Source organism: Stylophora pistillata, chromosome 10 (genome assembly GCF_964205215.1).
Source record: "Stylophora pistillata chromosome 10, jaStyPist1.2, whole genome shotgun sequence".
NCBI classification, from domain to species: domain Eukaryota; kingdom Metazoa; phylum Cnidaria; class Anthozoa; order Scleractinia; family Pocilloporidae; genus Stylophora; species Stylophora pistillata.
In genome coordinates, this window is record NC_142528.1 from 31,141,250 (window position 1) to 31,283,930 (window position 142,681).

The 142,681-nt window shown below is 41.9% G+C and overlaps 8 protein-coding genes, 2 long non-coding RNA genes and 3 pseudogenes across 19 annotated transcripts; 5 read left to right on the forward strand and 8 right to left on the reverse strand.

Annotated features, from left to right (window-relative positions):
- Positions 1–3,576: 3,576 nt before the first annotated feature.
- LOC148722695 (uncharacterized) lies at positions 3,577–6,574 on the reverse strand. The gene is made up of 4 exons (XM_088737113.1): positions 6,247–6,574; positions 5,703–5,979; positions 5,345–5,473; positions 3,577–4,352 (listed from the first exon to the last, which is right to left on the reverse strand). The coding sequence occupies exons 1-4, from the start codon at positions 6,409–6,411 to the stop codon at positions 4,063–4,065; spliced, it is 861 nt and encodes a 286-aa protein (XP_088593239.1). The 5' UTR covers positions 6,412–6,574; the 3' UTR covers positions 3,577–4,062.
- A 7,028-nt stretch (positions 6,575–13,602) lies between these two features.
- Positions 13,603–24,852, reverse strand: LOC148722696 (uncharacterized). The gene is made up of 9 exons (XR_015992832.1): positions 24,673–24,852; positions 23,990–24,125; positions 23,478–23,629; positions 23,088–23,189; positions 19,750–19,825; positions 16,597–16,689; positions 14,956–15,028; positions 14,737–14,850; positions 13,603–14,623 (listed from the first exon to the last, which is right to left on the reverse strand). It is a non-coding gene; the product is annotated as an uncharacterized LOC148722696 (long non-coding RNA).
- A 12,177-nt stretch (positions 24,853–37,029) lies between these two features.
- On the forward strand, positions 37,030–42,645 carry LOC148722697 (uncharacterized; annotated as a pseudogene). Its single transcript, XR_015992334.1, has 4 exons — positions 37,030–37,285; positions 40,091–40,137; positions 41,684–41,841; positions 42,450–42,645. The product of XR_015992334.1 is annotated as an uncharacterized LOC148722697 (transcript).
- LOC148722698 (uncharacterized) lies at positions 41,838–45,860 on the reverse strand. The gene is made up of 4 exons (XM_088735517.1): positions 45,700–45,860; positions 44,303–44,476; positions 44,129–44,199; positions 41,838–43,833 (listed from the first exon to the last, which is right to left on the reverse strand). Exons 1-4 carry the CDS (start codon positions 45,731–45,733, stop codon positions 43,609–43,611), a joined length of 504 nt encoding a protein of 167 aa, XP_088591643.1. The 5' UTR covers positions 45,734–45,860; the 3' UTR covers positions 41,838–43,608.
- A 32-nt stretch (positions 45,861–45,892) lies between these two features.
- LOC148722699 (uncharacterized) lies at positions 45,893–50,724 on the reverse strand. Its single transcript, XM_088735518.1, has 7 exons — positions 50,408–50,724; positions 50,143–50,223; positions 48,965–49,076; positions 48,436–48,669; positions 46,998–47,176; positions 46,551–46,650; positions 45,893–46,046 (listed from the first exon to the last, which is right to left on the reverse strand). Exons 4-7 carry the CDS (start codon positions 48,499–48,501, stop codon positions 45,924–45,926), a joined length of 468 nt encoding a protein of 155 aa, XP_088591644.1. The 5' UTR covers positions 48,502–48,669; positions 48,965–49,076; positions 50,143–50,223; positions 50,408–50,724; the 3' UTR covers positions 45,893–45,923.
- An 11-nt stretch (positions 50,725–50,735) lies between these two features.
- Positions 50,736–53,478, forward strand: LOC148722700 (anaphase-promoting complex subunit 10 pseudogene; annotated as a pseudogene). Its single transcript, XR_015992333.1, has 2 exons — positions 50,736–51,586; positions 53,327–53,478. The product of XR_015992333.1 is annotated as an anaphase-promoting complex subunit 10 pseudogene (transcript).
- Positions 52,675–55,040, reverse strand: LOC148722701 (endonuclease V-like). Its single transcript, XM_088735519.1, has 4 exons — positions 54,987–55,040; positions 54,598–54,668; positions 53,703–53,831; positions 52,675–53,230 (listed from the first exon to the last, which is right to left on the reverse strand). Exons 2-4 carry the CDS (start codon positions 54,598–54,600, stop codon positions 53,051–53,053), a joined length of 312 nt encoding a protein of 103 aa, XP_088591645.1. The 5' UTR covers positions 54,601–54,668; positions 54,987–55,040; the 3' UTR covers positions 52,675–53,050.
- Positions 55,041–58,443: 3,403 nt separating this feature from the next.
- LOC148722702 (dynein axonemal light chain 4-like) lies at positions 58,444–60,814 on the forward strand. The gene is made up of 3 exons (XM_088735520.1): positions 58,444–59,147; positions 59,269–59,352; positions 60,676–60,814. The coding sequence occupies exons 1-3, from the start codon at positions 59,064–59,066 to the stop codon at positions 60,727–60,729; spliced, it is 222 nt and encodes a 73-aa protein (XP_088591646.1). The 5' UTR covers positions 58,444–59,063; the 3' UTR covers positions 60,730–60,814.
- Positions 60,757–86,215, forward strand: LOC111322422 (uncharacterized). 8 transcript variants are annotated; one of them, XM_088735513.1, is made up of 11 exons: positions 64,978–68,903; positions 69,286–69,636; positions 73,282–73,434; positions 73,833–74,031; positions 74,393–75,060; positions 75,339–75,437; positions 76,488–76,634; positions 77,034–77,232; positions 77,594–77,946; positions 79,637–79,819; positions 80,219–80,383. In XM_088735513.1, the coding sequence occupies exons 4-7, from the start codon at positions 74,001–74,003 to the stop codon at positions 76,569–76,571; spliced, it is 882 nt and encodes a 293-aa protein (XP_088591639.1). In that variant the 5' UTR covers positions 64,978–68,903; positions 69,286–69,636; positions 73,282–73,434; positions 73,833–74,000; the 3' UTR covers positions 76,572–76,634; positions 77,034–77,232; positions 77,594–77,946; positions 79,637–79,819; positions 80,219–80,383. The 8 variants fall into 8 exon arrangements, with proteins under 8 accessions (XP_088591640.1, XP_088591639.1, XP_088591638.1 ...); XM_088735514.1 differs by lacking the exons at positions 64,978–68,903; positions 69,286–69,636 and adding an exon at positions 60,757–60,888; XM_088735512.1 differs by having other exon boundaries at positions 64,978–69,636.
- On the reverse strand, positions 71,181–72,896 carry LOC148722703 (uncharacterized). The gene is made up of 2 exons (XM_088737068.1): positions 72,873–72,896; positions 71,181–72,758 (listed from the first exon to the last, which is right to left on the reverse strand). Exons 1-2 carry the CDS (start codon positions 72,894–72,896, stop codon positions 71,181–71,183), a joined length of 1,602 nt encoding a protein of 533 aa, XP_088593194.1.
- Positions 86,216–91,041: 4,826 nt separating the features above from the next.
- LOC148722704 (protein brambleberry-like) lies at positions 91,042–95,555 on the reverse strand (annotated as a pseudogene).
- Positions 95,556–114,592: 19,037 nt separating this feature from the next.
- LOC148722705 (uncharacterized) lies at positions 114,593–115,891 on the forward strand (the record flags this gene model as incomplete). Its single annotated transcript, XM_088737069.1, has 3 exons — positions 114,593–115,037; positions 115,438–115,770; positions 115,878–115,891. Coding segments are annotated over 3 exons (792 nt in total), but the record flags the coding sequence as incomplete, so codon positions are not given.
- Positions 115,892–116,179: 288 nt separating this feature from the next.
- Positions 116,180–116,866, reverse strand: LOC148722706 (uncharacterized). The gene is made up of 2 exons (XR_015992681.1): positions 116,750–116,866; positions 116,180–116,657 (listed from the first exon to the last, which is right to left on the reverse strand). It is a non-coding gene; the product is annotated as an uncharacterized LOC148722706 (long non-coding RNA).
- Between the last annotated feature and the right edge of the window lie 25,815 nt (positions 116,867–142,681).

Consider the following 142,681-nt stretch of genomic DNA (forward strand, 5'->3'; position numbering starts at 1 on the left):
GGCCAATCACAGCTCGGTTTCCATTTTCAGGAATCTTTTCGCGCCAGACTCACATTTTGAGACTCGTCCAATCAGATATCGTTTTCTATCACGATCCTCATGTGGAAAACACAAGAGAAATGGCGGTGCTTGAAGGAGCTTTTTGCAAAGCGTCGTCAAAGTTCAAAATTTTCGAGCTTAATGCTCACCAGAAGCTTGCAATTAGAAAAGTTTTAGTCGAAAAAGAAGGTGTTTTTGTTAAGCTGCCTACAGGATCCGGGAAATAGTTAATATATCAAGCACTCAACAACAAACATATGAAACATATGTATGAACTGCGGTTATGAAACGTATATGTGCACGATCCTTCGCAGTAAAGCACTATTTGAGCAATAGTGAAAATCAGACCTGAAAAAAATTTCAGGCCTGTACGGGACTCGAACCACTGACCTCTGCGATACTAGTGCAGCGCTCTACCAATTGAGCTAACAAGCCAACTGGGAGCAGGCCATCAAATTAATTCGACATGAACCCGTAGATGATAAATCAAACAACAACAAACATATGAAACATATGTATGAACTGCGGTTATGAAACGTATATGTGCACGATCCTTCGCAGTAAAGCACTATTTGAGCAATAGTGAAAATCAGACCTGAAAAAAATTTCAGGCCTGTACGGGACTCGAACCACTGACCTCTGCGATACTAGTGCAGCGCTCTACCAATTGAGCTAACAAGCCAACTGGGAGCAGGCCATCAAATTAATTCGACATGAACCCGTAGATGATAAATCAAACAACAAGCACTGCTCATGTTTCACCATGTTACCGATGAAAGTGGTCATATTGTTGTTGTTGCGTTGTACCAACGTGCGGAAACCTGTACCGGTGATAAGAAGCTACAAACATAACTAATCGGGTTCACTCCAACTAGCAGCAGACTGGCAAATGAAGAAGTACAAGTAGGGTAGGAGACGTTGGCCGACCTAAATTGCAGTGTTCTCGAAGCCTTTGCCCGGTTTGTTGACGGCAAGCACGCGCTTTTTTCCTCCTGATCTCCATCTGTAGGTCGAAGCAAGTGTTTAGCCCTTGGCCTCGATTGAAAGGCGTCTTGTATTTCGTTTTGATTATTGATGTAATTTACTGTTTCTTATATATTGTGACTTTTATAATCTGTAGTAACCTCTTGAAGTAGTGCGAATAAAGAGTCTCAGTCCAGTTGTAATTTACTGTTTCTTATATATTCTGACTTTTATAGTCTGTAGTAACCTCTTGAAGTAGTGCGAATAAAGAGTCTCAGTCCAGTTTTTAGCCTCTTCTACTTTCTCAGTTGCTCGCTGAAACTTTAACAACCGCTCAAACAATCTATCTTTACCAGGGCACAACGATGAACATGTGAAACATTTGAGCTCTCATTGACAAATTTCTTCAGTGTTTCTCCCGACATGATAGCTAGATCATCTGCCACATCCGCATTTTCGCGTGAACCCTTACGTCATTCAGATTTTCTGGTATGTGATTGGTCTGTTCAATAGACCACGAACAAAACGTAAGGACAATTAGAAAGGAATGTAGTTTGGTTGTCAGCAGCCATTCTTTTGGGAGAGCATTGTGTGACATCCAAAAAACGGCTGCGAGGGAAACTAGCTTTATTCGGGCGCGTACTCTCTTTTTTGGCCTAGCGCGCACTGCCTGACGGATTTGTACAGTGAACGAGACATGATCTTGCGAATAACCGTTTTATCTTGTTTTGCATTTTTGCTTGGAATAACTGTACCAGGGTCTATCAGGAATGGAAATGATCGAAATAAACACAGTCCAGTTATGTTCTTAACACTTTATTAAAAAAAATTCTACAATCACCTTCTTCACTTTCAATTGTATTAGAAATGGACGTCCCCCGCCCCCAAGTTAAAACTACAGCATTTTTTTAACGACAACGGTATGACACTTCCTATCTCCTGAACTTTTGTATTCAGTTGTGTAAACATCTCCAAAGGAACCTTTTCCTACTCTCTGATTTACCGGCAATTCACTACATTTGAAGCGTAGAATCTCTTCTGCAATTTCGCTGCCAGGTGACCCTCTTCGTATTAGCTGAGGAAGCTTAAACTTTCGAAAAACCGACATAGTTGAATTTTTTATCGCTCCATCTGAACATGTCGCTTAAGTTTCGCGCAAAAATGTTTCCCTCGGCCGCTCGTGTGATAGTCGGCCTTTGACCTCAATTGTTCAAAGGAAGCTATTGTTTTGTCACACCACCACCAAGATCGTATTCTCTCACAGTACACGTCCGTCACGCAATGTGCGTTAGGCCGAAAAAGAGCGTGCGCGCCCGAATAAAGCCTGCTTAATCTTGTTGAGGCCCTTAAATATTCCGATTGCTCCTTTAACAGGGATGTCTGTTCCAAACTTGGACGCAATGCATAGAGAAACAAATCCAAGAGCCGAAAGCAGTGGTGGCTGAAGAAAGACCAAGAAAAAGCACGCGCAACCTGCCTTAACATATCACTGCAAAGTTTTATGAGGAGCTGCACTGTGAAGTGCATATGAAGCTGGATATTGCTCCTGGTGTTTTGTTTAAATCAATTACCAACAAGACTACAACAGCCTTTTGCGTGATGTCACAAAAAAGGTTATGGCAGTTTGTGCACAAACTTGATTTAAGATGCCAAGAACTCATCCAGTTGGTGTGTTGTCAGTATATCACAGTATATTCTGTTGAAATGTAACTGTAGCTTGCTCTATCATTCTTTCAAATAAGCAAAGACCGCCCAAAAGTATAGCCTGATCTACTAGCCTATAAGTCTATTTGAAGCCCAAGTAAAAAATTCCTTGCAGTTTTCATATTTTCACTTGGTTCTGTTGATCAGTCAACCTCTTAAGTTATTTTGGAAAAGAGAAGTCATGACTTGATTACTGTAGAAAAATAAGGTATTTGGCATCAGTATAAATAAATCAAGGTTTAATGTAACTTCGAACCAATAATTTGTAATTGTCTATAATTTTTTGAAGCCCCATAATTTTTGGTCGACCTTTCCTTTATTTCAATGAAATTGTTGTTTAGAGCTTTTGAGTGATAGTTTTGTTATTTCAGTAGCATTATAATTGTAGAGAGATATGCAAGAATTTTAAGTTAAATTGCAAATAAACAATTGTCAATCTACTTTGTGTTGAATTTCTTTTTGACTACATGTATCTGTCCATACAATGTATTTAATTTGGACTAACTGGCATTTCGTGTGAATGTATCTCGAAGTTTTCAGGGTTTAAGCTGAAAATTTAACCATTAGTATCAATCTAATTAAAATATGTTAGGTTTTCAAGACAGGGTAAAGCTGTGTAAAGTAGACCTTTACGGCAGCCTTACACTAACCTTAAGCGAACTAAAGGCAGCGTAAATCTCTATTTTACACCAACTTTACGCTGTGCGTAAAGGTCTCTTAAATTAGTCTCATTACTCAAACTTTACGTCACTGCGTAATGGCCGCGTAAAGAGTGCCTTTACGAAGTGTAAATGTGGCGTAAAGCTGTGTAAAGTAGACCTTTACGGTAGCTTTGGGATAATATTACGCCAACTTAAGTGTTTTTTTCATGCTGTGCTATTCTCAAGTGAAAAACTGTCACTTTATTTCTGCGCTAACTTGCAATTGACTTAATAGTTATAGTTATATTTGACAGCTCGCGGACGCAATCGTCTGGGAATTATGGTTCTTGTGGAGTCTTGCTCTGTTTTTGCTTCACGACATCCCAAAGGTATCCAAAGATTAAATATAAAGTGAGCTACACCAAAACCTCTTTGTGGCAGAAAAAACGTCTGATTTCAAACTGGAGAATTTTATTGAGTGCTGATGAAAGGTCAAATTAAGGACATCGAGGGCCATTCGGCTGTCTTTCTATACTACTGCGCTTACAAGAAATAGTGCCGTTACAAGCGAGACTCGCTGCCTCGATCACATAACTCGGACATAACGCAAAAGCTCTAGCTATACATAATACATGGCATCTACTCATAGATATAGATAAATACAAAAAATAGCTCTGTCCTGCCATTTTTAAGGCATTTCTCTGCAATATTTATATTAATGCTTAAATTTAGCTCCGTTACGCGTCTGTTCCTTAACACTCATCCGGGATATAACTGGAATACATCGTAAATGCGCAGTACATTTAAAGCTTCCATCACAGAGCACTCTCTTACAGACTAAGCCTGTTTTTGTTCGAGCACCACAGCGCCTGCGTGTAGTGGTTATCTTACTACTCGGGGTCGAGGCTGCATCTGGGAATGCAAGGTTTAACTGACGTCTGGTATTTCCCACATGTCCCTTGGGTTTCAAAGTTACAGCTGAGTCATCCAGGCTCTCGATACTATCTGAAATAGGGAAAAGGGAAAGGTTTATTAACTATGGAAGTTATCAACAGAAAGGGCCTTGAAGCGTTTTTCGATCAAACTCGAAGGTGCGCTATAAAAGGAGAGGTCCCTTAGGTGCCTGGTAGACAAACAAATGGAGCTAACGAGATGTTTACTTCCACCAGCATGGTGGCAATGATGTAAAATGCGAGCCACCTTCTTCCATTTCAAATTTACTGCCACGAATAAAGACAGTTTCCATTGGAGAAAAGAAATACAAATCTCAAAAATTCTTGTATTGTGATGAGAACATGAAACAATTTTGAGGAATGCGCCCGCTCTTCACTGCTTTGGATCAGCTATAGCTCAAGCTGACTTGACTATTGAAGTTCTACATCACACGACGGTTGTTTGACAAATGGTCCAGAGGTACCCAAGGCACCTCTCCTTTTATAGCCCGCCATCGTGTTCAAGTGCCGTAAGCCAAAGCCAAAGTTATCACATCAACCAATCAGAAGAAAGAAAAATACCCTTAGAGCCAATGAGAACTGAAAATAACGTGCAGGAAACGCAGGCGACCAAGTCGTGATTGGTTCTAGTTTTGCATCTGATTGGTTGAGAGAAAGTAGCAAGTTTTTTGGACCAATGACAGAGCGAAGTGGACCAAACCAATGCAATCCAGGATTACCTTCGACAGGATTGACCTACTTGGTCGACTCACCTGCGTTGCCTCGCCATGTTCTGGGACGTTAGGATGAAGCGCTTTTCTGTTGAATTCTATTCTTCCTTGCGTAAAGCGTTGAATTCAGAATGAAGAAGGCAACTCCATTAGAGATTGGGGGTGTTCGAAAACCTTTCACAGTGATACGAGTTTTAGCCTCGAAGTATGAGAACAATTTAAAATGTTTAAGGAAAAAAATTGAAGCCTAATTTCGGAACGAAAACATGCATATATTTATGTAGATACGTATGTAGATACATAATTCCAAAAAAAAAAACAAACAAACACCTACCTATTGTATCCAGCATGTTCTCTGTATCATTTGGAGTTTCTTGTCGACAAGGAGAGCTCGCCCAATTTAAGTAATTTTCAGCGTTCGATGAGAAAAATTTCTTTTTCAGGTAAATGTATAACCATTTCCCTATAGGATCATAGGAACTATTATAAGCCATTGATAAGTGTGCAAAATACCACGTCAGTGAACTGGTCGCGTTTCATCGTAAATGGAGACAATTTGAAGGAAAACATACGAATTTCACATTTGCGAGTTATCTTGAGGATTTTGATCAAAGCAAGGCTTGCTTTGTTTTGTTTTGTTGTGGCAGTGATACGATTGGCACGTAAATGAAAATGTAAATACCATTACATACCTAGCAGAGCTTCAGCGATGATACAAGAAAGTGTACCGCACGTAAAACTGGAGTCAAAACTGATCTCCATCCATGCAATGATCGGTACAAAAACCAGGAGAAAAAGCCAAGTAAACAGAGGGGTATTCAGGAAGAAGATACACAGAGTTGCTAGGAGGAAATACCCAGCATGCATCAAGCAGGTGGTGACTAACGCTGGTTTGTCTCCTGTCCCTCCCAGATGTCGCGTCAACCAACCGAGTCTGTTGTCGACCTTATCTTGCATGTGATCGGTTACCTGTTAAAATAAATTACACGATAATAGTTGCTTCAGAAGCTTTTCAAGAAGCAATCATTTCACGCAAATCGTTGAGGTTCTATTCAAAAAATTAATTTGGAAATATAAAAGTAACATCCTAAATTTAATATTAAAAGCCGATCTTTTAACAATATAGTTTATATGCGAGGGGTTCTAAGCACAAAAGACTCAATTAAAAGACAAGTGATCACGCGCAGTTCTAATTTACTCACACACTTGCAATAAGTCAAACCAGATTTTTCTTACCTCTATTAAGTATCCAATCGTATCGGTGATAGTCTTCAGATTTTCCATGGTCTCATTGTAATGTTGAGTGGTCTCACTGTGGTACGATTTCATTTGAAGTGTGCTGTGGTCTACAACCGAATTCAAACAAACTTTCTCAGAAGGTAAAACAATAACGATTGGCATCTGATTTGATTCAAAATGTCGTGAACCAGCGGAGGTAGAAGGACCAGTGCTCAGTGATTGGCGCAGAAGGTTCGTGCCACCTCCTCAGCCAATCAGATGCAAAACTAAGAACAATCCAGAAAGCTCTGTCGCGCTTTCCCACGCTTTAGCACCCGATAGTTTCCTTTATAACGATTAGCCGTTGTGATGACTATCCCCTAGGTTATACTACATTACAATCGGTGGAATACAGCTCTGTTCAGCTGCACCAATCAAATTTTATTCGGTGGTTGTCAGTTGAGCTCATAATCAAAAATTAACCCCTTAACTCCTTGAGTGACCGGCATCTAATTTCTCCGAATTACACATTAAGGTCACAAGAATAAAGGAAACAATCGCCACCTCAAGAAACTCCTGATTGTCAAACAAATTCTCCTTGCCAGCACTACAAGAAACGTATAGAACAGTATGGAGAGTATGAATACCAATGTAGAAGTGTAAAGGGTTAATCATTCACAAGACAATATAAACTGTTAGTATTCTCTTTCGAGATACCTTATTCATGTGGTCATTAATTTTCTCCATGTAGTCAGAGTCTTAGTTACCTATCTTATTCCACACTTCTTCTGCCTTACTGCGAATCTTGTTCAAGTCCTCTACAATTCTGCGGTGTCTCTTTTCATGGTCCAAATCATGCTTCTGAATTTCTATTGTAGCATTCTCTGTTGATTAAGAACGGAAGATACTAACTTTTATGTTATTGTGCAATGAAAAGCATCTCTAACTCTTTATACTCTAATTTAAATTTCACCTCAATATTTTATTTGCATCTAATTTCCCAGCTGAGAACAAAACTGCCCGAGACACTAATAAATGTGTATGCATTTTTATCTATTTCAATGACGATTTGATTTGGATCGATCGACCACACTAGAAGAAAACATTGCTACGTGAGAATACGTTACCAGGACAAGGTAGAAAATCGCAACGTTTCGTGGAAGGAATATCCTTGTTGCATGTAATTCACAAGAATTTTTAATTTCAAATGACAATCAAAGTGGTTGTCAAAATAAATCATAAATTTATAACTTCCAGAAGAATAAGCATGGAATGTAAACTGCTACCATTTGTAATTTTTTACTTACAATCATGTGATTATTATACGAAAAATTACTGAACCAGAGTAAAGAATCTCAAACTAAATATAAACCACTAGTTGACAGAATTATAGTCATACACCAGCTAGGTTATTCATCCTTGTAAAGGGATTGTTGTTGTCACTGTCAACTTATTATTGTTTTAATCTTCAATATGATTCAAAAGAAAAGTTGCTCTATCAATTTCTTGAAGAACATGTCCTAGGTGTATAGCCTCTATGACGAACATTTAGGTACAGGGAAATCTGTAACAAGATTTTTGACAAAGAGATAGAGTAATCTTCAGTATGATTCAAAGGAAAGGCTACTATACCTATTCCGTGGTGAATTTGTGTTTGTCATGAAGCTGCCATATAATGTTTATTTTGGTATTGGTAAACCTGCATGAAGATTTTTATTGCATAGTTAAAATTTCAGCATATTAAGTTAACATGTAGCTGTGCCATTTCTTGAAGAATTGATGTTAGGTATGAAGTCATGTCACTTTGCTGTACATTTGATCTACATCAAATGAAGTGAGGTGTAACCTAAGTCTTAACATGTTTCTGTGCAGGTATTTTAAGTTCAAAATAATGTAAAACATTTTAAAAGAAAGCGCAATTTAGGTTTATCATGCCAGATTAAAAGTTGTTGTTGAGTTTGTAGTATGGCCTGGCTAACCTGTGTTACATGCAAAAAATATTACTAGAAAGAACCACTTCCTGAAGTTAGGATCCTTGTCTCAAGGACATGGGGATGCTGTATTATTTAACAATCTCTGGGGAGTAAGTGCTCTCTTTTGAGATCTTTAATTAATCATTTTGAAAAAAATAGGTCTTACTATGAGAAACTTCAGTCACCTTAAAGTTAGGACTCTGCTATCAGTTTTAGGCAGTATTTGTCACTCACTGTCAGTGCACATTCCTTGTTTTGAGAACTGATAATTACACTCATTTTGAGTGATATCAATCGCCATCTTTAGAACTTCCTGTTCCTCACTCCAAGACGCATTTTAAGAAAAAAATCCTTAAGGGGTGTTACGAAAACGAAGACCATCGAAAACGAAGAACTAAAACCTAAGACCCGAAAAACGAAGTAGTACGAAAACGAAGACCCTGTAAACAGAAAACCTTAGAAATTACAAGTTAACCGCACATTAAACAGTAACAACGCTTAGTAATATAATACATTACACTTCACGCGTTTCTTCCCATTATTATACTGCCCGTATTATTATACGGCCCATCTTCGCTGTTCTGCTTCGCTATGCGAGCCAATTTGGTTCTTGATATTCTCGAGGGTTTCCCCGGGTAAACTTACCACACATATTATTATTCTGGAACAGCAGGCAGAATTCCGTCGCCAGCCGCCTTAGATTTATAGTTATCATTGCGTGACAGAATAACAGAGAAAGCGTTCTGTACAGGAAAAAATGACTCGGGTTCTGACAATAAATAATCGATTTCCACTGTATTTCGTTGCTAAAATAGATTCTGACGGTCGTTAAGCTTTCTCTGCTGGAAAATTGTAGTTAAAAAATAAGCAATTCTTTTGGCTAATGCAGGGTCATTTGTTTTCGTAGTGCGAAAACGAAGACCCTTTATTAAAATAATTTGGATATATCAACAAGGTTGAAATCGTAAATTGGCCACCGTAACGATTACAAAAGTTGACGTTTCGAGCGTTAGCCCTTCGTCGGAGCGAATAGAGGAATTGTGGGTTGTGTGTGCTTTTAAAGGCAGAAAATGGAGCTACGTTATTGGTGGGAACATGGCAACGAGAAAAACGCGAATAAATTAGTGGAATGAAAAGCGTTCGTTGATCCCTGTGGAATTTAGACTGCCTGTTTGAAAGATGAGCTTTTGTTCAAGAGTTCTACGGCTTTCCGTGCTACCTAAGTGTAAGGAAAGACCGCAGATTGCCATATGTTGCTTAAAATGATTAGGTAAATTAAAATGAACTCTACGGTCGCTACATCGACGACTACATCGGCGCTACCTCCTCTACCAGAGAGGAGCTCACTCAATTCTTAAGAGCAGTCAATTCTTTTCACCCGGCCTTGAAATATATCTGGGAAATTTCTGATAATTCTTTATCCTTTTTAGACATCAAAGTTTCAATTGAAGGCAACGGTTTATGCACTAGTGTGTATTACAAACCTACAGACTCGCATAATTACTTGTTATATTCGTCTTCGCATCCATCTCACGTTAAGAATTCCATTCCTTTCTGTCAGTTTCTAAGACCTCGTCGTTTATGTAGCGATGACTCTGATTTCCACCACAAATCAGAGTCAATGTGCCAGTTTTTCGATAAACGTGGTTACCCTTTTTCTGTCGTTCAAGCGGATTACCACCGCGCCCAACTTATTGATCGACATTCAGCACTACAAACGTCGTATAAGGAAGATTCCGACCGCATTCCATTCACTCTCACGTTTCACCATCACAACCACTCAGTTAAATCCATCATTCTTAAAAACTCCGCTCGTTACATTCAAACGCGACAAAAACATAGGCAATTTTTTGGTCAGAAGTTCTTTTCAGACTAATGACCAACCAGGCACTTTTTAAATGCGCTCGTGCTCGATGCAAAACGTGTCCTTTCATTCACAACACTGATAAAATATCGGGACCTAAACGATCCATTAAGATCACCGTCACTTCACGTGCACCTCCGCCAATGTAATCTATTGCATAACATGCACTTATCGCAAAAAGATATACACTCGGCGAAACAGGCAGAAGACTAGGTGACCGATTCCGAGAACACCTTCAAGACGTGGAAAAGAATGACAAGGAATCATCGTAACCAGTCGCTAGACATTTTAATTTACCTAATCATTGTAATCGTTACGGTGGTCAATTTACCATTTCAACTTGGTTGATATATCCAAATTATTTCGTTACTCCCACCGACGCAGCCCCAAACAGTTTCTTTCGAAACTATCAGCCTTTATTCCTTTATTGAAAGCAGACAATCCTTTGAAAGTACGATTGTAGAAGTACCCCGAGCACTAGTAATTGTTATTTCAGCTTTTGATATGTTAAGACAGGTCGCGCGTGGTTTTTCTTGGTCTTTTTTCAACCACCACTACTTTCGGCTCTTGGATTCGTTTTTCTATGCATTGAGTCCAAGTTTGGAACAGACATCCCTGTCGAAGGAGCTATCGGAATATTTTAGGGCCTCAATAAGGTTAAGCAGGCTTTATTCGGGCGCGTACTCTTTTTTGGCCTAGCGCGCACTGCCTGACGGACTTGTACAGTGAACGAGACACGATCTTGCGAATAACTGTTTTATCTTGTTTTGCATTTTTGATTGGAATACCTGTACCAGGGTCTATCAAGAATGGAAATGATCGAAATCAACACAGTCCAGTTGTGTTATTAACACTTTATTATTAGAAAATTCTACAATCACCTTCCTCACTTTCAAATGTATAAGAAATGGCCGTCTACCGCCCCCAAGTTAAAACTACAGCATTTTTTTTAACGACAACGGTATAACACTTCCTATCTCCTGAACTTTGGTATTCGGTTGTGTAAACATCTCCAAAGGAACCTTTTCCTATTCTCTGTTTTACCGGCAATTCACTACATTTGAAGCGTAGAATCTCTTCTGCAATTTCGCTGCCAGGTGACCCTCTTCGTAATAGCTGAGGAAGCTTAAACTTTCGAAAAACCGACATAGTTGAGTTTTTTACCGCTCCATCTCAACATGTGGCTTAAGTCTCGCGCAAAAATGTTTCCCTCGGCCGCTCGTGCGATAGTCGGCCTTCGACCTCAATTGTTCAAAGGAAGCTATTGTTTTGTCACACCACCAACAAGATCGTGTTCTCTCATTGTACACGTCCCTCACGCAATGTGCGCTAGGCCGAAAAAGAGAGTACACGCCCGAATAAAGCCTGCTTAACCTTATTGAGGCCTTAAAATATACCGATCGCTCCTTCAACAGGGATGTCTGTTCCAAACTTGGACTCAATGCATAGAGAAACAAATCCAAGAGCCGAAAGCAGTGGTGGCTGAAGAAAGACCAAGAAAAACCACGCGCGACCTGTCTTAACATATCAAAAGCTGAAATAACAATTACTTGTCCTAAACAGAAACATCAAGTGTACTTGTCCTAAACAGAAACATCAAGCATATTTGAGGCAACTGTATACTGACGACATAGAACAGTAATGTACATATGTGTTGAACACCAACGACCTTACTTGTAGTTAATTATACTTATTTTATTAGTTCAATGTTATTTCTTGCTCAAACTAAAGTCTTGTTGAATAACCCTCAGACAATTTTCATACACTGAGGCCAAAAAAAGGAGGCTGAAAGCAAACACACATAATTGATGTCAATTATGGGAAATTAGAACTCACATGACCAAGTTGTGATTGGTTTAGGTTTTGCATCTGATTGGTTGAATAGGTGGTGTGAGTTTATTAAACCAATCACAAGAGTGTACGTAGTGGAGCAAAATCAAAGCAATTCCAGATTTACTTTCGATACTCAATTGTAAGCTGCTTTAAAATAGTTTGTACTTATCACTGCAAAGTTTTATGAGGAGCTGCACTGTGAAGTGCATATGAAGCTAGATATTGCTCCTGGTGGTTTGTTTAAATTAATTACAAACAAGACTACAACAGCCTTTTGCGTGATGTCACAAAAAAGGTTATGGCAGTTTGTGCACAAACTTGATTTAAGATGCTAAGAACTCATCCAGTTGGTGTATTGTCAGTATATCACAGTATATTCTGTTGAAATTTAACTGCGGAGTTTACTCTATCATTCTTTCAAATAAGCAAAGACCACCCAAAAGTATAGCATGATCTACTAGCCTATAAGTCTATTTGAAACCCAAGTAAGACATTCCTTGCAGTTTTCATATTTTCGCTTGGTTCTGTTGATCAGTCAACTTCTTAAGTTATTTTCAAAAAGAGAGTCATGACTTGATTACTGTAGAAAAAGAAGGTATTTGGCATCAGTGTAAATAAATCAAGGTTTAATGTAACTTTGAACCAATAATTTGTAAATGTCTATAATTTTTTGAAGCCCCATAATTTTTGGTCGACTTTTCCTTTTGATCAGCAGGGATTTGCTAAAGCAAAGGCATAGAAAAAACCAGGAAAGATTTATTACTCGACGTTTCGGGGTCATCGTGACTCCATTATCAAGAGACTAGTTTAAAAACATGCAAATAAGGAAAGGTACAAGAATAGCATAAATTAGACTGAACGGCTTAAACAAACACCTTGGCGCGGATGGAATCCGTTTGCACGTTCAGTGTTGGCTTACGCATGCGAATATACAACATTTCATTAATGAAATTTGATTGCCTTGTTAATGAAATGTTGTATATTCGCATGCGTAAGCCAACACTGAACGTGCAAACGGATTCCATCCGCGCCAAGGTGTTTGTTTAAGCCGTTCAGTCTAATTTATGCTATTCTTGTACCTTTCCTTATTTGCATGTTTTTAAACTAGTCTCTTGATAATGGAGTCACGATGACCCCGAAACGTCGAGTAATAAATCTTTCCTGGTTTTTTCTATGACTTTTCCTTTATTTCATTTAAATTGTTGTTTAGAGCACTTTTAATGAGAGTTTTAGAGCTATTGAGTGATAGTTTTGTTATTTAAATAGCATTATAATTGTAGAAAGATAGGCAAGAATTTGAAGTTTAATTGCAAATAAAACAATTGTCAATCTACTTTCATGTGTTGAATTTTTTTTAACTACATGTATCTGTGCATACAATTTATTTAATTTGGACTAACTGGCATTTCGTGTGAATGTATCTCGAAGTTTTAAGGGTATAAGCTGAAAATTTAATCATTAGTATCAATCTAATTAAAATATGTTAGGTTTTCAAGACAAGGTCACAAAAATATAGTTTGGGGAGGGCAGAATTTTGTGAAAGCAAGTGTACCACAAAATTTGAAATGCGCGTATGCCCCAGGTAATTAAAATAATTAAAGATGACATTTGCTCCAATTTCAGATGTTAATGTTAAATGCAGTTGTAGAACAATGTTTTCAATTACTATTTTTCTTTTTACACCATTATAAGTGATTTCAGAGCAAGGTTTTTAATATTCAATACGCCCAATTTTCAATCCGTTGTGTTTACAAAGTTGTCATACTACAGATAAAATAGAAACAGTGTTTTCAAATTTCTAACTTCCTTTTCATTTATTGTACAATTTTGTCACGTTTTTGCAGCCATTTTAAAAAAAAAATTCATAATATATTAAATTAATAATATATTAAACAGCAGATTGATTGATTCATTGACTGTCTCGATTCCGTACACATAACTTTCAACTTTGATAGTGGAAAACCGATTGATCAGCTTTGCTCTTATGTTTCCCTTAAATATAAAACAAAGCTGATATCCCCAATCTGAGCAGTCGATACAGTTGATTCATACAAAAAAATTGAAGCTAACTTTACGTCAGGCGTAAATTTACCTTAAAGCCGCCTACACTCTATATTTACGCGTGTACGTAAAGCCGGCGTAAATCTCTACACTACTCCATCTTTAGGCTGTACGTAAAGGTCTCTTAAAGAAGTCTCACTACTCTAGCTTTACGTCAGTGCGTAAAGGCCGCGTTTTTACATTTCGTAAAGCACGCCTTTACGAAATGAAAATATGGCGTAAAGCTGTGTAAAGTAGAACTTTACGGCAGCTTTACACTAACCTTACGCCAACTAAAGGCAGCGTAGATCTTTATTTTACACCAACTTTATGCTGTTAATCACCAAAGCCACCGCCATCTCATGTAGTGTACATATGAATTTTTCTTCACGAAAAAAGAATGTAAAATATAGCTGAATATACTTTTCTCTATATATATATATATATTTATATATAACTCATATAAAAACAATATATACTCATATAAAAACAATCTTTTGGTATAGCTTATACTGAAACGCAGTTATATCTTTTAAAACACTCTTGTGGAATTCATAAAATTAATTCATAAACTATACTGTTTTGGAATAGTATATTTTATGACTCCAGGCGCTGTTTTTTGAAAGGACGGATAACACTATTCTACTCTTGTGGAGTCTTCCTCTGTTTTTGCTTCACGACATCCCTAAAGGTATCAAAAGATTAAATATAAAGTGAGCTACACCTTAAACTCTTTGTGACAGAAAAAAACGTGTGATTTCAAACTGGATGGATTGTGCCTCACGGGGATCATTGTACCTGTTTTGCCGGAGACAAATATGCTGGCACCGCACGTTTCTTAAACAGCTTTTTTTCTCTTTTCCGCGGAGGATTGAGTTACCGTTGGCGATGTGCCCTTTTCATTGTCCTCACCTGAGAAAGAGATATACACTTCAAAGCTCGATAAGAGTCACGCCTGTACGAATTAGGAAATGTCTATGGCTCGAGATTGCATCACAACTTCACAAAACTTTATACCTGCAACGTTATCTTGCAAGTCTTGGAGAAGTTTTCTCTTTTTTGATTCTACTTTGAGTGACTCTGTCTCGACCTGCGAAGAGATTTCAATTCAGCATTTAATGGGCACTCGAACAAAGCAACTTAGCCTGCATAGCGGCCCTAGAGGGAGGGGGAAAGGGATGGGGAGCCGGGCGGAGAGAGGCTTGGGGAAAGGGAAGAAAGAGCCTGCCAGCGACCCCGTGGTTTCTTCCAAACTCCCACCGATTAATTATGCATATCGTGTTCCGAATGTCAATTAACAACTGTCAAAACTATTCAATCACGAAGCGCCATTTTAAGACGTACGCCAGTGAAGCATGGAAAATACTAAAAATAACAGAGCGCTGACCCATGCAAACTGTCAAAACACTGCCGCACGTGAATGAAAATGTCGGACGACAAGGAAAATTTGAAAGAAAAACCTCACAGGGGTAGAAAGCCTAAAATAAATATTCCGTCAATTTGCCGCTTTTTTAGAGATAAGTTAAGAATCAACTTAGGAACTGGGTTCAAAAGCTTTATTAGTATCTTTAAAGCAAGTCAGAGAGAAGAATTCCAATATGTTATCGCGGACCGCCTTCGAGATCTTGGATTTTACTTCGCAAAACAGCCAAATCTCTCCCAAATTGTTTGCCTTACCTGTGCCCGAAAAGTGAACACTTCTTGCAAGTTTTATGAACTCTTGGAAAAAGCTTCATGTCCATCTTCGGTTGAGAACTCGAGCTATAATTCAATATGTTGGTCGTAAGTGTTATTTAGTACACAGAACACAAAGTTACTTCGCGAGCGGCTCGGAATTCCTCTCGTGTTGATCGTATCATGCACATCAAAGTATTCGAATTTTAGTTTTTCTTACCTCAAGCCAGTCCAAGTTTGAATCGTGTGTGATTCATCAACTATCAGAGCAACTGATCTGGACACAAATCCCTTATCTTTATCTTTAAGGAAGTTTGTGAAACGTTCATCGATTGCACTCTCGGCCGAAGCGTATACCAGATCAACTTGTCATAATGAATCCAAATTACCGAGAACTTCGGTTAGATTACAACCAGTTAAACCAACAGATTCAAGTTGGAATATTTGATCCTGTATGATGCTTGTAAGTGGAGTTATAACCAACACTACGGGCCGTTTATCATCGTTGGCCTCGAAGCGTGTAAGCAACACTAGAGCTTGGAAAATTAAACTTTTTCCAAACCCAGTTAGCAAAATAGCTACAAGATCCTTCTTTTTGACGTAGAGCTGTTCCAAAGCTTGGCGCTGATCGTTTATCAGATCGATTCCGCGTTGTTCTAGGATGCCCGTTTCTTATCACTTTAACGGCTGAGTGACAGTTATTTGATCTCGACCAATGAGAATTCTTCGTCCATGAGAGATCGGATATTTCGAAGAATCCACGTGGTCGCTTGCAGGCGCTTCCTATCCTCTCCCCAAGCCTCGCTCCGCTCGCCCTCCTATCCCTTCCCCAAGCCTCTCTCCGCTCGGCTCCCAACCCCCTCTCTCTAGGGCCACTACGCAGGCTAAAGCAACTCAGAATTCACAACTCCAATATCCATTGACTACTTCTTCATTGAACAAACTGACGCGTGTTAATCAGGTAATAGAATCAGATAACCTTACCGCTGACGACTGTTTTGCGGGTAAAATCGTCCACTTTCTTGCGGATGTCGTCCGTTTGTTTTTGCCGATTATCTTGTGCTCGGGCGACTTCGCCTACGAAAAAATAAGAGAATTGCCCAACTAACGAATGAGCCTTTAAAAAGCTGTAGGGAAGAGTTGTCAAGTTGATTCCTCAGAAAGAAGTTATCGAATAAGTTTTTTAAATTTTCTTTAAATGTTTCCTATCAATGTCTGTTTCGAAGAATTCATTCGAGAAGATAGGTCTCCATGCTTGTTTAGGAGAGATTCTGGGCCAAACTTACTCCATTTATGCCTGTGCTGGCACTTTTCACACGCGTTACTCAATTAGTCTGTGTACAGCCGCCCCCCTACCATTCAAAAGAAGGGGGCCCTTCCCGATTCTCTTTTGTAGGGTAGGGGGGCGGGTGTACACAGACTGCATGTCATTGGTTCACGGTATATTTTGAGGTAGCAGGAAGCAAGGGTTTTTGAGGAAACACTTGAAAAAACTTTTGAAAAAAAACCGGAAAGGTAGAAAGTCTCGAGTGTATGGAACAATTTGATTTATAATTTGTGAAAAATCAAGAAATTTTAAACGACACTGATCTAAAACGTTGCTCGAGTCGTTGCTTTCGAGGTAATCATTTGCTTCTTCGAGTAACGCGCTTTACGCACGCTTTTAGATACCTAAAAGCCCGCGGATAAGCTGCATCCCGAATTTAGCAGCTCAAATTTTTGGAAAGTTTTTAGACAGAAATCAAAAGAAATCCAAAGTTGAGTCTTAAGAGGTCTTCTTCATCCACTGTTCATCGAACATAAACTCGTTATTGACTATGCAACGGAATATACTTCAAAGTGTTACCCACAATGTTAGCACTTTAATGTAATGAACACTGTTTCTACCTACTTTGACATATGATTGGTCTTTTTCTGGTCTTTATTGACAGGAATTTCTTCATTCAACGCACTGTTTCCATAGATTTTTACATTAAAACAAGAACGTGGGCAAAACATTCCAAGCTTAGTAACCAGGCATTAGATTGGACTTGAAAGTGGACATTCGCGACACCTTTCTCAAATGTTCCCGTAGATAAGCCGCAACCCAAATTTCTAGCGACGATTTTAAGAAAAAAGAGTGAGATTTATCCTCGGGCTCTTACGGTATATCCTTTTTTTCCTTCGATTAATTTTTTTGAAGTTCTCCAATTTAAAGGGGATAATTTGTGCACCAAAACTACGCAATGATAAAAAAAAGGTCACCGTGCTCGTTCAAGAGCTTAAGGCTATCCAACCTCTTTCCCCGGTCTATTAAATGAAAAAGAATACCATGTTCTTAGAATATGCGAGAGCTGATTCGCCTGAGTACGTGATTTTTATGCGCAGTACAGGTTGCGCAGTGCAATACTGAGGAATACCTCAGGCAGCATGAATTGGCTTAACCACAAGACATTACGCGGTTAGTCCGCTATTTTTGCCGGCGGACCCTAGCGAGGCAGCAGCCTATTCTTTACAATAACGAGAAAAAGCCAAAATTTGTGGGATTTAGGATCGGAGACATATATCCGGGTGTTTGTGACGACATCACGTAAAATGGACATGGAAATATCGATCGATTTCAAACAATAGCTGTGTACAACCGTCCCGCTCTGCTTGAAATCAAGGACACGGTAAACGAGGGGAGTTTTTAAAATAGATGTCTTAACTCAATAGCTTGTAGAAGTATTCATTAAGATCATGAACGGTTTGGTGATGACTCTCGAGGAAGACAAGAGATTTTCATGTGTTTGGCTGCTCTATTATGTGAGCAGATTTTGCCGAATATTTGCGAATGGAGTTACTTTATGGAGCTCAGGCAAAAATGCTTCCAATCGCAGTAATCGTTCTTTTCTTGACTCAAGAAAAAAGTTTGGGGCTCTGTTGCTGTTTCAAAAAGCCCTTTAAAACAAAACTAGTTGGAAAAATCGTAATTCTCTTTTAAAAAGCCACATCAACCCCTACTATACCGTTTCAGTTTCAAATCGTATTATCAGTATTTCCTTCAAGCTCTGACGCCAGCATCCACTTTAACGTTGAAACTACTAGTCTATGTCATCTAAATTAGTGAAATTTTCATTGTGGTCTCTCATCCGAGTGCATCTGAGCGTTTTAAATATATTGAGGACTTAAATTGTCATGGCAGTGCTCTGGATACCTGTGGTTTATTCCGAATGGTTAATTTAGTGGTTTCTAGCAATTTTCTCGAGAGAGTTCTGTTTATAACAGGGACCGTCGATGGTATCTGGCGTTCCTTCACATGAAGACCTAAATCCACGGAGCAGACGAGAAACTTCAACCAGCCGAATGACAAAAAGGATAGTCCAAGCATTAAGAGTCAACCAATTTAGGGATATTTTGCTTCATTAAAGCGTTGACAAGCTTCGCACGAAGTGCCGAGGTCACAGGAAGCAAATGACCAGTTAGAACTTGAACTATTGATGAGCCTGCTTGACTTCGCCTTTCGCTAGCGATTTTAACCTTCTACTTTCATAGATTAGTTCTGACCAGGAGACATTTTGATGACTTTCCTTTGCGATGTGATTAATTTCGTTGGTTTTGAAAGAGGTGCCATTTCCCTATCAGGAGGTTCTTGAGGCTAGATACAGCCGGGTGACAGTACGTTACAAAAGACTGTTTTACTCTGTGTGCTACTCTCTTTGTTTTTGAATGACCCTTCTCTACCGGAGCAGATAACCTAATCATATATTCCTCCGGAACTTCGACGGGTATCCTCTATTCCTTTGTTTAAGCGTATTTTAAAACTGTACGTGTTTAGTAATCGTGGAGCGCGTGGGATTTTTTATTAGGATGCAGCACGCTACTCTTCTTGCAGCTCCTTTCTTTACGCTTGGTAAAAAAGGGTTGACGGACCAGCACGACTCTTGTCAGGCTACCAGTGTAATATGAACGACTTTCTCCGCACTTGCCCGTATGTAAACAAAAACAAAGGCGTGGTTGACTGAGATCCTTTGAGATGGTGGCTAATAACAAATCAAACGAGGTGACTACTTTGGGATTTTTCAAGTTCGTACGGTAGCGACTGAACTATTTCATTCCTAAGGAGACTTTTTATCCCAAGCTATGAAAGCTAGTCAGTGAGTATAAGTGTGCACTTACATTTCCTCGAAGAGCCCGGAGTAAAGACCTCGTCACTGTCCTCCATTTCTCGTTCTTTCATCCATTCGATTTTGAGCTGAAACAGAGCAAGGAACGCAAGGGGTTACATAATAGACTTTATTACATCGCACGCAGCGCCCATGGGAAAGAATCCTGTGATCTGATTGGCTAACCGAGCGGATAAGATGGGCCGGGATTGCCCGCATTGATCCCACGTATGAAAAATAATAATAATAATAATCATTTGAGAAATACTCTATAGCTAAGCAATATCTTTAATGAGAAAAAACCTTTATTGAATCTAACATGAAAGTGTATAAAAAATAAAAGTCTTGCAAGTTACAATTCTCATTTTAGAGAAAAATACCACTAACCTAAACTCCATAATTATATGGCTATGAATAATAAAATTATGTGCTGTTTATGTAGTCTATATCTTACTTTAAGTCTCTTGACAAAGGAAATGCAAAGTCTTCAAAAGTTCAACGCAAAAAAATTATAAAAAAATTTACTAAAAAGTTTTACTATAATTTACTATAATAATAATAATAAAAATAATAATAATAATTTGAACATATCAACAGAGTTGAAATGGTAAATTGGCCAACGTCACGGTTATAAAAGCTGACATTTCGAGTGTTAGCCCTTCATCGGAGCGAATAGAGGAATTGTGGATTGTGTGTGCTTTCAAAGCACACACCGCCTCCAGGTTAGCTCAATTGGTAGAGCGCCGGAATGTTGTGCGGGAGGTCGTGAGTTCAAACCCGGCCGGACCAACACTCAGGGTCTTTAATTAACTGACAAGAAAGTGCTGGCTTTGTAATAATATCTGCAAATGGTTAGACTTTCTAGTCTTCTCGGATAAGGACGATAAATGGAGGTCCCGTCTCCTGCAGGGTTGGGGTAGGAGAGGTTAATTTCCCACACACAAGATTACTGTGTGATGGATGTCCTCCCCGGGGTGGGATGGGTGGGTAATAAAGGGGTTCGGTGTCAGTTGGAGCGAAAGTTCTGTTCCTTTCTCCTGCCATTCCTGTGGCGAATGAATTAAACTTCAACTAAACTTAAACAAAGGCAGAAAGTGGAGCTACGTGAATGGTGGGAACATGGCAACGAGAAAAACACGAATAAATTAATGGAAAGAGAAGCATTCGTTGATACCTGTGGGATTTAGACTGCCGGTTTGAAAGATGAGCTTTTGTTCAAGAGTTTTGCGGCTTTCCGTGCTACCCAAGTGTAAGGAAAGACCGCAGGTTGCCATATGTTGCTTACAATGACCAACCACGCACTTTTAAATGCGCTCTTGCACGATGCAAAAGGTGCCCTTTCATTCACAACACCGAGAAAATATCGGGACCCAAACGATCCATTAACATTACCAATCACTTCACGTGCACCTCCGCCAATGTAATCTATTGCATAACTCACACTTATTACAAAAAGATTTTCATCGGCGAAACAGGTAGAAGACTAGGTGACCAGTTCCAAGAAAACCTTCATGACGTGGAGAGGAATGACAAGGACACATCGAAAGCAGTCGCTAGACATTTTAATTTACCTAATCATTCTAAGCAACATATTGCAATCTGGGGTCTTTCCTTACACTTAGGTAGCACGGAAAGCTGCAAAACTCTTGAACAAAAGCTTATCTTTCAAACCGGCAGACTAAATAAATGAAAGTCTCTGTTTTCCATAGTTCGTCTTTACACGAGGGAGGCGGAAATCGTTCTTTCTTCTTGTATTATATCTATGGATTTCAGAATTTTTAAAAATATTAAAACTATAATCCACAAGGCCGTGAATGTACTTAAAGGTGGCAATGTATCTGTGGACAAGACGCCGTTGGAGCAGTGTTGGCCAGGTTAGATAGTTTAGAGCGTGGGGGGATGAGGCGCGATTCGGCAAATCAAGGATAACTTTTGCAGCTTTATTTTGTAGTATTTGCAAGTCTTCCATGATAGTGGCATGATTCTTGTCTCCCCAAGTGATGTCGGCATAGTCAAAAAGTAGACTTATTAAGGAATTGTACAATGTAATTCGCATTTCTAATGGTAACAGACGATTGACTCGTTTTAGTAAAACGATTTTTTGCTTTATTTTGGTGATTAATGATTCGATGTGCTCGTACCATATCATGTTCTTGTGGATGACTACACCGAGAAATTTGATTGAATTCGTATTTTCACGTTCTTTGTTATCTATTTCAAGCTTGATACCTTGCCAGGTTTGCAATCTGCGATGGCTACCAAACAATAAAAATTTCGATTTTTTAGTGTTCAGTGCCAGATAAATACTTTCAAACCATTGAGCTAAATTAGCAAGGTCGGCATTTAGATGGTATTGAATACGTTTGTAACTCTTACACAATTTCGGGGACAGAAACGCAAAAAGTGGCAAAAGATAGTCAAAACAAACACAGTTGGCTTTCTTTCCGGGCTCTAGATCTTGAAAAAACAAGTCATTCTTAATTCTTAATGAAGCAAAATCTTTTTTGCAATATAATAAATCCTTTATTAACCAAGCTTGTTCGGTCAAGATGGCTGGATATTAGCCTCAGTCTTTTCTTTCCATTTTTATGTACCTCGACTTCGTCTCGGTCCATAAAAATGCAAAAAAAGAACTCGGCCAATATCCAGCCATCTTGACCTCACGCTTGGTTAATAACGCACATGTATTAGACAACTGGATAAATGACATATACCGTCACCCCGTTGTCTCAGGACAGAGGATACCAAACATGAAAAAGCTGTCCGTTAACTTTTTGTCCTATTCCACATATTTTTCTTTCGACGAAATCAATTTTCACGTCTAAGTAACCAAAAAACGAATTAGACACGCAATGAATGGATTGCTCTTTATCGGAGTCTTGTGTTCGCGCAAAGATTCCTGGGAATCTCCATGCAGTCGAAGAAGACACTTGTCAATGCTTTTGTATCTTTCACTCTGATTACTGCAACTCGCTTCTATTTAATCAACCTAAATATCAACTTGATCGTTTGCAGAAAGTTCAAAACACCTCTCACCACATATTTCCTTTAATACCCTACAATGATTGATTGCCCTGAGGCGATCCCAGCAAACGCAAGGATCCCAAGATTGGCAACGTATTCAGTCAAGTCATCAAGGACTTGATTAGTTGCATAGATTCCAGGTAAAATCCACACCTGTTCCTGCCATTAGAGGCGATGCGTTGAATAAAAAAATCATTTGATTTTATTCCTCGACCTTCCATGAAAGTTTTGGTTGGTATTATTGTTAAATGTCAGAATCAGGGAGGTTCTTATGATTAACTTTTCGTCAACATTAAACCAGGAATGAACTCGCTCGTCAAGATTTACCTGAGCCAATGGGATGTCACTGCTGTTCCTGTTCTTGAAGGATTTCTCCGCTGATCTTGAGGAAGCCGTGGTCGGATTCACCTTGTCTGCTACATCAGGGTTCTAAAGAAACAAAGAAACAAATAAACAAAGAGTTTTAAGGTCTTGCTACCAGCTCCTCAGGTCGAAAATTGTGAAACAGCTTTCGCAATAATAACTGCAAAATGATATCGAACTGATATAATGTCCCTTTTCGTCATACAAGTTAAAAGCAGGAAAAGTAACAAATGAGCGTTAGAATAAAAAAAGAAGACTTAATTTAATTTCCAACACCCACAGCACTACTAGCACTGACGAGTGTGAACAGAGTCAACAGGGATACAAAATGAAACCCATAAAATCTATTCTCACCGAAGAAGAGGGATCTGTTTTTGAAGAGTCGCCTCTTTCAGCAGCGAGTTCTCTTTCCACGTCAAATGCCTGTCCTTCTTCAGCTAAGAGTATATCTTGCTCTTCTCAAACATTTTTGAGGTTAGCAATCAGATCTTTGTCCTTTCTTACATCTGCGGAAAACAAGAACATGATTCCGAAGCACATTTGAGAAGTGCATTACGTTCAACACATGATGTCGCTCTTTTTTCCTCGTGTATAAAAAACCTTTACAGTCCAACTGCACTATAAAAATCATGCAAGTGTACATAGAAGTCTTAATTTGACCTCCCATACTCTTACTCTTTTGAAACAAACAGACTTTACACCCTCTGTGATCGCTTAAGGGAGTTTTTACTGTATGCAGACAGTACAACTCGACATAACTTTTGCGTCAGGCATACCCTAGCCGTCACAAACCTTGCTCAGCAATCACTCAACATCCTCCATATAAAGTAATATTATTGAGAAAATGAAACTGTTTCAGCAGCTACCTGATGAGACTAGACGCAGGATGGAACTCTATTCGTCGTTCAGTGTCTTCACTTTGTCCGCGAATAGCCTGATCTGCTCTCGGAGTTTTCCATTTTTAATTGATGCTTTCCTCATGTTTTTTTCCAGTTTTGCCGACTAAGTCAACAACAAGTTAATGAAAAAAACACTACATTAATTAAGTCTCTCTAAGGCAAAGGGAAAAACTGAGCAGTATCTTTGCCACGTTCACGGAGTAGTTAAGCTGAAAGTAAGCCAACTCCTCAGCAGTAATTCAAAATGTGCTTGGACTTAGCCAAGTTGGCAAGTGAGCAAAAACAATCGATCTTCGGTAAGGGAACCTACAGTGAACCAAACTAGAGGATTTTTTAACAGTGTACCCATTTCTTTCTCAGCCTCTCCAAGCAAAGCCTGTCAGTGACAGGTTGATTAATGTTTTTATTTATTGATAAAAATATTAATGAAGTATTCAAATGACTTAGAACAGCTGCTGAGAAACATTTCTTATCACAACCTTGATATAGTACAAAATCTCTTTAGTTATTTTCTCCCCACTTAGAGGTGTTTTAAATGAGATGCTTCCACCTTTTACGCAGATCTATCGTCATGTTGGGATGTCTTGAAGTTCCCACACAAATTGACGCATATCTTATTTGAGGAGAGAATAAGGGTGATTGAAACTTACTTGTAAACCGTTCATAAGCTCCATTTGATTTTCTGCTTGACTGGCCAGCTGATTGACAGTAAGTTCGTCTGCAATCTGAACTGCTGCTGCCGGGTGGCATAGCGGATCGACCACACCCTGTTGCTTATGATGCGATGACTGTCCCAAGTATTGGCATCCATATCAGCTGTGGAATCACGCAATTCCTAAACCGAAATTGCAAAAAAAAAAGTTGTGACCCTCACTTTAGTTTGCACATCTTTTTGGACGTAACGATCGTGCAAACTAACCTTGCTACTCAGAAGCGATCGATGGATAAACGAAACTAAACATTTACCATGTCGTCTGTGCATTCGTACGTTTTCATTCCTTCGCATTTCGATTGACAGTTTAAGAGAGCCACGCCCAGCTTTGCCAGTTCAACTTCGTTGGTATCGCTACAGGATTGCTTGATATGGTCAATGACCTAGGGATCAAAAATGGTCGCAAGGATTTTTGACATGACTAAATTGTATGACAGTTTTATTATTTTTGGCTCAATTTGGAGCTTAATTAACACTGGCGGAAAATATCTAAACGATTACCGAGTCCTGTTGCCCTCTCACCCTCTTTCACTCCCAGATCTCAATAGTAATTCTCCTAACTGCGCGCCATAGAATTCTTAGAATTTAACTCTGAAGCATTTGGTATTGGATTATCTAATGATCCCCCAAGTTACACTTTATTCTCATTACTAGCTTGTCTGCCCGGTAACGGCTTCCTGGTCTGCTTGATATAGGATTGATACTGACAGAACAATTTTTGTCTTGGTCCTCGGAGTTTAAGGGTTACTTGGCTCAAGGTTCAGGGTTGCGTTTAAAATCATTCTAACAGTATGCTGTCCTTGGAGCAATGAACCTCCTTGCACTCATTTGTAACTTTAAGAACAAGGTGCAAGTGATCCAAATCGAATGTCACGAACATGTAGTCGTGCGTTGAAAACCCCACGTGTATATATATTCGCGTGCTAAGCATGCCCCGTAATACAAAAACATCTCTAGAGCGGAAACGTTCCGATCTGTCAAGCTCTGATCCATTACCCGAAAAATAGACGAGATCAGAACTCTTCTTCGGCAGTGTAACCGGGTTTATTGAAAACAGACGTTAAAGGTGAAACGAGAAAGCGTCTTCACAGAAGCACCTACAAATTACAGTTTTCTATTTGGACAGCATGCCTCCTGCTATCCCACAATTCTTAACAAAACAATACGTGAAAACGTGTAACGCAACAAGTTACGCGTCACAGAACAGGAAATAATTTGCATTTACCAGTGTAACTGCATTTAATTGGAAAATATAACAGTTACTGCTATTACCAAAACAAGATTTGTGAAATTAAAAACTGTTTGTATACTTTGATGATTTCATACTTACAATCTGATGACAGGTGTCCAATGGTGCAAGATTTTCCATATACCTCTTGTCCTTGGCCAAAATTTTTTCTTCGACTGTCGTCATTTCAAAAGGAACTGGACTGTTCTTCAAATAACGCCCTTGCTCTGCTTCGGTCTCTTCAGTAGACGAGCTAGAAAACGGCCACCAAGCATTGGTGGATACCAGCAACATGCACAAGAACTTGCCAAAGAACAAACAACGCTTTAAATTCATTCTGTATCTACTAAAAAAAATAAGATGGGGATTGGTGATTTAGAATAGAAATGCAATGGCAAAACAATTGTGACTCCCAAGATTATTTTTGAAAGCATATTACAGCCTCAATTTCTAGTGGCGCGATACTTATGCTCAATAACTATTGTAATTTACTTTTCCAAGTGGGTTGAGTAAATTGCCACAGACCGAGATCCTAACGAGCGGACGGTTCGAGCATTAATCCTTTGTCAGAGCCTTTCGTCGTCAACCCCTCGTTTTGGTCTGAAAAAGGTCTACTTGGGAAGTTCTTTGAAAAAAATACAGCTGGATTTCAAACCGTAGGCAACAATGGTCGCTTTAGAAATAACGAGCCACAACATTGGACGAACGTACGCGTGCATTCTCGCCAAGGTGACGGTGCTATTAAATTCCTCGCTCGGGAGCTTTCAAAGAATTTACTGCCTAAACGCATATGAGCTTCTAGCTGTCACTCGACTTTGCCAAACAGAGCGCACATTTTCCAGGAGCCTTCAAAACTTACCTGACAAACTTTCACACAAACTTCTTGCAGTTCAACGGAGTGAAATATTTGATTACACCCTCGTAGTTGACTTTTAAATGTACTGTGCGCAGTTGCACGTGAAATTTTAACCACACGAACTAATTCTCAAAGGACCTCTTTGACGTTTTATTATTCGCGCATTACCTTTGAAGGAAAGAGCAGGTGTCAAATGTCGTCTTTTTTTGTCCAAATGAAAACTTGAAAGGCTGCGATCATTGTTTAGTTATTTGCAACGAACGTGAAACAAAGAAAATTGAGTTTCTCATGCGGATTCCACACTACTCAATCCTTACACAGCCGCCTCTAGAAGTACGCGAGCAACAGAGAACTTGCTGGCAGCCGTATGAATATACAATAGACTGTTCTAACGGTATAAATATACCGTAACTGTTCTACGCGTTCTCTTCTCCAAGGGGTGCCGAAATAATAGCGGCAAAGCAGATATAAACAAAAGCATGACTCTGGGATAGAAGCTAGCCTAGTAAGAGGAGGCCGAAGAAAATACGCCTAACCCAGCATGGCAGATAGGAATGGAATGGGCCAGGAGCCCATCTTCTGAGTGAGCTAACGAGTGTAATTGAAGTCCATACCTCACCATCATAACATGACTACGTCAGACGTTGAAGTAAAGAGGTCGAGGTCGGAAAAATGTCACGAAGGATTCTGTATCTCGATGAGACCAGCAATTTCTAGTCACTTCACTGGTGCAGATAATTTCGTACCTGTTGTAAAATGTTGTCGGTCCTCTTTGGCGGCTCTTAAGCCAAGGGCTGAGACAATTTCGTTGCTGAGACCGAGGCATGGGTAGTAGGGGCGGGAGGGTGGAGCTCGTGGCCGCGAAACCCCTCTTGTTTCTAAGACATAATGCCCAACTTCCTTCAAACAGACTAATAGTCGCACACAATTCATCTGAAAGGTTTTTAAGCTTTATTCAAACAGACCCACAGTTGAAATGCTTCCGAATATCATAATTTTGAGATAAAAAAGTTTTAGTACAAATATATCATAAATTCCTACTCAATATAGCAATAACCTCAAACTTTTAAAGAGACCGAAGTCCATAAAAATTTCAAATGCGTGCGTTTTAAACGCAAATTTCAGACCAAAATTATACTTTTGGGTTCCGCTAATACCATGTACTTATTGACGGAGTTTGGTGGAGCCGAACAAGATCTCACGGTTCACAGTGTTGTCCATGGAAGCCGGAAAATTGGTGCGATTCAATGTCTACTCTTACAAACGTGTCATTTATTCCGAATGTGTGTAGCCCAATTTGCAACTTAGGGGCATGTCATCGATGACCCCATGTGCCGCCTATTTTATATCCCAGTCCGGTTGATCAAAATTTTTTTGACAAAACTAGGTCTGTGAGCCGCGAATGAGAGCCAAACAAATCAGTCAATCGACTCAGTCAGACCCAACTCAGTCAATTGAAGCATTTAAATCTAAAGATTTAAAACCCGTTCGCAGTTTTTTCCCCTCGCCATCACATCCAGGATCAAGGCTACCAATACGCTACGGCTACCCATACGCTACCCTACTCATACGCTACCCTACTCATACGCTACGCAACCCAAGAAAGAGATCTAGAGTAATCACTTATTTATGCCTTTACACTGATGCATGTCATGCCATCGAAAAAAGAAGGGAAAAATTTTTGTTACAATGAGGAAAACAAATATAAATGTCACGTTTTAGCGAAAGGCAAACGGCAAAATCAAACTTTTGCGGAGTGCCTTTAAACAGTTTAAAGTAAATTGTAAATATTTACTTTTGTTGTGACAGAATCATAAAACCTGCTGGCTGTGAATGAGGTAAGTTATTAATCTTTCTGTTTGAAAAACTTAGGGGTTAGAGAGCGAAGTCAGTGGTAATTATAGCAAGCTCAGTTGAAAGTTTGCCTTCGCTGCAACCATTGATCGTTTATACCGTCTGCTTTCAGCAGTAGGTAATTTGTACACTTGAGTGAAACTTCTTGCATCTGTTACAATGTTTCTATTTTGTTTTTACAAGTCCGATAAAAAAAGCTTTAAACTAAAGGAAGGAGGAGGAAAGTGAAGATTTTGCCGTTTGCCGTTGCCATTATCAAAAACATGCGTGTTAATCACCAAAGCCACCGCCATCTCATGTAGTGTACATATGAATTTTTCTTCACGAAAAAAGAATGTAAAATATAGCTGAATATACTTTTCTCTATGTATATATATATATTTATATATATATATACTCATACAAAACCAATCTTTTGGTATAGCTTATACTGAAGCGCAGTTATATCTTTTAAAACACTCATGTGGAATTCATAAAATTAATTCATAAACTATACTGTTTTGGAATAGTATATTTTATGACTCCAGGCGCTGTTTTTTGAAAGGACGGATAACACTATTCTACAGATAAATCGCTATCCAGCGGAAAGGGTTAATATAACATAAAACATAAAGCGCTATTCAAAGGATAGCAACTCATCCGGTGAATAACGCTACCCACTTAAACTTCGAACAACTAGGGACAGATCTCTTACTGCTGGAGCATAATTATAACCCAGTCTCAAGGACTTAGAGCGACAACGAATATTACTACTTCTTTTAGTCGGATACAACTCCTTGTATATTCCCGTGATTAAGGTGCGAACCTTAATGTCATCGCGTCTCCCACCAGCATTTTTATGTACAGAGAGTATATTGGTGCAGTGTAGATACAAAGATGTCTACTTTTGTGAAGGGGGTTTGTATTGCGTTTGCATAACAAAAGAAAAAAACAGTTTGCTAGAAATTTAGAGAATAACACTCTTACATGTAGTCACTCTTGAAAATGCTCAGTGCACCACTTCGCTGATGTACATATCTTGCCTTAACAAGCAGGTGGAGAACCAAGACAAGCAGTCTTTTAGATCATCGAGGCCCGCTTCAATTGACAAACCTTGCAAAATGTGGAATAACAGCGAAAAGATAAATGTGAGACTTGAGGATCTTAAGGAAGGCTGGGAATTAGACAACGAGGCAGATGGCCACCAGGTGAGCAAATCATTAAGTCAATATCAGTTAAAAATTATGACCCTATGACAACCTGATGTATGGTTCTCTTTACATTATTTTTAAAAAATGCATGTTTAGCCTCTGATAGAAAATTTCAATAATAAATTAATCAAATCTATTGAACGTTAGGCATTATCCCCTTAAATGAGAGAAGCAGTACAGTGTTGGACTGGTAATCTGGTGGCTCTATGTTCAAACCTCCAGCTGCTTCTCATTGGTTTAACTCCTTGGCTGTGCTTTGTGTATAGTCGACTGGTCTGCCTCCTGCCAGTTGGAATTTTTTAACATTAAGTTATTTACAATGTTTGTTTGCAATTTGGTTTTATCAACCCTGTCAAGCACTATTGGGGAAGCAGTCAATTTATGCTGTTATCGTTAATGTTGCTCTAGCTATTATTATTGTTAATATCAAATTGTAATTGAATATGATAGATATGCAACAAAGTGACGTCTAATTAACAATTATTCCACGAGCGGGCGTTGGATATGAGATGATAGATAGCCAAAGAGACGCGTAGCGCTGAGTTGGCTATAATCATCTCATATCCAACAAGCGCGAGTGGAATAATTGTTTTATTAAAAACGCCACCAAGATATTTGACAAATCTTACCAAATCTTAAATTTTTTAGCTCTCTTTTAATTTTTAGCTGACGCGTACGCCTAACATATTTGTAGATTATGGTATATTGCCTCATATACCATAACGGCTAAGCCAATAAAAAATCTTGAATTGCATTATCCAATGATCCAGTTTTTAATAAAAACAATTATGTGACAGTATATAGCCCACCAATGTAACAAAGTGGTCTAACCGAGTGTTCATGTCACTAACTGAATACATATATATATATAACCGTTAAACTTGATATCCGTGAAACATTGGTTGATACAAATTGTATATATATATATATATATATATATATATATGTATATATCGCAAGTCATTAGTGGAACTCTTAGGCCAACAAAGGTGCACCACGCCGGGAGGATCAATAAAGATTCGGAGTCCAAGCCTCACAGCAAACACAAACGTAGAAAGTTTAAAAATTGCGAGGATGGACAACTTCTGACGTAAAAGATATAAAAAAATATATAAAAAATTTTAATAAAAATCGTTTCGGTCAGAGACCTTCTTCAATTAGTTAGCCAGTTATTTAAATAACTGAAGAGGGTCTGACCGAAACGTTTTTTATTAAAATTCTTTATATTTTTTATGTCAGAGGTTGCCCATCCTCGCAATTTTTAAACTTTCTTCGTTCATGTTTGCTATGAGGTTTGGACTGCGAGTCGTTATATATATATAACCAAAATAGCGGAATGAGATCATCATCTACTAAAAAGTGCTCAGTAGCAGGGCTAGAGCTATGGATAATTATACCTCAAGATTTAGGTTACTTGAACTTTTATTGCAACTCTCTCATGAGTTGCAGTGAAAGTTCAAGTAACCTAAATCTTAAGGTATAATCATATATATATATATATATATATATATATATATATAAGTAGAAGCTGGTAAGGGGTCCCACAAACAATGCTGATCAGTCTCAAAGGCGCTGCCTGGAGGATCACTGAAGCGATCGTGGGCTCTTGAAATAACGTAAATAAGAGCAGAAATGTAATGGTCAAGAGGCCAACTCCAATGTAGCTTTGTTGGTTTAATAGCTCGACGTTTCGACCGTCTCGGTCTTCTTCAGGAGCATACTCAGTATGCTCCTGAAGAAGACCGAGACGGTCGAAACGTCGAGCTATTAAACCAACAAAGCTACATTGGAGTTGGCCTCTTAACCATTACATTTCTGCTCTTATATACATATATATATATATAAGAGCAGAAATGTAATGTATCAATATAGATAAATATGTAATGTATCAATATATATTTTTAGATATATATATATATATACAGTTAGATAGCTCTCGCTTGGCTTTGCCTTTTGGCTACCTTGCGATTGAGCACTCTACACTGGGGTTGCCATGCACTTAGCCTTCGGGCGAAGCTCATCACCTTAGTTGTGATTTGAGCACTCTCGCATGGCAACGAGTCTGCACTTGGTCCCACAAGTGTAGCGCCCAGGCAATGGTTTATTCCAGAGCTTGGCCCAGTGTCTGCACTGCACTGATGAGACCCACATAGGTCGAAACAGTGTGCACTGTCTGCAGTTATATATATATATATATATATATGTATATTCATATGTCGTTAGTGGAACTCTCGATCAGGCCAACAAAGGTGCACTGCGCCAGGAGGATCAATGAAGATTCGCAGTCCAAAGCTCACAGGAAACACGAACGTAGAAAGTTTAAAAACTGCGAGGGTGGACAACTTCTGACGTCAAAAATATAAAAAAAGTTTAACAGAAAACGTTGCGGTCAGAAACCCTCTTCAGTTATTTACAACTTTTGAAATAAAAAAAGGGCATTAAATAAGATCGAAGCGCTACTGAGTACGTAATTACAGATAATGACTAATGAACAGGAGCTAAAAGTACAACACTCACCCCTTGTTTCGTACATATGCCTCATAGGTCACAGCCTATGGCAGAGGTGCAAAGCAAAGGTTTAGGCTTGTACTCATGGATGCCACTTCTACGAAACGCATGACAACGCGGCCAAAATGAAATCCCAGGTTCACTACACACACACAGAAGGACAGGAATAGACGTGCAACTCCAGAAAATCAGGGGCGCTGGAGTGGCATCCGTGAGAGTGAGAGGCTGTGCCACATGAGGCAAATGTGGGAAACAAGGGGTGAGCGTTGCACTCATGCATGCCACTTCCACGAAACGCATGACAACGCGGCTAAAATGAAATCCCAGGTTCACTAGACCCAAGGGACCTCGGGAATAGAGTTGCAACTCCGGGAAATCAGGGACGCCGAAGTGGCATGCGTAAGAACTAGAGGCTGTGCCCTAGTTCTTATGCATCTAGTTCTGTGCCCAACCACAAAGGGTTGAGGCTTCTACTCATGCATGCCACTTCTACGAAACGCATGACAACGCGCCCGAAATAGAATCCCAGGTTCACTAAACCCAAGGGACGTCGCGAATAGACGTGCACCTCCGGGTAATCAGAAGCGCGGAAGTGGCATGCGTGAGAGTGAGTCCCACCGCACTCTTAGGAGCAAGTGCACACCAAGGGGTGAGGCTTGTACTCACGCATGCTACTTCTACGAAACGTAGGAGAGCACGGCCAAAATAAAATCCTAGGTTTACTAAACGCAGTGGACCTCGGGAATAGACGCACAACTCCAGGAAATTATGGGCACGGAAGTGGCATGCATGAGAGTGAGTCCCACAGCACTCTTAGGAGCAAGTGCACACCAAGGGGTGAGGCTTGTACTCATGCATGCTACTTCTATGAAACGTAAGAGAGCGCGGCCAAAATAAAATCCTAGGTTTACTAAACGCAGTGGACCTCGGGAATAGACGCGCAACTCCAGGAAATTATGGGCGCAGGAGTGGGATGCGTAAGAGTGAGTCCCACCACACTCTTAGAATTAAGTGCACACCAAGGGAAGAGGCTTGTACTCAACCATGCCACCTCAACGAAACGCATGACAACGGGGCCAAAATGGAGTCCTAGGTTCACTAGACCCAAGGGACCTCGGGAGTAGGCACGCAACTCCGGGAAATAAGGGGCGCTGGAGTGGCATGCGTGAGAGTGAGTCCCACTGCAATCTGAGGAACAATTGCACACCATGGGGTGAGGCTTGTACTCACGCATGCCACTTCTACAAAACGCATGACAACGTGGATAAAATGAAATCCCAGGTTCACGAGACCCATGGGACCTCAGGAGTAGACACGCAATACCGGGAAATAAGAAGTGTCGGAGTGGCATGCGTAAGAGTGAGTCTCCCCGCACCCTGAGGCACAAGTGCAAAGCAAAGGTTGAGGATTGTACGCACGGATGCCACTTCTACGAAACGCATGACAACACGGCAAAAATAGAACCCCAGGTTAACTAGGCTTAAGGGACGTCGGGAATAGACGCGCAAATGCGGGAAATCAGGGGTGCCGGAGTGGCATGCATGAGAGTGAGTTCCACCGCACCCTGAGGAACAAGTGCACACCAGTGGCTGACGCTTGCACTCACGTATGCCACTTCTACAAAACGCATGCCAATGCACCCAAAATGAAGTCCCAGCTTCACTAGACTCAAGGGACGTTGGGAATAGACGAGCAAGTCCGGGAAATCACGGGGGTCGGAGTGGCATGCGTGAGAGTTAGTCCCACCGCATTCTGAGCTGTCTGTTCAAACCAGTGGTGGAGGCTTGCACTCACGCATGCCACTTCTACGAAACGCATGCCAACGCGCCCAAAATGGAGTTCCAGCCTCACTAGACCCAAGGGAGTCGGGAATAGGCGTGGAAATCTGGGAAATCACGGGCATCTGAGTGGAATGCGGGAGAGTTAGTCCCACCGCACTCTAAGCCGCAAAGTAGTGGCAGAGGCTTGCACTCCCACATGCCACTTCTACGAAACGCATGCCAACGCGCCTAAAATGGAGTCCCAGCTTCACTAGACAGAATGGACGTCGGGAATAGACGTGCAACTCCGGGAAATCACGGGCGTCGGAGTGGCATGCGTGAGGGTGAGTCCCTCCGCACTCAGAAATGCCTGTGCAAACCAGTGGTGGAGGCTTGCACTCACGCATGCCATTTCTACGAGACGTATGCCAAGGCACCCAAAATGGAGTAACACCAGAAAATCACGTGGATCGGAGTGGCATGCGTGAGAGTTAGTCCCACCGCACTCTGAGCCGCCTGTGCAAACCAGTGGTGGAGGCTTGCACTAACGCATGCCACTTCTATGAAACGGATGCCAACTGCCCAAAATTGAGTCCCAGCTTCATTAGACCCAAGGAACCTCGGGAATAGACGCACAACTCTGGGAAATTACGGGCGTCGGAGTGGGATACATGAGAGTGATTGATATCTCGCTTTCTTTCTTCCCTTTATGTCCAAAATTTCGAAAAGGCCTACAGGAGTTAATAAAGGCTGATAGTTTCGAAAGAAACTGTTTGGGGCGGCGTTGGTGGGGGTAACGAAATAATTTGGATCTATCAACAAAGTTGAAATGGTAAACTGGCCACCGTAACGATTACAAAAGCTGATGTTTCGAGCGTTAGCCCTTTGTCGGAGTGAAGCTTTTGTAATCGTTACGGTAGCCAGTTTACCATTTCAACTTTGTTGATATATCCAATCTATTACAGGAATTAAAGTGCATATGACAAGTTTTTTTTTTCGATGAATTTTCTTAGTTTATAGTCTTTGGTTCACGCCTGAAATATTTAGATTTGTTCTGTAAAGAAATTTAATATACTTTTTTCCCTTCAAAACTGCGCTAGTTTCGGCCATTATCTTACCGGAGCCTGGTAATGAATATTTGTAAGTTAATTTATGCGTGATGTCATATGGTGTACCTATCCTAAGAATACTAAAACGAATCGAACATGTCCAGAGAAAACCTCCAGAGTTTTAGTGATTCAGACGAATCCTGTAATGAATCCAACCACTCAGAATCTTCAAACTCATCATCTCGTGCAGAATTAGGCAATTCCGAAGAAGAAAATATGGTAGAGGAGCCATATCAAGACGAACCGCTAGCCAGCGATAGCGATCAAGATCTAGAAGACAGAGACGAAGAAACAGACGTCGATGGCCTTCGACCATCTACTTTAGAGGCTCAATTTGAAGGCCAGATTAACGTTAACGAATGGTAAGAACCTTATGTCATAGTTGTTATGGAGTATATTACAATGATCTCTAAGCGATTCTCGATGTTTATAGGTGCAAATGTCAACGCTGTCATGGCGAACCTTTGGAGGACGCAATGGAGTTTCGTTGCTGTCATGAGGTAATAAATGCCATCGGTAAATTAGTGTTTGATGGTTCTATAGAGAATATAAAGTGTATAACACAACACGAAGATTTCTCAGCCTTGATCAACCCGACAGTACTGATGCAAGTGGGGCCATTATTACGCTATCGCCGACAAACCGGTTCTACGCAAAACGAGTGAGTACAGTAAATTACGTATGCTCCAAATCTATCGCATATATCACAGGATAATAATCTTAAAACGTGTTATTAAAACAAAAGTTGCTTTCTTAATCAGTTCAGCAGAAAATATAGTTGAATGATAATAGCCCTTGACAGTTTAAGAACCCATCTTGACGGGTAGGCAAAGCGGTCAGAAATTACAGGTTTTGTATGGGAATCCCATGGCAAATAACTTTTCCCAGAATCAAATTTTACGCAATTCATGAATCGCAACGTTAAAACACCGAGTAGAAGATTTTATTCACCAAGTTTGAAGATTGTAGGTTTGATACAAGACACTCAGTTAGTTTTTCTAATTTCCACACATTTGTCTGTAAATCTTTTGCGCGCCGCCCCTTCTACCCTGCGAAAAGTTACAGACAAATGTATGGAAAATTAACTGAGAATCTTGTATCCAACCTGCATTCTTCAAACTAGGTGAATACAATCTTCTACTCAGTACTTTAACGTTGCGATTCATAAATTGCGTAAAATTTGATTTTGTAAAAAGTTTTTTGCCATGGGATTCCCATACAAACACTGTAATTTCTGACCGCTTTGCCTACCCGTCAAGATGGCTTCCAAAACCGTCTCAAGGTCTATTTCAATTTGTTGTGACTCTTTTGTTTCTCAGAAAATTAATAGTTTCATTTTCTTCTCTCTGTGTCGATTTCTTAGATCAGTTGCGTATCGATGGTTGATTAGATGGCTTTGTGGCTTCATGGGTTGGGATAACGGAAGACCATTATGTGCCTGCGTATATAGTGCTGTTAGGAACAAGTATCCTTCAAGCCACAAAAGAGGTTACAAGCCTGTTGAAGATGAACAACCAGTTCGCAACCGTCTTGGAGCTTTGCACAAAAGACCATTTTTCGGCACGAGAACAATTTTTTTACAATTTGTTCACCCCCTCAATTTTTTTAAACTATTTTTTTCAAAAATGAGAATGAAAACCTTATCTTTTTAACGGCTTCCTTGTTTTTTAAACTTTTGTAATGGCTGTTCATTTCCCGCAAAATTTATTGAGATTAAATAAGTGCGCGTCTGAGCCCGCGTTTCATACCGCGGGTCTCTGGCGCACGCGCAGATGTTTTTCATCCCTGTCTCATCAACACGATCTCCTTCCCGAATGAAGGATTATCATAACTTCTCAAATGTGACAAAATGAAGTATAATCATTCAACATCGAGATGACCGTGAGGCTGGTGAACCCTGGGTACCAGATCTATTGAGAGATGATTTTCCCGGGTGATTTCGATTTCTTCGGTGCTGTCGTAGGTGCCTTATTCGGTCACTTGTGTTCGCTTTCCTCGCTTTTTTCGGGCTATTATTTTGATTCATGGCATCCGCTGTCGTGGAAGGTAAGTAAACATTGTTTTAGTATATTAAGTTATGAATTATTCAGACATTAGATGCTGGTGAATATTCATGAGTACGTGATTGCGAATGATACATATATTTTTCAAGCATTCCAATTTTCCAATTAACATTCAGCTTTAAGGTTCTCAACAAAATGTAAGTTTAGAGTGCCCTGGTAAATGCTAGAGAAATACATAAAATTCTCAAGTGCTCAAATTGCAGTCGACGGTTTTATCTGCGGGTTTCTTCTCGACTGGGGTCGCCAAAATAGCCGCCGCAAAAATTACACTGAGGTTGTCAACGTTATGGCTTTTGTATTCTTTGAACATATTTTCGAATTTTTGTTTGATCAGTAGTCCATATGTTTTCTATAAATATATAGAATCCCATCTCCTCTTAAGCGCGGCCGATACTTCGGCATCATTCGTACGCTAATAGTTGCACACGTGGGAAAGCTGTCAATTTGAGTTTGCACTGTCTCACTTACAACTGATAGCAAGGGCTTCAAAGTTAATTAAATAAAAGGCCATGAGCTAATATATTGTTTTCATCAATGCAATTTCCATCTCTCTCTACCCTGATGTATGAGTGGTAGGGCTATGTTTGCCAACATTTTCAATAAAGGCTGAAAGTTTCAAAAGAAACTGTGTTGCTGCGTTGGTGGGGGTAACAAGGTAATTTGGTTATATCAACAAAGTTGAAATTGTAAATTGGCCACTGTAACGAGTAAAAAAGCTGACGTTTCTAGCGTTGGCCCTTTGTCAGAGCGAATGACAAAGAGCCGATGCTCGAAACGTCAACTTTTTTAGTCATTACAGTGGCCAATTTACAATTTAACAACATAGTTGATATAACCAAATATTTTCAATACTCTGGACATCATTTTTAACTTGGAAAATGGCAAAGCCATTAAATTTTGTACTTACGTGTAAAAGGAGCTACGTGATTGGTGGGAACATGGCAACGAGAAAAACACAAATAAATTTTTCTCGTTGCCATGTTCCCACCAATCATGTAGGTCCTTTTTCTGCCTTTAAAAGCACACACAACCCACAATTCCTCTATTTGCCCCGATGAAGGGCTAACGCTCGAAACGTCACCTTTTATAATTGTATGGTGGCCAATTTACCATTTCAACTTTGTTGATATATTCAAATTACTAAAGAATGGACAGTTGGTCGCGAAGATGTTTCTTTTTCACACTGTTTAAAAAGATACACAGATTTTATTAAAAAGTTGGACCTGAAAATTTGACTTTGTTCATTTCTTTTGGCTTGTCTATAAAATTGGGCAATAGATATAGAATCGAATGGGGTATATTTAGTAAATAAACCCCTTCGGGTTGCTGGTATGTCAGCTGATAATGTCCGCAGCTGAGAGATTGTCCAAAAAATGAATATTTGGCCGCGAAGCAAAGCTTCGAGGGCAAATATGAAATTCTGAGGGCAATCCTCCAGCTGAGAACATTATCAGCCGACATGCCAGCAAGCCAGAGTGGGGTTATTTATTTTATAACTCTCCCATTAATTTTCACATCGCAATTAAACTGCACGTGAACACAGTGAAAAAGCCAGTGGTGATCTGATGGTGAATGCACGTGATTGATGCAAGCAAAAAAAAACGAGTTTGGTTTCCTTCCATGTAAATAGGAGAACGGAAAAGTTGAAACTCTTGTGTTGACTATGTTTCTTTTTACGGAAAAAATCGGAGGGCAAATATCAACACAGACAGGAGTTATTGCATGATAACTGTCCTGTGATTTTGCACCACGTGACGTAAAGTAACCAATAATGTAACCAAAACGTAAAGTAACCAATATGCCTAATCTAATTTTAACCTACAAAAAAGTATCACTACTAGTGTGGACAATGTCAGACAGAAATGCGTCAATAAAAACTCAATTAGTGTAGACAAGGCCAAATTAAATCCGTGCAATGACATGGTAATTTTTTTTGTGTTATTTCTATTCTATTTACTAGCTGGTGAATGGTTACAACAAATTTGCTAGGGTTCATATTACATTATTTTTATTGTCTGAAATGTGGTCAGAAACTTTAGTAATCTTTGTTATAATGGGTTGGTAAAGAGCTCTATAGTCAGGCCAAATTTCATGAGCTATTAAATGAGCTATTAATCTCAGTTTTGGTAGCTTGAAGTGGCTTAGTTATACTTCTCACAGCTCCCTATCTCCTAGATATAATGCTAATGATTTGCAGGTTACCTCCATCTGACATGTTATGTTGTGCCAGGAAATATTCCTTCAATGCCTCCTTCATGGAAGTTGTTTTGGTTTGCAGTCTGCCTGGCCATCTGGAATATACACAATTAGAGGAGCTCTTTAAATTATACAGGGGTTCTGTGCTACACTTTATTTTGCAGTTTTCAGTAACATATTTTGCATACTCTGAAATTCAGACCTAAAACAATGGTTACATTTTTCACTGCTGACAATCATCTTAGCTAGCAGACCTCTCTGGAAACAAAGCTTCACTTCAACCAGGTCAAAAGGTCACATCTGTCAGTTGTGACTGGTAGTTTTCGAGCTATTTTGCTTCTTTCTGTTTTTCAAGGTTTGTTAGCTGTTGCCATAATTATTATTGACAGCAACAGGAAATTGCAATCATTAGTTGGGTTTTTAACTTCAGATTTTTGCATTTAGGCCCAATCTGGTCTAAGCTCCCTGTACTGTACAGAGTGCTTTTACAGGCACCATTTAAAGTAATTAATATACCAATATGAAGATGCCTAGGAACTTTTTTTGAAAATGATTAGGAACATCACATGTACATAATTTTCTTTAATTTCAGATTTAAATTCTAAAGAGGTTTTCAGGCCAACTAAAAGACCATTCAAGGTATGAATATCTAGTAGCTTACATTTAAAGGTTATTTAGGTTATTCAGATTAAATGCTTAAATGGTTATTTAGATTAAATGCTTTCATTTCTGTTTGTTTCATAGATTGTTAAAAAATAATTTACATTTCAATGAAGTATGTTGTTTTTGAGTGAGAACTGTTTAACTCCCCCTCCCCTCCCCCACTTCATAATGTAATTAAGGGGTCTTTATGGATTTTGAATACTGTGGAAATGTAAATGATAGTAATATTAAATTTGGATATTTTAAGATAATCATATCAAATCACCTTTTCAGCAGAACCCCGCCCTTGATACAAGACAGTTTTAATACATGTTCAACTATTTTGTTTTTCTAGGCGAAAACTACAACATTTATGTACATTTGCCTGCCTAATACAGACACCTGTTAAATGAACAACAGACACCTTTCCTTGACCCCTGTAACATTTTCTCAGACAAAGTTACCCTCACCTAATTACCAAACCTTCTGTAGTAGGTTAATTTTTCTTTCTTAATAAGAGGCCATAATTGTCAACTATAATTTAAAAAAATGTAGTTAAAGTTGCCGGAGTGAAAATTTGTATTTGCTGAATGTAACTATTTATTAATCACCTGTGATCACAATCACTCACACACTCACACTCTTTGTTCCTATGGGTGGAGTATTTAAAGGCTACACCTGTGATCACGAATAAATACTAAATTTATCATAAATTATCTATAGTTTATTTGCTATAACTGCAAAATTATAGCCTTCCTGTAGGGTGACTAAAATGGTCACAACTAGGATAAGGGCAATTGTGCAGCTGTTTTTTTACCATGCAATTTTGTGTTGTATGTATTTTGTATGTATTTTGTGTTAGCAGTAATTAAATTTAAATAAAAATAACAAAAAATAAAAATTATTTTTTCATTCAGTTAAAACTCACCTAGTAACATAATAATAATAGTAATCAAGGCTGTGCTCTAAGGAAAATTGAATGGAACCCAGTGTTCTGAAACTGTGTAATCCAGGGTGCCCAGCATATGCTTTGTATGAAAAAACTAAAATTTCCGAGTCGCCCAAGAGCAAAAGTAAGGCGCCAGGGGCCACCGGGCACTGCAAGAGCACAGCCTTGGTAATACTGAGTAATTCGTTCAAAGTTTTTTTAAAAAAACTTTTTTTAATGTTTTCTGAGAAACCATTTTTTCTAGAACTTTCACAAGCCTTCATTATTGAATATGGCTACAGTGTCTGTTATTAGGCCAAAAATATTGCAGTTGAATCCCTCAAATGTAATTTTCTCTGCCAAATATTATTAAAGCAGATCAATTATTAATTGATCTATTTTAAACTTACCTTTAACTATACCTTTAACTGTACTTAATTATAACGTTCTATCAACATTTACTGATCACATTTGCACTCTGGCCTAAGAGCGGCAAGATAGCAGGATTCAATGCCACACGAACAGAAAATTAGTTTTATAGTACACCTGTACTTAATTTAAAGCAGCAATGTGAAAATTAATAGAAATTTTTGTCATTTTATTATTCTATTACAGAAATGTAGCATGTGTGGTGGCATGAATTACAATGCATCCAAAAGTTGCAAGATTGAAGGATGAGGAGCAGCATTCCAAATCAAACGATCTGACTGGGAAAAACTGGCACAAAAAATAAAACACATGTCACCCAACAAAGGAAGCTGTTGGAGTATCGGGTAATAAATAAATACTGTATTTAATAAATGATAACAATCATTATGATAACAGTCAGACTTCAAATAAATCCACTAGCAGATAGTTGATATATTATAATTTTTCCACACACAAACAAGCAACAGTTACGTGTATTTTCATTTTGGCTTCTGCTCAAAGCTACCATTGGCCCATTTTTTGTCCTCATTAAATGAATTTCAGAATTAATGAAAGGTTTTATATTTAAATCCCTATATACATATTTACTTGACAAATGTTGCTGCACTGAGTACTTGTTTGTTGATGCTTTTAGATTTGGCTTACTAGCATTCATATATTTTGAGTCCAGATATTAGCAATGATGACAACAATGATGAACATTTAATAATAATAATAATTATGATAATAATAATAATAATAATAACAACACTAACAACAACAACAGAAATATTAAAAAATGCCATAATGGTGATGATGAAAATGAAAATGATAGAGCATTAAAAAGCACCTCAACTGTAAATTTCTGGCTTGTAACTCTCTATTCTACTTCCTATGACCTTATTTTATTTGCTGCAATGTGATATATATTCAGAAATGCTAATGAGAATATTTCATGTTGTTTGTTTTTCAGGCAAATGTTTTTATATCAACATCATGGTTGGGATGTTGTTGTTTTGTACTTCAATAAACATGGTACTGGTACATCTGTACATACTTATGGCACACCTGGTGCTGGGCTAAAATTTGTGTGGTCGGATAAAAGCAATGCATGAAAATATGGTCGAGTAACCACAAAGCTCTTCAAACAATTTGCCAAAGGTAAGTAAAAATAGCAATAATGATAAAAATAACGATATTGATAATAATGATAGATCCCAGTAATAAGAAAAGTCCTTGAGATCTGGGGTTGCAAGTCTTACATGTCATGTCCTATTCAACTGATTTTCTGAAGGAGGTATAGGAGTGTCTTGCAATTCTTTTATAGTATTGTCCCTTACAATGCTGACCAACACAGAAAAGGTAGCAAATTATCACGTTAAGATGGACAAAATGCACTAATTGAATATAGTTTAGATTCTTTTGGAAAATTACTTATACTTAAATGTTATTTTTCTGTGTAGACGTTCATGGCAGGGATAATGCCATGGATGATGACCCTGACGATCCATCAGTTACTGTCAGTTTTGGAAATGATACAATGTCCGTAATTTGTACTGGTATCGCACCAGAAGGTGGGAATGGTACCACAGAGAATCCAGCAGATCAGACTGGGGGACTAAATGGGTGTCAGGCAGGTGGTGTGGGGCATGGGCAGTTGGCCAGTGTGGGTGTTGGTGCTGGGTATGGACAAATGGCTGGTGTGGGAGGTACAGCAATTGGCAATGGGAGTCAGGCAGGTAGTGCGTGTCGTGGTGAGGTGGCTGGTGTGGGTGGTGCCTTAGGTGGCAATGCATGTCAGCCAAGTGGAGCTGGGTGTACCTATGTGACTGATGTGAACACAGCGACAAATAGCAGTGGGAGTCTGGTAGGTGACGCTGGGGATGGGCAAGTAGCAGCAAAGGAGGGTAATGGAGTGGTTTATGTTGTTGATGATGAGACTCTCTCTGTTGGTATTGTAGACGAAAATTGTGTGACGCTTCATGGCCATAAAATTGAAAGAGGGTTTGCTTGTATTTTAATTACTTACATAAAAATGCCAACTGTGCCAGCACCAGTAATTTTGGGCGATCCTGAAGAGAACAGTCATCTACAGAAAGGGATCTTGTTTGTCTTACCTATTTCCAACTTGTTTAGGTGCGAAAAGTATATCGCGGGAGACAAAGTATGTCATCATCATTTTCTGCACCCTCTTCCAAAGGCAGACATTCCTCGTAGTCATTACCACTTAATGCAGCTTTGAACTTGGTAGCTGCAGAACAAATCTGACTCTTGCAAAAGGCAATTCCCTTTTTGGTACAACTCAACTTTCCTTGAAGAACCACAGCACTCATTGAACAACTTCTGTACTTCATCTCCTAGACACATGAAAAGAAAGAGGGTGTCGCAGAGAGAAATATTGATGCTACGTTACTTTTACATAGTGTGTCTGAATGTTTGCATGGTATGCCATGGACACAGAGTAGTGTAAAGCAAAGTGTAAGCACATTATTGTAAAAGAGTGCACAATGTAATGCAAAAGAGTAAGAAATGTACTGCAGTTGTGAAGCAAAGGATAGTTTGAAAACTAAAGAAATAAAGAAATAAATAAGTACGTACGTAGATAAATACATAAATAAGTAAATAAGTAAACACAAAGATAAAGGTAATTACATTTTCTTCCATCTCGGGTTGCAAAGATGCTTCGTTGTTGTCGCGTGGTACGTCTGAACTGCTTTCAGGATCTTGACAGGGAAAAAGAACAAGAACGCTTTATCAAGATTATTTTCTATTAAGCAAACTGTTAATGTTAAGAACAGGAAAGACTAATGGTTATGACATGCTCACGCGCTAACTTATCCTGTAACTCCACAACAATCCTTTCAAGCCGAGGAGTAGTAACATTCATGTAGAACGCTACAAAGTTTGCCATCTCTTTTTTTACAAGAGAAATTTCTTCATCCCATCTCGTGATCATTTCATGTTTTTCAACGATGAATTTCTTGATTCTCATTGGTGTACCTATATGGATGAATGAAAACTGACTTGAATTACAAAAACAATGCATTCTCAATAATTGGTGCCAGTTTTTGGAATGAGATACCACGAAAAAAGAGAGCTACCCAAAAAGTCTTTTAAGGCTAGAATTAAAAATGAATAACCAAGAATGCTGGACGAAGAAAATTCCTTTCTTATTAAACACGAGATTATTCAAGAACAGGAAACTTTATGTAATTAAAATCAGTGTCTTCTCTCATTATTCTCCCCTCATTTTGTTTTAGCAATCTTAATATGCAGAAACTATTATAATAATATTACATGTAACTAAATCTTAATTGTTATTAATGTTATTTAATTGATCTAGTTTTATGCATAAGCAATCAATGGCCCGCCTAGATTAGCATTTACTATTTGCAAAATAACATTTTAAAAGGAAAGAAAATAAGCGGCTTGTTGTTGTTGCTGTTGTTGTTGCTGTTGTTGTTGTTGTTGTTGTTGTTCTTGATTTTAATGTCCTGCGTGCTCAGGTTAGACAGAGGTAGGAAAAAACGCAACACCTCGGAAGAGGCCTGATCTATTAGAAGTTGTGAACAGTTTGCTGGTACAATTTGCTTGAGAGGGGCAGTGCTGGAGCATAGTGTCTTTGTAAAGACACCAACACAATGACCATAGCTACTAAGCTACCCCCTATCACAAGTGTGTCTTATCTTATTTAACAAATGGTAAACACCACAGCGTACACTATTGAGTTATGGATGCATGCGGGAGGTTGCTAAGCATGAAAGAAGCATAAGAGTCGCTCGAGGCAATAGCCGAGAGTGACTCTAGCTTCTTGAGTGCTTAGCAAACCTCCCAAGTGCGTCCATAACTCAGTAGTGTACGCTGTGGTGTTTACCATTTGTTTTATGACATAACATTGATACATTGTAGCTAAAGAGTTCCCTTTTATTTAACAAATCTTACGTGACCACAAAAAACAATCGCGCGCGGAAAAATAGTCTTTGCATTTGCTCATGTCAGCAGCGTACACCCATGGGCAAATGGCGGACGCTAAATTGATCAATCAGAGCGCGCGCTTTGCTTTGGTTATGTTATAAATAAAATTAGTAAGTTGTACAATGTACAAGAAAATACTTTATCAATGATAGAATGAAAATATACTTAGAACAAAAATGACAGCTACAAGCTGAAATACTCAACAAAAGAGACAAGTTGAATTGAGTACTAAAATTCACAAAGTTTACCTGTTGTGTTTCCCAAGGGGAAATTCCCCTTCATAACTTCAGAGACAGTAGCTTGCAAAGCTTCATTGCCTTCTTTCTTTTGATTGTACTTATCTATTAGGGAAGAGAGCTTATTCTTGTTTGAAGAAATCTTTTTGCGGAGGTGTGCACGCTGTTTGGACAAATCTAAATAAGATAAAGCGTGCGTACAAATGGTAACATAATTTTGTCTGTTTAATAGCTATTTAGCAATAGTAATATTGCATAAATACTGACCCGAGTGTACCGTCTTGACAGACTCTGTGCCATGCCATTGATCTTTCTTTGATTCCAAGCAATAGCATGCTCAGTAATGAGCTCCTCACGATCTAAAAGATATGAATAACCTACCTTTCAGTTGAATGTATATAACTTCAATTAACTAAAATGAAGTAACTGACTAATTAAGGTCTAGTTACAACTCTGCGAATTTGTTTGATTCTAATTTGTCAGTCCTTACTGTTTTCTAATTGCCTTAAGTTGAATGCCGATGGACCTCCATTGTTCATACTGTATCCCTGGATATGAAAAAATCTATAAAATGTTTTACACCATGTTCACTGCCCACTGTGCCAAACCATGCCAGCAGCCTGCGGTCTCAAGTCCTGTCTCATCTAGTTTAGCTGTCTTTCTACCCTTATTAGAAGCAGCCCGCCAATGTGATTCCCCACACATATTGTCTTGTTCCTTGTTGCAGCATTTAATAACTATTAATACTGTGACAGAAAGTCAAAATTTCATGCAATCCTACCAATATAGAAACTTGTCACAGCTTGCTAAGAGGCTATAAACTTAGTACTAAATGATTGGAGTAAAACTGCATATATACACACCTTAGATTTGGACTGCTTTGCATACACTTTGTTCATGTGACTATCAACATCCCCCTTGTTGGCAATAAAAAGATCTTCATAATGTGATTGCCTCCTTTGTCTGTAGAAGAAAACAATTATAACTGGCTAAAATGTATAATTTTTTCATGATATAACTGCATAATTATTATTAAAGACAATGGATGATAACAGTTACTATTGTGCCTAACCTAATGATTAAACCTCAACTTTATATATCTTTAGTATAAATAAACTCAACAAAACACACCAAATTAAAATATAAGTAATGCAATAACCAACAGCCACTTGTATTCAGGCCACTAATAAAAGTAAAATTTACAAAATTTGCACCCTTCATTCGATTGTACAAGTTTTATGAGCATTGATAAAATGTTGGGTGTTTTTGACATTGTTCTGTGTAGACCTTTCCTCTAGAATAAAACCTACCCTCCAGATGAACTGTAATGATACAGTTTCATATTTCCATCAACATGGCAGGAGTGCTGAAAGATGGAACATGTAGGGCAAATAATCCCATTGTGACCTTGCAGATGACCCAATTCAAACTGGCAGAATTTCCACTCTTTAAAAGATTTACTAAATGTGCTGTGATTGATGGTTGGTGCCTGAAAAAATAAAATAGAAATATCAATTTAGGTAGGTCAGTGTTAAGGACATTAGCCAGAAGGCTAATTTTTTTGATTGATTATTGATTAGTTCACTAATTTCAGAATGATCTTAGATAGCCACATAGTTACAATGCTTATCTATTTTTCTGTATTTCCATTGGTTTTGTAATCGGACCTTTCAGCGTCACCATGCGCATATAAAAGGCAATTTTAGCGTCCCTTTAATCAGTTCTTTGTAAGTTTTGAATAGCCTTGGTAAACTTTCGCCCTTTCGTTTTTCTCAACCTCTGGCACAAGCGGGACCGATATGTGAGTACCTTTGTAACTTTGTCTTTCCCTCTCCAGTCTTTTCAGTGTTGGGCGACAATGTACAAACAAATATTCAATGATCTGTATAGATTTAAGATTCAAAGGCCAAATTCGCGCCAATTTGCGAGTCAGTGAACGCCCATCATTTAGATAGAACAATGGGCTGTTTATCAGTCATCAAACTCTTTTAATTTGTTTCCAAACTTTTGTTCTGTTTCACTTGTATTGTTAATCTCGTTATAGACTTTAGAGCCCAGTATTTAACATGCAATTCTTTGATCACATATTCCCCGGCTTTTCGTTAGATTGATAGAACTTCGTTGTATTGTTGTTTCAGTTTACGATCGATCGTTTGATAGATTGATTGACTGTCAGAATAATCATTATTTTCGTCATTGATTGTGGTTCGTGGTCGATTGCTTTTCAAGAATAAAGATTCGTGCAAACAGTCAACTTTGGGTTGTCATTTTCATCAGTAAAATAGTCCCAAACACCTCGTTAACCGCGTTTTGGAGCGACACGCCCTTGAACTTTAGAATTTAGATTTTGGTCGCTGTAAACGCTACAGTCAGTGATAGTAACTACTAGATAAAGTACAGCAGACAGCACAAAAGTAAGATTTCCACTACATTATGTACACGAAAATCTCAAAAAAAAAACAAACAAGGTTTAAAACCTGAAAATTACATTGAAATGTTCTAGCACCAAACTTAAAAGTATGTGAAAAATCTATAGACAATCATATTATTACGTCAGAGCCAAGAGCAAGTCATGTAACCCCATACATTTGCTACATTGTCTCTAAAATATTACAATTCAAAGATATGTGTTAAGCAAGAATGTGTCAGAATACAATTTTGACCATTCAATAAACCACTGTACAAAAAATTATGCAGAAACATAAGTGGAAAATTAAATAAAATTAATTCAACTAAAGAAAAGCATACCCTTCCTTTCATAACTGATACATCCTCAAGTGCATGAATAAAGGAGCTTTCTGATGTCCCAGACATTCTTTTCTGGATTGAATCCCATAACCTGAATGATTGTTGGTCAAACACATAACTGGTGTCAGTGGGACTCCCACACCAAAACCCTGCTTGTACAACATCAATCAGAGACCAGGATAGAATGATACTGTTGCAATTGGAACACTGGATTATGACTTTGTTCAAATCGTCCTGAAAAAAAAATTATTCACTTCATGAATAATGATAACATTAAAGTAGAGTAAAATGGCTTCAACTAGGAATTCCCATAACTATAGGTAATAAATTAAGGTGAAACTAATTAAAATTTTAATAAAATGAATCTCTCCTTATGATGCATTACAATCTAATTGATTACCATAAAAGGACATACCAAAACGTAATTTGAGATAAAGAGCAAGCCATATTACTTTTATTAATTCACTTAATAATTAGATACAGGAAATTAGAAAAATCCAGGACAGTTTAAGCAAACAGACATTATTACCTTTTTTCATTAACTATTATTAAGAAACCAGAAGATGGAACTTGTTGTATGACTCCATCCTCTTTACAACTTGAACATTGATCTGGTATATTAGGGACTGGAAAAGACTTATCTAAGGAAAAGAGATAAGCAAAGCTACATTAAAAATGTTGTTTTGCATTGTGATATAACATAATCATCATCATCATAAATTTCTCTTTGAAACCACTTCTGACTTTAAAGCTAATTAATACATGTTGGATGAGTCTCCATCCACCTTTACTTGCTTATGCTAAGTTCAATTTGAATATGGTGGTTTAAAAAAAATGTATAATTAAGCATATGAAGTGAAAATAATAATTAAAAAAAATGGCAAATCAAATGTACAACCCTATAAAAAATAAACTCTCTTTCTTTACACTCCCCACTTACTTCATTAAATCAAGTTGTCCCAAGAATGCCTTATTAAATAAGCTTAAGGTGATTCCTCACATTTTGTGTACCCTTACTGCGTATAGTTGATAGCATCATTCGTGCATGCTCATGCATGTACACATTGAAAATATAGTAGATTTGCCTTGATATCGAGATCTATAGGTGGATAAAAGGCTACAGCTTACTAATGAGCACAGGGGCCCAATTTTTTCCAGTCATTATTGGCAATTTATCATTACCTTTGCATGAGAAACGATTGATCTCATTAATAATAATAATAATAATAATAATAATAATAAACAATCTTTAAGGAGGAAGCGCCTGTCACGTAAATACGCGGTTTTCAGGGAGGTCCTCCGTAAAAATAAAAAGTATTAAAAGATAAAACAAGAAATAAAATCGTCACAGATCTAAAACGGCGTATATCTAAAGTTTTATCCATCATTTAAAGTGTTTATGCATTAAGAATCTTGTAAGGTTTTCCTTAAAAATTTTGCATGGCATTGGCCTTCTTAAAAATACTGGGAGGGACATCCAGTCATTTATAAAACGGAAGTAGGACACCCTCTTTCCGCATTCCGTTTTAGGTTTAGGCAGTCTAGGTAAGTAGGGAGTCTAGGTAAGTAGCCATTTCTAGTGCTGTAGCCATGCGAACTTCTCAATGTCATTAAAGTGATTGATCTACATTTAAGTGGGATGTTGTGAAAAACAGTTGTATTGCAGGTGTTTGGATAAAAGAACATTCTGTCCCAAACAAAACTTACGCTTGACAATTGATGGTGGTGACATCTCACGACATGTAGGTTGTACATCATCATCTCCCAAATCTAAACTCGGATCGCAACCTATAAGGTTTGAGTCTTGTCAAAATAAAACTTGCATGAGCTTTGTTGAGGCAACATGGCCAGCAGCTTGATTGGAACGTTGGATTAATCATTCTAGTAAATTTAAGGCGTTTTGACAATTAACTGTATTCGTTAATTTTAGGGGGACATCGTGTTGCAAAAGATAAAAATATTGTAAATTCACCTTCTGCAGACCGACGTATTCGTCGCCTTTTTTCGCGAGGCCGACACTTGTGCTTGTATTTCTTCAAACCAGTGGTGGAGTCCCTATAAATTTCCAAATCACTCCGGCCTTTTTTCCTCTTCCGTGATATTTTTTTTTCTCCAAGCAAACTTGTTGCTTCTTGTAGCAGAGCATCGAGATCATGTTTGTTCTTGGTGCCTTCTTCGCCGCCATTTTTTACTTAGTGACTTGCGCTACCTGAGTATCTCCAGTCTACCGTTGGACTCACGGTCATCTCGATGTTGAATGATTATACTTCATTTTGTCACATTTGAGAAGTTATGATAATCCCTCATTCGGGGACGAGACAACATATGTGTTATCATCTCAGCGGTTATCTTAGCCAACGCATGCTTATTGCGCGCTAAATTCGAAAATGGCGGTTCGGGTGGAGGAGCTATCAAACACCGAGACGCAAATTGACGGCATTAACAGCGAGAAATACCGAGAGATAGGAGATCAAGCTGTTTGGTCGTTATCGTCATGCAAATCTGGCTTTGGAGTGGAGCAGCTTCGTGATGGAAACCTAGAAACGTGTTGGCAATCTGATGGACCACAACCGCATTTGGTGAGCATTCAGTTCCGGCGGAAAACAGCGATTCAAAACATTTGCTTGTACGCCGATTACAAGGCCGATGAGAGCTACACACCGAGTAAAATATCCATTCGTGCTGGGAATCACTTTCATGACCTGCACCAGATAGAATTTATAGAGCTTGAGGAACCGAGTGGATGGCTGACAGTGTCTTTGTCGGATGGGGACAAGCCTTTGAAAACTTACATGTTGCAAATAGCTGTTTTGTCCAATCATCAAAATGGAAGGGACACCCACATGAGACAGATAAAGATTCATGCGCCTTTAACAGATACTGGGGCGTACAAAATGCCCACTTTTACATCTGTAGAGTGTGCTATGTACACCACAATCAAGTGAAACAGCTGTTAAATAGTTTTTAACCTTTGACTGCAATTAGAATTTGGCTTTGGTTAACGCGCGTTACACTGTTTGTCAGCAGATGGTGGGAGATAGGGTTAGCCAAGGGTACATGTAGATTATTGGTGTACTGTATCAATTGAAGTAGTTCAATTTGGCATGATAAGAAGGGCTGCCAAGTTTATCTGGAGATACACCATTTGATGGTAGGTTTTAAGTTATTTTGAAATAGACTTACAATTGGTTAAGAACATACAATCAATATCCAATAGCATGTGAAGTTGACATGGGTTATCATACATGTCGAGTTCAAAGTCTGCCTAGTTTGTGTAGTGTTCTCAAACTTTTCCAAACTCAGAGAGGTGTTTTCTTTTGCAGATTGATTAAAAAATATGAAACAAGTATTGAATTTAGTTTTTGCATGACATTGTGAACTATCAAACTTCATGTCTGTGTTATCTGCCTCAGCCTTTGGTCTCAGCTAATTACTTGGACCTTGGCATTGACAATTCAGATCATGCTCAACCTCATCCAGTAATTGCTTAATATTTACATGGAGAATGGGGATGAAATGCTCAACATCTTAAACACAAAGGTACACTATATAAGAAAGTCTTCCCTGGGAAGACCTAGGCTCATTTGTCACTCACCGTTGACGTGTACAGGTCAAATTCAAATGCTGGTAGATGAACAAAAGGAACTAATGAGATATCTATTGTTTACTTCCACCAGCATGGTGGCATGAGGTAACGTGCGAACCACCTACTTTGATCTCATATTTACTGCCACAAATAAAGACAGTTTATATTGGAGAAAGGAAATACAAATCTCAAAAATTCTTGTATTGTGATGAAGACATAAAGCAATTTTGAGGAATGCGCCCGCTGTTCACTGCTTTGGAGTAGCTGTAGCTCAAGCTGACTTGACACTAAGAGTTCTACATCACACGACGGTTGATTGACAAATGGTCCAGTGGGACATAAGGCTCCTATAATAGCGCGCCTTTGTGTTTAAGCTAAAGTATAGGGCACCCATATGGCAAGTAGTTACGTGCTGGGTGAAGGCTGGTTATCTCCTCATCGTGTAATCGGTTGGGTAATGTAAATGTGGGTGAGTTATCCAAGATTATGCAATTATAGTGCATCAAAAGAACTAACAAATCCCTCTCTAGAGGGGATTTGTTAGTTCCTGTGATACACCTGGATTGAACAGATCTTTGAACAATGATGCTGATCCAGACTCTCCCAGGCAAGGCGCATCCTCTGTGTGCTTTGTAAACATTTATGGTTGGAAATACTTTGCCAGTAAAAAGTGTATTTTTGTAGTTTATAAAACTATTTACAAGATGTTCAAATACCCTTTGTCATCTCTTGATTAAAGTAGGCAGTGTATTAAAGAGGTATGTTTAAAATGCTTAAAGATTGATAAAATACCATTACTACAATGTGCTCATAAAAGTTATTACAGCTCAGATTCAGTTTCACAAAAACATTCTGAATATTCCAACCTTGATACAGTTAAAAAAGAGGAACCTTGTATGATGAATTAACTTCTTTTGGCCATCTCTCCTAGGTTGCTTATTCTTTGCAACATGTTTGTTCTTACCATTTAAACATCATCCGTGCTCTATCACTAAACAAACATATGACAACATGGAATCTATTTGTCAATTAACTAATGTTAAGTTGATCAAAATTCTGGCAGGTCCCATGTACTAGATCTTGCCCTTCCTTTTTTGTATCATCTTCCTCTTTCAGGAGATTACTTTCATCATTTTGTAGCCTGCAGGAACATATTTCCAATTCTTTAGGGATATGCTCTTTGATGTATGCTCTAGATCTGATATCTGCCTGGAAATATGAATAAAATAAGACCTACCTTTTTTTTAAGACTATTTAAAGCAACTAAAAAAGCATTTATATCTGTTTTTGTTCCTTTCATGCTAGGTTTTTGGTGAAATATTGGTCTTGACTGGGAAGGCAACAAAGTTGATTGGATCAAGGGTACATTTGACAGGAAGGATATTTTTATGGTTCATGGAGCAAAATAGGACATTTACCTAGTACACAAATACAGTTAATGAGTTGGTTCTTTTTCAGTGATTGGTATGTGTTGATCTCAAAATATTCTTAAAAATTATTATCATGTACTCTTTGACTGAGTTAGTCAGGCAGGATGGGAAAATATTTGGTTCTCTGTTGTGATGCACAGACCTCACCATATGTCATGACCAAGAGCCAACTATTTTCCCAAGCAGCCCGACAAAACTCAGGTAATATGTACATAGTTATAATTTTTGGTAGTCTCTGTCTTGATCATTACTTGTCTGATAGGTTCAGGTATTCTGTACTGACAGCAGGCGTGTGCAAGTCTCACTGCTGTCTCCAGTCTTGTCTTGTGGCCTACTGATATGTAGATAGGGTTAGGAGATTGTTGGGTACTTCTCAATGCCTGAGTAAATAAAATACAATTAATTGTGATGTTCTTTAACTTTATTTAAAGAGGGAGGTGCGATAACCTGTTACACTTTTCTAACCTGAGGCCCTCATCAAATATTCCCAACCCATCCCACCCCAGGGGAGGACATCCACCACACAGTAATCTCGTGCATGGGAAGTTAACGTCTCCTAACCCTAACCCTGCAGGAGACGGGACCTCCATTTATTCGTCCCTATCCGAGAAGACTAGAATATCTAACCATTTCTTGATGTTATAGAAAGGCAGCATATTCTTCACAATTACTTTAAGACCTTGAGTGTTGGTCCAGCCAGGGTTCGAACCCTCGACCTCCCGCACAACAGTCCAGCGCTCTATCCATTGAGCTAATTGGGAGGCAGTCAAACTTCTCACAGTAGAAACAGTAAAGAGATTTTGCATCATGCTTGAAGAAGTAACTAATGTTACTTTTTTTCAAAAATCTGTCACCAAATCAGTTGAGGAGATTGATAGGATTCTAGTTCACCTGCCAAGCTTTAACATATTGTTGGTTTACTTCAGATGCTCCCCTGCCATTTTTAATCTGCTTGAAAAATCAATTTTTTTTATAGCATACAAGAGTCTGATCATAGCTTATTAAGCTGGGACAAAACACTGAAAGAAAAGGTAAGAGTCTCATTTCTGGGGAGAAGCAGCAGGAGTTGCAATTAAAATATTTGCACAATTTTTTCATTCTTTTTGTTATCCTTTAGTTACAGTTTGGAAATTTGACTTATCTTACCATTCCCCAAATTGTGCCAGAGTCGCCTTCCAATGGAAAACTGTCTCCGCTAGATTTTAAACAGTTTTGATCTGTCAAGAAAGGATTTGTTATTGGTAATACTACAGAAGAGAGTCAGCCAATCACTCAAATTACAACCCCCCCCTCCCCCCACCCACCAGAAAGGGTTATTGGTCTGCATGAACCTTCCCACTCCTCTAGAGTTTCAGTTTCATCTTGCCTTGATTTCTTTAAAAGTGATGGCTCCTGGCTGAACACAATTTACCTTTACAGTTTCCAAGAGCATCTCTTAGGCCAGGGTTGGTATGGACATTTTCTGGTACTATCCATCTCTCTCAAATTTTTTAACACCATTAAATCGAGGAGAAATTTTGTTATTATTAAGAGACCTCATCTGCATGTTTCTCAATCCCATCCACATGGAAGAGAGTCTTGGCCACTCCGAGGTGACAAGCAATCCCAAAACCTGCATATAACAAGATCTAGTAAGTTAACCCTATAATTCCCAAGATCTGATAATAAATTCTCCCCTCTAGCTGCTACACATTTCCGTGTAAATTGGTTGTGAGAATTTGGTGTTCAATCAAGGTTACAACTTCTGCCTGATAAGTTTGATTATTCTCCATACCTGTTGTTGGTCATGTATGGATATTAAAGAGAGAAGTTGCATGTTAATCATTTCTGTGAGTTAAAGGTTTAAAATGATATACTTTGTCTTTTAAGGAAAAAAATTAAGGCTCTTCCCCAGTGACTGGTCTTTTAGGTAGTGAAAAGTGAAATGATTTTATCATCCTGATCAATTGACTTTGTTCAGCCCAAGAAACAAAACATATAATTAAATTTGGTGAGCTATCCTGATTATAATATACTTTATCAAAATGATAAACTGAGAAACATATCTCTAGGGTGCAACATTCCATTCCCATCAACTAAAATAATCTAAAACAATGACAACAATAAAAACACTAAGGCAATCACATGACCTCATCTGATCTAGATTTATCTTCTTTCTTATTAAATAAGTTTTATATTAATACCAAATAACAATTAATTTTTATTTTATTTTGACTAATGAAAACATGGTCAGTCTAGCTTTAAATTGATATAAAAAACCATCTTAAAGATATTTTCACCTGTGGAAGTAGATGTGGTTTAGCTCTCCTTAGCTTGGAAACTGCTTCAACTAGGAACCCAACTTCTCTGAAAGCCAGGTATTCTGGTATGTAAGGTAATTCCAGATGTACAAGGGTAAGATCCTTACACACAACCTGCATTAAAATAAATATTCATAAGATATAATACACCATAAAATGAATCCCAACAGCACTCAGAATGAGATACAATGAAATATATGAACTTCATATATTTTGTACTGCGGTATTAGATACATATGACACACGATCCTCGCAGTAGATAGCGCTATTTAAGCATAGCGAAAATCAGACCTGAAAAAAATCAGGCCTGTACGGGACTCGAACCACTGACCTCTGCGATACTAGTGCAGCGCTCTACCAATTGAGCTAACAAGCCAACTGGGAGCAGGCCGTTAAGTTGATTCGCAATAAACCCGTGAAAGTGATAAATCAGATACAATGAAATATATGAAGATACAATGAAATATATGAGATACAATGAAATATATGATACAATGAAATATATACTTCATATATTTCATTGTATCTCATTTATCACTTTCACAGGTTTATTACGAATCAACTTAACGGCCTGCTCCCAGTTGGCTTGTTAGCTCAATTGGTAGAGCGCTGCACTAGTATCGCAGAGGTCAGTGGTTCGAGTCCCGTACAGGCCTGATTTTTTTCAGGTCTGATTTTCGCTATTGCTTAAATAGCGCTATCTACTGCGAGGATCGTGTGTCATATGTATCTAATACCGCAGTACAAAATATATGAACTTCATATATTTCATTGTATCTCATTTATCACTTTCACGGGTTTATTACGAATCAACTCAACGGCCTGCTCCCAGTTGGCTTGTTAGCTCAATTGGTAGAGCGCTGCACTAGTATCGCAGAGGTCAGTGGTTCGAGTCACGTACAGGCCTGATTTTTTTCAGGTCTGATTTTCGCTATTGCTTAAATAGCACTATCTACTACGAGGATCGTGCATCATATGTATCTAATACCGCAGTACAAAATATATGAACTTCATATATTTCATTGTATCTCATTTATCACTTCCACGGGTTTATTACGAATCAACTTAACAGCCTGCTCCCAGTTGGCTTGTTAGCTCAATTGGGAGAGCACTGCACTAGTATCGCAGAGGTCAGTGGTTCGAGTCCCATACAGGCCTGATTTTTTGCAGGTCTGATTTTCGCTATTGCTTAAATAGCGCTATCTACTGCGAGGATCGTGTATCATATGTAGCACTCAGAATGTTCACAGTTTTGATGAACCTTGTACACTATCCAAAAGTAGTAATGTTCACTACAAGTTACTTCAGGATACTGAGGCAGACTTAAATAAATTTCTTTATTACACAACTCGGGCAGTCAGAGGGCCTATAACTAAAATCAACCAATCAAAATGCTCTATTGCCGGTCAATATTCTCTCAGTATTGGACCGGGCACTGTCCCGAATGGTCCTGAATGATACCACACTTGCGTCCCTTTGAACTTCTGTCGTATAATAAATCTCTTATTAACCAAGATTGCTCGGGACCGTACTGAAAGAATATTGGCCCTCAGTCTTTTTTGTACGGACCGAGCTGCGCTCGGTCCGTACTGTCAAGACCTTGGGCCAATATTCTCCCAGTACAGCCCTTGCACTTGGTTAATAAGATATATATATTCGCAATATTTTAGCTTACAAATAAGAATAAAAAGAAAAATTTATTAGAGAAGCATAATTTTGCAGTAGGAATGTGTGGAAGTTATAGTTCACTTATTACGAATGCTCCATACCAGTGATTCAAAAGCTGTAAGAGATTATTTTTGAAATCTATTCTTTTAGCTTTTGGAAGCCAGTGTGAGCAGTCAGGGTATTTATATGTTTTCAGGTTCCAGTTTTCAGGCCAAACAAATATAAATTACCATTTCTTTTTAACATGAAACTTCTCCCTGCGATATCAAATACATTTATTACTGCCACGGGCGACTAATTCTAATAAGCACGATTTTAACACGGCAAAACGACACGACACGAAACAACACGGTTAAAACTGCAAATAAAACAGCAAACGAAAACCCATTATAATATAAACTACACTAAATATCATGGAAAGCTGCAAAGAAAACGACGATGAAAACTACATAATACAAACTTACATTTGTTGGGATGTTGTGAATCCTGTCTAGTGGCGAACAAGCTACATGAAGCGAAAAGAACGAAGATACAAACTACACTTGACAAAACTGCACTGGAAAAAACTGCACAAACTACGATGAACAATATGGTTTAAATACATGCTACGCTATGTAATGAAACAAAGAAAGCGCACGCAAAACTTTACCATAATTAGCGCTACTGCACTAGAAAAAATAGACAAAAAATAATGCGTTGCGATCTACGACATTATCCAACTAAAAGGTAATGAGAATAACTTATCAGGTGGTTGTTATCTTGATCCAACACCAATTTCTCATAACTAATTGACAAAGAATTTGTAGCAGCTGGAAGGAAGAATTAATGATCAGATCTCAAGTTCAGACCTCAAGTTTTAGGGAAGGAAAGTACCACCAAGCAAGCACAAGCGTGTGTAAGATCATCTTTGACAAATGATATGTCAACTCCTGCGATCAGACGCAAGTTACTAAATGGTTTATCAGTGGATTCACCCCAACTGATGCAGTCCTCGCAAACAAGCTTCTTTTTTAACTCAAGTTGTTCCCTACAATGCAAAATAGCGTTTCTGATTCGGTTATGAATATAAAAAAAAAAGTAGCTAAACATTTGTGAAACAAAATCAATTATAATTTCTCAATTAAATCAAAATTTACTTCATCAGTTCTTTGAGCAACTTTTAAGTCAAAATTAGGAATAAATAACTTAAGCTTTCATAATGCCGGTTTATCTTAGGTAGTCACCATATACCCAACCTTTTCCAACATTCGAGGATTGAATCTTCAACCGGTGATCCTCGATCGTGTCCTTCAGCCATTTCTCGAAAAGGACTTGCTAACGATTTATATCTATTGCGTAAAAGTAACCGTTTCTTTGTTTTATTAAAGTAAACTAATCCACACTGCCAATAAAACGGCAGAGAAAAGCCGAACGATTACAAGATTTGAGCAATTCAAATCTTTCACCAGAATGTAAGATTTACCATTTTGTAAATTTCGCGGGACATCACAGCGGATTTAAAATGAAAGAAGCACTCCTAAAAGTGAGGCTCATCAGTGTGTCCATGGAAACAAAGGGAGAGGGTAAATTGGCGCCATCTTTGTTTAGGTTGATAAAAATTGGATACTTCTTAGCGTTTTTGTAGAGTATTTAATAGCTTATACCATGGCAGAAAATGAAGAAGGTGGTGCAGCACAAGAAAGTGGGGGATATGATTATAAATGGCTGCACAGTTACCCTTTGATTCGGGTGAGTTGATAGGAATTGAATCGCCAGCCACTAGTAGTTATATTTGTGCATGTTTTTTGTTTTAATCACTCGGTTACATGAGGCTTTAAATTAATATATCCTCGTGATAAATTTTTTGTAGTATTCAGATATGAATGATGAAATGCGAACTGAGGCGATGGAGCTCTGTGCAACAGCTTGTGAAAAGTTTTCATCAAATAACGAGGTACATAAATTTTGTTTACTATAAAATTAATGTTTACAAATTTGATCAGGATCCCAGCAGTTTGGATACTTTATAGGTTCAGGTGGGAGTATTCAACTTGCTTTCTGGTATCCTTGACCTATTTCAAATGAACTACATGGCCGGGATTCTTTACATTCCCTTTTTAGTTTTGATCCAAAGACTGATTACTACTTTAGACCTCATCGTCCTCCAAAGAGGCTAAGGTGAACTTCTGATTGGGCTGAATAAACACCTCTGTCCTTCAACAATTGGAACCAAATATTTGAAATGAAATGACTAATGTAAAGTTGGTCACTATCCTCATGACAAGACTTACCCTGCAGGCAGAGCCTTTTCTTCTTTTCTTCTTCTTTTCTTCTTATTAACCCTCCAAGGGAAAAGGCTCTGCCGACATCCTGTTGTTGCTTTGAAATGCCGAAAGCCTAAAACTCCAGGCTAGTCAAGCCGGTTTTGCCTCTAGTCAAACTAGATTTGGTGCACACGTCTTTGCTTTTCATGTACACAGATGACCAAATCTGCGCCCACAATAGTTCAAGGGGGCCTGGAAAAGAATCAGTTTCTAGGCAACTGCTGCACATGTTAAAACGAGCAACAACAGGATGTCGGCAGAGCCTTTTTCCCTTTTTGATTCGAGGACGGGTTAAAAAGGCTCTGCTCTCAGGGTAGACAAGACTCTATTATGGTTGAGAGAAATTTCACATTCTCTCAGTCCTCTCTTCATGTAGACAGCATCCAGAGCTTCAGCAGCTGGTGTAGTTTGAGAATCTTGATCATCAATGTAAAGTTTGTTTTTATTAAATTCAGAAACTTTATGACACAACCTTGCTTTGTGCTCTCCCAACTAGGATCTTACAACAGCACTTCCTGTATATACACTGAATGAAAATATGGCATCTAATTTGAATTGCCATTGTTCCGGACAAACTTGCCTTGTCTTCACAGGGAAACACAAAAGGATTATCACATGTGTGAGAGGCTAGTGAGTCCAGAACAATGCCAGATGCCATATTTTGATTCTGCAGATGGTAACAACGTTACAGAGGTTCAGGTTTGTAACTGGGCCATGTCAATGTGTTGTGTTCCTGGGCAGAACACTTTACTCTCAGTGTCTCTCTCTTCCCAAGAGTATAAACAGGTGCCAATGTAATGAAATGCTGAAGGTAAGGGGGAGTAGCAATGCTTCTAGTTGCTTCATGCTAAGTGACCTAAGGTGAGCTTGGCTGGATGAGCCACTGGACTCAAAGTGCAGACACAGTAGCTAATTGCAAAAGTAATACTGTGTTCAAACCTATTTTATTTCAGGCTGCGGCAAAAATGATTAAAGAAAATTTAGACAAAAAGTTTGGCTCTTCCTAGCATGCAGTAGTGGGCGAGGGTTATGGTTTTGAGCTCACACATGAAGTCAAAAACCTTCTCTACATGTATTTTTGAGGAACTGTGGCAGTTTGTGTTTGGAAATGCTCCTGAAGAGACAGCAAGAACAATATTGCATCAACTGTAAACAGACTGAATTTGGTGGGTGCAGAAAGTTTTAGTAGTATCTCACATTACGTATATGTGCACGATCCTTCGCAGTAAAGCACTATTTGAGCAATAGTGAAAATAAGACCTGAAAAAAATTTCAGGCCTGTACGGGATTCGAACCACTGACCTCTGCGATACTACTGCAGTGCTCTACCAATTGAGCTAACACGCCAACTGGGAGCAGGCCATCAAATTAATTCGACATACACCCGTAGATGATAAATCAAACAACAACAAACATATGAAACATATGTATGAACTGCGGTTATGAAACGTATATGTGCACGATCCTTCGCAGTAAAGCACTATTTTAGCAATAGTGAAAATCAGACCTGAAAAAAATTTCAGGCCTGTACGGGATTCGAGCCACTGACCTCTGCAATACTAGTGCAGCGCTCTACCAATTGAGCTAACAAACCAACTGGGAGCAGGCCATCCAATTAATTCGACATAAACCCGTTGATGATAAATCAAACAACAACAAACATATGAAACATATGTATGAACTGCGGTTATGAAACGTATTTGTGCACGATCCTTCGCAGTAAAGCACTATTTGAGCAATAGTGAAAATCAGACCTGAAAAAAATTTCAGGCCTGTACGGCATTCGAACCACTGACCTCTGCAATACTACTGCAGTGCGCTACCAATTGAGCTAACACGCCAACTGGGAGCAGGCCATCAAATTAATTCGACATAAACCCGTAGATGATAAATCAAACAACAACAAACATATGAAACATATGTATGAACTGCGGTTATGAAACGTATATGTGCACGATCCTTTGCAGTAAAGCACTATTTGAGCAATAGTGAAAATCAGACCTGAAAAAAATTTCAGGCCTGTACGGGATTCGAACCACTGACCTCTGCGATACTAGTGCAGCGCTCTACCAATTGAGCTAACAAGCCAACTGGGAGCAGGCCATCAAATTAATTCGACATAAACCCGTTGATGATAAATCAAACAACAACAAACATATGAAACATATGTATGAACTGCGGTTATGAAACGTATATGTGCACGATCCTTCGCAGTAAAGCACTATTTGAGCAATAGTGAAAATCAGACCTGAAAAAAAAAAAGAAAAATTTCACGCCTGTACGGGATTCGAACCACTGACCTGTGCGATACTAGTGCAGCGCTCTACCAATAGAGCTAACAAGCCAACTGGGAGCAGGCCATCAAATTAATTCGACATAAACCCGTAGATGATAAATCAAACAACAACAAACATATGAAACATATGTATGAACTGCGGTTATGAAACGTATATGTGCACGATCCTTCGCAGTAAAGCACTATTTTAGCAATAGTGAAAATCAGACCTGAAAAAAATTTCAGGCCTGTACGGGATTCGAGCCACTGACCTCTGCGATACTAGTGCAGCGCTATACCAATTGAGCTAACAAACCAACTGGGAGCAGGCCATCAAATTAATTCGACATAAACCCGTTGATGATAAATCAAACAACAACAAACATATGAAACATATGTATGAACTGCGGTTATGAAACGTATTTGTGCACGATCCTTCGCAGTAAAGCACTATTTGAGCAATAGTGAAAATCAGACCTGAAAAAAATTTCAGGCCTGTACGGCATTCGAACCACTGACCTCTGCAATACTACTGCAGTGCGCTACCAATTGAGCTAACACGCCAACTGGGAGCAGGCCATCAAATTAATTCGACTTAAACCCGTAGATGATAAATCAAACAACAACAAACATATGAAACATATGTATGAACTGCGGTTATGAAACGTATATGTGCACGATCCTTTGCAGTAAAGCACTATTTGAGCAATAGTGAAAATCAGACCTGAAAAAAATTTCAGGCCTGTACGGGATTCGAACCACTGACCTCTGCGATACTAGTGCAGCGCTCTACCAATTGAGCTAACAAGCCAACTGGGAGCAGGCCATCAAATTAATTCGACATAAACCCGTTGATGATAAATCAAACAACAACAAACATATGAAACATATGTATGAACTGCGGTTATGAAACGTATATGTGCACGATCCTTCGCAGTAAAGCACTATTTGAGCAATAGTGAAAATCAGACCTGAAAAAAAAAAGAAAAATTTCACGCCTGTACGGGATTCGAACCACTGACCTGTGCGATACTAGTGCAGCGCTCTACCAATAGAGCTAACAAGCCAACTGGGAGCAGGCCATCAAATTAATTCGACATAAACCCGTAGATGATAAATCAAACAACAACAAACATATGAAACATATGTATGAACTGCGGTTATGAAACGTATATGTGCACGATCCTTCGCAGTAAAGCACTATTTGAGCAATAGTGAAAATCAGACCTGAAAAAAAAAATTCAGGTCTGATTTTCACTATTGCTCAAATAGTGCTTTACTGCGAAGGATCGTGCACATATACGTTTCATAACCGCAGTTCATACATATGTTTCATATGTTTGTTGTTGTTTGATTTATCATCTACAGGTTTATGTCGAATTAATTTGATGGCCTGCTCCCAGTTGGCTTGTTAGCTCAATTGGTAGAGCGCTGCACTAGTATCGCAGAGGTCAGTGGTTCGAATCCCGTACAGGCCTGAAATTTTTTTCAGGTCTGATTTTCACTATTGCTCAAATAGTGCTTTACTGCGAAGGGTCGTGCACATATACGTTTCATAACCGCAGTTCATACATATGTTTCATATGTTTGTTGTTGTTTGATTTATCATCTACGGGTTTATGTCGAATTAATTTGATGGCCTGCTCCCAGTTGGCTTGTTAGCTCAATTGGTAGAGCGCTGCACTAGTATCGCAGAGGTCAGTGGTTCGAATCCCGTACAGGCCTGAAATCTTTTTCAGGTCTGATTTTCACTATTGCTCAAATAGTGCTTTACTGGGAAGGATCGTGCACATATACGTTTCATAACCGCAGTTAATACATATGTTTCATATGTTTGTTGTTGTTTGATTTATCATCTACTGGTTTATGTCGAATTAATTTGATGGCCTGCTCCCAGTTGGCTTGTTAGCTCAATTGGTAGAGCGCTGCACTAGTATCGCAGAGGTCAGTGGTTCGAATCCCGTACAGGCCTGAAATTTTTTTCAGGTCTGATTTTCACTATTGCTCAAATAGTGCTTTACTGCGAAGGATCGTGCACATATACGTTTCATAACTGCAGTTCATACATATGTTTCATATGTTTGTTGTTGTTTGATTTATCATCTACGGGTTTATGTCGAATTAATTTGAGGGCCTGCTCCCAGTTAGCTTGTTAGCTTAATTGGTAGAGCGCTGCACTAGTATCGCAGAGGTCAGTGGTTCGAATCCCGTACAGGCCTGAAATTTTTTTCAGGTCTGATTTTCACTATTGCTCAAATAGTGCTTTACTGCGAAGGATCGTGCACATATACGTTTCATAACCGCAGTTCATACATATGTTTCATATGTTTGTTGTTGTTTGATTTATCATCTACGGGTTTATGTCGAATTAATTTGAGGGCCTGCTCCCAGTTGGCTTGTTAGCTCAATTGGTAGAGCACTGCACTAGTATCGCAGAGGTCAGTGGTTCGAATCCCGTACAGGCCTGAAATTTTTTTCAGGTCTGATTTTCACTATTGCTCAAATAGTGCTTTACTGGGAAGGATCATGCACATACACGTTTCATAACCGCAGTTCATACATATGTTTCATATGTTTGTTGTTGTTTGATTTATCATCTACTGGTTTATGTCGAATTAATTTGATGGCCTGCTCCCAGTTGGCTTGTTAGCTCAATTGGTAGAGCGCTGCACTAGTATCGCAGAGGTCAGTGGTTCGAATCCCGTACAGGCCTGAAATTTTTTTCAGGTCTGATTTTCACTATTGCTCAAATAGTGCTTTACTGCGAAGGATCGTGCACATATACGTTTCATAACCGCAGTTGATACATATGTTTCATATGTTTGTTGTTGTTTGATTTATCATCTAGGGGTTTATGTCGAATTAATTTGAGGGCCTGCTCCCAGTTAGCTTGTTAGCTCAATTGGTAGAGCGCTGCACTAGTATCGCAGAGGTCAGTGGTTCAAATGCCTTACAGGCCTGAAATTTTTTTCAGGTCTGATTTTCACTATTGCTCAAATAGTGCTTTACTGCGAAGGATCGTGCACATATACGTTTCATAACCGCAGTTCATACATATGTTTCATATGTTTGTTGTTGTTTGAAGTATCTCACATTGTTAAACAAAAGTTGCATTGCCTTAGAGGAGACTGTGGTCATATTATATTCCATTGGTGATATTTTTGTTCAATTGTACATATGCACTAAATTATTAATTATTCTGAGGCCAACAGTCCTTAGTATAACTGACTTCCGAAATAATGCATGATTTGCCACTATGTTAATTTTCTTGTATGATAGAGTGCATTTCAATACAAACTGAATTCAAATTAAAACTGGCAGACATCATAATATTTCTCTTTGCTCTTTTTGGCAGTTAAGAATACATCTGTTTTAGTTTCACAACACTCAATTGAAAAAAATCCTCATCCTCTCCACTTACGATCTCCCATTTAAGATTTACTGGAAGAAGATGTGAAAAGTGTGATTAAACAGAATAATGACATTAAAGTGACTGTAAAGGGGAAGGAGGGGTGTTCAGGTATGGTGTTGCATACATATTTGTTCCATTTGGGCTTAAACTGGCTGTGACTTAAAAGTAAACTTCACCCTTGGATAAATGATGTCCAAAAGTAAATGCCACATTGGAAAACCGAAACATTTCCCATTAAGAAATGCCGTGTCCTTAATCAAGTATAATGAAAAAATGGAAATTGATGACCAGAACTCAGAATTGGACACCTGATTACCTCATTAATGATCAGGGCAGCAGCACATATAAAGTCACCTTGCATCATACAAAAACTAACAAAAGAACCAACAAACAAACAAAAGAACCACTTTATTTGTTCTTTTTTTTTTAACTACAAAATGGGACTGCATTCGGTGTCCCAGAGTCAGTGGAATCTACCCCAGGGGCCTTACGGGCAGGTGGTTTCGTGGTGGAAGCTGGAACTTTGTGAGGCGATGCACTAGCTGGACGAGTGGTACCAGTAACACTGGACTTTGTCGGAGGACCAGCTGTCGCTGCACTTTTCGGTCTCTCTGGTTTCTTTATTTCATCTGTCTTAGTTGCTGCCGCTTTACCAATGGGTTTCTTTGTGCTTGGGGTGGTGGTTGTCAATTTCGTCGCCGGCGCCTTAGTGACAACGGAAGGCTTGGATACTGGTGCTTTAGTAACTGGAGCTTTGACATCTTTTCTAGATGTTCCACTTGAAGGCTTTGTGGCTCCGGGTTGTTTTTTCGCTGCAGCTAACCCTGTTGATGGGGCTGCTTTAGAAGGAGACTTGCCCGATTTTGCGCCAACTGATTGGGGCTTAGTTTTTGTAATCTTGTCCGTCTTCTTGTCTGTTGGAAAAGCATGGGTCTCATCAGGCTTGGCTGTTTTCTCAACAGGTTTAACCTCCTTCTCTGAGGGTTTTGTTTCTTCCAGTGGAGTTTGGGTTAGCTCTGTTTCGGGGAGTTACAGTCACAGCATGTTCTTCATGCGCCAAACGACAACCGTTGTTGCAGACGGCGAAGTACAAACGGTAACTACAACAAATGAGGAATTTACCTTTGAACAGTTTGAAGGAGAAAGTTAAGGCTGTTTAGTACTTAGAACTGTAGAGTCAAGGAAATTCTAATTTTGCGAGCCCTTCGTAGTTCAAGTCATGACAGGAAAGGTCGAACCAGTCAGATCAAAAAAGGAACCAAGACCATCTAAATAAAGACCCCGGAAAGAACTAACTGATCTTAAATTATATTTTTCCTGTTAAAACCACAAGAAGAGGCATACGAAAAGCAATAGTTTCTCCTATTAGTAAGTTAATTGCGAATGTACAATTCACAAAAGTAGCTTAAATTTTTCTGAAGAATCACTTATTTCTTTTGTAAATTGAAAATTTCATAGCCTCGTTATTCATATCTTCGGAATCAGAGGATTTTTCTTATGTTCGAAACTCTTCTCTAATGGTCGTCCCGTGGTCACGGAATTTATTAAGACACGTGCTTTGATAATAAAGGGGTCTAATTGTTCACAAAGGTAAAACCAACTAGTCTTGAGTGAGAGTAAGTGTTAAAAAGTTTCTGTATTTATACCAAGATTTGCATAGCCTTAACAAACGTGCAGTCTTGGGTGAACTTCGAACAATTTCACCGAGAGAACATCTGGTTTAGTTGCCCTTTTTTCGCGGCCTACAGCGCCGATACAATGTAAGTTCCTAGTTATTATGTTCATCGCGTTCGCTTTAGCCGCCTTTCAGTTTTATATTTCTGCATTTTGTAAACTTGTATTTTTGTTGGTTCTTTATCAGCTCAAACCTCTTCCTCTATCGAGCGTTTGAAATCATTACTGTAAGCGGCCACGAAAGGACACGCTGACACACTTCCCCAGAACACTTTTCACGGCTGAATTTCCTTGGGTTATCCAGAATTTCTGCCTAATGGAAGCTAGAACGTGCTCTCTACCAGAATGGCCACATGCCCTGTGGTAATCATCGATGATCACTGTGGCAACATGATCTTCTTTCGGAAGAATAATCTGGTGCTTTGATTCTGAGGGTAATGATGCTTTACGCAGCTGGCCACCAACGCGCAAAAGCCCATCCATAACGATTGAGTCAAGCTTGTAGAGGCGACTACTCTTCTTAACTGGTTTTTCGGGATGGTTGAACTCCTTGGGGAAGGCTCTTCTCTTTACATGCCTCAGAATCTCTTTCTCTGTTCTCTCGATCTCTTCAAGGGTGATGTAATTCGGAATGTCGCAGTTTAAACCTTTGTTTTTACTCGCATTCAGAAGTCTTTCCCGATAGCACAGGAGCCAGGCAACAATTTTCTTTAGGCGGAACCCTGGAAGAACATTTCTGGAAATAACACAACAGTGGACAGCTTTCCTTAACTAGTGAGGACATGCACACCTTAACATGCGTCGTTACTTCAGGATCTCCATCGAGTACGTTGTTAAATGCTTCGGTCTGCATTGGCCACATGTGTTCGGGCTTCCAAAGGTATTCCGGCCCCATTAACCAACGCCGCTGACTAAGGAAGACGGCGGCTGTCAATCCTCGAGAGACGTCGTCGGCAGGATTCATGTCGCCACTCACATGCTTCCACTGATGGGGGTTCAGAGCCATCACGAATAAGTGCGACACGATTGGCTACCAAAGTGTGGAATCGCCTTGTTTCGTTCTTCGTGTAACGTAATACTGCAGTGCTGTCTGTCCAGAAGACGTACTGGGAACTAATCGGTATCTCTAATTCTCTCTTCAAGACCTTGTCCTGCTGCGGCAGACAACTCAAGGCGCGGGATCGTAATCATCTTTAGGGGCGCCACACGTGACTTGGCACACATAAAAGAACAGTGGACAGCACCCTCGCCATTAACTAGACGCAGGTAGGAAACCGATCTGAAACCGCTCTCTGAGGCATCAGAGAAATGGTGCAGCTGGCTTGAAGAGATGTAGTCGAAACCAGCTGGTTTAACACAGCGATCGACGGAAAACTGCGATAATCTAGGAAGATCGGCCATCCATCACTCCCAGTGTGCCCTGTGCTCTTGAGGAATAGGATCATCCCAATTCAGCTTGACTCGACATAGCTCCTGAAGCAACCGTTTGGCCGGTAACACGAAGGGTGCGGCGAGGCCGAGGGGGTCATAAACAGAACTGACAATCGAAAGAATTCCTCGCCGTGTGGGCGGTTTGAGCTTAATATCCACTTTGAATCTAAAGGAGTCTGTCTCCACGCTCCATTTAACACCAAGAGCTCTCTCGACTGGGAGGTCATCCTTAGTAAGGTCAAGACTTTTCACTTCTTTGGCGCGCTCGGCTTCGGGGATTGTTTCGAGAACCCTGCGACTATTGCTGATCCACTTTGTCAGCCTAAACCCGCCTTTTGAGAGTAGTAACCGTAGGTCTCTCGCATGCTGTGAAGCCTCTTCAACTGAAGGTAGGGCCTTGAGACAATCATCTACGTAAAAGTTGTTTTTGACCGTGCTCAGAACTGCCTCTGGGAAATATTGGCTGTTGTCTTCAGCTGTCCTTCAGTACTCTCCTTGGTACTGAGTCAAAGTCCATGACTTTCTATCTTCGTTTAATAATTTTTTTGTACGTATATTTTGGTACTAGTTTTCTCAAAAGTCGACCGTGCGTTGGTATTCAAAATGGCTGATAACTCGTAAAGTTCATTATAATTGACGCTGAACTTTATAAAGTCTATCGAAGCTCAAATATCCTACACTTTCCGTTTTCTCAGGCACGCTGTGTATATGACTTGAATGGCTCGAGATGGCCAGACTAACTCCCCTGTGTTTTGCTCTCACCACATACAGGACGCAACCCTGCAACATCTCACGAATGAGTTTGAGAAAGGGAAGGCAGCGCCTATGAAGATGGATAATTTCGCTAACCTTTTGTGGACGCAAGGTGCCCTGAACGCTGCCTTGGCCAAACTTACCGATACAGAGCATCAGTTAGAGACAAAGAACACAGTGCTGAAAGAATTGGTTAGGACATTGGAGCAGACAAAAGAAGAATTAAAAGATGAACTTTCTGCTTCACAGGAGAAGACTTTACGATTGCAAATTGAAATTCAAAGATATGAAAGTCAAGTTGTACCAGCTCTTGAAAATAAAGTGAGATCGCTAGAAGAAGGAATGACACGTAGTGATGAGCGGATAAAGGTACGAGTAGTGCTTAGTTTTTTTTTTCTTTTTCTTTTTTGACTATTAAGGTGACTCACGCACTTTGAGCTCTGACGATTAATCATGGAACAAGCTATATTAGATCACAGCGGCATAAAACTGTTTTCACAGCCTAAATAATTTTCAATTGCGATCTAAAATTTATTTTACATCTGGTTACATATCAATTATTTTTACTTTACCGAATTACTAGCTTGCAATCAGGCGCTCATTATTAGTGCCTCAAAATGCGTGTTTTTCTACCAGCAGGAAGATTTTAGGTCAATCAATACTTTATTTACCCACGTAGAGTCAAGGAGCTCGTAGAGCTCATTCAAAATACGTACGTGCCTCTAAGATTAAGAATCTAAAAAACCTAATACATACTGACAAGACCTAATTGATTAGAAATTGAAATAACTAACAATTAACATTAAATTTAAGTTTGTACAGTAAAATACAAAGTCACTTAAATACAGGTATAAAATGGTGAGGCAGTAGCTTAAATAATTTAAAATTAAGATTAAAAACTAAGTTTGTACAATGAAATTGAGAGTCACTTAAATACAAGTATAAAATGGAGAAGCAGCTAAAGTATCAATGTTCTCAATAGCTTCTTAAAAAGGTTGATATTATTTGCCAGTTTTACACTTGTAGGTAATCCAATCCACAGCTGTGCACACATATAAGTGAGAGATTTTTTCATAAAATTTAAATTAAATTTAGGTGCGTAGAAATTAATGCCGGTTCCTCTCAGATTGTACATAGTTTCCCTAAAATTAAAAAAATCTCTGATAATTTATATTTGAGACTGTCGTTATGCAAACATATCTATAACAGAATAAGGGATTGTTGTTTCCTTGTGTGGTCTAACGTTCCATATTCAAGATTCGCAGCAATTCATCATAAAGGGTAAACTTGCGATAACCTATCAGTGATCTAAGAATATAATAGTTAGCAACTTCTAGCCGATTCGCTTGTACTTTCCCCAATCCAAGAAAGAGGGGGCAACAGTATTCAAAATGAGGGAGAATGAAAGTTTTATAGAGCCTTATCATAACATTGCCAGGGACAAAACGCCTGAATATCCTAAGTGCGCCACTTTTAGCGTATAACTTTTGAGGCTGTTTAGTAATATTATCCTTGAAATATAGCATGCTATCAAGCTCAACGCCAAGTATTTCGATAGATGGCAGTGTCTCAATGACAGAGCTGTGTATTGCCAGGTCATAACTGTACTTACAGGGACCAATTGGTACTGCTTGTGTCTTTGCGTTGTTCATCACCAGATGATTCTCTCCAAAGCACGATGATAACCACTCAAGACCATTATTCACTACAAATTCGAGAACCATGGGCGAGACGTCTGAGGCATACATAGTTATGTCGTCGGCGTATAACCTCAGAGATACATCCGGTATGGCGTAGTTCAAGTCATTTATATAAATGTTAAACAGCAGTGGTCCAAGGAGGGACCCTTAAGGGACACCCACCATTACTTCTGAGTAGCTGGAGCAAACACCGGACAACTTAACTCGCTGTCTTCACCCCAACAAATAGGAAGAAATCAAGTTTAATGCAGACAGAGAGGAGCCATACGCTTTTGATTTAGCCAACAGGAGGTTATGGTTAATAGAATCAAATGCTTTGGACAGGTCCACTGCCATGGCTATAACTGCCTCCCTTTTGGCAAGACTTCGCCTCCAGTCCTCAGTCATCTTCAAGAGTGCGGTGCAACAAGAGTGTTTCTTCAAGAGCCCAGATAGATTCGGAGAAAGATGTTCATGGAAAGTGCTGTACAGCTGGTCAAACATAACCTTCTCGTACACTTTAGAAATGGCGGTAAGGATGGAAACCGGACGATAATTTTCTTTGCGTGTATCCTTATCTTTTTTAAATACCGGTGTCAAGTTCCCACTCTTCCATTCAGTTGGCCATGGTTGGTTCATAATCAGATGGTTGATCAGCTGTGTTATCTCCTCCGTTAGGATGGGAGCAGCGATTTGTGTCAGCAGATTTACAATTGGATGATCGTTGAAGTCATTTTCACAGTGATTTGTTGAAACTATATTGGCGAAATAGCTATTAAATATTTCCACCACCTGCCTGGGTTCCGTCATGACCACACCGTTCTCAACAAGAGTTATGTTACTTAGTTTATTTATACCAGAATAAGGAAGAAGAGGCTTCATTTTCTTCCAAAATTCACCAAGATGTTTCGCTCCTGATGCCGTGTTGTAACAAAATTTACTTATTCCTTTACGCTTAAGTGAAGTTACTTTATTACGCTTTTGCTTATAAGCATTCCATGTATTGTCCTTTGGGTTTTTTCTGTACCTTTTGAAAAGGCTGTTTCGCAGAGCAATTTCATGTTGGATTTGAGGTGTTATCCAAGGAAGCTGATTGCCGCGCACCCATGTTTTCTTAATAGGTGCGTGCCTATCAAGAACGTCTTTAAACGGTTTGCTCAAATGACTCCATACATCATTCACATCCAAGAAACAATAAGCCGTCCCCCAAGGGATTTCACCTAGGTCCGCCAAGAACGTCTCGTGATCAAAATGCTTCATGCTGCGGTATTCAAGAAAGCATGGTTTTGGACTTGGAACTTTGTTTTTGCGTACAACAAACACCAAGTCGTGGTCGCTCAAACCAAGGTGCAAATTTCCTGAAGCTACAAAGCGCTCATTGTTACTTGTAAGAATAACATCGAGAAGGCTCTTTGTTTTGTCAGTAACGCGTGTCAGTTTCGTAATTTTATTAGCAAGGCAAAATCCATCACAAAAGTCGACCAGGTTTCTGTTTGCAGTCCGACCTTCAGCAATACTGACATACATATCTTGATTAAAATCACCGACTAATAACAGCTCTTTGCTGGTGTTATACATTGTTTCTGCAGCGGAGGATAGTGAGGTCATAAATACCAGCTCATTGCATTTGCCTGGTGATCTATAGCAGGCACAAACAAGGAAACGACTGTTGTTATTGTCCTTGACATCCAAGCAGATTGATTCCACTCCTTCAGGCTCTAGCTTCGCTCTCCTGTACACTGACAAATCAGCTCTTATGTAGGCAATAAGACCACCTCCACCTTTTTTGCGATCTCTGTGAACAATCCGAAACTTTACACAAAAGAACAGCGAAAACCGCGAAAGAAATGAATAATTTGAGCTCCAAAAACAAAAACATACTCAAGTTTTGTGCACGATGCGAAATTAAAAAAATGGCACACTCACCACATGTGTAACGCCGTGTCCCATTCACACACAGACATGCGCAGTGTCATTTTTAGGTGAAAACAAACTTCCGGTTGCCTCCAAGACAGGCAACGTCCTCAAATCTCAAGGTCTCTAACGTCAATGCTACAACCCTTGCCGACTCCTCCCCGACTCGCGTTGCTCAGGCCTCATTCTTTCCCACGGAAAAAATAGGTTCGCGCCTAGGCACCAGTGATGTAGGGCCTGTTTTCGGGATATCAAATGAAGACAGCACTTTGAATCTCATGGTTATTTTTTTTTTATAGAGACAATTTAAAGATACGTGATTTGGTTTCATTAGACTTTCATTGACAATGTCTCTGATCGTCAGACTTGTTTCATCAGTATTTAAGGTAAATGTTGCTGTAATATTTTTTTTTCTTTTTAGGAGCCGAATCAAAGTTGGAAAAGGAAACGAATGAGGCAAACACAAGACTGAAAAAAAAGAAACAAGGAAATTGAAGAGAGGGTGAAAAAAATCAACGAGCTGAGGAGGAATATAAAGACTCTAGATCAACAAAAGTTCCAAGAATTGGACAAGGTACGGCTTTTTTCTGATCGATTGGTCTTCTTCAGATCCTTTCGAATATTTTGATGTACACAGATTCTGGCTGTTAAAAATCCTCTAGTTTGGTTCACTGTAGGTTCCCTTACCGAAGATCGATTGTTTTTGATCACTTGGCAATTTGGCTAAGTCCAAGCACATTTTGAATTACTGCTGAAGAATTGGCTTACTTTCAGCTTAACTACTCCGTGAACGCGGCAAAGATACTACTCAGTTTTTCCCTTTGCCTTAGAGAGACTTAATTAATGTAGTGTTGTTTTCATTAACTTGTTGTTGACTTAGTCGGCTTCTTGATAGCAGATATACGCCGCACGTAATTCTATTTAATTTGTTTTTTTGTTTGCTTTTCCATGCTTTTATTTTTTGATCGATAGGTGTGGAAGGAAATGATGTCCATGCAAAAAAACATCGAAGACAGGAACAAAACAATCGACGAACTGGAAAAAAACATTAGGAAAGCATCAGTTAAAAATGAAAAATCCTGAGAACAGATCAGGATACTTGCGGACAAAGTGAAAACACTCAATGACGAAAAGAGTTCCATGGAAGGAAACCTGCGTCTAGTCTCATCAGGTAGCTGTTGAAACAGTTTCATTTTCTCAATAATATTACTTTATATGGAGGATGTTGAGTGATTGCTGAGCAAGGTTTTGTGACGGCTAGGGTATGCCTGACGCAAAAGTTATGTCGAGTTGTACTGTCTGCATACAGTAAAAACTACCTTAAGCGATCACAGAAGGTGTAAAGTCTGTTTGTATCGAAAGAGTAAGAGTATGGGAGGTCAAATTAAGACTTCTATGTACACTTGCATGATTTTTATAATGCAGTTGGACTGTAAAGGTTTTTCATACACGAGAAAAAAAGAGTGACATCATGTGTTGAACGTAATGCACTTCTCAAATGTGCTTTGGAATCATGTTCTTGTTTTCCGCAGATGCAAGAAAGGACAAAGATGTGATTGCCAACCTGAAAAAAGTTTTAGAAGAGCAAGATATAATATTTGCTGAACAAGGACAGGCATTTGACGAACGTCAAGGTGAATTGGAAACTCTTTCCACAGAACTGCAAACTTGGCTAGAAAAGTGCGCCTTAGCAACCAAGGCGCTGGACACAAAGAAAAAGGAAATTACCAGCTTGAAGAACCAAGCGATGGCTGCTAGTGATGGCATAAAAAATATGTCCAACAAGAACGAAGTCAATGAGCGAAGCGCCCTCGAGCAGATGCAGAACAAGGAGAAGGAAATAGCCATATTGCAGAAAGAGCATTGTACTCTGGAGGAAAAGCTGGTAAAGAAGGATGAAGAAATCAGCAAAATTAACGATTCAAGAGAAAACATCATGAAAACCATGCGTCAAACATTAGAGGTGGCTAACGCCAAAAGGGCAGAGTATGAGATCAAACTGTCCACCATCCGCGAGCAGTGTAAGGAGAATTTGAGAAGAGAGATGGAAGAGGAACTGTGGAAAATGAAACGGGATTACCAGAGACAACTTGACGACAAGGATAGGAGTATAGAGGAGATTACGCAGGAGAAAGAAAACGTGGAAAGAGAACTCGCTGCTGAAAGAAGCAACTCTTCAAAAGCAGATCCCTCTTCTTCGGTGAGAATAAAGTTTATTGGTTTCATTTTGTATCCCTGTTGACTCTGTTCACACTCGTCAGTGCTAGTAGTGCTGTGGGTGTTGGAAATAAATTAAGTCTTCTTTTTTTATTCTAACGCTCATTTGTTACTTTTCCTTCTTTTAACTTGTATGAAGAAAAGGGACATTATATCAGCTCGATATCATTTTGCAGTTTTTATTGCGAAAACTGTTTCACAATTTCGGCCTGAGGAGCTGGTAGCAAGACCTTAAAACTGTTTATTTGTTTGTTTCTTTAGGACCCTGATGTAGCAGACAAGGCGAATCCGACAACGGCTTCTTCAAGATCAGCAAAGAAATCCTTCAAGGGGAACAGCAGTGACATACCATTGGCTCAGGTAGATCTTGACGAGCCAGTTCATTCCTGGTTTAATGTTGACGAAATGTTAATCATAACAACTCCCTGATTCCGATATTTGACAAAAATACCAACCAAAAATTTCATGGAAGGTCGAGCAATGATTGGGTAAATTAAAATGTCAAGCGACTGGTTTCGATGTGTCCTTGTCGTTCCTCTCCACGTCGCGAAGGTTTTCTCGGAATCGGTCACCTAGTTCTCTGCCTGCTTCGCCGATGTAAATCTTTTTGCAATAAGAGTGAGTTATGTAATAGATTACATTGGCGGAGGTGCACGTGAACAAGCAACCAAGGGCAATCCGCGGTCTCTCCTTACACTTAGGTTGCACGGAAAGCCGCAAAACCCTTGAACAAAAGCTCATTTTTTAAACCGGCAGTCTAAATCCCACAGGTATCAACGAACGCTTTTCATTCAACTAATTTATTCATGTTTTTCTCCTTGCCATGTTCGCACCAATCACGTAGCTCCACTTTCTGCCTTTGAAAGCACACACAACCCACAATTCCTCTATTCGCTCCGATGAAGGGCTAACACCGTAACGGTGGTCAATATAGCATGTCAACTTTGTTGATATATTCAAATGATTATTGTTATATTATTATTATTATTATTATTATTATTATTATTATAGTAAATTATAGTAAATTTTATAGTAAATTTTTTTACAATTCTTTTGCGTTGAACTTTTGAAGACTCTGCATTTCCTTTGTCAAGAGACAAAATAAGAAATAGACTTCCCAAACAGCACATTATAATTTTATTACTCATAGCCATATAATTATGTAGTTTAGGTTAGTGATATTTTTCCTTAAGAGGAGAATTGTAACTAGCAAGATTTTTTTGATTTTTTTATAGACATGCTAGATTCAATAAAGGTCTTTTCTCATTAAAGATATTATTTTTTTTATAGTGACAATTTAAAGATACGATTTGGTTTCATTAGACTTTCATTGACAATGTCTCTGATCGTCAGACTTGTTTGATCAGTGTTTAAGGTACATGTTGCTGTAATATTTTCTTTTCTTTTTAGGAAGCCGAATCAAAGTTGGAACAGGAAACGAATGAGGCAAACACAAGACTGAAAAAAGAAACGAGGAAATTGAAGAGAGGGTGAAAGAAATCGCTGAGGAGAAATACAAAGACTCTAGATCAACAAAAGTTTTAAGAATTGGAAAAGGTACGGCTTTTTTCTGATCGATCGGTCTTCTTCAGATCCTTTTGAATTTTTTGATGTACACAGATTCTGGCTGTTAAAAAATCCTCTAGTTTGGTTCATTTTAGGTTCCCTTACCGAAGATCGATTGTTTTTGCTCACTTGGCAACATGGCTCAGTCCAAGCACATTTTGAATTACTGCTGAAGAATTGGCCTACTTTAAGCTTAACTACTCCGTGAACGTGGCAAAGATACTGCTCAGTTTTTCCCTTTGCCTTAGAGAGACTTAATTAATGTAGTGTTGTTTTCATTAACTTGTTGTTGACTTAGTCGGCTTCTTGATAGCAGATATACGCCGCACGTAATTCTATTTAATTTGTTTTTTTGTTTGCTTTTCCATGCTTTTATTTTTTGATCGATAGGTGTGGAAGGAAATGATGTCCATGCAAAAAAACATCGAAGACAGGAACAAAACAATCGACGAACTGGAAAAAAACATTAGGAAAGCATCAGTTAAAAATGAAAAATCCTGAGAACAGATCAGGATACTTGCGGACAAAGTGAAAACACTCAATGATGAAAAGAGTTCCATGGAAGGAAACCTGCATCTAGTCTCATCAGGTAGCTGCTGAAACAGTTTCATTTTCTCAATAATATTACTTTATATGGAGGATGTTGAGTGATTGCTGAGCAAGGTTTTGTGACGGCTAGGGTATGCCTGACGCAAAAGTTATGTCGAGTTGTACTGTCTGCATACAGTAAAAACTACCTTAAGCGATCACAGAAGGTGTAAAGTCTGTTTGTATCAAAAGAGTAAGAGTATGGGAGGTCAAATTAAGACTTCTATGTACACTTGCATGATTTTTATAGTGCAGTTGGACTGTAAAGGTTTTTCATACACGAGAAAAAAAGAGTGACATCATGTGTTGAACGTAATGCACTTCTCGAATGTGCTTCGGAATCATGTTCTTGTTTTCCGCAGATGCAAGAAAGGACAAAGATGTGATTGCCAACCTGAAAAAAGTTTTAGAAGAGCAAGATATAATATTTGCTGAACAAGGACAGGCATTTGACGAACGTCAAGGTGAATTGGAAACTCTTTCCACAGAACTGCAAACTTGGCTAGAAAAGTGCGCCTTAGCAACCAAGGTGCTGGACACAAAGAAAAAGGAAATTACCAGCTTGAAGAACCATGCGATGGCTGCTAGTGATGCCATAAAAAATATGTCCAACAAGAACGAAGTCAATGAGCGAAGCGCTCTCGAGCGGATGGAGAACAAGGAGAAGGAAATAGCCATATTGCAGAAAGAGCATTGAACTCTGGAGGAAAAGCTGGTAAAGAAGGATGAAGGCATTATGTCCACTTACTTGATTAATGTTTTTAGCTATATTTTGAAGGTAAGATGTCGCTCGATCGCGGAGAAAATTCAAAAACTTAAACGCTACGTGACTGTCGGAACAAGCCTACGGCGCCATTTTGGATTTATGTGTGCAGGGTCATTGTCGCGTGACCTCGATAAAATCGAACAGTAACCTATCCGACTGAAGTTTGCCGCATTTCCTGACCAGTCCCCTCTACTAACTATGATCAAAGCGAGGCTTGCTTTGTTTCGTTTTGTTGTGGCAGTGATACGATTAGCACGTAAATGAAAATGTAAGTACCATTACATACCTAGCAGAGCCTCAGGGATGATAAAAGAAAGTGTACCGTACATAAAACTGGAATCAAAATTGATCTCCATCCATGCATTGATCGGTACAAAACCAGGACAAGAAGCCAAGTGAACAGAGGGGCATTCAGGAAGAAGATACACAGAGTTGCTAGGAGGAAATACCCAGCATGCATGAAGCAGGAGGTGACTAACGCTAGTTTGTCTCCTGTCCCTCCCAGATGTCGCGTCAGCCAACCGAGTCTGTTGTCGATCTTATCTTCCATCTGATTGTTACCAGTTAAAATAAATTACACGATAATAGTAGCTTCAGAAACTTTTCAAGAAGCAATCATTTCACGCAAATCGTTGAAGTTCTATTCAAAAAACTAATTTGGAAATATAAAAGTAACATCCTAAATTTGATATTAAAAGCCGATCTTTTAACAATATAGCTTTATATGTAGGGGGTTATAAGCACAAAAGACTCAATTAAAAGACAAGCGATCACGCGCAGTTCTAATTTATCCACACACTTGCAAAAAGTCAAACCAGGTTTTTCTTACCTCTATCAAGTATCCAATCGTATCGCTGATAGTTTTCAGATTTTCCATGGTCTCATTGTAGTCTACAACCGAATTCAAACAAACTTTCTCAGAAGGTAAAACAATAACGATTGGCATCTTATTTGATTCAAAATGTCGTGAACCAGCGGAGGAAGAAGGACCAGTGCTCAGTGATTGGCGCAGAAAGTTCGTGCCACCTCTTTAGCCAATCAGATGCAAAACTAACAACAATCCAGAAAGCTCTGTCACGCTTTCACGCGCTTTAGCACCCTCTACTAACTATGATCAAAGCGAGGCTTGCTTTGTTTCGTTTTGTTGTGGCAGTGATACGATTAGCACGTAAATGAAAATGTAAATACCATTACATACCTAGCAGAGCCTCAGCGATGATACAAGAAAGTGTACCGTACGTAAAACTGGAGTCAAAATTGATCTCCATCCATGCATTGATCGGTACAAAACCAGGACAAGAAGCCAAGTGAACAGAGGGGCATTCAGGAAGAAGATACACAGAGTTGCTAGGAGGAAATACCCAGCATGCATGAAGCAGGAGGTGACTAACGCTAGTTTGTCTCCTGTCCCTCCCAGATGTCGCGTCAGCCAACCGAGTCTGTTGTCGATCTTATTTGTACACATGCTAGATTCAATAAAAGTCTTTTCTCATTAAAGATATTATTTTTTTTATGGTGACAATTTAAAGATACATGATTTGGTTTCATTAGACTTTCATTGACAATGTCTCTGATCGTCAGACTTGTTTGATCAGTGTTTAAGGTAAATGTTGCTGTAATAATTTTTTTTTCTTTTTAGGAAGCTGAATCAAAGTTGGAACAGGAAACGAATGAGGCAAACACAAGACTGAAAAAAAGAAACGAGGAAATTGAAGAGAGGGTGAAAAAAATCAACGAGCTGAGGAGAAATGAGCTGAGGAGAAATGAGCTGAGGAGAAATATAAAGACTCTAGATCAACAAAAGTTTTAAGAATTGGAAGAGGTACGGCTTTTTTCTGATCGATCGGTCTTCTTCAGATCCTTTCGAATCTTTTGATGTACACAGATTCTGGCTGTTAAAAAATCCTCTAGTTTGGTTCACTGTAGGTTCCCTTACCGAAGATCGATTGTTTTTGCTCACTTGGCAACTTGGCTCAGTCCAAGCACATTTTGAATTACTGCTGAAGAATTGGTTTACTTTCAGCTTAACTACTCCGTGAACGTGGCAAAGATACTGCTCAGTTTTTCCCTTTACTTTAGAGAGACTTAATTAATGTAGTGTTGTTTTCATTAACTTGTTGTTGACTTAGTCGGCTTCTTGATAGCAGATATACGCCGCACGTAATTCTATTTAATTTGTTTTTTTGTTTGCTTTTCCATGCTTTTATTTTTTGATCGATAGGTGTGGAAGGAAATGATGTCCATGCAAAAAAACATCGAAGACAGGAACAAAACAATCGACGAACTGGAAAAAAACATTAGGAAAGCATCAGTTAAAAATGAAAAATCCTGAGAACAGATCAGGATACTTGCGGACAAAGTGAAAACACTCAATGACGAAAAGAGTTCCATGGAAGGAAACCTGCGTCTAGTCTCATCAGGTAGCTGTTGAAACAGTTTCATTTTCTCAATAATATTACTTTATATGGAGGATGTTGAGTGATTGCTGAGCAAGGTTTTGTGACGGCTAGGGTATGCCTGACGCAAAAGTTGTGTCGAGTTGTACTGTCTGCATACAGTAAAAACTACCTTAAGCGATCACAGAAGGTGTAAAGTCTGTTTGTATCGAAAGAGTAAGAGTATGGGAGGTCAAATTAAGACTTCTATGTACACTTGCATGATTTTTATAGTGCAGTTGGACTGTAAAGGTTTTTCATACACGAGAAAAAAAGAGTGACATCATGTGTTGAACGTAATGCACTTCTCAAATGTGCTTTGGAATCATGTTCTTGTTTTCCGCAGATGCAAGAAAGGACAAAGATGTGATTGCCAACCTGAAAAAAGTTTTAGAAGAGCAAGATATAATATTAGCTGAACAAGGACAGGCATTTGACGAACGTCAAGGTGAATTGGAAACTCTTTCCACAGAACTGCAAACTTGGCTAGAAAAGTGCGCCTTGGCAACCAAGGCGCTGGACACAAAGAAAAAGGAAATTACCAGCTTGAAGAACCAAGCGATGGCTGCTAGTGATGGCATGAAAAATATGTCCAACAAGAACGAAGTCAATGAGCGAAGCGCCCTCGAGCAGATGCAGAACAAGGAGAAGGAAATAGCCATATTGCAGAAAGAGCATTGTACTCTGGAGGAAAAGCTGGTAAAGAAGGATGAGGAAATCAGCAAAATTAACGATTCAAGAGAAAACATCATGAAAACCATGCGTCAAACATTAGAGGTGGCTAACGCCAAAAGGGCAGAGTATGAGATCAAACTGTCCACCATCCGCGAGCAGTGTAAGGAGAATTTGAGAAGAGAGATGGAAGAGGAACTGTGGAAAATGAAACGGGATTACCAGAGACAACTTGACGACAAGGATAGGAGTATAGAGGAGATTACGCAGGAGAAAGAAAACGTGGAAAGAGAACTCGCTGCTGAAAGAAGCAACTCTTCAAAAGCAGATCCCTCTTCTTCGGTGAGAATAAAGTTTATTGGTTTCATTTTGTATCCCTGTTGACTCTGTTCACACTCGTCAGTGCTAGTAGTGCTGTGGGTGTTGGAAATTAAATTAAGTCTTCTTTTTTATTCTAACACTCATTTGTTACTTTTCCTTCTTTTAACTTGTATGAAGAAAAGGGACATTATATCAGCTCGATATCATTTTGCAGTTTTTATTGCGAAAGCTGTTTCACAATTTCGACCTGAGGAGCTGGTAGCAAGACCTTAAAACTGTTTATTTGTTTGTTTCTTTAGGACCCTGATGTAGCAGACAAGGCGAATCCGACAACGGCTTCTTCAAGATCAGCAAAGAAATCCTTCAAGGGGAACAGCAGTGACATACGATTGGCTCAGGTAGATCTTGACGAGCCAGTTCATTCCTGGTTTAATGTTGACGAAATGTTAATCATAACAACTCCCTGATTCCGACATTTGACAAAAATACCAACCAAAAATTTCATGGAAGGTCGAGGAATGATTGGGTAAATTAAAATGTCAAGCGACTGGTTTCGATGTGTCCTTGTGGTTCCTCTCCACGTCGCGAAGGTTTTCTCGGAATCGGTCACCTAGTCCTCTGCCTGTTTCGCCGATGTAAATCTTTTTGCAATAAGAGTGAGTTATGCAATAGATTACATTGGCGGAGGTGCACGTGAACAAGCAACCTAGGGCAATCTGCGGTCTCTCGTTACACTTAGGTTGCACGGAAAGCCGCAAAACCCTTGAACAAAAGCTCATATTTCAAACCGGCAGTCTAAATCCCACAGGTATCAACGAATGCTTTTCATTCCACTAATTTATTCATGTTTTTTTCCTTCCCACCAATCACGTAGCTCCACTTTCTGCCTTGGAAAGCACACACAACCCAAAATTCATCTATTCGCTCCGACGAAGGGCTAATGCTCGAAACGCCAACGTTTTTAACCGTAACGGTGGCCAATTTACCATGTCAACTTTGTCGATATATTCAAATGATTATTATTATTATATTATTATTATTGTAATAGTAAATTATAGTAAGTCTTATAGTAAGTTTTTTTACTATTCTTTTTCGCTGAACTTTTGAAGACTTTGCTTTTACTTTGTCAAGAGACAAAGATATGGACTTCCCAAACAGCACATTATAATTTTATTATTCATAGCCATATAACTATGTAGTTTAGGTTAGTGATATTTTTCCTTAAAAGGAGAATTGTAACTAGCAAGATTTTTTTTATTTTTTTATACACATGTTAGATTCAATAAAGGTCTTTTCTCATTAAAGATAAAGCTTAGCTATAGAGTAATTCTCAAATGATTATTATTATTATTAATTTTTTTTTCATACGCGGGATCAATGCTGGCAATCCCGGCCCATCTTACCCGCTCGACTAGCCAATCACAACACAGGATTCGCTCCTTCTTGCCCACGGTCGCTGCGTCCGATGTAATAAACTCCACTATGTAACCCCGTACGTTCCTTGCTCTGTTTCAGCTCAAAATCGAATGGACGAAAGTACAAAAAACTGAGGACAGTGACGAGGTCTTTACTCCGGGCTCTTCAAGGAGAACGTAAGAGCACACTCCTACTCACTGACCAGCTTTCGCAGCTTGGGATAAAAAGTCTCCTTAGGAATGAAACAGTTCAGTCGTTACCGTACGAACTTGGAAAATCCCAAAGTAGTCACTTCGTTTGATTTGTTGTTAGCCACCGTCTCAAAGGATCTTAGTCAACCACGCCTTTGTTTTTGTTTACACATACGGGCAAGTGCGGAGAAAGTCGTTCATATTACACTCGTAGCCTGGCAAGAGTCGTGCTGGTCCGTCAACCCTTTTTACCAAGCGTAAAGAAAGGAGTTGCAAAAAGAGTAGCGTGCTGCATCCTAAGAAAACATCCCATGTGCTCCACTATTACTAAACATGTACAGTTTTAAAATACGCTTAAACAAATGTTAAATATCTTCAAGGAATTTTTAAAACGTTTATCGATTGCACTCTCGGCCGAAGCGTATACCAGATCAACTTGTGATAATGAATCGCAATTATCGAGAACTTCGGTTAGATTACAACCAGTTAAACCAAGAGATTCAAGTTGGAATATTTGATCCTGTATGATGCTTGTAAGTGGAGTTATAACCAACACAACAGGCTGTTCATCCTCGTTGGCATCGAAGCGTGTAAGCAACAGTAGAGCTTGGAAAGTTAAACTTTTTCCAAACCCAGGCGGAAAAATAGCTACAAGATCCTTCTTTTTGGGGTAGAGCTGTTCCAAGCTTGGCGCTGATCGTTTATCAGATCGATTCCGCGTTGTTCTAGGATGCCTGTTTTTTATTACTTTAACGGCTGAGTGACAGTTATTTGATCTCGACCAATGAGAATTCTTCATTCTTTGTTTTGCATCGTGCATGAGCGCATTTAGAAATGCATGGTTGGTCATTCTAAGTAACCTAGGGTAACCTGCGGTCTTTCCTTACACTTAGGCTGCACTGAAAGCCGCAAAACCCTTGAACAAAAGCTCATCTTTCGAACCGGCAGTCTAAATCCCACAGGCATCAAAGAACACCTTTCATTCCACTAATTTATTCATATTTTTCTCCTTGCCATGTTCTCACCAATCGCGTAGCTCAACTTTCTGCCTTTGAAAGCACACACAACCCACAATTCCTCTATTCGCTCCGACAAAGGGCTAACGCTCGAAACGCCAGCTTTTATAATCGTAACGGTGGCCAATTTACTATTTCAGCTTTGTTGATATATTCAAATGAATATTATTATATTATTATTATTATTATTATTATAGTAAATTATAGTAGATTTTATAGTAAATTCTTTTACTATTCTTTTGCGTTGAACTTTTGAAGACTTTGCATTTCCTTTGTCAAGAGACTTAAAGATATAGACTTCCTAAACAGCACATTATAATTTTATTATTCATAGCCACATAGAACTCTAACACGATGTGCACAACTAGTATGTGACTCGACAGACAGCTTATCCGATGAGAACAAATACCTTCACCGTGTTTTTACGAAGAACAACTACAACAACGACTTCATCCAATGAAACACTCACCGACCCACTACTACCACCGAAACAAACAACACCGCAACCCCTACGACGACAGCAACCCTACCGTACATAAAAGGCATGTCTGAAAACATCTCACGCATCTTACTACCCTTCAATATCCGCGTCGCCCACAAACCCATCAACACACTACGTCGGTTACTAACCAAAGTTAAAGACAAAGACGAACCAAGGAACAGACAGGGAACGATTTATAAGATCAATTGTTCCGACTGCCAAGCCTCCTACATCGGTGAGACTGGCAGAAACCTCACAACAAGACTGACTGAACACAGACGGGCGACGAGGAAAGGTGATGTCAGCAATCACATTGCTGAACACCATCGACTTACCAACCACAACATTGACTGGGAATCTTTGCAATGCCTAACCTACAGCACTGACTATTTTCAACGACTGACTCTGGAAAGCTGGTTTACTAACTTAGAACAGACTCCCCTAAACAGATGTCAACAACTACCCGCACCATACAAACGACTCATTCACGACATAAACATCACAAACGACCGAAAAAGAACAACCTAACTTTACCGACAGATCGAAACAGACCAATCACGACCGACTTACGTCACTTGAGTCTTACAGCCAATAACATCACGGCAAAACCAACCGATTATTTCACACGAACTGGAATAAGAACATTCTACTGACAACAATCATTCACTTGACTCTGATGATGACTTCCGCACAGGTTGTCGAAACATCAGTCACTGCCACCGACAACAGTCCTTCTCAGGACTACACTCACCTGGACGATCAGACTACACCTTCACATGTTACCCCGGGTTCAAACCATTTACTGCATATGTAGTTTAGGTTAGTGATATTTTTCCTCAAAAGGAGAATTGTAACTAACAAGATTTTTTATTTTTTTATACACATTCATGTTAGACTCAATAAAGGTTATTTCTCATTAAAGATATTGCTTAGCTATAGAGTATTTCTCAAATTATTATTAATTTTTTTTTTTCATACGCGGGATCAATGCTGGCAATCCCGGCCCATCTTACCCGCTCGGCTAGCCAATCACAACACAGGATTCGCTCCTTCTTGCTCACGGTCACTGCGTGCGATGTAGTAAACTCTATTATGTAACCCCGTACGTTCCTGGCTCTGTTTCAGCTCAAAATGGAATGGACGAAAGTACAAAAAGCCGAGTACAGTGACGAGGTCTTTACTCCGGGCTCTTCAAGGAAAACGTAAGAGCACACTCCTACTCACTGACTAGCTTTCACAGCTTGGGATAAAAAGTCTCCTTAGGAATGAAACAGTTCAGTCGCTACCGTACGAACTTGGAAAATCCCAAAGTAGTCACTTCGTTTGATTTGTTGTTAGCCACCGTCTCAAAGGATCTTAGTCAACCACGCCTTTGTTTTTGTTTACACATATGGGCAAGTGCGAAGAAAGTCGTTCATATTACACTCGTAGCCTGGCAAGAGTCGTGCTGGTCCGTCAACCCTTTTTTACCAAGCGTAAAGAAAGGAGTTGCAAAAAGAGTAGCGTGCTGCATCCTAAGAAAAAATCCCACGCGCTCCACGATTACTAAACACATACAGTTTTAAAATACGCTTAAACAAAGGAATAGAGGATACCCGTCGAAGCTCCGGAGGAATATATAACTAGGCTATCTTCTCCAGTAGAGAAGGGTCACTTAAAAACAAAGAAAGTAGCACACAGAATAAAACAGAGTCTTTTGTAACGTATTGTCACCTGGCTTTATCTAGCCTCAAGAACTTCCTGACAGGGAAATTGCACCTCTTTCAAAAGCAACGAAATTAATCACATCGCAAAGGAAAGTCATCAAAATGTGTTCTGGTCAGAACTAATGTATGAGAGTAGAAGGTTAAAATCGCTTGCAAATGGCGAAGTCAAGCAGGCTCGTCAATAGTTCAAGTTCTAACTGGTCGTTTGCTTCCTGTGACCTCGGCATTTCGTGCGAAGCTTGTCAACGCTTTAATGAAGCAAAACATCCCTAAATTGGCTATTATAGTTTGACTCTTAATGCTGGGACTATCCTATTTGTCATTCGGCTGGTTAAAGTTTCTCGTCTGCTCCGTGGATTTAGGTCTTCATGTGAAGGAACGCGAGATACCATCGAAGGTTCCTGTTACAAAAAGAACTCTCGAGAAAATTGCGAGAAGCCACTAAAATAACCATCCGGAATAAACCACAGGTATCCAGAGGACTGCCATGACAATTTAAGTCTTCAATATATTTAAAACGCTCAGATGCACTCGGATGAGAGACCACTATGAAAATTTCACTAATTTAGATGACATAGACTAGTAGTTTCAAGGTGAAAGTGGGTGCTGGCGTCAGAGCTTGAAGGAAATACTGATAATACGATTTCAAACTGAAACGGTATAGTAAGGGTTGATGTGGCTTTTTAAAAGAGAATTACGATTTTTCCAACTAGTTTTGTTTTAAAGGGCTTTTTGAAACAACAACAGAGCCCCAAATTTTTTTCTTGAGTCAAGAAAAGAATGATTACTGCGATTGGAAGCATTTTTGCTTGATCTCCATGAAGTAACTCCATCCGCGAATATTCAGAAAAATTTGCTCGCACAATAGGGCAGCCAAACACATGAAATCTCTTGTCTTCCTCGAGAGTCATCAGCAAACTGTTCATGATCTTAATGAATACTTCCAGAAGCTATTAAGCTAAGACCTAAGATCCTAAATCCGACAAATTTTGGCTTTTTCTCGTTATTGTAAAGAATAGGCTGCTGCCTCGCAAGGGTCCGCCGGAAAAAATGGTGGACTAACCGAGTAATGTCTTGTGGTTAAGCCAATTCATGCTGCCTGAGGTATTCCTCAGTATTGCACTGCGAAACCTGTACTGCGCATAAAAATCACGTAGTCAGGCGAATGAGCTCTCGCGCGTTCTAAGAACATGGTATTGTTTTTCATTTAATAGACCGGGTAAAGAGGTTGAATAGCCTTAAGCTCTTGAACGAGCACGGTGACCTTTTTTTATCATTGCGTAATTTTGGTGCACAAATTATCCCTGTAAATTGGAGAACTTCAAAAAAATTAATTGAAGGGAAAAAAGGATTTATCGTAAAAGCCCGAGGATAAACCGCACTTTTTTTTCCCAAAATCGTCGCTAGAAATTGGGGTTGCGGCTTATCGATTCCGCGTTGTTGTAGGATGCCTGTTTCTTATCACTTTAACGGCTGAGTGACAGTTATTTGATCTCGACCAATGAGAATTCTTTATCTATGAGAGATCGGATATTTCGAAGAATCCACGTGGTTGCTTGAAGGCCCCTTTTATCCTCTTCCCAAGCCTCGCTCCACTCGCCCTCCTACCCCTTCCCCAAGCCGCTATCCGCTCGGCTCCCCACCCCCTTCCCCCCTCCCTCAAGGGCCACTACGCAGGCTAAAGCAACTCAGAACTCACAACTCCAATATCCATTGACTATTTCTTCATAGATCAAACTGACGCGTGTTAATCAGGTAATAGAATCAGATAACCTTACCGCTGACGACTTTTTTGCGGGTAAAGTCGTCGAATTTGTCGCGGATGTCGTCCGCTTGTTTCTCGCCGATTGTCTTGTGTTCGGGCGACTTCGCCTACGAAAAAATAAGAGAATTGCCCAACTAACAAACGAGCCTTAAAAAAGCTGTAGGGAAGAATTGTCAAGTTGATTCCTCAGAAAGAAGTTATGGAATAAGTTTTTTAAATTTTCTTTAAATGTTTCCTATCAATATCTGTTTCGAAAAATTCAATCGAAAAGATAGGTCTCCGTGCTTGTTTAGGAGAGATTCTGGGCCAAACTTACTCCATTTATGCCTGTGCTGGCACTTTTGACACGCGTTACTTAATTAGTCTGTGCAAAGCTGCCTCCCCCCTACTGTTCAAAAGAAGGGGGCTCTACCCGATTCTCTTTTGGAAGGTAGGGGAGCGGCTGTACACAGACTGCATGTCATCGGTTCACAGTATATTTTGAGGTAACTTGAAGCAAGGGTTTTTGAAGAAACACTTGAAAAAACTTTTGAAAAAAAACCTGAAAGGTAGAAAGTCTCGAGCGTATGGAACAATTTGATCTATAATATGTGAAAAATCAAGAAATTTTAAACGACACTGACTTAAAACGCTTCTCGAGTCGTTGCTTTCGAGGTAATAATTTGCTTCCTCGAGTAACGCACTTTACGCACGCTTTTAGATACCTTAAAAGCTGGCGGATAAGCTGCATACCGAATTTAGCAGCTCGAATTTTGGGAAAGTTTTTAGATAGAAATCAAAAGAAATCCAAAGTCGAGTCTTAAGAAGTCTCCTTCATCCACTGTTCATCGAACATAAACTCGTTATTCACCATGCAACGGAAAATAATACAAAGTGTTACCCACAACGTTAGCACTTTAACGTAATGAACATCGTTTCTACCTACTTTGACATATGATTGGTCTTTTCTGGTCTTTGTTGACAGGAATTTCTTCATTCAACGCAGTTTTTCCATAGATTTCTCCATTAATACAAAAACGTGGGCAAAACATTCCAAGCTCAGTAACCAGGCATTAGATTGGACTCGAAAGTGGACATTCACGACACCTTTCTCAAATGTTGCCGTAGATAACCCGCAACCCCAATTTCTAGCGATGATTTTGGGAAAAAAAAGTGCGTTTTATCCTCTGGCTTTTACGGTAAATCCTTTCTTCTTGTATTATATCTAGGGAGGTCAGAATTTCTTAAAATATTAAAACTCTAATCAATAAGACCGTGAATGTACTTAAAGGTGGCAATGTATCTGTGGACAAGACGCCATTGGAGCAGTGTTCACCAGTTTAGAGAATTTAGAGCGTCGGGGGATGAGGCGCGATAGGGCAAACAAAGGATAACTTTTGCAGCTTTAGTTTGTAGTATTTGCAAGTCTTCCATGTTATTCTTGTCTCCACAAGTGATGTCTGCATAGTCAAAAAGTAGACTTATTAAGGAATTGTACAATGTAATTCGCATTCCTAATGGTAACTGACGCTTGACTCGCTGTAGTAAACCGATTTTTTGTTTTATTTTGGTGATTAATGATTCGATGTGCTCGTGCCATGTCATGTTCTTGTGGATGACTAAACCGAGAAATTTGATTGAATTCGTATTTTCAAGTTCTTTGTTATCTATTTCAAGCTTGATACCTTGGCAGGTTTCCAATCTGCCATGGCTACCAAAGAATAAAAATTTCGATTTTTTAGTGTTCAGTGTCTATTGTTAACAGTGCTTGTTATTTCATAGATAAACGATGGATTCCAGTTCCCAGTAAGTAGACTCCACATTTTTCCCTTATTAACATAATGGAAAAATTTATCATGTTGAGCATCAATTTATCATGTCGTGTGAGAGGTCGGCTGATGTAAGTAGAGCGTATTTGTAATAAGTCTAACTCGTAGTTTATACAGCGAGCCTAATCAAAAGTTTTCGGGCCTAGCTGGTTTGGAGCGTGGTGTAGCTGCCAAGGCACCGGCCCTCTTTGCTGGGGGAGGTTAATCCACCGGTTTGGACACTCTGGTGGTCACCTGACAATAAACAAGGAGAGAATTAGACATCAATAACTGTCTACTGAAAGATTTGGCTTTTAATTATTAACTTTCTGCACTAAATTTGCCAATGAATGATATATGTCTACTAACTATGGTAACATCCAGCACATAAAGACGAGAAATATCTACATATTTTCTCACCTTTTTGGCGATAGCCGAAAACCTCATGGCATGGATTCTCCTTTTTTAGCTCGCCATCGTGTTTAAGTGCCGTAAACCAAAGCCAAAGTTATCACATCGACCAATCAGAAGAAAGAAAATACCCTTAGAGCCAATGAGAACCGAAAATAACGCGCAGGAAACGCGGGCGACCAAGTCGTGATCGGTTCTAGTTTTGCATCTGATTGGTTGAGAGAAAGTAGCAAGTTTTTTGGACCAGTGACAAAGCGAAGTGGACCAAACCAATGAAGTCCAGGATTACCTTCGACAGGATTGACCTACTTGGTCGACTCACCTGCGTTGCCTCGCAGTGTTCGAGAACGTTAGGATCAAGCGCTTTTCTGTTCAATTCTATTCTTCCTTGTGTAAAGCGTTTAATTCAGAATGAAGAAGGCAACTCCATCAGAGATTGGGGGCGTTCGAAAACCTTTCACAGTGATACGAGCTTTAGCCTCGAAGTATGAGAACAATTTAAGATGTTTAAGAAAAAAATTGAAGCCTAAAAACCGGAACGAAAGCATGCGTATATTTATGTAGATACGTATGTAGATACATATAATTCCGAAAAAAAAAACAAAACCTACCTACTGTATCCAGCATGTTCTCTGTATCATTTGGAGTTTCTTGTCGACAAAGAGAGCTCGCCCAATTTAGGATCATGGGAACTATTATAAGCCTTTGACAAGTGTGCAAAATACCACATCAGTCAACTAATCGCGTTTCATCTTAAATGGAGACAATTTGAAGGAAACATACGCATTTCACATTTGCGAGTTATCTTGAGGATTTTGATCAAAGCATAGTTAGTAGAGGGGATCAGTCCCCTCTACTAACTATGATCAAAGCGAGGCTTGCTTTGTTTCCTTTTGTTGTGGCAGTGATACGATTAGCACGTAAATGAAAATGTAAATACCATTACATACCTAGCAGAGCCTCAGCGATGATACAAGAAAGTGTACTGTACGTAAAACTGGAGTCAAAATTGATCTCCATCCATGCATTGATCGGTACAAAACCAGGACAAAAAGCCAAGTGAACAGAGGGGCATTCAGGAAGAAGATACACAGAGTTGCTAGGAGGAAATACCCAGCATGCATGAAGCAGGTGGTGACTAACGCTAGTTTATCTCCTGTCCCTCCCAGATGTCACGTCAGCCAACCGAGTCTGTTGTCGATCTTATCTTCCATCTGATTGGTTACCAATTAAAATAAATTACACGATAATAGTTGCTTCAGAAACTTTTCAAGAAGCAATCATTTCACGCAAATCGTTGAAGTTCTATTCAAAAAACTAATTTGGAAATATAAAAGTAACATCCTAAATTTGATATTAAAAGCCGATCTTTTAACAATATAGCTTTATATGTAGGGGGTTATAAGCACAAAAGACTCAATTAAAAGACAAGCGATCACGCGCAGTTCTAATTTACCCACACACTTGCAAAAAGTCAAACCAGGTTTTTCTTACCTCTATCAAGTATCCAATCGTATCGCTGATAGTTTTCAGATTTTCCATGATCTCATTGTAATGTTGAGTGGTCTCACTGTGGTACGATTTCATTCGAAGTGTGCTGTGGTCTACAACCGAATTCAAAGAAACTTTCTCAAAAGGTAAAACAATAACGATTGGCATCTGATTTGATTCAAAATGTCGTGAACCAGCGGAGGAAGAAGGACCAGTGCTCAGTGATTGGCGCAGAAAGTTCGTGCCACCTCTTTAGCCAATCAGATGTAAAACTAACAACAATCCAGAGAGCTCTGTCACGCTTTCACGCGCTTTAGCACCCGATAGTTTCCTTTATTACGATTAGCCGTTGTGATGACTATCCCCTAGGTTATATTACATTACAATCGGTGGAATACAGCTCTGTTCAGCTGCGCCAATCAAATTTTATTCGGTGCTTGTCGGCTGAGCTCATAATCAAAAATTAACCCCTTAACTCCTTAGGGTGACCGGCATCTAATTTCTCCGAGTTACACTTTAAGGTGACAAGAATAAAGGAAACAATCACCACCTCAAGAAACTCCTGATTGTCAAATAAATTCTCCTTGCCAGCACTACAAGAAACGTATAGAACAGTATGGAGAGTATGAATACCAATGTAGAAGTGTAAAGGGTTGATCATTCACAAGACAATATAAACTGTTAGTATTCTCTTTCGAGATACCTAATTCATGTGGTCATTAATTTTCTCCATATAGTCAGAGTCTTAGTTACCTATCTTAACCACACTTTTTCTGCCTTACTGCGAATCTTGTTTAAGTCCTTTAAAATTTTGCGGTGGCTCTTTTCATGGTCCAAATCTTGCTTCTGAATTTCTATTGTAGCATTCTCTGTTGATTAAGAACGGAAGATACTTTTATGTTATTGTGCAATCAAAAGCATCTCTAACTCTTTATACTCTAATTTAAACTTAACCTCAATATTTTATTTGCATCCAATTTCCCACCTGAGAAAAAAGCTGCCCGAGACACTAATAAATGTGTATGCATTTTTATCTATTTCAACGACGACTTGATTTGGATCGATCGACCCCACTAGAAAAAACATTGCTACGTGAGAATACGTTACCAGGACAAGGTAGAAAATTGATCCTCAGTGTGATTTGAAGATTGTAGCTCAAAGGTGATTAATCTCGGGTGGTAAAAAGAGGGAGACGATAATCAAGTAGGGTTGAAGGAAGATCTTTTTCATTGATAAAAAACTCTAAACTGACCAAACTTTTCTTTGAGCGCCTTTGCCATATCTGAGCTGTTTCCAACCACTGTCTATCAGCGCCCTGACATTTCCTCTTAATGAGAACGCGATCGACCGCTGTACATCGTCATAGTTGGAATGCAGTTGCTCTTGCTGTTTCACAAGACGTTCCTGACAGTGGTCACTCTAATCACTGTATCATCTGCTACTTCTGTCAGAGTCCTTTGACCTTCCTTTTCAATTGAACAAAAATGGAGGTTGCGCGTATCAACGGGCGTTCTGGTCGGGAGTTGGGCGAGGAGGAAAGCAGGAGGAAAAGAGATAAGAGACAGAGGGGGGCTAAAAAGAAAGCCCCGTCGCTCCTCCCGTCCCCCTTGCGCCGTCCACCTCACTCGAACCCATTTCTTTCTCAGCCCCTCCAAGCAAAGCCTGTCAGTGACAGGTTATATAATGTTTTTATTTATTGATAAAAATATTAATGAAATATTCAAATGACTGTTAGAACATCTGCTGAGAAACATTTCTTATCACAACCTTGATATAGTACAAAATCTCTTAAGTTACTTTCTCCCAATTTAAACGTGTTTTGAATGAGATGCTTCCACCTTTTACAGAGATCTATCGTCATTTTGGGATGTCTTGAAGTTCCTACACAAATTGACGCATATCTTGTCTGAGGAGAGAATAACGGTGATTGAAACTTACTTGTAAACCGTTCATAAGCTCCATTTGATTTTCTGCTGGACTGGCCAGCTGATTGACAATAAATTCTGTCTTCAATCTGAACTGCTGCTGCCGGTTGGCATAGCAGATCGACCGCGCCCTGTTGCTTATGATGCGATAACTGTGCCAAGTATTGGCATCCATATCAGCTGTGCAATCACGCAATTCCTAACCCGAAATTGCAAAAGAAAAGATTTGTGACCCTCACTTTTGTTTGCTCATCTTTTTGGACGTAACGATTGTGCAAACTGACGTTGCTACTCAGAAGCGATCGATGGATAAACGAAACTAAACATTTACCATGTCGTCTGTGCATTCGTACGTTTTCCTTCCTTCGCATTTTGATTGACAGTTTAAGAGAGCCACGCCCAGCTTTGCCAGTCTAACTTCGTTGGTATCGCTACAGGATTGCTTGATTTGGTCAATGACCTAGGATCAAAAATGATCGCAAGGATATTTGACATGACTAAAGTGTATGACAGTTTGATTATTTAGGCTCAATTTGGAGCTTAATTAACACTGAAATAAACAATTTTTAAAAATCGAGTTTCCAGATGGGATTTGAACCCACGACCCTCTGTGATCTAGTCGGATGCTCTAACCACTGAGCTACAGGAGACTCTATGGTGAGCAAGGGTCAATTAGTGGGTATTGACTGAAACCGCATCACGCGGCTACACAGCCAAACATGTTTGGCTGTGTAGCCGCGTGATGCGGTTTCAGTCAATACCCACTAATTGACCCTTGCTCACCATAGAGTCTCCTGTAGCTCAGTGGTTAGAGCATCCGACTAGATCACAGAGGGTCGTGGGTTCAAATCCCATCTGGAAACTCGATTAATTAACACTGGCGGAAAATATCGAAACGATTACCGAGTCCTGTTGCCCTCTCACCCCCTTTCACTCCCAGATCTCAATAGTAGTTCTCTTAACTGCGTGCCATAGAATTCTTAGAATTTAAGTCTGAAATATTTGGTATTGGATTATCTAATGATCCCCTAAGATACACTTTATTCCCATCACTAGCTTGTCTGCCCGGTAACGGCTTCCTGGTCTGCTTGATATAGGATTGATACTGACAGAACAATTTTTGTCCTGGTCCTCGGAGTTTAAGGGTTAGTTAGCTCAAGGTTCAGGGTTGCGTTTAAAATCATTCTCATAGTATGCTGTCCTTGGAGCAATGAACCTCGTTGCACTCATTTGTAACTTTAAGAACAAGTTGCAAGGGATCCAAATCGAATGTCACGAGCATGTAGTCGTGCGTTGAAAACCCCACGTGTATTTATATTCGCGTGCTAAGCATGCCCCGTAATACAAAAACATCTATAGAGCGGAAATGTTCCGATCTGCCAAGCTCTGATCCATTACCCGAAAAATAGACGAGGTCAGAACTCTTCTTCGGCAGTGTAACCGGGTTTATTAAAAATAAACGTATAAGGTGAAACGAGAAAGCGTCTTCACTGGAGCACCTACAAATTACAGTTTTCTATTTGGACAGCATGCCTCCTCCTATCCCACAATTCTTAACAAAACAATACGTGAAATGTGTAACGCAACGAGTTACGCGTGACAGAACAGGAAATAATTTGCATTTACCAGTGTAATTGCATGTCATTGGAAAATATAATATTTACTGCTATTCCTAAAACAAGATTTGTGAAGTTAAAAACTGTTTGTATACTTTGATGATTTCATACTTACAATCTGATGACAGGTGTCCAATGGTGCAAGATTTTCCATATACTTCTTGGCCTTGGCCAAAACTTTTTCTTCGACTGCCGTCATTTCAAAAGGAACTGGACTGTTCTTCAAATAACGCCCTTGCTCTGCTTCGGTCTCTTCAGTAGACGAACTATAAAATGGCCACCAAGCATTGGTGGATACCAGCAACATGCACAAGAACTTGCCAATGAACAAGCAACGCTTTAAATCATTCTGTATCTACTAAAAAAAAAATAAGATGGGGATTGGTGATTGAGAATAGCAATGCAATGGCAAAACAATTGTGACATTCCAAGATTGTTTTTGAAAGCATAGTACAGTCTCCAGTTATAGTGGCGCAATACTTATGCTCAATAACTATTATAATTTACTTTTCCAAGTGGGTTGAGTAAATTGCCACAGAGAGAGATCCTAACGAGCGGACAACTCGAGCCTTAATCCTTTTTCAGAGCCTTTCGTCGTCAACCCCTCGTTTTGCTCTGAAAAAGGTCTACTTGGAAAGTTCTTTGAAAAAATACAGCTGGATTTCAAACCGTAGGCAACAATGGTCGCTTTAGAAATAACGAGCCACAACATTCGACGAACGTACGCATGCATTCTCGCCAAGGTAACCGTGCTATTAGATTCCGCGCTCGGGAGCTTTCTAAAAATTTACTGCCTAAACGCATATGAGCTTCTAGCTGTCACTCGACTTTGCTAAACAGAGCGCACATTTACCAGGAGCCTTCAGATCTTACCTGAAAAACTTTCACTGAAACTTCTTGCGGTTCAACGGAGTGAAATATTTGATTACACCCTCGTAGTTGACTTTTAAATGTACTGCGCGCTGTTGCGCGTGAAATTTTAACCGCACGAACTAATTCTCAAAGGACCTCTTTGACGTTTTATTATTCGCGCGTTACCTTTGAAGGAAAGAGCAGGTGTCAAAATTCGTCTTTTTTTGTCCAAATCAAAACTTGAAAGGCTGCGATCACTATTCAGTTATTTGCAACGAACGTGAAACAAAGAAAATTGAGTTTCTCATGTGGACTCGACACTACTCAATACTTACGCAGCCGCCTCTAAAAGTACGTGAGCTACAGAGAACTTTTTGGCAGCCGTCTGAATATACAATAGACTGTTCTATCTGTATGAATATACCGTATACTGTTCTACGCGTTGTCTTCCCCAAGAGGCACCGAAATAATAGCGGCAAACAGATATAAACAAAAGCATGACTCTGGGACAGAAGCTAACCTGGTAGGAGGAGGCCGAAGAAAATACGCCTAACCCAGCATGGCAGATAGGAATGGAATGGGCCAGGAACCCATCTCCTGAGTGAGCTAACGAGTGTAATTGAAGTCCATACCTCACCATCATAACATGACTACGTCAGACCTTGAAGTAAAGAGGTCGAGGTCGGAAAAATGTCACGAGGGATGCTGTATCCCCATGAGACCAACAATTTCTAGTCACTTCACTAGTGCAGATAATCTCGTACCTGTTGTAAAATGTTGTCGGTCCTCTTTGGCGGCTCTTAAGCCAAGGGCTGAGACAATTTCGTTGCTGAGACAATTTCGTTGCTGAGACCGAGGCATGGGTAGTAGGGACGGGAGGGTGGAGCTCGTGGCCGCGGAACCGCCCTTGTTTCTAAGACATAAGCCCCAACTTCCTTCAAACAGCCTAATAATTGCACTTAATTCATCTGAAAAGCTTTAAGCTTTATTCAAACAGACCCACAGTTGAAATGCGTCCGAATATCATAATTTTGAGATAAAAAAGTTTTGGTACAAATATATCATAAATTTCTACTCAATGTAGCAGTAACCTCAAACTTTTAAAGAGACCGAAGTCCATAAAAATTTCAAATGCGTGCGTTTTAAACGCAAATTCCAGACCAAAATTATACCTTTTGGGTTCCGCCAATACCATGTACTTATTGACGGAGTTTGGTGGAGCCGAACAAGATCTCACGGTTCCCAGTGTTGTCCATGGAAGCCGAAAAATTGGTGCGATTCAATGTCTACCCTTACAAACGTGCCATTTATTCTGAATGTGTGTAGCCCAATTTGCAACTTAGGAGCATGTCATCGATGACCCCATGTGCCGCCTATTTTATATCCCAGTCCGGTTGATCAAAATATTTTTGACAACACTTGGTCTGTGAGTCACGACTGAGAGCCAAACAAATCAGTCAATCGACTCAGTCAGACCCAACTCAGTCAATTGAAGCATTTAAATCTAAAGATTTAAAACCTGTTCGCAGTTTTTTCCCCTCGCCATCACATCCAGGATCAACGCTACCCATACGGTACGCTACCCATACGCTCGCTACCCATACGGTACGCTACCCATACGGTACGCTACCCATACGGTACGCTACCCATACGCTACGCTACCCGTACGCTACGCTACCCATACGCTACCCTACTCATACGCTCTGGAATAATCACTTATTTATGCCTTTGCACTGATGCATGTCATGCCATGGTAAAAAAAAAAGAAAACAAATGTTACGTATGATGCACGATCCTCGAAGTAGATAGCGGTATTTATGCAATAGCGAAAATCAGACCTTTAAAAAATTTAGGCCTGAACGGGACTCGAACCACTGACCTCTGCGATACCAGTGCAGCGCTCTACCAATTGAGCTAAGAAGCCAACTGGGAGCAGGCTTTTAAGTTGATTCGTAATAAACCCGTGAAAGTGATAAATGAGATACAATGAATATATGAAGTTCATCTATTTTCAACTGCGGTATTAGATACGTATGATGCACGATCCTCGCAGTAGATAGCGCTATTTATGCAATAGGGAAAATCAGACCTGAAAAAAATCAGGTCTGTACGGGACTCGAACCACTGACCTCTGCGATACCAGTGCAGCGCTCTACCAATTGAGCTAACAAGCCAACTGGGAGAGGGTCGTTAAATTGATTCGTAATAAACCCTTGAAAGTGATAAATGAGATACAATGAATATATGAGGTTCATATATTTTGAACTGTGGTATTAGATACGTATGATGCACGATCCTCGCAGTAGATAGCGCTATTTATGCAATAGCGAAAATCAGACCTGAAAGAAAAGAAAAATCAGGTCTGTACGTGACTCGAACCACTGACCTCTGAGATACCAGTGCAGCGCTCTACCAATTGAGCTAACAAGCCAACTGGGAGCAGGTCGTTAAGTTGATTCGTAATAAACCCGTGAAAGTGATAAATGAGATACAATGAATATATGAGGTTCATATATTTTGAACTGCGGTATTAGATACGTATGATGCACGATCCTCGCAGTAGATAGCGCTATTTATGCAATAGCGAAAATCAGACCTAAAAAAAAAAAAACTAAGGCCTGTACGGGACTCGAACCACTGACCTCTGAGATACCAGTGCAACAGTTTACCAATTGAGCTAACAAGCCAACTTGAAGCAGGCCGTTAAGTTGATTCGTAATAAACCCGTGAAAGTGATAAATGACTTTTGTTGACAGAATCATTAAACCTGCTGGCTGTGAATGAGGTAAGTTATTAATCTTTCTGTTTGAATTCCTTAAGGGTTAGAGAGCGAAGTCAGTGGTAATTATAGCAAGCTTCGTTGAAAGTTTGCCTTCGCTGTAACCATTGATCGCTTATACCGTCTGCTTTCAGCATTAGGTAATTTGTACACTCGAGTGAAACTTCTTGCATCTGTTACAATTTTTCTATTTCGTTTTTACAAGTCCGATAAAAAAAAGCTTTAAACTAAAGGAAGAAGGAGGAAAGTGAGGATTTTGTCGTTTGCCGTTGCCATTATCAAAAACATGCTGTGGCGTGTTAATCACCAAAGCCACAGCCATCTCATGAGGTGTACATATGAATTTTTCACCCTTTCCTTCACGAAAAAAGAATATAAAATATAGCTGAATACACTTTTCTCTATGTATATATATATCTATAATCTCATATAAAAACGCTCTTTTGGTATAGCTCATACTGAAACGCATTTATATCTTTTAAAGCACTCTTCTGGAAATCATAAAATTAATTCATAAACTATACTGTTTTGGAATAGTATATTTTATGACTCCAGGCGCCGTTTTTTTAAAGGACGGATAACACTATTCTACAGATAAATCGCTATCCAGCGGAAAGGGTTAATAAAGCATAAAACATTAAGCGCTATTCAAAGGATAGCAACTCATCCGGTGAATAACGCTACCCAATTAAGCTTCGAACAACTAGGGACAGATCTCTTACTGCTGGAGCATAATTATAACCCGGTCTCAAGAACTTAAAGCGACAATGAATATTACTACTTCTTTCAGTCGGATACAACTCCTTGTATATTCTTGTGATTAAAGTGCGAGCCATAATGTTATCGCGTCTCACACCAACATCTTTAAGTACAGAGAGTATATTGGTGCAGTGTAGATAAAAAGATGTGTACTTGTGTGAAGGAGATTTGTTTTGCGTTTGCACAACAAAAGAAAAAAACAGTTTGCTAGAAATTTAGAGAATAACACTCTTACATGCAGTCACTCTTGAAAATGCTCAATGCACCACTTCGCTGATGTACATATCTTGCCTTAACAAGCGGGTGGAGAACCAAGACAAGCAGTCTTTTAGATCGTCGAAGCCCGCTTCAATTGAGAAACCCCTCAAAATGTACAATAACAGCAAAAAGATAAATGTGAGACTTAAGGATCTTAAGGAGGGCTGGGAATTTAGACAACGAGGCAGATGGCCATCAGGTGAGCAAATCAAATCAAAGGTATTCTGCCAAGCGTAACTTATTGTATATCTTTGTGGGGATCTTCCAACCTGTTGGCCGACCTGGAGGATTAGCACATCCGTGCTGCCAGACTGATTCACAAGATCAACACAAATATCCCAAAACATGAATTTCTTAGCATAGCAAAATGGACATCTATATATTATATGTATAAGAGAAAACTTGCCTGTATTGCATACCAGGCCTTTCATAAACTAGCTTCTGATAACATAAACAGTTTATTTACAAAGCACCAGACTTCATACAATTTAAGAGATAACTTAAGATTTGCTCTTAAATGTCCCAAATCCAAAGCCCTGCACAACTCTTTTACTCATTGCGCTAGTATTGTTTGGAATTGCCTACCTAGTCAGTTAAAGTCTAGGCCTAGTTACTCTTCTTTGAAGGCTAGTATTAAGAAACTCTATAAATGCATTGACCAAGTTAATTTCGGCTCAAACTCCACTGCTACCAACAATATCAGTGACGAATTTAAGTACTACTGATATCTAGTTTGCCATTTTGTTATCTTATTATTATTTTTACAATTATTATTTATTTAAAATTTTTTAATTTAAATCTTATCTTTGTATTTATTTTCCTTTAAATGCATTGTTTGAGTTAATTTGACTCATACTAATATTTACATATAAATATATATATTTACTTACTTATCCTACCCTTATATATAATGTATTATTGATACGTATGATTATTCATACTAGGAGACGTATATATTTTTAGCTCTTTATTAGTAGATAGCAGGTTCACATCAGCATTAGCTGCCATTTCCTCAACCTGCTTTACCGAATAAAGGATGTATGTATTTATGTATGTATCATTAAGACAATATCAGTTAAAAATTATTACCCTATGACAACCTGATGTTCTCTTTACATTATTTTTAAAAAATGCAAGTTTAACCTCTTTGATAGAAAATTTCAATAATAAATTAATAAAATCTATTGAACGTTAGGCATTATCCCTTAAATGAGTGAAGCAGTACAATGTTGGACTGGTAGTCTGGTGGCTCTATGTTCAAGCCTCCAGCTGCTTCTCATTGGTTTAACTCTTTGGCTGTGCTTTGTATGTAGTCAACTGGTCTACCTCCTTCCAGTTTGAATTTTTGAACATTATGTTATTTACAATGTTTGTTTGCAATTTGGTTTTATCAACCCTGTAAAGCACTATTGGGGAAGCGGTCAATTTATGCTGTTATCGTTAATGTTGCTCTAGCTATTATTATTGTTAATATCAAAATGTAATTGAATGTGATAGATATGCGACGAAGTGACATCTAAAAACCATTATGTGACAGTATATAGCCCACAAATGTAACAAAGTGGTCTAACCGAGTGTTCATGTCACTAACTGAATACATATATATATAGAACGGTTAAACTTGATATCCGTGAAACATTGCTTGATACATATTGTATATATATATACAATATATATCAAGTTATATATATATAGTTATATATATACAGTTATATATATATATATATACATAACGGCAGTTATAAATATATATATATATATATATATGAGGCCCAGAAGGCCGAAACGGTACTGTCTGCAGTTAGATATAGCTCTTTGGCATACAAAGCTTTGCTTTCATGTCCAAATTGAGCACTCTAACTAGGATGAGTCATTGCTCTGCAATTGCGCATGCTCGCTAGTGTACTCTAGTTTGAGCACTCTGGCATGGCTTAGACGATACCACAAAGGTTGGATCGTTTGGGGTGACCATATTGGTTCTCCTCCATCCTAGCATTAGCACTGCACTGATGAGGCCCAGAAGGCCGAAACGGTACTGTCTGCAGTTAGTTATATATATATATAAATATTATGAGAGGAAAAAAGGACGTAACTACATTTCCCGACAAGCCTGTTTCGTGAATCGCTTCACTCTTCAGGGGTGTCGGGAAATGTAGTTACGTCCTTTTTTCCTCTCATAATATTTATTCTGCTCTGCTTCAACGTATTGAGCACTGTTCCACGCGAAAATCGACTTGCAGACTTCCTATATATATATATATATATATATATATCGGAAGTCGTTAGTGGAACTCTCAGGCTAACAAAGGTGCACCGCGCCGGGTGGATCAATAAAGATTCGGAGTCCAAGCCTCACAGCAAACACGAACGTAGAAAGTTTAAAAATTGCGAGGATGGACAACTTCTGACGTAAAAGATATAAAAAAAATATAAAAAATTTCATTATATATATATATTTCATTATATATTTCATTTTTCATTTCCTTTAGATTTCTCTACTTTTAGATGACAATTTTGTACTATTAGATTCTCCAACAATTAGATTTTCCTCTTACTAAACTAGATTTTATTTTATGCCTTACTTGTGCATATCTTAAATTCTAATATTTTCCCAGGGTAGGCACCCCGCATGGGTCTGAGTGTGCCCATCCCTTTTGGGCTTTAAATTTTTTTGGAATTTTGAATTTTATTTTTATTATAATTTATTTATTCATTTATTTATTTATTTTTATGTTTGTATATCTTCATTTTGATCTTGCCCAATAGAGCTTGACATAGCCATAACCAGAGGTGGGATCCTGTAATGGAGTCCAACGCGCTGCAAAGATTTTGAGCTTATCGATGTAGCTTCGCGAAGGACTGACGATTGAAACTGCAAAACAGTTTCTTTTCATACTAGTTGCTCCACATGATAAAAAACTTCTGGGTTGTAGATTATGGGGCCTTCTGAGGGCCTCTGAAAGTAGATGTCTTAACGATGCGATTTCAGGAGCCGCTAATGTTTTGGGGATTTTCATTGAAACGTTTTACTCCTGACTGATACTGTTTTGTACCAATCAATCTGTGATTATTCGTAATAAACCCGTACAGGCCGGACTTTTTTCGGGTCTGATTTTCGCCATTGCATAAATAGCGCTATCTACTGCGAGGATCGTGCATCATACGCATCTAATACCGCAGTTCAAAATATATGAACTTCATATATTCACTGTATCTCATTTATAATCACGGGTTTATTACGAATCAACTTAACGGCCTGCTCCCAGTTGGCTTGTTAGCTCAATTGGTAGAGCGCTGCACTAGTATCGCAGAGGTCAGTGGTTCGAGTCCCGTACAGGCCTGATGTTTTTCGGGTCTGATTTTCGCCATTGCGTAAATAGCGCTCTCTACTGCGAGGATCGTGCATCATACGTGTTTTAATGTTAGTTGCAAATGCCTATTGATTGATTGAGTGTAATTATGTTGTTTGTTTTAGGATTAATGTGTTGTCAGTGGCTTGTGGAATGGAACATACGTTGGCTCTCTGCAGTGATGGAGTAAGCAATCATAGTTAATTAACATGTTGGAAGCTCTCAAGAAGATCAAGATAAGAGGTTTAGCTTATTCATCTCAGCAGGAGAGTTGAAATTTCAAAGTGAGTAGTATGCAGTGGGGCTGAACATTCCCAGCAGACTTGTATGAAGAACTGCTCTCATTTTAAGCAGGAACCATTAACCATGATTTCTATTCAGAGTAAAATGTGATACATTTTGATTCATTGATGTGAGGGCAGCTGGCAAGAAGTATGGGTCAGGGATTAATTTGATTATTTTCCCTCACATAGGTGTATTCTCGGGGATCATCAGAGTATGGACAGGTAAGAAATACAACTTTGTTAATGTAAATATCATCAGCATCCTTGCAAGATGTTTCTTTCGATTTTAACCCTTTAACTTAACCCCAAAGTCTGATTGTCAATTCTCCCCTCTAGCTGCTACACATTTCCTTGGAAATTAGTTGCAAGAATTTTACGTTAGATCAAGATAGCAATTTCTACATGATAAGTTTGAGTATCTCACTACATGTTTACTGGGGAATAATTTATATGGATGTTATAGGGACTTGAAGGATAAAAGGCAGAGCCCTACCTGAATGACATTTCTGAGGTGGTAGTTTTCAACTTTGATCACAACATCTTTGAATCAGATAATGCATTTAGAAATAGTTTTATGATTCACATGATAATTTTTTTAACAATGTTGGTTTATTTTGACGAAAGCTTGGCCAAGGAGACAGACTGCAGCAGACAAAGCCTGTCTCATTACCGAGCTATAGGAAAAGAAATGTATAGCAGTTATGTGTGGACATTATCACTCCATGGCTCAGTCAGCAGATAACCGGGTGTGGTCGTGGGGGTGGGGAGTCCATGGACGGTTAGGAGTGGGCAGCATTGAAGATTCACTCCTCCCAACACATGTGCAAGCACTTGATGAGTATCAAGTGAGCAAACTAGCTGCTGGGTACTCACACAGTTCAGTACTTACAGCTCAGGTTGGTTTTGGTTTGTTACAAAGTGTTCCGAACTGAAAATTTATGTTTTGTGTTACTTCATTTTCAAGTTGTGTAAGGCGTTACGTGTTGAGTGAGTGGACACTGGGTCCAAGTGGGTGGAGACTGTGTGGGAGTTTATGACGTATTGCAAACACGTAAGCTCGACGTTCGGGTCGAGATGGTCGGAATGAAATGTAATGTCAAAGTTATTCGTTGGATTTAGTGAATAAATCATTTACTTTCATGGTGCCTTCGGGTTCATTTGGAGAAACAGTATCGACGACTGGTCGAACGAAAAAGAGTGTTTGACTCTCGTTTGTTGCTGCGAAGAAGTCGGTTTTCGCATATCGGCGATTGGCGCCAAAACACATGTGTATTGCATCAGCACCTTGATCGAATGTGAACCTCTTTGAATTTGCAGAAACTGTGTTACTTCGATTAGTTGAGGTCAGTGAAATTTGTGGTGTTTCAAAATGTGGAAAGATTTAGAAGCTATCAAGAAAAAGAGAAGATTTCTGAAAAAAATCTGTCACAGACACGTTGAAGTCAATCGACGAAGCCCTGTCAGAACAAGACAATCATTGACGAGTTCAAGTGTCGAAGGATAATATCGCAATTAAGTGGAGCGACTTGCAAGAAGTGCAAGGCACAATGTGCATTATGTTGGAAGATGGAGACATTCATGCCGAATGTGAGAGTCACAATGAGTATGAAGCGCGTATAATGGAGAGCATGGCCAAAATGAGGTGTTATCTTGCAAGTAAACATGTTTCAGAAGTGAGTTTGGCTGGAAGCAGTCCACCCGCATCCCAGTCATCCTCTCAAGTACAGGTTAAGCTACCCAAGATCAATCTACCAACCTTTGGCAGATGTCCAAGAACTAGAGTATGTGATGAGGTCGCTAAAGGGTTCGGCCGCTGAAGCAGTGAAAGGTTTTGCAGTGGTTCAAGCGAATTATGAAGCAGTTTTAGAAATCCTAAAGGAAAGATTTGGGCACACAAGGTTAATACTTGATGCACATGTAAGATCCTTGATCCATTTGCCACGTTTGAACTGTGATGATGCAACCTCCATGCGTAAATTTTACGATGAAGTGATAGGTCATGTTCGTTCTGTCTAATCCATAGGTGAAAAGTTTAACTCTGAAACTTTCGTTCCAGTTCTGGTGCCCCTTATAGTGGACAAGCTGCCAAAGGAAGTTGTGGAGAGATGGGAACTGGAGCTCAGCGAGGAAAAGGCTGAGCAGGACTGTGTAAAAGTGAAAACACTGTTTGCTTTCTTGGAACAATTGATAAGAGCTAAAGAGTCTTCCCAGCCTCCTTCTCTTGATTCAAAAACACCAGCAAAGGGAAATCCGGGAAATCGTGAAAAACTTTTCAAGTTTAACACCTCACAAAAATCATCCACCTCTGCATTATGTGCGACAACGCAAGAGAGCAAGTGTGTCATTTGCTACAAAAACCATGGTTGGAAGTCGTGTCTCAGTTTTCTATCATTTCCTGTAAAAGAAAGGTTCAGAAAGGCAACATCTAAAGGCCTGTGTTTCCGATGCCTTGAATCTGGTCATAGAGCTGAAGTGTGCCAGACGCCTCCAGCAAGCACTGCCGAGGAAGACATCAATGTCCTGCATCAGGACTCAGCTCGGCCTCACTTGTAAGAAGTCAAGGTGAAATCAGCCCCTGAATTACCATCCTCGTCGTCAGGTCCTCCTGTGCCATCTTCAGATGTGGCAAACTCTGTTGCAGTGGGCTCAATTGGAAAAGTGATTCTGCAGACTGTGCGAAATTATTAGGAACACTTATGTTGATGACTTTGCTTCAGGGAGAGACAATGTGCAGGAAACGCGGAAATTGCAAAGAAGTACAACTGACCTTATGCAGAAAGCTGCCTTTAATCTGACAAAATGGTCAAGTAATTTGTCTGAGCTTATGTAGGCCAAACCCGAGAGGGACAGAGCAGCTGTTAGTCTTGTGAACCTGGAGAGTAATCTAGCAGAATCACATTCAATCACAAAAGCATTAGGATTAAAGTGGAATACGATAACTGACAGTCTCGTCTTTGCAATTGATGTGAACATTGTTTAGTCGAGATCGAAGACAGTACACTAAGAGAAAGGTGGCGTCTTTAGCAGCAAAGATATTTGATCCGATTGGTCTAGTTGCACCCTTTTCAGTGAGGTCAAAATTGATTCTGCAAAGTTTGTGGACCCAAGGTGTTGGATGGGATGAAGAAGTTCCCGTGGAAGTCTCATTGAAACGGAATCAGTGGGTTCAAGAGCTTTTAGAACTTGAACACCTTCACATTCCAAGATGTTACATTGATTTGCCACTAAGTCAGAATCCTAAAGTGGAGCTACACGCATTTGGTGACGCGTCGGAAGTTGCTTATGCCTCTGTACCTCATCTGAGAGTTGCTCGTGAAGATGGAAAGGCATCTACCAGTCTCGTAATTTCAAAGACCCGAGTGGCTCCTGTGAGGAAGATTACCCTACCACGCTTAGAGTTGATGGCTGCTGTAATTACCGCTAGACTTGGCACCTATGTCAAAGGTGCAATTGATTGTCCCATTAGCCGCATTGTTTGTTGGACAGACAATTCTTCAACTTTACACTGGATCAGAGGAGCAGCCTCACAGTGGAAACCATTTGTTGCCAATCGTGTTATTGAAATTCAGTCGTTGTTGGATCCCGGTGTTTGGAGGTATTGTCCAGGACCACAGAACCCAGCCGATCTACCTACTCGAGGTTTATCTGCAAGTCAGTTTGGAGAGAGTCATTTGTGGTGGAAAGGACCCTCTTGGTTGCAAGAGTCCGAGAAAGATTGGCACGAGGATTTAAGGTCAAAACCTTGCAATGAAATTGTTGATCAAGAGAGGAAGAGTAAAGCTAGTGTCAATTGTATTGTTCAACCCAAGGAGCCATATATTGATTTCACAAGGTTCAGCAAGTATAGTCGCTTGCTCAGAACTGTTGCTTGGATCAAAAGATTTGTTAGCAACTCAAGGGTGAAAGAATACGAAAGAATTGACAGCATCTTAACCGGTTCAGAGATACAGAATGCAAAAGGCATCCTATTATCTTGCCTTCTAATCATCCTGTTGTTAAGTTGCCGAATAATGATGTTTACGGTCGTGAACTACATGCTGCAGTTGAACACACTTTATCAGTTTTGCGACAGAGATTTCGGTTGATCAAGGGACGATTAACTGTCCGTCAGACACTAAGGAACTGTCTACTTTGTCGCCATTACCTTACAAAGCCCTTTGGTCAGCGGATGGCACCACTTCCTGAAGAAAGAATTAAGCCTGCGCCGCCGTTCACTAATGTGGGTCTAGACTTTGCTGGTCTTTTGTATTTGAAAGACAGTGGTGATAAAGTCTACATATGTTTATTTACATGTGCAGTTACCCGTGCGGTACACTTAGAGTTGGTGTGTGATATGACGGCTGAGCGCTTTCTCCTTGCTTTGAGACGCATGATTGCAAGAAAAGGAATGTGTAGCATTAATTGGTCAGATAATGCAAAAACTTTCAAGGCTGCTCAGAAGTAGCTACGGCAATGTTTGGGAGTATTAGAATCAGACCAAACACAGTATGTTTTGTCCGAAAAGAAGATTGAGTGGAAGTTCATCGTGGAGAAGGCCCCGTGGTGGGGTGGATTTTATGAGCGGCTTATAAAGAGTGTCAAGACGCCATTGAAGAAACTATTTGCCTAAGCAGTGTTAGATACCGAGCAGTTAACTATTATTTTGGCTGAAATTGAAGCACAGTTAAACAGTCGTCCTCTTACTTACCTTGGTGCAGACCCTGATGACTACAGTGTGATTACCCCTGCACATATTCTGATTAGCGGAAATCTTCAAGCATGTCCAACTAAAGACACTCGTACATATGATGCACGATCCTCGCAGTAGATAGCGCTATTTAAGCAGTAGCGAAAATCAGACCTGAAAAAAGAAATCAGGCCTGTACGGGATTCGAACCACTGACCTCTGCGATACTAGTGCAGCGCTCTTTTAATTGAGCTAACAAGCCAACTGGGAGCAGGCCGTTAAGTTGATTCGTAATAAACCCGTGAAAGTGATAAATCAGATACAATGAAATATATGAAGTTTATATATTTTTTTCAGGTCTGATTTTCGCTATTGCTTAAATAGCGCTATCTACTGCGAGGATCGTGCATCATATGTATCTAATACCGCAGTTCAAAATATATGAACTTCATATATTTCATTGTATCTAAAGACACTTGTGTTTCAGAACAGACGTCAAGACCCCTCACCAAACGTTTTCAGTATCATCAGAGGCTCATAAATGGATTTTGGAAGCGTTGGCATGCAGCGTATCTGAAATACTTGACACCCCTCAAGAAATGGCATAAGAGTGGTCGTGAAATCCGTAAAGGTGACTTGGTCCTCGTTAGTGAGGATCGCCTAGCTCGGGGTCAGTGGTCACGTGCACGAGTGGAAGACACCATCACAGGCCGCGATGGTCTTGTCCGGTCCGTTACTCTTCGCACCTCATCTGGAAGTGTTACCCGTCGTCCAGTACAATGGCTACACTTATTTGAAGCCTGTGATGCTGACTTAGCTGCTGAACTTAACTGAACTTGATGAGACCTTGTTGAATATTTCAGTTGAACTTTGTTGGCAAGTTACATGTAGTGATGCACTCCCTGCATCGGGCGGAAGGATGTTCCGAACTGAAAATTTATGTTCTGTGTTACTTCATTCTCAGTTTGAGTAAGGCGTTGCGTGTTGAGTAAGTGGACACTGGGTCCGTGCGAGTGGAGACTGTGTGCGAGTTTATGACGTATTGCAAAAACGTAAGCTCGACGTTCGGGTCAAGATGGTCGGAATGAAATGTAATGTCATAGTTTTTCCATGCGTTTAGTGAATAAATCGTTTATTTTGACAAAGTTAATTCAGTCTGCGCCTCAATACCATAAATCCTATAATAAGCCTCACCAGAGGGGTGGGGGGCTTATTTATTCCAGGTACTTTGGGGGGTGGCTTAGAGGGGGGCTTATTAATTTAAAAAGGAAAGACTTAATAAGTATCACTTCTTTTTGAACAAATGAAACACAGAGTCCAAGCAATATTCTTCAGCATACAAACTGATGGCGATGGTTAACCATGTCTCCCACCTAGTGAGTTTTGTGCCCTAAAAAACATTATATTTTGACCTAAGTTATACTAACCTGGGTTATGAGACAAAAGACCGTTGCTATGAAAGAACTTGATAAGGCCCACATCAAAGAAGAGCCATACACTTGAATAAGCCACTTTTGTTACATTAAATATTCAAACTTGGTTCATAGGCTTAGGGGAAAAAACAAAAGATATCACTTGGAGGTTGGAGAATGAATGATTAATTTCTTTTGATTGATTCCTTCTAGCCTGGGAGCCATGTTAGAATTTTAATATATTAAAAGTGGCCTCACCTATTTATTACTGGAAATGGAAGAGAGGCAATGTTTTCCAACCCTGTTTAAATCATTTCCTTTTTCAGGGACAGATCCTCACATTTGGAGGAGGTATGAAAACACAGTCAAGCAGTTTAACGCAAAGTTCCTTAAATTGCTAATTTTGTTTTAAATTGGTTTGTATTGTGGTCATTTTGAAAACATACAGGCTGTAAGGTATTTTTCAGAAATTTCAACTTTGGAGATTAACAGGGAAAGGGCAATTGGGCAAAACCCTATGTTGAATTTTAAACAGTGTTATAATTCAATACTCTCCCAGTGATCAGCTGATATTATTTGATCTCAAGTTTATTTTATGGTTTAGCCTGGAGTATAAAATACAAATCCACGTAGTTAAACACTTTTTTTCTTATACATTGTGCTCTCCAAAACTACCTGGCTTATCTCAATTCCTTAATGATCCTTAGGTTAGTTGTCTCTGATTTTGTAAAAACATTTAGGTTTGTATTTTGTGGTGCCTGTCTCACTTAGGACTGTATGGTCAGAAACTTTACTTGATTTGTTGTGGATCATTTGAAACTGTAAGTAATTTTGCCAAATTTTCTTCCTTTTTTTAGTTTTTGCACCACTGTTGATACTTTCTTAAGCTGAGGAGTAGTTTAGTGCGCCTATCTGGCATAAACCGCAGGGGCTGGGTCCGAGTGGATTCATTAATTCGGCCGAGTGGATTCATTAATATTCATATTAAGGTTAGGGTTAGGGTTATTACGGCTATTATGGTTATTAGGGTTAGGGTTTGGGTTAAATTTTGCGTAGGCGTATAAATGGGGGCTGGGGTTAGGGTTTAGCCTAGGTGTACGAGGGGTTATTAGGGTTAGATTTAATTTCCGTGAGTAGGGTTTAAGGTTGAAAAAGTAACGGTAAAAAAATGTACAAAGATAAGAAAAAAGTCCAAGATGGCGGAGGGATTAACCATGGTTTATTTGCTCACTCCGCATGATATTTGTAAATAGGTAACATAAGCTAGAAAGGCTGTCATCATATCTTTGTATAATTGATGGAAAGTAGAATGTTCTCCCACGTTGGAATCATAGGCTTCAATCTCGTCAAAGTATTTAGTCACTTGTCTGCGTATTTCACAAAGATCTTGCGTGGTAGCTTTTTCTTTTACAATGGCAAATAATTCGTCTCGGACGGCTCCGGCCCACTTGGGATTCTGTTCAATATCTTCATCCAAACAGTTGTTTTTCAGATGACATGGTGTATGAAGTGTTTGTAGAATGTAAGATGAAGTTATACATAAATGTGTTTGAACGTAAATGTCGCTCTGACTAACAAGCTGTCATGATGTGTCTGTACCATTGATGGAAAGTAGATTGTTCTCCAACGTTGGAATCATAGGTTTATGGCAACTTCTGCGCGGTCTGGGTCCGAGTGATTCGGTCGAGTGGGTTCTAAGTAAATATTCATACGGTGTAGGTGCGCGAGGGGAGTTTTAGGGTCTATTTATGCGGCATAGGTGAACGAAGGGATTAGGGTTGTTGGGGTTAGGGCTGTTGGGGAGGTTAGCGTTAGATTTCACGTTGGTTCGTGTATAGGGTTTTTTCGCATCTCATTTTAAAAAATAACGGTTTTCTCAAAACAATGGGAACAAAGAATCCAAGATGGCGGAGGGGTTAACTCCAACACACTGTTTTCGGATACGTAATGTTTATTGTCACACAACACAGGGACAAGAGAATGAACCCTATATTACGTGTTTGGGTATCGCGGGTTAGACAGACTAATTTAACCGACTAAGACTGTGAGCAGAAGTTGTATTTATAAGAGTCACAAAAGGTTTTCTCATGCATGTGGTACAGGTTATTCAGAACGTATGACTTTTACGTTTAAAAAATGTAAGAGATGTACAATCGTAAGACACAGGGATTGACAAGCTGTCAAAGTGTTCGGGTGGACCTTGTCGCTATAAACTCTTGGTCAGTATGATAATGTCTGACTTTTACGATTTCTCCTGTGATTGCTGTCAATGCGAATGGTGAGTACTAAAAGAAGAAGAAATAGAGAGTGAAGCGTTTTGGCAGGACAATTTGAAAATAATAAGAGCACTTTAAAAACCAAAGTGGATAGACGAAATATGAGTGTTTATTATGAATGATACATAGTATCACGCAACTACCCATACCGGTTATAGGAAAACAGAGTATCCACAGTTGAAAACTACAATGAAATGTATGAGAGATGTAGGAAGGAAACACAAATTAAAAGCGTTAAATAAATCATGGTTTAGGGTTTAATTGCATAGGTTATAGGAGCGTGTTTTTTTTTTCATAATTTGAAAAAATAAAAGCCAGCTAAGATGGTGTAAAACAATAAAAATAATGAAACGTAAGATGCTGTTTAATCCTCCCTTAGGGAAAATGATTTCAAGATAAAATAAATAATTAAAAAACGCTCATTTTAGAATAAAAGGAATAAAACTGTCGTGACCAGGATTCGAACCTGGGCTATTTCGGTCACTCACTCACACGACCACACCCCTAACTCTCACCCTAGACCCAATTCCCTAACCCACTTATTCCCATATTAAAATGAAAATAAAACCCTAACAGTCAAACATCAGAGTGAGACAAACAATGGAAACAATAAAACGCAAGATGGTGACTCATACTTCCAATGGTAAAAGTGATTTCAAGATGTCATTAGCGTTCGTATTGTGTAAAAAAATCGAGAATAAAAGAGGTTTGTTTCCGCCTAAACCCTATGATGAGATGTGAATAATTCATCCTACTCCAAGAAAATGAAAATAATTCGAATTGTGATCACATGAGTATTCAAAATTCTCTAAAAATGAACAATGGGTCGTTCGAAGTATAAACATGCGATAGCTTTTTTCTCAATAAAATGTTTACTTTAGTTGAAATCTTAAAAATAAACTGTAACGCGTGAGTGTGATCACTAGCAGTGACGAAAATGTTTTAAATTCTATACAAAATTCCGCAAGTGAAGAAAATAACAACGATACATCGACGCAATTCAATGACAATGATTCCAGGAGAAATAATTAGATTTGCCGTTTAAAAAAATTACCAGGAAAAAAATCGAACAAAAAGGGTATTCAAAAACGCAGCACCATGCTCATGAACATTCCCATTTCTCGGGAAAAATGTACCATAGAGCATACAAACCGGGAAAAATACTAAATGCCAGCAGGCGTTGTAACTGTCTCATTATTATCTGTCCATCAAATTTTAATCAAGTCATAGCATCCTTACATGTTTTTCGGATCAAAGTCAATGACCTGTCTGTCCAAATTGTTGCCGAGTCATGACTTGTGTCAATCAAGGATAGACCAATGGAAATCTAGCAATGGGTGTATAAGAGTGGCCATGAGTCGGAATGGTATGATCATACGTGGGACCAAAGTGATGATGAAGAAAGTTCGATTTCATCCAATCAGACAAGTGGTGTATCTCACTGAAACTCATCCCTACATGGAAGTCAAAGAGAAGATAAGCACAATCAAACGGTTCCTGAATACTCCGTTTAAACACAAAATAAAAGCGGTAAAAGAGAGGCAACATAGCAAGTACCTATATACAAGCACGTTGCACACAAAATTTCGACATCTATATGTGATAAAGCGATTGGAAGAATTACAAGGAGCATAATCCAAAGACTTATTTAACTCATATGATATGGACTTGCTTTACATGTGACGAAACATGACTAAAACGTGGACACATTGCCACGGTCGCTACGCGACCGCATTCCGGACGCACGCGCAGGAGCAGGAAGGAGGAAGAGAAGGAAAGAGTGTACATAGAATGACCACTGTAATAAACTGTTTTAAACTGTCTTAATCCCTGTGTCCTACGATTGTACATCTCTTACATTTTTAAACGTAAAAGTCATACGTCCTGAACAACCTGTACCACATGCATGTGAAAACCTTTTGGGACTCTTATAAATACAACTTCTGCTCACAGTCTTAGTCGGTTAGATTAGTCTGTCTAACCCGCGATACCCAAACACGTAATATAGGGTCCATTCTCTTTTCCCTGTGTTGTGTGACAATAAACATTACGTATGCGAAAACAGTTTGTTGGAGTTAACCCCTCCGCCATCTTGGATTCTTTTTTTCCCATTGTTTTGAGAAAACCGTTATTTTTTAAAATGAGATGCGAAAAAACCCTACACATGAACCAACGTGAAATCTAACGCTAACCTACGGTGGCCCAGAAGGGACAACGCTTCTACTTGAAAATGTAGTGTCGTTCTGTAAAAATGTAGCTGTTCTTTCTAGAATTAAACAGCTTTCCTTAGAATTCTGCAATCGTTCCTTGTATATCTGCGATCCTTCCTTAGAAATATAGCTGTTCTTTGGAAACAGTCACGAGATTCTTGCGTAGAAATCTAGCCCTGCCGTAGTATAAGCCGTCGCTGTTCCGTAGAAATGTAGCTCTTCCGTAGAACTCTTTGCCTCCTCCGTGTAGAACTTCAGCGCTTCCGTAGAAATGGAACGCTTCCGTAGAGAGTTCAAACCTGTGCGCGCGCATTAACATGGGTGGCCACTGGGCATTAGTGCCTGGCTGTAACTCGTTGATCGCCATTTTGCAAACGTTGCGATGTTTATATGTCAAGTTTGTGAGACGAAAGTGCAAGAGGGTGGAAAGTATTGCTATAACTGTGGGGCTGGAGTGGAATCGTTTCAGGATGGTAAATCTAAATCTAACTTTATCCCTTTGGATCATCACTGTGAACGGAATTTCAATATTGCAATTTTGACAGTAGCTTTGTGATCTTTGTAGACCCCGAAAGGGAGATTATTGAATGCTATTTCCATCTCGGGTACAAGTATGATGTGATCATCAATTTTTTGAGAAGTAAGCATGATATATGCTTGAGTGTACGGACACTTAAACGGAGGCTTGTGAAATACAAATTATCGAGAAATGAGACTTGGAGAAGTGAGGAAGAAGTAAAGGACATAGTCAAGGAGGAAATGCAAGGGTCTGGTTGCCTGTCGGGTTACAGGAAAATGTGGCATTTGCTTAAAATAAAGTACAGTATTCACGTCCCACGTAACATGGCTGCACAAATCTTGCATGATCTTGATCCTGAGGCTAGTAGTTTGAGAAAGAAAAAGAAGCTCAAACGACGGCACTGTCTATCGCATGGGCCAAATCAATGCTGGCACATCGATGGTAAGTTTAGTAATATTAGTAGGAAGTGATAAGAGCATGAATGAACTGCATAGAACAAAGTAGTGTTTGTCTCTACTCAAGGCAAGCAATTGATTGCATTTTTTCTGTTTCATATTGCAATGATGTGTTTCTCAGCCCTTCTTCCATAACTTTGATTTGATTACTTTCAGAGGAAAGTGGGTATTTTTTTACTGCATCTCTAGTGCTACACTTTTAGGGTAGAGGGTCTGGGAGCTTATTATTTATTATTTTTAGAAAGGTCCTTCGTGAAGCAGATCCTTATCATCAAGACCTTTGCTATAATCATTATTATATGTTGAGGGAGGAAGGGATAGTTTTATGGTAATGTGTGAAGTTATTTTGCAGTGTTGGAATAAGGCATATCTGAACACTTCTACAGGTTACGACAAGCTGAAACCATTTGGATTTCCAATTAATGCAGGTGTGGATGGGTACAGCAGAAAGGTTCTATGGGTGGAGTTAGAAAGGTCAAACAATCTCCCTGAAATTACTGCAAGGTATTACCCAGAATGTGTTAAGGAACATGGTTTCTGCCCCTTACAAACCAGGACAGATTGTGGTACTGAAAATGACATTATAGCTGCCATGCAGTGTTACTTTCTATCGGAAGACAATACACCACACTCTGGGAAGTCTGCCCATATCTATGGAACATCAACCAGCAATCAAAGAGTAGAGAACTGGTGGTCTCATTATTGGATGTCCTCTTCAAGTTGGTGGATGAAGTTTTTGAAAGACCTGGTAGATAGTGGGCAGGTTGATATTTCAAATGAAATCCATAAAGAATGTCTGTGGTTTTGTTTTCATGGTATTTTGCAGCAAGAACTAGATAAGATGAGACTATACTGGAATACACATTACATTAGACCATCTAGGAATGACACAGTTGGAGGGGTTCCTGATGTGTTATCTCAACTACCTGAAGAATTAGGTGCTTTTGACTGCTCTTTACCTGTTTCCAGAGACAAAATTTTAGAAATGGAAAGTAAATGTGCCTATGAAGAAGAAGAGAATGTCTTTCAGCAATATTGTCATTATGTGATGGAAGAAGAGGGGCTTCAGTATCCTTCAAACCACGAAGAAGTACTTTGTTTATTTTTTCAACTCATAAATATTGCTGATTAATATTAAAACTATTTATTATGATCAATAAACTTTTGAGAAAAAATTGAAATACATTTTTCTTAAAGTACTGGCAGTATTCATAATGATTGTGATACAAAAATTTGAATATTCTCTGTCTTTGTTTCTCCTTGTAACAATTAACCATATCATTAACTACAGAACTATTGCATTAAAAATGTTGCACTTTGTCTGTGAATACTGTACTTTATTTTAAGAAAATGCCACATTTTCCTGTAACCCGATAGGCAACCAGACCCTTGCATTTCCTCCTTGACTATGTTCTTTATTTCTTTCTCACTTTTCCAATCTTTACTTCTTTCTCACTTCTCCAAGTCTCATTTCTTGATAATTTGTATTTCACGAGCCTCCGTTTAAGTGTTCGTACATTCAATCATATATCATGCTTACTTCTCAAAAAATTGATGATCACATCATACTTGTACCCGAGATGGAAATAGCGTTCAATAATCTCGTCTACAAAAATCACAAAACTACTGTCAAAATTGCAATATTGAAATTCCGTTCACAGCAATGATCCAAAGGGATAAAGTTAAATTTAGATCTACCATCCTGAAAAGATTCCACTCCGGCCCCACAGTTATAGCAATACTTTCGACCCTCTTGCACTTTCGTTTCACAAACTTGACATATAAACATCGCAACGTTTGCAAAATGGCGAGCAACAAATTACAGCCAGGCGCTAATGCCCAGTGCCTACCCACGGTAATACTTGCGCACAGGTTTGAACTTTCCACGGAAGCGTTCCATTTCTACGGAAGGGCTGAAGCTCTATACGGAAGAGGCAAAGAGTTCTACGGAAGAGCTGCATTTCTACGGAACAGCGACGGCTTATACTACGGCAGGGCTAGATTTCTACGCAAGAATCTCGTGACTGTTTCCATAGAACAGCTATATTTTTAAGGAACGGTCGCAGTTATACAAGGAACGATGGCAGAATTCTAAGGAAAGATGTTTAATTCTAAAAAGAACAGTTACATTTTTACAGAACGACACTACATTTTCAAGTAGAAGCGTTGTGCCTTCTGGGCCATCGTACTAACCTCCCCAACAGCCCTAACCCCAACAACCCTAATTCCTTCGTTCACCTACACCGCATGAATAAACCCTAAAACCCCCCTCGCGCACCTACGCCGTATGTATATTTAATTAGAACCCACTCGACCGAATCACTCGGACCCAGACCGCGGGGAAGTTGCCATAAACCTGTGATTCCAACGTGGGAGAACAATCTACTTTCCATCGATGGTATAGAGACATCATGACAGCTTGTCAATCAGAGCGACATTTACGTTCAAACACATTTATGTATAACTTCATCTTACATTCTACAAACACTTCATACACCATGTCATCTGAAAAACAACTTTGTGGACGAAGATATTAAACAGAATGCCAAGTGGGCCGGAGCCATCCGAGACGAACTATTTGCCATTGTAAAAGAAAAAGCTACCACGCAAGATCTTTGTGAAATACGCAGACAAGTGACTAAATACATTGACGAGATTGAAACCTATGATTCCAACGTGGGAGAACATTCTCCTTTCCATCAATTATACAAAGATATGATGACAGCCTTTCTAGCTTATGTTACCTATTTACAAATATCATACAGAGTGAACAAATGAACCATGGTTAATCCCTCCGCCATCTTGGACTTTTTTGTTATCTTTGTACATTTTTCTACAGTTACTTTTTAAACCTTAAGCCCTATTCAGGAAAATTAACCTTAACCCTTATATCTCCTCGTACACCTATGCCAAACCCTAACCCTAACCCCCATTTATACGCCTACGCAGCGCTTTTTAATCTTGTAGAAAAGGCGCTATATAAATGGATTATTATCATTAAGATAATTAGAGTTTCAGAGAGAATCATTTCATGGATGTATTTCAGAGATAGGAGTATCGATCAAAACGTTCTGCAAAGACGTCGCCTCCTTCCAATGCAGTATCATACAGATTACTGCCTGTGAGATTGGATTGTACTTTTTCATCACGAATAGGCGGATTCATGCTGACGTCACTGTTTACATTTTCCCTTGTTTTTATACGGCTTTGCGTATAGAAGGAAGCATGTTAGATACAAGTTGACTTCAGTCAGCTAGAGAGCTAGAAAACCTTAGTATATGGTGAAATTTTTAGCTCTTTGGGTGTAATATTTAAGGAGAAATTGTCCATCAAGAACTGCAAAATTTCTGGGTGGCAAAAGCGATAATGAGCTCATACATTCTATGTAAAATTTTGAGTTTTTAAACCCGTGTTGCACAAAGAGTATTCAATGGATCAGGCTCGTATTTATTGGCCGAGTTAATCGTACTTTGACCTTTCGATATTCAGAAGTGATTTATTTTTAGCTCCATCAGAGACTGAATTGCTTATGCTAATGAGGCAAATATTGTAAACAAGGATTCCCCTATAAAAGATGTGAGTTTCTACCAACTTGCAAAACATGAACTTATACGCAAGCCTTTCATGTAAAGCTAAGTAAAAGGAATTTGATCAGTTTAATACACGAATATCTGATTTTCGATACTACTGTCCAACTTTAGACACCAGACCTTTGACACTAGTGTCCAACTCTAAACACTAGTGTCTGACTTTAGACACTTGTCGTTCAGTTTAAAACAGCACCTATCCTTCAATGCTACAGTAGAGACATGTCTCTTCTGCAATTTGTATGAATTATAGGTGAATGCAATGAAATGAGCATATATGGCGTAGATATGGTCTCTTTATTCGTTAAAGTGCCCATAAACCCAAACATGGTTTTGGCTTAAATAAATATTTTTATAATTCTGAGCAAAATGGCGTAAAAAGTTTTGTTTTCGGTCAAATTCGGAACTTTTTTTGAACTGTCTTAGTCTGTTTTTTTCTTCCCACGACCGAGTAAAAGGGAGACTGGGACTAGTGACGTAGAAACCCGGATAACAGAGAAAACGCAAACTAGCTAGAGAAGCATAGTTTTCTTTGTGCGCCGTTGAACACTATTTTTATTTGGTTGTCATTTGTTTTCTGCAAACACGTTGATCAAGACATGGTATCGTACGACTTCATTCTGACCCCTAGTTCAGATTCTAAGGTCTCAGAAATGTAAGATTTACGACTTGGAAGTTGATAGCTCACCAAACTCGAGTTCTAGGGACAGCAACGAGGAAGGTACGCGCGAAGCATATGGTGACAATCCGCTAGCAGACGGGGAATAGATAGAGTCGTATGAACTAGACAGAAAGGAGGAATAGGTCTTAGAGAGGGTGCTCCAGAAGCGCCTAAATGGTTAGAAAAAAATCCGAGACTGGTAAGTTGCCGGCCGCGATAGCCTCACTCCCGTTGTTGCAAAACTATCAATAAGTGCACATTGGTTATAATGCCAGGTACATCCATCGTTAGGTCTACATTTGATCGAGGTCACATCACGCAAAGCTCACATCACATGCAGGCCAAGGCAGACAGAAAATTAAACCTGACATTTCCTCCTGCCAACTCACAAGGAATAACAGCCGCTGTGAATTAAGACAGATTGGGTTATGCATTTAGTGGCTGGTCTGGTTGTCCTGTAGGTATCTTTTATCTACACTTTACTAAATCATTAAAGTGTTTGATTGCCTGAGGAGTTGTATTTCTAGTTGGGCTTTAATGTGGCATCTGAAGCATAAAATGGAAGAGAATATTAATACTGTAATCACAGCCTAGCTAGGGATCTCACGGTTATCTTTCCACATTTGCTTTAGTTTTGTCATTTGGTAATTCGTCATTAACAACTTTTCAAACTCCAAATTAAAGAGATTCCTAGAGTAGATAGTGTCACTGTAAGAGACCTACCTCAAAGTGCAGTGGGTCTCATTCGCACGCATGCGACTCCGGCGCCCGTAATTTCCCGGAGTTGCGATTCTATTCCCAAAGTCCCTTGGGTCTAGTGAACCTGGGATTCTATTTTGGATGCGTTGGCTTGCGTTGCGTAGAAGTCGCATGCGTGAGAGCAAGCCTTCATTCTTCGTCTGCACAGTTGCCTCAGAGTGCATGGGGTCTCATTCGCACGCATGCCACTCCGGCGCCCGTCATTTCCCGGAGTTGCGCGTCTATTCCCAACGTCCCTTGGGTATAGCGAACCTAGGATTCCACTTTGGGCGCGTTGGCATGCGTTACGTAGAAGTGGCATGCGTGAGAACTAGCCTCCACCCTTTGTCTGCACAGCTGCCTCACAGTGCATGGTAGCTAAGTCGGTCGCATGCTACTCTCACTCTCACGCATGCCACTCCGGCGCTCGTGATTTCCAGGAGTTGCGCGTCTATTCCCCAACGCCCATGGGTCTATCTAGTGCACCTGCGATTCCATTTTGGCCGAGTTGTCATGTGTTTCGTGGAAGTGGAACGCATGAGTACAAGGCTCATCACCTTTATTTTGCAAAGCCTCTCACTCTCACGTATGCCACTCCGTCGCCCGTAATTTCCCGGAGTTGCGCGTCTATTTCCCAATTCCCCTGTGTCTAGTGCAACTGGGATTCCATTTTGGCCGCGTTTTCATAACTTTCGTGGAAGTGGCAGGCGTGAGTACAAGGCTCACCCTCTTCTTAAGCACATGTGCCTCCTAGTGCACAGCCTCTCACTCTCACGCATGCCACTCCGTTACCCGTGATTTCCAGGAAATGCGCGTCTACTCCCCCACTCCCCTGGGTCTATCTAGTGCACCCGAGATTCCATTTTGGCCGCAGTGTCATGTGTTTCGTGGAAGTGGAACGCGTGAGTACTAGGCTCAGCAACTTCTTTTGCACAGCCTCTCACTCTCATGCATGCAACTCCGGCGCCCGTGATTTCCCGGAGTTGCGCGTCTATTCCCCAATTCCCCTGAAATAATGCACCTGGGATTCCATTTTGGCCGCGTTCTCATGCGTTTCGTGGAAGTGGCAGGCGTGAGTACAAGGCTAGTCCCCTTCTTTAGCACATGTGCATCCTAGTGCACAGCCTCTCAATCTCACGCATGCCACTCCGGCGCCCGTGATTTCCAGGAGTTGCACGTCTACTCCCCAGCTCTCCTGGGTCTATCTAATGCACCCGGGATTCCATTTTGCCCGCGTTCTCATGTGTTTCGTGGAAGTGGCACGCGTGAGTACAAGACTCACCCCCTTTCTTTTGCACAGCCTCTCACTCTCACGCATGCCACTCCGGTGCCCTTGATTTCCCGGAGTTGCGCGTCTCTTCCCCAATTCCCCTGGGTCTAGTTCACCTGGGATTCCATTTTGGTCGCGTTGTCATGCCTCTCGTAAAAGTGGCAGGCGTGAGTACAAGGCTCACCCCATTCTTTTGCACAGCCTGTCACTCTCATGCATGCCACTCCGGCGCCCGTTATTTCCAGGAGTTGCACGTCTACTCCCCAACTCCCCTTGGTCTATCTAATGCACCCGGGATTTCATTTTGCCCGCGTTGTCATGTGTTTCGTGGAATTGGTAGGCATGAGTTCAAGGCACACCCTTTTCTTTTGCACAGCCTCCCACTCTCACGCGTGCCACTCCGGCGCCCGTGATTTGCAGGAGGTGCGCGTCTACTCCCCAACTCCCCTGGGACTATCTTGTGCACCCGGGATTCCATTTTGGCCACGTTGCCATGTGTTTCGTGGAAGTAGCGCGCGTGAATACAAGGCTCACCCCCTCCTTTTGCACAGCCTCTCACTCTCACGCATGCCACTCCGTCGCCTGTGATTTCCCGGAGTTGCGCGTCTATTCCCGAGGTTTCCCTGGGTCTAGTGCACCTGGCATTCCATTTTGGTCGCGTTGTCATCAGTTTCGCGGAAGTGGCAGGCGTGAGTAGAAGGCTTACCGCCTCCTTTAGCACATGTGTCTTATAGTGCACAGCCTCTCACTCTCACGCGCACCACTCCAGCGCCCGTGCTTGGCGTGCACTAGATAGTCCAAGGGGAGTTGGGGAGTAGACGCCCACCTCCTGCAATTCACGGGCGTCGGAGTGGCACGCGTGAGAGTAAAAGGCTGTGCAAAAGAAGGGGGTGAGCCTTGAACTCACGCCTGCCACTTCCATGAAACACCTGGCAACGCGGCCAGAATGGATTCTCGAGTGCACTAGATAGTCCCAGTGGAGTTGGGGACTAGGCGCTCAACTCCTGCAAATTTCGGGCGCCAGAGTGGCTTGCGTGAAAGTGAGAGGCTGTGCACTATGAGGCACATGTGCTAAAGAAGGCGGTGAGCCTTGTACTCACGCCTGCCACTTTTACAAAAGGCATGACAACGCAACAAAAATGGAATCCCAGGTGCACTAGACCCAACGGAACCTCGGGAATAGACGCAAATCTCCGGGAAATCACGGGCAACGGAGTGGCATGCGTGAGAGTGAGACGCTGTGAAAAAGGAAGGGGTGAGCCTTGTACTCACGCCTGCCACTTCCACGAAACGCATGACAACGCGGCCAAAATGGATTCCCGGGTGCAGTAGATAGTCCCAGGGAGGTTAAGGAAAAGGCACGCATCTCCTGCAAATAACGGGCGCCGGAGTGGCACGCGTGCGAGTAAGAGGCTGTGCACTATGAGGCACATGTGCAAAAGAAAGCGGTGAGCCTTCTACTCACGCCTGCCACTTCCCCAAAGTGCATGACAACGCAACCAAAATGGAATCCCAGGTGCACTAGGCACAGGGGCACCTCGGGAATTAACGCGCAACTCCGGGTAATAACGGGCGACGGAGTGGCTTGCGTGAGAGTGAGAGGCTGTGCAAAAGGAAGGGGTGAGCCTTGTACTCACGCCTGCTACTTCCACCAAACACATGACAACGCGGCCAAAATGGATTCCCGGGTGAACTAGATAGTCCCAGGGGAGTTGGGGAGTAGGCGCGCACCTCCTACAAATGACGGGCGCCGGAGTGGCACGCCTGGGAGTGAGAGGCTGTGCACTATGAGGCACACGTGCTAAAGAAGGCGGTGAGCCTTGTACTCACGCCTGCCACTTCCACGAAACGCATGAAAACGCCACCAAAATGAAATCCCAGCTGGACTAGACAGAGGGGAGCCTCGGAAAAAGAGACACAACTCCGAGAAATCACGGGCGACGGAGTGGAATGCGTGAGAGTGAGAGGCTGTGCAAAAGGAAGGGGTGAGCCTTGTAGTCACGCCTGTTACTTCCACCAATCACATGACAACGCGGCAAAAATGGATTCCCGGCTGAACTAGATAGTCCCAGGGAAGTTGGGGAGTAGGCGCGCACCTCCTGCAAATCACGGGCGCCGGCGTTGCTCGCCTGCGAGTGAGAGGCTGTGCACTATGAGGCACATGTGCTAAAAAAGGCGGTGAGTCTTGTACTCACGCCTGCTACTTCCACGAAACAAATGACTACGCGGCCAAAATGGATTCCCGGGTGCAGTAGATAGTATCAGGGGAATTGGGGAGTAGGCGCGCTCCTCCTGCAAATCACTGGCGTCCGCGTGACACACCTACGAGTGAGAGACTGTGCTCTAAGAGGCACATGTGCTAAAGAAGGCGGTGAGCCTTGTACTCACGCCTGCCACTTCCACGAAACGCATGACAACGCAACCAAAATGAAATCCCAGCTGCACCAGATCCAGGGGAACGTCGGCAATAGAGGCGCAACTCCGGGCAATCACGGTCGACGGAGTGGCTTGCGTGAGAGTGAGAGGCTGTGCAAAAGGAAGGGGTAAGCCTGGTAAATACGCCTGCTACTTCCACCAATCACATGACAACGCGGCCAAAATTGATTCCCGAGTGCAATAGATAGTCCCAGGGGAGTTGGGGAGTAGGCGCGCACCTCCTGCAAATGACGGGCTTCGCAGTGGTACGCCTGCGAGTGAGAGTCTGTGCACCATGAGGCACATGTGCTAAAGAGGGCGGTGAGACTTGTACTCACGCCTGCCACTTCCACGGAACGCATGACAACGCAAGCAAAATAAAATCCCAGGTGCACCAGACCCAGGGGAACCTTGGAAATAGAGGCGCAGCTCCGGGATAGTGCCTCATAGTGCACAGCCTCTAACTCGCAGGCGTGCCACGCCGGCGCCCGTGATTTGCAGGAGGTGCACGCCTACTCCCCATCTCCCCTGGGACTATCTAGTGCACCTGGGAATCCATTTTGGCCGCGTTGTCATGTGTTTGGTGGAAGTAGCAGGGGTGAGTACAAGGCTCACCCCTTCCTTTTGCATAGCCTCTCACTCTCACGCAAGCCACTCCCTCGACCGTGAATTCCCGGAGTTGCGCCTCTATTGCCGAGGTTCCTCTGAGTCTGGTGCACCTGGGATTTCATTTTGGTTGCGTTGTCATCCGTTTCGTGGAAGTGGCAGGCGTGAGTACAAGGCTCACCGCCTTTTTTAGCACATGTGCCTCATAGTGCACAGTCTCTCACTCGCAGGCGTGTCACGCCGACGCCAGTGATTTGCAGGAGGTGCGCGCCTACTTCCTAATTCCCCTGGCACTATCTAGTGGACCAGGGAATCCATTTTGGCCACGTTGTCATTTGTTTCGTGGAAGTAGCAGGCGTGAGTACAAGACTCACCGCCTTTTTTAGCACATGTGCCTTATAGTGCACAGCTTCTCACTCGCAGGCGTGCCACTCCGGCGCCCGTGATTTGCAGGGGCTGTGTGCCAACTCCCCAACTCCCCTGGGACTATCTAGTGCAGCCGGGAATCCATTTTGTCCGCGTTGTCATGTGATTGGTGGAAGTAGCAGGCGTGACTACAAGGCTCACCCCTTCCTTTTACACAGCCTCTCACTCTCTCTCATGCCACTCCGTCGCCCGCGATTTTCCGGAGTTGCGTCTTTATTTCCGAGGCCTCCCTGTGTCTAGTGCACCTGAGATTTCATACTGGTGGCGTTTTCATGCGTTTCGTGGAACTGGCAGGCGTGAGTACAAGGCTCACTGCCTTCTTTAGCACGTGTGCCTCATAGTGCACAGCCTCTCACTCGCAGGCGTGCCACTCCGGCGCCCGTCATTTGCAGGAGGTGCGCGCCTACTCGCCAACTCCCCTGGGACTATCTAGTGCACCCGGGAATCCATTTTGGCCGCGTTGTCATGTGTTTGGTGGAAGTAGCAGGCGTGAGTACAATGCTCACCACTTCATTTTGCACAGCTTCTCACTCTCACGCAAGTTACTCCGTCGACCATGATTTCCCGGAGTTGCTCCTTTATTGCCGAAGTTCCCCTGGGTCTGGTGCACCTGGGATTTCATTTTGGTTGCGTTGTCATGCGTTTCGTGGAAGTGGCAGGCGTGAGTACAAGGCTCACCGCCTTCTTTAGCACATGTGCCTCTTAGTGCACTGTCTCTCACTCGCAGGCGTGTCACGCCGACGCCAGTGATTTGTAGGAGGTGCGCGCCTACTCCGCAATTCCCTTGAGACTTTGTACTGCACCCGGGAATCCATTTTGTCCGCGTTGTCATTTGTTTCGTGGAAGTAGCAGGCGTGAGTACAAGACTCACCGCCTTTCTTAGCACATGTGCCTCATAGTGCACAGGCTCTCACTCGGAGGCGTGCCACGCAAGCGCCCGAGATTTCAAGGAGGTGCGCGCCTACTCCTCAACTCTCCTGGGACTATCTAGTGCACCCGGGAATCCAGTTTGGCCGCGTTGTCATGTCTTTAGTGGAAGTAGCAGGCGTGACTAGAAGTCTCACCCCTACCTTTTGCACAGCCTCTCACTCTCACGAATGCCACTCCGTCGCCCGTGATTTCTCGGAGTTGCGTCTCTATTTCCTAGGCTCCCCTGAGTCTACTGCACCTGGGATTTCATTTTGATGGCGTTTTCATGCGTTTCGTGGAAGTGGCAGGCGTGAGTACAAGTCTCACTGCCTTCTTTAGCACATGTGCCTCTTAGTGCACACCGTCTCACTCGCAGGCGTGCCACTCCGGCGCCCGTCGTCTGCAGTAGGTGCGCACCTACTCCCCAACTCTCCTGGGACTATCTAGTGCACCAGGGAATCCATTTTGCCCGCGTGGTCATGTGATAGGTGCAAGTAGCAGGCGTGACTACAAGGCTCACCCCTTCCTTTTGCACAGCCTCTCACTCTCACGCATGCCACTCCGTCTCCCGTGATTTCTCGGAGTTGCGGCTCTATTTCCGAGGCTCCCCTGTGTCTAGTGCACCTGGGATTTCATTCTGGTGGCGTTTTCATGCGTTTCGTGGAAGTGGCAGGCGTGAGTACAAGGCTCACCGCCTTCTTTAGCACGTGTGCCTCATAGTGCACAGCCTCTCACTTGCAGGCGTGCCACTCCGGCGCCTGTCATTTGCAGGAGGTGCTCGCCGACTCCCCAACTCCCCTGGGACTATCTAGTGCACCCGGGAATCCATTTTAACCGCCTTGTCATGTGTTTGGTGGAAGTAGCATGCGTGAGTACAAGGCTCACCTCTTCCTTTTGCACAGCCTCTCACTCTCACGCAAGCCACCCCATCGACCGTGATTTCCCAGAGTTGCGCCTGTATTGCCGAGGTTGCCCTGGGTCTGGTGCACCTGGGATTTCATTTTGGTTGCGTTGTCATGCGTTTCGTGGAAGTGGCAGGCGTGAGTACAAGGCTCACCACCTTCTTTAGCACATGTGCCTCTTAGTGCACAGTCTCTCACTCGCAGGCGTGTCACGCGGACGCCAGTGACTTGCAGGAGGAGCGCGCCTACTCCCCAATTCCCCTGAGACTATCTACTGCACCCGGTAATCCATTTTGGCCTCGTGGTCATTTGTTTCGTGCAAGTAGCGGGCGTGAGTACAAGACTCACCGCCTTTTTTAGCACATGTGCCTCATAGTGCACAGCCTCTCACTCGCAGGCGTGCCACGTCGGCGCCCGTGATTTGCAGGAGGTGCGCGCCTACTCCCCAGCTCCCCTGGGACTATCTAGTGCACCCGGGAATCCATTTTGGCCGCGTGGTCATGTGATAGGTTGAAGTAGCTGGCGTGACTACAAGGCTCACCCCTTCCTTTTGCACAGCCTCTCACTCTCACGCATGCCACTCCGTCGCCCGTGATTTCTCAGAGTTGCGTCTCTATTTGCGAGGCTCCCCTGTGTCTAGTGCACCTGGGAATTCATTTTAGTTGCGTTTTCATGCGTTTCGTGGAAGTGGCTGGCGTGAGTACAAGGCTCACCGCCTTCTTTAGCACCTGTGCCTCATAGTGCACAGCCTCTCACTCGCAGGCGTGCCACGCCGGCGCCCGTCATTTGCAGGAGGTGCGCGCCTACTCCCCAACTACCCTGGGACTATCTAGTGCACCCGGGAATCCATTTTGGCCGCATGGTCATGTGATAGGTGGAAGTAGCAGGCGTGACTACAGACTCACCCCTTCCTTTTGCACAGCCTCTCACTCTCACGCATACCACTCAGTCGCCCGTGATTTCTCAGAGTTGCGTCTCTATTTCCGAGGCTTCCCTGTGTCTAGTGCACCTGGGATTTCATTTTGGTGGCGTTTTCATGCGTTTCGTGGAAGTGGCAGGCGTGAGTACAAGGCTCACCGCCTTCTTTAGCACCTGTGCCTCATAGTGCACAGCTTGTCACTCGCAGGCGTGCCACGCCGGCGCCCGTCATTTGCAGGAGGTGCGCGCCTACTCCCCGACTCCCCTGGGACTATCTAGTGCACCCGGGAATCCATTTTGGCCGCGTGGTCATGTGATTGGTGGAAGTAGCAGGCGTGACTACAAGGCTCACCCCTTCCTTTTGCACAACCTCTCACTCTCACGCATGCCACTCCGTCGCCCGTGATTTCTCGGAATTGCGGCTCTATTTCCGAGGCTCCACTGTGTCTAGTGCACCTGGGATTTCATTTTGGTGGCGTTTTCATGCGTTTCGGGGAAGTGGCAGGCGTGAGTACAAGGCTCACTTCTTCTTTAGCACGTGTGCCTCATAGTGCACAGCCTCTCACTGGCAGGCGTGCCCCTCCCGCGCCCGTCATTTGCAGGAGGTGCGCGCCTACTCCCCAACTCCCCTGGGACTATCTAGGGCACCCGGGAATCGATTTTGGCCGCTTTGTCATGTGTTTGGTGGAAGTAGGAGGCGTGAGAACAAGGCTCACCGTTACCTTTTGCACAGCCTCTCACTCTCACGCAAGCCACTCCGCCGACCGTGATTTCCCGGAGTTGCGCCTGTATTGCCGAGGTTGCCCTAGGTCTGGTGCACCTGGGATTTCATTTTGGTTGCGTTTTCATGCGTTTCGTGGAAGTGGCAGGCGTGAGTACAAGGCTCACCCCTTCCTTTTGCACAGCCTCTCACTCTCATGCAAGCCACTCCGTCGACCGTGATTTCCCGGAGTTGCGCGTCTATTGCCGAGGTTGCGCTGCGTCTGGTGCACCTGGGATTTCATTTTGGTTGCGTTGTGATGCGTTTCGTGGAAGTGGCAGGCGTGAGTACAAGGCTTACCGCTTTTTTTAGCACCTGTGCCTCATAGTGCACAGCCTCTCACTGGCAGGCGTGCCCCTCCGGCGCCCCTCACTTGCAAGAGGTGCGCGCCTACTCCCCAACTCCCCTGGCACTAACTAGGGCACCTGGGAATCGATTTTGGCCGCCTTGTCATGTGTTTGGTGGAAGTAGCAGGCGTGAGTACAACGCTCACCCCTTCCTTTTGCACAGCCTCTCACTCTCACGCAAGCCACTCCGTCGACCGTGATTTCCCGGAGTTGCGCGTCTATTGCCGAGGTTGCGCTAGGTCTGGTGCACCTGGGATTTCATTTTGGTTGCGTTGTGATGCGTTTCGTGGAAGTGGCAGGCGTAAGTACAAGGCTCACCGCCTTCTTTAGCACGTGTGCCTCTTAGTGCACAGTCTCTCACTCGGAGGCGTGTCACGCCGACGCCAGTGACTTGCAGGAGGAGCGCGCCTACTCCCCAATTACCCTAAGACTATCTACTGCACCCGGCAATCCATTTTGGCTGCGTGGTCATTTGTTTGGTGCAAGTAGCGGGCGTGAGTACAAGACTTACCGCCTTTTTTAGCACATGTGCCTCATAGTGCACAGCCTCTCACTCGCAGGCGTGCCACGCCAGCGCCCGTCATTTCCAGGAGAGGCGCGCCTACTCCCCAACTCTCCTGGGACTATCTAGTGTACCCGGGAATCCATTTTGGCCGCGTCGTCATGTGATAGGTGGAAGTAGCAGGCGTGACTACAAGGCTCACCCCTTCCTTTTGCACAGCCTCTCACTCTCACGCATGCCACTCCGTCGCCCGTCATTTCTCAGAGTTATTTCTCTATTTCCGAGGTTGCCCTGGGTCTGGTGCACCTGGGATTTCATTTTGGTTGCGTTGTGATGCGTTTCGTGGAAGTGGCAGGCGTGAGTACAAGGCTCACCGCCTTCTTTAGCACATGTGCCTCTTAGTGCACAGTCTCTCACTCGCAGGCGTGTCACGCCGACGCCAGTGACTTGCAGGAGGAGCGCGCCTACTCCCCAATTCCCCTGAGACTATCTACTGCACCCGGGTATCCATTTTGGCCGCGTGGTCATTTGTTTGGTGCAAGTAGCGGGCGTGAGTACAAGACTCACCGCCTTGTTTAGCACATGTGCCTCATAGTGCACAGCCTCTCACTCGCAGGCGTGCCACGCCGGCGCCCGTGATTTGCAGGAGGTGCGCGCCTACTCCCCAACTCCCCTGGGACTATCTAGTGCACCCGCGAATCCATTTTGGCCGCGTGGTCATGTGATTGGTGGAAGTAGCAGGCGTGACTACAAGGCTCACCCCTTCCTTTTGCACAGCCTCTCACTCTCACGCATGCCACTCCGTCGCCCGTGATTTCTCGGAGTTGCGGCTCTATTTCCGAGACTCCCCTGTGTCTAGTGCACCTGGGATATCATTTTGGTGGCGTTTTCATGCGTTTCGTAGAAGTGGCAGGCGTGAGTACAAGGCTCACCGCCTTCTTTAGCACGTGTGCCTCATAGTGCACAGCCTCTCACTGGCAGGCGTGCGACTCCGGCGCCCGTCATTTGCAGGAGGTGCGCGCCTACTCCCCAACTCCCCTGGGACGATCTAGGGCACCCGGGAATCGATTTTGGCCGCCTTGTCATGTGTTTGGTGGAAGTAGCAGGCGTGAGTACAATTCTCTCCCCTTCCTTTTGCACAGCCTCTCACTCTCACGCAAGCCACTCCGTCGACCGTGATTTCCCGGAGTTGCGCCTCTATTGCCGAGGTTGCCCTGGGTCTGGTGCACCTGGGATTTCATTTTGGTTGCGTTGTCATTCGTTTCGTGGAAGTGGCAGGCGTGAGTACAAGGCTCAACGCCTTCTTTAGCACATGTGCCTCTTAGTGAATAGTCTCTCATTCGCAGGCGTGTCACGCCGACGCCAGTTACTTGCAGGAGGAGGGCGCCTACTCCCCAGTTCCCCTGAGACTATCTACTGCACCCGGTAATCCATTTTGGCCGCGTGCTCATTTGTTTGGTGCAAGAAGCGGGCGTGAGTACAAGACTCACCGCCTTTTTTAGCACATGTGCCTCATAGTGCACAGCCTCTCACTCGCAGGCGTGCCACGGCGGCGCCCGTCATTTCCAGGAGGTGCGGGCCTACTCCCCAACTCCCCTGGGACTATGTAGTGCACCGGGGAATCCATTTTGGCCGCGTCGTCATGTGATAGGTGCAAGTAGCAGGCGTGATTACAAGGCTGACCCCTTCCTTTTGCACAGCCTCTCACTCTCACGCATGCCACTCCGTCGCCCGTGATTTCTCAGAGTTGCGTCTCTATTTCCGAGGTTGCCCTTGGTCTGGTGCACCTGGGATTTCATTTTGGTTGCGTTGTGATGCGTTTTGTGGAAGTGGCCGGCGTGAGTACAAGGCTCACCGCCTTCTTTAGCACATGTGCCTCATAGTGCACAGCCTCTCAGTGGCAGGCGTGCCACTCCGGCGCCCGTCATTTGCAGGAGGTGCGCGCCTCCTCCCCAACTCCCCTGGGACTATCTAGTGCACCCGGGAATCCATTTTGGTCGCCTTGTCATGTGTTTGGTGGAAGTAGCATGCGTCAGTACAAGATTCACCTCTTCCTTTTGCACAGCCTCTCACTCTCACGCAAGCCACTCCGTCGACCGTGATTTCCCGGAGTTGCGCCTGTATTGCCGAGGATGCCCTGGGTCTGGTGCACCTGGGATTTCATTTTGGCTGCGTTGTCATGCGTTTCGTGGAAGTGGCAGGCGTGAGTACAATGCTCACCGCCTTTTTTAGCACATGTGCCTCTTAGTGCACAGTCTCTCACTCGCAGGCGTGTCACGCGGACGCCAGTGACTTGCAGGAGGAGCGCGCCTACTCCCCAATTCCCCTGAGACTATCTACTGCACCCGGTAATCCATTTTGGCCGCGTGGTCATTTGTTTGGTGCAAGTAGCGGGCGTGAGTACAAGACTCACCGCCTTTTTTAGCACATGTGCCTCATAGTGCACAGCCTCTCACTCGAAGGCGTACCACGCCGGCGCCCGTGATTTGCAGGAGGTGCGCACCTACTCCCCAACTCCCCTGGGACTATCTAGTGCACCCGGGAATCCATTTTGGCCGCGTGGTCATGTGATAGGTGGAAGTAGCTGGCGTGACTACAAGGCTCACCCCTTCCTTTTGCTCAGCCTCTCACTCTCACGCATGCCACTCCGTCGCCCGTGATTTCTCAGAGTTGCGTCTCTATTTCAGGGGCTCCCCTGTGTCTAGTGCAACTCGGATTTCATTTTGGTGACGTTTTCATGCGTTTCGGGGAAGTGGCAGGCGTGAGTACAAGGCTCACCGCCTTCTTTAGCACCTGTGCCTCATAGTGCACAGCCTCTCACTCGCAGGCGTGCCACGCCGGCGCCCGTCATTTGAAGAAGGTGCGCGCCTACTCCCCAACTCCCCTGGGACTATCTAGTGCCCCCGGGAATCCATTTTGGCCGCGTGGTCATGTGATAGGTGGAAGTAGCAGGCGTGACTACAAGGCTCACCCCTTCCTTTTGCACAGCCTCTCACTCTCACGCATACCACTCCGTCGCCCGTGATTTCTCAGAGTTGCGTCTCTATTTCCGAGGCTTCCCTGTGTCTAGTGCACCTGGGTTTTTATTTTGGTGGCATTTTCATGCGTTTCGTGGAAGTGGCAGGCGTGAGTACAAGGCTCACCGCCTTCTTTAGCACCTGTGCCTCATAGTGCACAGCCTCTCACTCGCGGGCGTGCCACGCCGGCGCCCGTCATTTGCAGGAGGTGCGTGCCTACTCCCCAACTCTCCTGGGACTATCTAGTGCACCCGGGAATCCATTTTGGCCACGTGGTCATGTGATTGGTGGAAGTAGCAGGGGTGACTACAAGGCTCACCCCTTCCTTCTGCACAGCCTCTAACTCTCACGCATGCCACTCCGTCGCCCGTGATATCTCGGAATTTCGGCTCTATTTCCGAGGCTCCCGTGTGTCTAGTGCACCTGGGATTTCATTTTGGTGGCGTTTTCATGCGCTTCGTGGAAGTGGCAGGCGTGAGTACAAGACTCACCGCCTTCTTTAGCACATGTGCCTCACAGTGCACAGCCTCTCACTCGCAGGCGTGCCACTACGGCTCCCGTGATTTGGCAGGAGGTGCGCGCCTACTCTCCAACTCCTCTGGGACTATCTAGTGCACCCGGGAATCCGTTTTGGCTGCGTGGTGATGTGTTTCGTGGAAGTGGCAGGCCTGAGTTCAAGGCTCACCCCCTTCTTTTGGAGAGCCTCCCACTCTCACACGTGCCACTCCAACGCCCGTGATTTGCAGGAGGTGCGCGCCTACTCCCCGATTCCCCTGGGACTATCTAGTACACCCGAGAATCCATTTTGGCCGCGTTGTGATGTGTTTGGTGGAAGTAGCAGGAGTAAGTACAAGACTTACCGCCTTCTTTAGCACATGTGCCTCACAGTGCACAGCCTCTCACTCGCAGGCGTGCCACTACGGCTCCCGTGATTTGGCAGGAGGTGCGCGCCTACTCTCCAACTCCCCTGGGACTATCTAGTGCACCCGGGAATCCGTTTTGGCCACGTGGTGATGTGTTTCGTGGAAGTAGCAGGCGTGAGTACAAGGCTCACCCCTTCCTCTTGCACAGCCTCTCACTCTCACGCATGCCACTCCGTCGCCCGTGATTTCCCGGAGTTGCACGTCTATTGGAGAGGTTCCCCTGGGTCTAGTGCACTTGGGATTTCATTTTGGTGGCGTTGTCATGCATTTCGTGCGAGTGGCAGGCGTGAGTACAAGGCTCACCGCCTTCTTTAGCACATGTGCCTCATAGTGCACAGCCTCTCACTCCCAGGCGTGCCACCACGGCTCCCGTGACTTGCAGCAGGTGTGCGCCTACCCCACAACTCCCCTGGGACTATCTAGTGCACGCGCGAATCCATTTTGGCCGCGTGGTGATGTGTTTCGTGGAAGTAGCAGGCGTGAGTTCAAGGCTCACCCCTTCCTCTTTCACAGCCTCTCACTCTCACGCATGCCAGTCCATCGCCCGTGATTTTCCGGAGTTTCGCGTCTATTGCCGAGGTTCCCCAGGGTATAATGCACCTGGGATTTCATTTTGGTGGCGTTGTCATGCGTTTCGTGCAAGTGGCAGGCGTGAGTACAAGGCTCACCGCCTTCTTTAGCACATGTGCCTCATAGTGCACAGCCTCTCACTCGCAGGCGTGCCACCACGGCTCCCGTGACTTGCAGGAGGTGCGCGCCTACCCCCCAGCTCCCCTGGGACTATCGAATGCACGCGGGAATCCATTTTAGCCGCGTGGTGATGTGTTTCGTGGAAGTGGCAGGCGTGAGTTCAAGGCTCACCCCCTTCTCTTGGAGAGCCTCCCACTCTCACACATGCCACTCCCACGCCCGTGATTTGCAGGAGGTGTGCGCCTACTTCCCGACTCCCCTGGGACTATCGAGTGCACCCGAGAATCCATTTTGGCCGCATTGTGATGTCTTTGGTGGAAGTAGCAGGAGTGAGTACAAGACTCACCGCCTTCTTTAGCACATGTGCCTCACTGTGCACAGCCTCTCACTCGCAGGCGTGCCACTACGGCTCCCGTGATTTGGCAGGAGGTGCGCGCCTACTCTGCAACTCCCCTGGGACTATCTACTGCACCCGGGAATCCGTTTTGGCCGCGTGGTGATGTGTTTCGTTGAAGTAGCAGGCGTGAGTACAAGGCTCACCCCTTCCTCCTGCACAGCCTCTAACTCTCACGCATGCCACTCCGTCGCCCGTGATTTTCCGGAGTTGCGCGTCTATTGGTGAGGTTGCCCTGGGTCTAGTGCACCTGGGATTTCATTTTGGTGGCGTTGTCATGCATTTCGTGGAAGTGGCAGGCGTGAGTACAAGGCTCACCGCCTTCTTTAGCACATGTGCCTCATAGTGCACAGCCTCTCACTCCCAGGCGTGCCACCACGGCTCCCGTGACTTGCAGCAGGTGTGCGCCTACCCCACAACTCCCCTGGGACTATCTAGTGCACGCGCGAATCCATTTTGGCCGCGTGGTGATGTGTTTCGTGGAAGTAGCAGGCGTGAGTTCAAGGCTCACCCCTTCCTCTTTCACAGCCTCTCACTCTCACGCATGCCAGTCCATCGCCCGTGATTTTCCGGAGTTTCGCGTCTATTGCCGAGGTTCCCCAGGGTATAATGCACCTGGGATTTCATTTTGGTGGCGTTGTCATGCGTTTCGTGCAAGTGGCAGGCGTGAGTACAAGGCTCACCGCCTTCTTTAGCACATGTGCCTCATAGTGCACAGCCTCTCACTCGCAGGCGTGCCACCAGGGCTCCCGTGACTTGCAGGAGGTGCGCGCCTACCCCCCAACTCCCGTGGGACTATCTAGTGCACGCGGGAATCCATTTTAGCCGCGTGGTGATGTGTTTCGTGGAAGTGGCAGGCGTGAGTTCAAGGCTCACCCCCTTCTTTTGGAGAGCCTCCCACTCTCACACGTGCCACTCCGACGCCCGTGATTTGCAGGAGGTGCGCGCCTACTCCTCGACTCCCCTGGGACTATCTAGTGCACCCGAGAATCCATTTTAGCTGCGTTGTGATGTGTTTGGTGGAAGTAGCAGGAGTAAGTACAAGACTCGCCGCCTTCTTTAGCACATGTGCCTCACAGTGCACAGCCTCTCACTTGCAGGCGTGCCACTATGGCTCCTGTGATTTGGCAGGAGGATCGCGCCTACTCTCCAACTCTCCTGGGACTATCTAGTGCACCCGGGAATCCGTTTTGGCCGCGTGGTGATGTGTTTCGTGGAAGTAGCAGGCGTGAGTACAAGGCTCACCCCTTCCTCTTGCACAGCCTCTCACTCTCACGCATGCCACTCCGTCGCACGTGATTTTCCGGGGTTGCGCGTCTATTGGCGAGGTTCCTCTGGGTCTAGTGCACCTGGGATTTCATTTTGGTGGCGTTGTCATGCATTTCGTGGAAGTGCCAGGCGTGAGTACAAGGCTCACCGCCTTCTTTTAGCCGCGTGGTGATGTGTTTCGAGGAAGTGGCAGGCGTGAGTTCAAGGCTCACCCCCTTCTTTTGGAGAGCCTCCCACTCTCACACATGCCACTCCGACGCCCGTGATTTGCAGGAGGTGCGCGCCTACTCCCCGACTCCCCTGGGACTATCTAGTGCACCCGAGAATCCATTTTAGCGGCGTTGTGATGTGTTTGGTGAAAGTAGCAGGAGTAAGTACAAGACTCACCGCCTTCTTTAGCACATGTGCCTCACAGTGCAAAGCCTCTCACTCGCAGGCGTCCCACTAGGGCTCCTGTGATTTGGCATGAGGTTCGCGCCTACTCTGCAACTCTCCTTAGACTATCTAGTGCACCCGGAAATCCGTTTTAACCGCGTGGTGATGTGTTTCGTGGAAGAAGCAGGCGTTAGTACAAGGCTCACCCCTTCCTCTTGCACAGCCTCTCACTCTCACGCATGCCACTCCGTCACCCGTGATTTCCCGGAGCTGCGCGTCTATTGGCGAGGTTCCCCTGGGTCTAGTGCACCTGGGATTTCATTTCGGTGGCGTTGTCATGCATTTCGTGGAAGTGGCAGGCTTGAGTACAAGGCTCACCGCCTTCTTTAGCACATGTTCCTCATAGTGCACAGCCTCTCACTCGCAGGCGTGCCACCACGGCTCCCGTGACTTGCGGGAGGTGCGCGCCTACCCCCCAACTCCCCTGGGACTATCTAGTGCACGCGGGAATCCCTTTTAGCCGCGTGGTGATGTGTTTCGTGGAAGTGGCAGGCGTGAGTACAAGGCTTACCGCCTTCTTTAGCACATGTGCCTCATACTGCACAGCCTCTCACTCACAGGCGTGGTACCATGGCTCCCGTGACTTGCAGGAAGTGCGCGCCTACGCCACAACTCCCCTGGGACTATCTAGTGCACGCGGGAATCCATTTTAGCCGCGTGGTGATGTGTTTCGTGGAAGTGGCAGGCGTGAGTTCAAGGCTCACCCCTTCCTCTTTCACAGCCTCTCTTTCTCACGCATGCCACTCCAACGCCCGTGATTTCCCGGAGTTGCGCGTCTATTGCCGAGGTTGCCCTGGGTCTAGTGCACCTGGCATTTCATTTTGGTTGCGTTGTCATGCGTTTCGTGCAAGTGGCAGGCGTGAGTACAAGGCTCACCGCCTTCTTTAGCACATGTGCCTCATAGTGCACAGTCTCTCACTCGCAGGCGTGCCACCACGGCTCCCGTGACTTGCAGGAGGTGCGCGCCTACCCCCCAGCTCCCCTGGGACTATCGAATGCACGCGGGAATCCATTTTAGCCGCGTGGTGATGTGTTTCGTGGAAGTGGCAGGCGTGAGTTCAAGGCTCACCCCCTTCTCTTGGAGAGCCTCCCACTCTCACACATGCCACTCCCACGCCCGTGATTTGCAGGAGGTGTGCGCCTACTTCCCGACTCCCCTGGGACTATCGAGTGCACCCGAGAATCCATTTTGGCCGCATTGTGATGTCTTTGGTGGAAGTAGCAGGAGTGAGTACAAGACTCACCGCCTTCTTTAGCACATGTGCCTCACTGTGCACAGCCTCTCACTCGCAGGCGTGCCACTACGGCTCCCGTGATTTGGCAGGAGGTGCGCGCCTACTCTGCAACTCCCCTGGGACTATCTACTGCACCCGGGAATCCGTTTTGGCCGCGTGGTGATGTGTTTCGTTGAAGTAGCAGGCGTGAGTACAAGGCTCACCCCTTCCTCCTGCACAGCCTCTAACTCTCACGCATGCCACTCCGTCGCCCGTGATTTTCCGGAGTTGCGCGTCTATTGGTGAGGTTGCCCTGGGTCTAGTGCACCTGGGATTTCATTTTGGTGGCGTTGTCATGCATTTCGTGGAAGTGGCAGGCGTGAGTACAAGGCTCACCGCCTTCTTTAGCACATGTGCCTCATAGTGCACAGCCTCTCACTCGCAGGCGTGCCACCATGGCTCCCGTGACTTGCGGGAGGTGCGCGTCTACCCCCCAACTCCCCTGGGACTATCTAGTGCACGCGGCAATCCATTTTAGCCGCGTGGTGATGTGTTTCGTGGAGGTGGCAGGCGTGAGTTCAAGGCTCACCCCCTTTTTTTGGAGAGCCTCCCGCTCTCACACGTGCAACTCCGACGACCGTGATTAGCAGGAGGTGCGCGCCTACTCCCCGACTCCCCTGGGACTATCTAGTGCACCCGGGAATCCATTTTGGCCGCGTGGTCATGTGATAGGTGGAAGTAGCTGGCGTGACTACAAGGCTCACCCCTTCCTTTTGCACAGCCTCTCACTCTCACGCATGCCACTCCGTCGCCCGTGATTTCTCAGAGTTGCGTCTCTATTTGCGAGGCTCCCCTTTGTCTAGTGCACCTGGGAATTCATTTTGGTTGCGTTTTCATGCGTTTCGTGGAAGTGGCAGGCGTGAGTACAAGGCTCACCGCCTTCTTTAGCACCTGTGCCTCATAGTGCACAGCCTCTCACTCGCAGGCGTGCCACGCCGGCGCCCGTCATTTGCAGGAGGTGCGCGCCTACTCCCCAACTAGCCTGGGACTATCTAGTGCACCCGGGAATCCATTTTGGCCGCATGGTCATGTGATAGGTGGAAGTAGCAGGCGTGACTACAAGGCTCACCCCTTCCTTTTGCACAGCCTCTCACTCTCACGCATACCACTCCGTCGCCCGTGATTTCTCAGAGTTGCGTCTCTATTTCCGAGGCTTCCCTGTGTCTAGTGCACCTGGGATTTCATTTTTGTGGCGTTTTCATGCGTTTTTTGGAAGTGGCAGGCGTGAGTACAAGGCTCACCGCCCTCTTTAGCACCTGTGCCTGATAGTGCACAGCCTCTCACTCGCAGGCGTGCCACGCTGAAGCCCGTCATTTGCAGGAGGTGCGCGCCTACTCCCCAACTCCCCTGGGACTATCTAGTCCACCCGGGAATCCATTTTGGCCGCGTGGTCATGTGATAGGTGGAAGTAGCAGGCGTGACTACAAACTCACCCCTTCCTTTTGCACAGCCTCTCACTCTCACGCATACCACTCCGTCGCCCGTGATTTCTCAGAGTTGCGTCTCTATTTCCGAGGCTTCCCTGTGTCTAGTGCACCTGGGATTTCATTTTGGTGGCGTTTTCATGCGTTTCGTGGAAGTGGCAGGCGTGAGTACAAGGCTCACCGGCTTCTTTAGCACCTGTGCCTCATAGTGCACAGCCTGTCACTCGCAGGCGTGCCACGCCGGCGCCCGTCATTTGCAGGAGGTGCGCGCCTACTCCCCAACTCCCCTGGGACTATCTAGTGCACTCGGGAATCCATTTTGGCCGCGTGGTCATGTGATTGGTGGAAGTAGCAGGCGTGACTACAAGGCTCACCCCTTCCTTTTGCACAACCTCTCACTCTCACGCATGCCACTCCGTCGCCCGTGATTTCTCGGAATTGCGGCTCTATTTCCGAGGCTCCACTGTGTCTAGTGCACCTGGGATTTCATTTTGGTGGTGTTTTCATGCGTTTCGTGGAAGTGGCAGGCGTGAGTACAAGGCTCACTTTTTCTTTAGCACGTGTGCCTCATAGTGCACAGCCTCTCACTGGCAGGCGTGCCCCTCCCGAACCCGTCATTTGCAGGAGGTGCGCGCCTACTCCCCAACTCCCCTGGGACTATCTAGGGCACCCGGGAATCGATTTTGGCCGCCTTGTCATGTGTTTGGTGGAAGTAGGAGGCGTGAGAACAAGGCTCACCGTTTCCTTTTGCACAGCCTCTCACTCTCACGCAAGCCACTCCGTCGACCGTGATTTCCTGGAGTTGCGCCTGTATTGCCGAGGTTGCCCTAGGTCTGGTGCACCTGGGATTTCATTTTAGTTGCGTTTTCATGCGTTTCGTAAAAGTGGCAGGCGTGAGTACAAGGCTCACCGCCTTCTTTAGCACATGTGCCTCTTAGTGCACAGTCTCTCACTCGCAGGCGTGTCACGCTGCCGCCAGTGACTTGCAGAAGGAGCGCGCCTACTCCCCAATTCCCCTGAGACTATCTACTGCACCCGGGAATCCATTTTGGCCGCTTGGTCATTTGTTTGGTGCAAGTAGCGGGCGTGAGTACAAGACTCACCGCCTTGTTTAGCACCTGTGCCTCATAGTGTACAGCCTCTCACTCGCAGGCGTGCCACGCCGGCGTCCGTGATTTGCAGGAGGTGCGCGCCTACTCCCAAACTCCCCTGGGACTATCTAGTGCACCCGCGAATCCATTTTGGCCGCGTGGTCATGTGATTGGTGAAAGTAGCAGGCGTGACTACAAGGCTCACCCCTTCCTTTTGCACAGCCTCTCACTCTCACGCATGCCACTCCGTCGCCCGTGATTTGTCAGAGTTGCGGCTCTATTTCCGAGGCTCCCCTGTGTCTAGTGCACCTGGGATATCATTTTGGTGGCGTTTTCATGCGTTTCGTGGAAGTGGCAGGCGTGAGTACAAGGCTCACCGCCTTCTTTAGCACGTGTGCCTCATAGTGCACAGCCTCTCACTGGCAGGCGTGCCACTCCGGCGCCCGTCATTTGCAGGAGGTGCGCCCCTACTCCCCAACTCCCCTGGGACTATCTAGAGCATCCGGGAATCGAGTTTGGCCGCCTTGTCATGTGTTTGGTGGAAGTAGCAGGCGTGACTACAAGGCTCACCCCTTCCTGTTGCACAGCCTCTCACTCTCACGCAAGCCACTCCGTCGACCGTGATTTCCCGGAGTCGCGCCTCTATTGCCGAGGTTGCCCTGGGTCTGGTGCACCTGGGATTTCATTTTGGTTGCGTTGTCATGCGTTTCGTGGAAGTGGCAGGCGTGAGTACAAGTCTCTACGCCTTCTTTAGCACATGTGCCTCTTAGTGAATAGTCTCTCACTCGCAGGCGTGTCACGCCGAAGCCAGTTACTTGCAGGAGGAGAGCGCCTACTCCCCAATTCCCCTGAGACTATCTACTGCACCCGGTAATCCATTTTGGCCGCGTGCTCATTTGTTTGGTGCAAGTAGCGGGCGTGAGTACAAGACTCACCGCCTTTTTTAGCACACGTGCCTCATAGTGCACAGCCTCTCACTCGCAGGCGTGCCACGCCGGCGCCCGTCATTTCCAGGAGGTGCGCGCCTACTCCCCAACTCCCCTGGGACTATCTAGTGCACCCGGGAATACATTTTGGCCGCGTGGTCATGTGATAGGTGGAAGTAGCAGGCGTGACTACAAGGCTTACCCCTTCCTTTTGCACAGCCTCTCACTCTCACGCATGCCACTCCGTCGCTTGTGATTTCTCAGAGTTGCGTCTCTATTTCCGAGGTTGCCATGGGTCTGGTGCACCTGGGATTTCATTTTGGTTGCGTTGTGATGCGTTTCGTGGAAGTGGCCGGCGTGAGTACCAGGCTCACCGCCTTCTTTAGCACATGTGCCTCATAGTGCACAGCCTCTCAGTGGCAGGCGTGCCACTCCGGCGCCCGTCATTTGCAGGAGGTGCGCGCCTCCTCCCCAACTCCCCTGGGACTATCTAGTGCACCCGGGAATCCATTTTGGCCGCCTTGTCATGTGTTTCGTGGAAGTAGCATGCGTGAGTACAAGGCTCACCTCTTCCTTTTGCAGAGCCTCTCACTCACACGCAAGCCACTCCGTCGACCGTGATTTTCCGGAGTTGCGCCTGTATTGCCGAGGATGCCCTGGGTCTGGTGCACCTGGGATTTCATTTTGGTTGCGTTGTCATGCGTTTCGTGGAAGTGGCAGGCGTGAGTACAAGGCTCACCGCCTTTTTTAGCACATGTGCCTCTTAGTGCACAGTCTCTCACTTGCAGGCGTGTCACGCGGACGCCAGTGACTTGCAGGAGGAGCGCGCCTACTCCCCAATTCCCCTGAGACTATCTACTGCACCCGGTAATCCATTTTGGCCGCGTGGTCATTTGTTTGGTGCAAGTAGCGGGCGTGAGTACAAGACTCACCGCCTTTTTTAGCACATGTGCCTCATAGTGCACAGCCTCTCACTCGAAGGCGTACCACGCCGGCGCCCGTGATTTGCAGGAGGTGCGCACCTACTCCCCAACTCCCCTGGGACTATCTAGTGCACCCGGGAATCCATTTTGGCCGCGTGGTCATGTGATAGGTGGAAGTAGCTGGCGTGACTACAAGGCTCACCCCTTCCTTTTGCTCAGCCTCTCACTCTCACGCATGCCACTCCGTCGCCCGTGATTTCTCAGAGTTGCGTCTCTATTTCAGGGGCTCCCCTGTGTCTAGTGCAACTCGGATTTCATTTTGGTGACGTTTTCATGCGTTTCGGGGAAGTGGCAGGCGTGAGTACAAGGCTCACCGCCTTCTTTAGCACCTGTGCCTCATAGTGCACAGCCTCTCACTCGCAGGCGTGCCACGCCGGCGCCCGTCATTTGAAGAAGGTGCGCGCCTACTCCCCAACTCCCCTGGGACTATCTAGTGCCCCCGGGAATCCATTTTGGCCGCGTGGTCATGTGATAGGTGGAAGTAGCAGGCGTGACTACAAGGCTCACCCCTTCCTTTTGCACAGCCTCTCACTCTCACGCATACCACTCCGTCGCCCGTGATTTCTCAGAGTTGCGTCTCTATTTCCGAGGCTTCCCTGTGTCTAGTGCACCTGGGTTTTTATTTTGGTGGCATTTTCATGCGTTTCGTGGAAGTGGCAGGCGTGAGTACAAGGCTCACCGCCTTCTTTAGCACCTGTGCCTCATAGTGCACAGCCTCTCACTCGCGGGCGTGCCACGCCGGCGCCCGTCATTTGCAGGAGGTGCGTGCCTACTCCCCAACTCTCCTGGGACTATCTAGTGCACCCGGGAATCCATTTTGGCCACGTGGTCATGTGATTGGTGGAAGTAGCAGGGGTGACTACAAGGCTCACCCCTTCCTTCTGCACAGCCTCTAACTCTCACGCATGCCACTCCGTCGCCCGTGATATCTCGGAATTTCGGCTCTATTTCCGAGGCTCCCGTGTGTCTAGTGCACCTGGGATTTCATTTTGGTGGCGTTTTCATGCGCTTCGTGGAAGTGGCAGGCGTGAGTACAAGACTCACCGCCTTCTTTAGCACATGTGCCTCACAGTGCACAGCCTCTCACTCGCAGGCGTGCCACTACGGCTCCCGTGATTTGGCAGGAGGTGCGCGCCTACTCTCCAACTCCTCTGGGACTATCT

What these genes read in the sequence shown, in the direction of transcription:
- LOC148722695 (XM_088737113.1), bottom strand. Translation starts at nt 6,411, where the DNA reads ATGCCAATCGTTATTGTTTTACCTTCTGAGAAAGTTTGTTTGAATTCG. An exon ending in CGATTGGATACTTAATAGAG is followed by an intron (nt 5,980 to 6,246) that starts GTAAGAAAAATC and finishes TTATTTTAACAG; the next exon opens with GTAACCGATCACATGCAAGA. An exon ending in GAACATGCTGGATACAATAG is followed by an intron (nt 4,353 to 5,344) that starts GTAGGTGTTTGT and finishes TCCCTATTTCAG; the next exon opens with ATAGTATCGAGAGCCTGGAT.
- LOC148722703 (XM_088737068.1), bottom strand. Translation starts at nt 72,896, where the DNA reads ATGGGACACGGCGTTACACATGTG. An exon ending in GACACGGCGTTACACATGTG is followed by an intron (nt 72,759 to 72,872) that starts GTGAGTGTGCCA and finishes TTTTGTGTAAAG; the next exon opens with TTTCGGATTGTTCACAGAGA.
- LOC148722701 (XM_088735519.1), bottom strand. An exon ending in TACCTGAACCTATCAGACAA is followed by an intron (nt 53,231 to 53,702) that starts GTAATGATCAAG and finishes TCATATTTCCAG; the next exon opens with GCAGATATCAGATCTAGAGC.
- LOC148722699 (XM_088735518.1), bottom strand. Translation starts at nt 48,501, where the DNA reads ATGTCTGGGACATCAGAAAGCTCCTTTATTCATGCACTTGAGGATGTA. An exon ending in TATCAGTTATGAAAGGAAGG is followed by an intron (nt 47,177 to 48,435) that starts GTATGCTTTTCT and finishes TTATTTTTTCAG; the next exon opens with GCACCAACCATCAATCACAG. An exon ending in CAAAGCAGTCCAAATCTAAG is followed by an intron (nt 46,047 to 46,550) that starts GTGTGTATATAT and finishes CATATCTTTTAG; the next exon opens with ATCGTGAGGAGCTCATTACT.
- LOC148722702 (XM_088735520.1), top strand. Translation starts at nt 59,064, where the DNA reads ATGGCAGAAAATGAAGAAGGTGGTGCAGCACAAGAAAGTGGGGGATAT. An exon ending in ACAGTTACCCTTTGATTCGG is followed by an intron (nt 59,148 to 59,268) that starts GTGAGTTGATAG and finishes AATTTTTTGTAG; the next exon opens with TATTCAGATATGAATGATGA. An exon ending in AGTTTTCATCAAATAACGAG is followed by an intron (nt 59,353 to 60,675) that starts GTACATAAATTT and finishes ATTTTATTTCAG; the next exon opens with GCTGCGGCAAAAATGATTAA.
- LOC111322422 (XM_088735509.1), top strand. Translation starts at nt 80,387, where the DNA reads ATGGAAGGAAACCTGCGTCTAGTCTCATCAG. An exon ending in CCTGCGTCTAGTCTCATCAG is followed by an intron (nt 80,418 to 80,778) that starts GTAGCTGTTGAA and finishes TGTTTTCCGCAG; the next exon opens with ATGCAAGAAAGGACAAAGAT. An exon ending in AAGCAGATCCCTCTTCTTCG is followed by an intron (nt 81,447 to 81,724) that starts GTGAGAATAAAG and finishes TTGTTTCTTTAG; the next exon opens with GACCCTGATGTAGCAGACAA.
- LOC148722698 (XM_088735517.1), bottom strand. Translation starts at nt 45,733, where the DNA reads ATGAAGGGGAATTTCCCCTTGGGAAACACAACAG. An exon ending in CCCCTTGGGAAACACAACAG is followed by an intron (nt 44,477 to 45,699) that starts GTAAACTTTGTG and finishes TCATCCATATAG; the next exon opens with GTACACCAATGAGAATCAAG. An exon ending in AACCCGAGATGGAAGAAAAT is followed by an intron (nt 43,834 to 44,128) that starts GTAATTACCTTT and finishes TCATGTGTCTAG; the next exon opens with GAGATGAAGTACAGAAGTTG.